The sequence below is a fragment of the Poromitra crassiceps genome, assembly GCF_964638095.1.
Source record: "Poromitra crassiceps genome assembly, chromosome: 15".
NCBI lineage: Eukaryota > Metazoa > Chordata > Actinopteri > Beryciformes > Melamphaidae > Poromitra > Poromitra crassiceps.
The window spans coordinates 37,605,983-37,737,816 of record NC_139634.1 but is presented as its reverse complement, the minus strand read 5'-3'; the positions used below and the strand labels follow the sequence as shown (position 1 = coordinate 37,737,816).

The 131,834-nt window shown below is 42.9% G+C and overlaps 9 protein-coding genes and 8 pseudogenes across 17 annotated transcripts; 9 read left to right on the top strand and 8 right to left on the bottom strand.

Moving 5' to 3' along the window:
* Window positions 1-14,278: 14,278 nt before the first annotated feature.
* On the top strand, window positions 14,279-14,590 carry LOC310790521 (histone H4; the record flags this gene model as incomplete). The annotated part of the gene is made up of 1 exon (XM_083652212.1): window positions 14,279-14,590. The coding sequence occupies one exon, from the start codon at window positions 14,279-14,281 to the stop codon at window positions 14,588-14,590; it is 312 nt and encodes a 103-aa protein (XP_083508338.1).
* A 948-nt stretch (window positions 14,591-15,538) lies between these two features.
* LOC310790507 (histone H3.2) lies at window positions 15,539-15,949 on the bottom strand (the record flags this gene model as incomplete). The annotated part of the gene is made up of 1 exon (XM_083652206.1): window positions 15,539-15,949. One exon carries the CDS (start codon window positions 15,947-15,949, stop codon window positions 15,539-15,541), a length of 411 nt encoding a protein of 136 aa, XP_083508332.1.
* A 4,494-nt stretch (window positions 15,950-20,443) lies between these two features.
* Window positions 20,444-21,079, bottom strand: LOC310790504 (histone H1 pseudogene; annotated as a pseudogene). Its single transcript has one exon. The product of its transcript is annotated as a histone H1 pseudogene (transcript).
* A 6,333-nt stretch (window positions 21,080-27,412) lies between these two features.
* LOC310790517 (histone H2B pseudogene) lies at window positions 27,413-27,787 on the bottom strand (annotated as a pseudogene). Its single transcript has one exon. The product of its transcript is annotated as a histone H2B pseudogene (transcript).
* Window positions 27,788-29,194: 1,407 nt separating this feature from the next.
* Window positions 29,195-29,578, bottom strand: LOC310790512 (histone H2A pseudogene; annotated as a pseudogene). The gene has a single exon. The product of its transcript is annotated as a histone H2A pseudogene (transcript).
* Window positions 29,579-31,718: 2,140 nt separating this feature from the next.
* Window positions 31,719-32,093, bottom strand: LOC310790515 (histone H2B pseudogene; annotated as a pseudogene). Its single transcript has one exon. The product of its transcript is annotated as a histone H2B pseudogene (transcript).
* A 5,826-nt stretch (window positions 32,094-37,919) lies between these two features.
* On the top strand, window positions 37,920-38,303 carry LOC310790513 (histone H2A pseudogene; annotated as a pseudogene). Its single transcript has one exon. The product of its transcript is annotated as a histone H2A pseudogene (transcript).
* A 3,717-nt stretch (window positions 38,304-42,020) lies between these two features.
* On the top strand, window positions 42,021-42,332 carry LOC310790520 (histone H4; the record flags this gene model as incomplete). The annotated part of the gene is made up of 1 exon (XM_083652211.1): window positions 42,021-42,332. The coding sequence occupies one exon, from the start codon at window positions 42,021-42,023 to the stop codon at window positions 42,330-42,332; it is 312 nt and encodes a 103-aa protein (XP_083508337.1).
* Window positions 42,333-44,355: 2,023 nt separating this feature from the next.
* Window positions 44,356-44,730, top strand: LOC310790514 (histone H2B 1/2; the record flags this gene model as incomplete). The annotated part of the gene is made up of 1 exon (XM_083652209.1): window positions 44,356-44,730. The coding sequence occupies one exon, from the start codon at window positions 44,356-44,358 to the stop codon at window positions 44,728-44,730; it is 375 nt and encodes a 124-aa protein (XP_083508335.1).
* A 5,912-nt stretch (window positions 44,731-50,642) lies between these two features.
* On the top strand, window positions 50,643-53,405 carry LOC310790204 (putative nuclease HARBI1; the record flags this gene model as incomplete). The annotated part of the gene is made up of 6 exons (XM_083651880.1): window positions 50,643-50,729; window positions 51,353-51,564; window positions 51,752-52,000; window positions 52,142-52,363; window positions 52,512-52,638; window positions 52,735-53,405. The coding sequence occupies 6 exons, from the start codon at window positions 50,643-50,645 to the stop codon at window positions 52,966-52,968; spliced, it is 1,131 nt and encodes a 376-aa protein (XP_083508006.1). The 3' UTR covers window positions 52,969-53,405.
* Window positions 53,406-54,112: 707 nt separating this feature from the next.
* Window positions 54,113-56,491, bottom strand: LOC310790502 (uncharacterized protein). The gene is made up of 4 exons (XM_083652204.1): window positions 55,884-56,491; window positions 55,599-55,692; window positions 55,077-55,164; window positions 54,113-54,598 (listed from the first exon to the last, which is right to left on the bottom strand). The coding sequence occupies exons 1-4, from the start codon at window positions 55,969-55,971 to the stop codon at window positions 54,185-54,187; spliced, it is 684 nt and encodes a 227-aa protein (XP_083508330.1). The 5' UTR covers window positions 55,972-56,491; the 3' UTR covers window positions 54,113-54,184.
* A 512-nt stretch (window positions 56,492-57,003) lies between these two features.
* On the top strand, window positions 57,004-57,378 carry LOC310790518 (histone H2B pseudogene; annotated as a pseudogene). The gene has a single exon. The product of its transcript is annotated as a histone H2B pseudogene (transcript).
* A 1,785-nt stretch (window positions 57,379-59,163) lies between these two features.
* LOC310790505 (histone H1 pseudogene) lies at window positions 59,164-59,796 on the top strand (annotated as a pseudogene). Its single transcript has one exon. The product of its transcript is annotated as a histone H1 pseudogene (transcript).
* A 1,512-nt stretch (window positions 59,797-61,308) lies between these two features.
* Window positions 61,309-61,719, top strand: LOC310790506 (histone H3.2; the record flags this gene model as incomplete). Its single annotated transcript, XM_083652205.1, has 1 exon — window positions 61,309-61,719. One exon carries the CDS (start codon window positions 61,309-61,311, stop codon window positions 61,717-61,719), a length of 411 nt encoding a protein of 136 aa, XP_083508331.1.
* Window positions 61,720-62,474: 755 nt separating this feature from the next.
* On the top strand, window positions 62,475-62,858 carry LOC310790510 (histone H2A pseudogene; annotated as a pseudogene). Its single transcript has one exon. The product of its transcript is annotated as a histone H2A pseudogene (transcript).
* Window positions 62,859-63,552: 694 nt separating this feature from the next.
* LOC310790522 (histone H4) lies at window positions 63,553-63,864 on the bottom strand (the record flags this gene model as incomplete). The annotated part of the gene is made up of 1 exon (XM_083652213.1): window positions 63,553-63,864. The coding sequence occupies one exon, from the start codon at window positions 63,862-63,864 to the stop codon at window positions 63,553-63,555; it is 312 nt and encodes a 103-aa protein (XP_083508339.1).
* A 1,987-nt stretch (window positions 63,865-65,851) lies between these two features.
* On the bottom strand, window positions 65,852-82,231 carry LOC310790267 (WD40 repeat-containing protein SMU1). The gene is made up of 12 exons (XM_083651936.1): window positions 82,119-82,231; window positions 80,613-80,823; window positions 79,685-79,837; window positions 78,954-79,064; window positions 73,463-73,591; window positions 72,502-72,621; window positions 70,559-70,675; window positions 69,879-70,006; window positions 69,610-69,736; window positions 68,795-68,962; window positions 68,239-68,391; window positions 65,852-67,391 (listed from the first exon to the last, which is right to left on the bottom strand). Exons 1-12 carry the CDS (start codon window positions 82,142-82,144, stop codon window positions 67,293-67,295), a joined length of 1,542 nt encoding a protein of 513 aa, XP_083508062.1. The 5' UTR covers window positions 82,145-82,231; the 3' UTR covers window positions 65,852-67,292.
* Between the last annotated feature and the right edge of the window lie 49,603 nt (window positions 82,232-131,834).

The window sequence follows — 131,834 nt, the reverse complement described above, 5'->3', positions numbered from 1 at the left end:
TGTGCGCAACGGAGCTGAGACTGACGTTGGGTTGGAATTGAAATGGTCATAGCCTACATGCTGGAATAGCCTACTACATCTAAGCAATTTAATATGGGATCACCTGCACACAGGCGATCCCATATTAAGATGATTCATATCTAGGCTACTCCTGCATTTTGCAGCTGCAACTCTGTTGCTTTTGGCCTGTATGATGTGATTGAACTTCATATTTCCAGCATCATTATATGAAATATGGAGATATGCGACTCTGCTGACAATATATGTGACCACAAAATAGGCTATTTTTTATAAATGAAATCTATGCCCGCACGTACCGTGTCATTCAGAAGCCTCTTTTAATTTTATTATCATTCTTTTTTTTATTGATAGCCTATAGGAATTATTCAATCAGTGCGACTAAACACATCATGACATTATTATTCGTTGAGCCTAATGGTCTACTCTATACATACGGATTTTGGACTGAGACATTAGGCTACACATTGCTTCCACTCGCAGTTTATTGAGAGGGTGAATTCAGCTGCTGTAGGATACGTGGAGGCAGAAACCGCTCTTCAAATAAATGACTGATGTGAATAAAAGTGGTAACTTTAGACAGTCATTCGGGAACAGACTAAAAATATCCAATGCGGATTTTGATTCTGACATGTAGTAGATGGCTTTGATGAATGAGGAAATAGGCGTGTGTGGCGCTGTAAAAGCTACGGTTCTGAGCTGAGCGGTCCATATTGCATTGTGATTGGCTAGTTGTTAAAAACCACGCCTCTTTTGCGGGCACGAGCTCATGTGCACGGGCGTTTTCATGTGCACGCGCAGTCAACTTGATTAGAAAAACCTGGTTCGAGTTAACGAGTGGCAATCGACGTTCGTAGTACAAGTTAACTACAATCGAGCTGATCTGGTTTAGACAAACCAGATCGAGGGACAGATCCTGGATCTTCTTATCCAACATTCGTAGTACAGGCCCCAGGAGCCTGTACTACGAAGCTAGTTTAACAGATCCGCGATAAGTCCCTTTGATCTGGTTTGACTGAACAGGATCAAAGCTATCTAGTTAACTGATACTACGACGCTGGTTTTCTACTGTGTAAGTGGACCTGGGATCTGCCTGTGCACGCGCACGTTTTTCGCTCGTGCACAGGCGCGCGTCCACGCGAAAGAGGTGTGCTAGCCAATCACATTATGAACAGCTGAGTTGATCCACGCCCACACCCATTTCCACACCCATTTCCTCATTGAATGAAAAAGCGCAGCCACAGTGGGATCAGAGATTTTAGCGGATATTTAATGTAACCTATGGCAGAATGAAAATCCGCGTTGGATATAGTTGGGGGAAGGACTGTCTAAAGCTGCCGCTTGTATTCACATCAGTCATTTGATTTACTTTGATCAGCGATTTCTGTCTCCTACAGCTTTGTGCGAGTGTAAATGTACATTAAATGTGTAATCTCAGTCTATAAATTTCCACAATCTGTAAGCCTATTTAGACCATAGATTTAGAAAGCATGCTCAATGAATAATGATCTCTATCACTCATTATGTGTGTGTGGTTGCACTGATCGAATAATTCATATATAGGCTATAATAATGAAATCCTAATATAAAAGAGAAAACTGCTGGACTGAATTGAGACGATGCGGGCATACTTTTCATTGATAAAAACTAGCCTATTTTTGCTCATATATTGGCATACAGCCTACAGGACACAGTTCCAGCTGAAACATGCAAGAAGCCTGCATATTTAGTATTGGGGCTATCCCATATTTATCCCATCTATATTATATGTATAGGCTTTTCTGGCATGTAGGAGAATATCACCCTCACTCCATTTGAGGCTCCGTTTAGCCTATGATATGCGCTGCGGTGATTAATAGTGATCATATTTCTCCACGCATAGTTGAGCTGTTAAGACATAAAGTGGTAAGTAGGCTTAATTTAATTATGTAGCCTACAGAGCCACAAATGTTTTTCTTGTTATATTCTCAGTTGACTGCAATCTATTTTTCATATGGCGATCTTATATGAACGGTGAGTGACTCCAGAGAGCCGATTATATGGGTCTGTCATGGATTTTGATCTTATCCTCTGAAGCTAACCTGGTCGCGACCAGGTTAGCTTTGCAGCGTCAGTTGCCATGGTGATTGAAAGTTAACTTGCTTTGTAGTACGGCTAAACCAGGTTTAAACTCAAACTTACTCGGATAAGGCATTAAACTAGCTTCGTAGTACAGGCTACAGAAATAGCTTCTAAGAACAAAACACCTTTTAACAAACTAGCCAAACCTGTCCACCTTGTAATGCTTCAACATCACTCTGGTATCATCCTTCTAATCCCAAAGAACCAAGAAACGAGGGTGAGGCTACGCCATGATTACCACCATCGCACATCATAGCCCTACTGTAGGCTACAGGGAATAATATTTTCAAATTTACACTGTATCTCGCTGACACCTTCAACCTTGTTGTCTACCTCGGCACTGTCACGGGCAGGCACCGTCAGCTGGTGAATGTCACAGAGTGGAGGAGCAGCTGGAGGGCCTCACATGCCTGGTACAGTCGAGCACGTGAGACGTCAGTCCTTTAGTGAGGAGCAAGATGCTGAAGAGACGACGAGATCTCACCTGCCCCCTGCAAAAACTCACTCACCCCCCACATCCAGCCCGTCAAGAGTGGCCTCTTATAAACTTCTGATATTCAGACTGAATTGCACACTCATCAAAGGGGTTATAACAAGCACAATAGTTTTATTTATAGTTATTTATTTGTTTATTTATTTATTTATTTATTTATTTATTTATTTATTTATTTATTTATTTATTTATTTATTTATTTATTTAATTAAAAAGGTCTGGACCCACACAAGCTAAAGCTCTAAACCATACGTCACCAAGCCAACCCCATGGGCCATTAGTTGACCTGGGCAGCATGGAATTATTCTTAAATGGACACATGAATGACTGGAGACCTTAATTGCCTTGGGTTCTGGTGATTTGGGACTTTGATGACATGGGAATGTTTCTAAAGCCTTGAGAAAAGATCTATGCATTTGTGTCCATGACTTTGATTTAATGTTTTGTATTGGGAGGATTGTAGTGGTGACCTCTCACCTCCCACTTCGAGAAAGGTGAGCCACCGTCTATACGCCGGTCTTGGCCAACTTATCCAAAGTACTGGTTAGTGCATGCAGATGTTGCAATGGTCCAGTGGTGTTAACAGCAAATGTAAAAGCTTCGATCTCAGTTGAATCACTTATGTTATAGCGATTGGGAATAGAGTATACTAGCAGAACATATTTATTTGTATGACAATGTTGCAATTATTAGTCTGAGGATATTCTCTCCACCAGCATAGACAAACTTACATCAGGCCTTTCTGTTTCTAGTCTCCAGCTCCACAACTATTAGATGGAGATAGAGATACGTTAATCAATCTGTAATGCCACTGGTGAATCACTTGGCCTAGATTCTCAAGTTTTTAATGCGTTAATTATACTGCATCATCACCCATAACTCCTCTTTGCTTCCAGCCAAATCCTCATTCATGCCTTCTGCAAGTTTATAATTTCATTTTACATTCACTGTAAAGAGTGATTTTACCCCAATGTCTTTTTTTTTAAGTAGAATTTAGTGACACAAATAAACAATGTAAAAAACTGTACTGGTGAAATATATTTTTTTCAGAATAAATGGAGATCTAAACAAATGGAGATGTAAATACTGTATGTAGCCTAATTATGCATGCATATTATGTTTGCCCAATCCATCTATGTATGTCTGCATCACATTTGGTGAACGTAATAAATCCAGTCATTTCCAACTGTTTTCTTTGTTCATTTATTCAACTTCATAGCTACATAAAATGAGAACATTTAGGGTTTTTTTATGGATGCAGTTTCACTAGGTCCAAACCTTTGACCCACCCACCCATGAAACAAGTTGGCAAACACAATGTGATTTAGAAATTATTTTATAACAAGATACAATTCCTGTAAAATTCAGATATGTTGTCTGCTGCATTCAGCCCCCCCCCCCCCCCCTCGCAAGGTGAATGCTGTTCTTCATACAGTGAGTGGCTAGTTCTGTTATCAAAGACACTGCAGCACCTTTCTACATGAAAACCCTGACTACACATACTGATTTTGAACAATTACATCACCTATCGAAGTAATGTGTCATGTTTAGCTATGCACAAGGACACGTGTATTGCTGCGTAAGTTTAAAATCTTATTAAAGGACAATTTTTTGGGACACAAATAGACACATTTGGTCTGTGGTCAGGGTGAAAATAGCATCTGCATTAATACATGTGGTTGTACTTATTTTTTATTGTGTTTTGTTTTCAGTCATTCCATTTTCATCAAACTACAGGCATTTAGCTGCTTTCCCATGCTCTTTGACCCAGATAGACGGCTACCATGAGCCAACACTAAGCAAACACAGATGGACCTTGAGGCTTGACCTACTTCAGTGTGTGGTTGAGGGCTGTTCCACATGTGAGTGGCAGATTATGCAGCCTGTTCAAATGGTTTAGTGAACTATTAAAATAGTTGAAATTGTTGAGTGGTGGTTATTGGCTTACAACGGCCCGCATGCTGTGGACTTCTTTTTTTTTTTAATGTTTTTTTCCCGATTTTTTATCCCATTTTTATCCCCCATTAGTGCTCGCTTGATTTCTCAATCCTAGTTGCTACTCCATCCTCTGCCGATCTGGGGAGAGCCGAGACTGGCTCCATGCTTCCTCCGAGACTGGGCAGTCAGCCAGCCGCTTCTTTTCACCTGACAGAGGAAGCTTCACCGGTAGGACATAGCACGTGGGAGGTTCACGCTATTCCAATCAGTTCCCCTCCCTCTGACCAGGCGCCCTTAACGACCAGAGGAGGAACCACATTAGCAACCAGGATATTGCATGTTTTTGTGAAGGGGGTTCCTATATGAAGGAAACCCCCGGGAGGCACGGGGAGAACATGCAAACTCCACACAGAAAGGCCCTTTTGACGACCCCACCCGGGCGGTGGGCACTCGAGGACATGCGGACGGGCACGTGTTCCACATGCTGTGGACTTCTGTATGAGAATTGCATGCATGTGCATATCTTGAATACACGATATGTACACTCAGTCATAATAATAATAATAATAGTAGTAATAAAAAGCATCATCATAATCATAAAGTAGTGCCACAATTAGGAACAGGGGGCAGTGCATTTTCAGCACAACATAATAACATGCGTTGAAAAGTAACTAACACATTATTAAAACTTTGACACAATTAAATATTGGAAAAGTATTATCCTGAACCACAGATACAGTATGGGCAATGACCTCCTGAACAATGCTCCTTTTTTGGAAGAATTATTTGTTCAGTGTGTCATCACTTGCAGTGTGTCATCCCCCTCCCTCCCTCCCTCTCTCTCTCTCTCTCCCCACACCCCCAACCCCTCTGGGTCTCTCACACACGCACACGCGCGCACACACACAAGGTCATCACTCATTCGTCTGTCTCTGTCTCTCTATTTGTCTGTCAGGTCAGAGAGACAGAGGGAGGGGAGAGAGAGAGGGAGAGAGAGAGAGAGAGAGAGAGAGAGAGAGAGAGAGAGTTTAGTAATGTATTGCATCTGTGTGTAGTGTCTATTTAACACTAGTGGTCATTCTGACCTTTTTGAAATGTATATGTGTATTCTCATTTAAAATTGTTTTCTATGAATTACACAAAAGGCAAAGAAAATATCCTTTTTACCCAATAGGTGGTCATTTTGACCTCACTGAACTTCTCAGGGTTCTAGACCAATTTCTTGAGTCTGTATTTTCACATTTTGTGTTGTTTTGTCTTTTTTTAAATGTATCTTAATGCAATACATCCATTAATCTCTCAAATGGGTATTTATCATGAGAGATTATAGAGTTTGGAATCTAGTGGTCAGAATGACCACTTACGGTCATCCTAGTAGTTATGGAATTCTGGTCCTTCTAGTGTTAACAGAGGGAGGGGCACAGTAAGAGAGAGAGAGAGAGAGAGAGAAGAGAGAGAGGGATAGAAAGAGAGAGAGGGAGAGCAGTCAAGAGCAGTCAAGAGGCCAGCAGTTGTGAAGTGAAGAGGAGGAGAGGAGCAAAGGGAAAAGGAGAGAGAAGCCTGCGAGAGATCTACCCCGTCCACTGTTTATCACACAGTTAACTCAGGTAAAGTGTTTTCCAGCATTCACTCAATCAACACACATGTGATCATATGTAGGCCTTTTTATATGTGGAGTATGTCAATATATTGCATACATATTTTCCATCAGATTGCTATCTATCTATCTATCTATCTATCTATCTATCTATCTATCTATCTATCTATCTATCTATCTATCTACTGTATCTATCTATCTATCTATCTATCTATCTATCTATCTATCTATCTATCTTGCAGTCACATGCCATCAATATTGATTAATTGATTGAGATTGACTGTTGGCCATTCAAAAATAGACTCTTGCTCTGTGAGGTTTACCTGCAGGGGAATGGGAACGAGGGCAAACTAGGAAGGCCTGACTCAACTGAACCCAAGAGTTGCCACAAGAGGGTGCTGACTGAGGACCCCAGGGTGCACCTCAACTTCTATAACATCAGATATTATAAGATTTAGCTTGCAACCAGACATGCCAAAAGCCTTGAATGTAATATTTAAAACATTACAATCAATTCTAAAAGTAATTGGCAGCCTGTAGTGAAGCTCAAAAGGCTTGTTCGTTGAGATAGAGTATTACAATAATGCATGTTAGACATGAAAGTGTACTACTCTCTCCATGTGACCAAAATACACAGAAAACATGTTGCTTGTGGATGTTGTGGAAAGGGACGGTAGCTGTAGTATACAATTAGCAAGTAGGACTCATTGCCCTTTTTAAACAGTGAATTGCAAATATTCTCTATCATTATCCCTACTACTCTAATTTCTTCTCCTTTTCTTCTGCCGGCACATTTCCACACAGGACTACCTGTTTTTCATCTGCACATCCAGCTTTCTCCAACATCGAGGCCGACGGGGACACCCACAGCCTGGGCTCTGTGGCCGCTGTCAGGGCCTCCGGAGGGGCCCAAGAGACCAGCAGACTTTGCTGTCGTCAGCAGCTCTGCAACACCCTCAGCAGCCACAGGTTAGCCATAGTTTATTGATTTGTGCAAATAGGAAAATGATTGAGCACAGAAAGAATAGAAACATGTATGGATTGTAAGAAAAGCATATGAATTATGGAGTAAGAAGGGGCTTTATTGCAGCTTGAGCATGCATGGAACTTAAAAGAAAAAAAAGGCTCTGAAAATGTACTCAAAAGTATGCAAGTAAAAGTTAGAGTTAAAACAGACAAACCCATCTTTATTTGTCACAAACACCATTTGGCATGCACACACACGCAGGGCAGCCAGTACACACATGCACACACATGCAGGGCAGCCAGTACACACATGCACACACATGCAGGGCAGTCAGTACACACATGCACACACACGCAGGGCAGCCAGTACACACATGCACACACAAGCAGGGCAGCCAGTACACACATACACACACATGCAGGGCAGCCAGTACACACATGCACACACAAGCAGGGCAGCCAGTACACACATACACACACATGCAGGGCAGCCAGTACACACATACACACACATGCAGGGCAGCCAGTACACACATGCACACACAAGCAGGGCAGCCAGTACACACATACACACACATGCAGGGCAGCCAGTACACACATACACACACATGCAGGGCAGCCAGTACACACATGCACACACATGCAGGGCAGCCAGTACACACACATGCAGGGCAGCCAGTACACACATGCACACACATGCAGGGCAGCCAGTACACACATGCACACACATGCAGGGCAGCCAGTACACACATGCACACACATGCTTTGGAGGTGCCGTGAAATGTGTCCTCCGCGTTTGACCCATCCTGACTCGTCCTCCTCCATGGTTCAGGCCAGGAGCGGTGGGCAGCTGCAGTGAAGCGCCCGGGGACCAACTTCTTCCAACGCCGCTGGTCAGACGATGATCTTCTGCCATGTTTTTAGTGGGGGGGTTATATATGGAGGAACCCCAGGGAGCACAGGGAGAACATGCAAACGTCACACAGAAAGGCCCTTTATTCGACAAGATAGCCCCGCTGGGCAGTAGGCACTGAGGGCATGGGGGCACCACACCCTCAGTACCCAGAGCGTCCCAGGCAGGAATCGAACCCAGGACCTTCTAGCTGTGAGGCGACAGCGCCCCATTTGTGTTAAAATGTAGGAAGTGAAAGTAAAAAAAAATAATCAGAAAAGTAAAGTAAAGTAGGCCTACAGATAGCTGAAATTCTACAGTAACAAGTACTAAGGCATATTATGTTGTGTAGGCGCTGTACCTTGCACTCTTTACTTTTGGCCTCATGCATGGATATTAACCTTGGTCTCATAGCTTGGGACAGTCTTTCATTGGATCTCTGACTCCACCTAGTGGAGACTTATTGAATGAATACAGACTGAGCCAGCTGTTGCCACATTATTGGCCTTATTGGGGTTAAATTCCAACTGCACACTCATCTCTTGTGTGCTTTGTTCAACTTTGTCTTCACTCCATGTGCATTTGTCAGTCTAATCTAATCTAATCTAATGTCATGTTTTAAAAGTGTGTTTTATAGATAATCCAAGGAAACAACAAAGATCTATTACCCAGAAGCAGACGTTATTGCACTAAAGCTGAGGTGGAGACTCGGGACAACAGAGGGATGAAAGACGGCAGTAACCCAGAGACCATGGCGCCTGGCCTTGGCAGGACTTCAGCCAACCCTGGGCCTCTCTTCTCAGACCCCCTGGAGAAGCTGCATGGTCGGTCAAACTCTTTCCTCACTGCAGCCCGGCTCGCCCGCGGAGGGTGGAAGGACAGAGGACAGAGGGAGGAGGGGAATTCTCTGCCTCAGTCCCCCATCGGCTGCTCAACTCCCCCTACCTCCAATCCAGGAGGACCTCAAGGCCCTTGTCCGCAGATTTGCCTGAAGGACCCCAGTGGCAGTCAGGCCCCCTTCCAGAACTCTCCACCAGCCCACCAGAGTCATTCCCCCATTGGAGCGCTCACCTACAGGCTGCTGCTTCGCATAGACAGCACCCCGGGTGGCGGGAGGGGAGACTGCAAGCAGTCCATGAGTAAAGCGACAGGTGGTGGCAGGAAGACAGCCAAGGACGGAGTGACAGGCCGTGGAAGAAAGACAGATGAAGAAAATCATAGAGTTCAGGGCAGACAGACAGGTGTGCTGTCAGTTAACAGACAGACAGGTGTGCTGTCAGTTAACAGACAGACAGGTGTGCTGTCAGTTAAGAGACAGGAAAATGCGACTGGTCTTGGCAGTCAGACAGGTGTAGTGTCTGTCTGGGTGTCTGGGTGTCACAGGACCTGGAGGCAGACCAGGAGATTTAAGGCGATACTGCCAGCCATTGCTGAGACATAAGTGTCCCAGTTGCCATCCACGCTAGCAAGGACTACAGGGATGTAGAGTGTCTAGTGTCTAGCTTATTAGCTACATCCAGCATGTAGACGTTACCCAGATCTCAAATAATAGTTGTGTTTAAATGGACAACACAAAAGACAGGGAGAAAAATCGAAAATTCAGTGTTTTTCCAGCTTGTTATTCTTTGTTTTTGCTACAAGTTAAATGTTGTATGGTCACTCAGGATTCAGTAGGTCAAGGGTAGGCTTGGTTCCAGCCTTAACCCCCCCCCCCCCCCCACACACACACACACACGCACGCACACATGCACGCAGGCGCGCACACACACACACAAGAGGGGGGAGGGGGGTATCTGTGTTTGGTTTCCCTTTATCCTTTGACCTGGAGATGGCCCTTAGAATGATATGACCATGCATACAGTTCACTTTTCTGAGATGTTGAAAATGATTTACTTTTAAGTTAATATGCATACATTGGTGATCCATTATTGAAATGCTGTATACCTAACAGGGATCTGCATTATTACTTCTTGTGATTTTGGATATGACTGTGATGTGGCTATGTATGAGGTGCTGATGAGTACTGCAGCACTGATGCACCCTGAAAAACACTGTTTGCAGACGGGTCCATTTGGCTGTTGTTTGGTCTATTTTTCCTATTGCTGTCATGCCGAACTCCAGTGGAGTTTGTTGGGAGAAAATGTTTCAATGATCTAAAACAGGGGTTTGAGAATGTGGGCATCCCCACAGACAAAGCTTGGAAGAAGGGAGCCTCAGTTAATAGAGATTTCAGCCCAAGGGCGGAAGCCATTGTCTGATTCGTCAGGATGGCGTCTTCCTGTCCACCTGTCCACTCCCTATCTCAGATAGACTGATATTGCTATTTGACAAACTTCAGACTACACCAAATACAAAAAAGACATTTATTTGTTTCTGACTCTGGGAAAGTGGGAAAAACTGTCAAAATTTCTTTAGCCAAATCACACACATTTAGGCTATTCTATGTGATGTCCTTTTGATAACTAATGTAATAACTAATGTTATATTTTTTCACTTCCATTCACTGAGCCTCCCCTGAAACTGCCTCCCACTTCACTTCACTCCCACATCAAGAGTAAATGTCAGGTTTCAGTGTTCAGAGAAATGTAAATGTTAGTGTTATTGGGAAAAAAAAGTGTAAATTCCAAGTTGATTAATTATGAAATCTCAAAACAGTTTGTGTCTGTAAACCCACACTCAAATGGCCTTTGCCCCATTAAACAAGTATCTGAGTAATCTACCCAGTAACACTTTATTTTGAAACACATCTCTAATCTGATTTCTGATTGCATTACTGCAATTTAGTTGGATATGATCAATCACCCGCCAAGTGAGTAGTATGAATACTGAATGACACTAAGAACTGATACTTCCGTGATAAACAAAGAAACAAAAAGAGGCAGGAGGTAGTACTGGGTCTCTGGTTCTTTTACCGACGATCTCTGTGGTGAAATAAATGCACAAACACATCAGCTGTGTGTTCCTTCTCCTGCATGATGACATTATTGAGGAGGTACCAGGCTGTTGGGAGTACATGGATGCTCCTGATGTGTTCAATGAATAAAGCATGAAATGGGCACTATTCTTATTTGTTCCTTGTTACTGATAGAGTTCAATCATCCAATTTCCCAAACATCCATACCAACAGGAGAATACACTGCAATGTTGTGCAAGTTCACACTTCAAGAGCTAGCTCAAAGTTCAGCTCACACAGATTAAAATGAAGTAGTTCACGTTCATATGGTTCACAATTTTGAATTTTGATCTAAATTCACAGATAGTCCCAAAAATGACCAGTTGATGTTCTTTCTTTTTTTAGCTGCGCTGAGCAATAGATAGTAGCCAATCAGTCCCTCCAGAATTTCACAGTAGGTTTTCTCAAAAATGGAGATGAAATTTATGTTTTATATATTTTCTTTTAACCGGCAACATTTTCAGGTTGGCGGGGGATCGATATTTTTTTCCTAACTACAGAAAACTTTGCTCTAAAATTACAATGGAATTTGCAACGTTTTTGTTTTTGTGGTGGAATTTCAAGAACTGCCAAAACTTGCAAGTTGAGGAACAAGTTTTGTCGTTTTTAAAGAGAAATCAATGGCCCATATACTATATTGTAACAAAGTGGGTATTTGTCCAAGGAACTGGAGACTTGAAGTTGGTACAGGCTTTTTATTCTTGTCTTCACCATATAGCTCCTAGCAGCTAGCTTTGCTGCTAGCTCTGCAACCACCCGGTCAGCTCCCTCGCATAGCCTGACTGGCCTCCGCCCCGGCCGCTGGTCACATATATCCCCTTCCCCCTAGGAACACACCCACACATATCAGTTCCTAGCCAAGCACGGAAACACCCCAATACACGTAATTACCCGATACGCTACATTTCCCCCACACAAATTTAATGTCGCTTCCACGCGACATGCACAACCCACACACATCCCCCTGTACCAAAACACACCCAACACAATATTTTTCCCATCACCACATCAAATTCTAATTCCCCAACAACAGTCTTTTCTTTTCAGCATCCCCGTCATAATGTCCAGTTTTTCATTAGGTACTCCGTAATGTCTAGTTTTCCATTAGGTACCCCCATAATGTCTAGTTTCCCATTAGGCACTCCATAATGTCTAGTTTTTCATTATTTCCTTCTTTTTCACACATTTCAATTCAAACACAAGCCCCCACATTTCCCTTAGCTTTTCTTTTAAACCCCATTTCCATCCCCCCTTTTCCCAGCTTCTGTCCCGCCTGAAGCACTCTTTTCGGTCCCCCCTTTTTGTTTGTTCCAGTAGCCAAATGCACGAACGAGCACCGGATCGACATCCTCGTCCTCCGGTCTCCACTCGCGCCCGTCGACTCTCCAGCTGACCCTGGCGTCGTCCTCCCGGCCTCGCACTCGCTCGTTTTTCCGTCCCCCTCCTCCAGGGTTGAGGACAGCAGAGCGAACACCACCGGCGTCGATCTTCCCCTCGGCTCTCCGCTCGTTTTTCCGTCCCCCTCCTCCAGGGTTGAGGACAGCAGAGCGAACACCACCGGCGTCGATCTTCCCCTCGGCTCTCCGCAGTGCAACGTTAGGGGGTGTATAGCGGTTAGGCTGGGCCGGTTCCCCCGGCGGTAACCCCTCTCGCTCACTCGGAGACACGAGCGTCGCTCTCCCGACTGTAACAACGCTGCAGACGATGTCCCTCTCTTCCCTCTGGCTGTTCCCCTGCAGCACCGTTCTCCTATCCGTCACCACGTTCTCTTCTCCCCGGCTGCTCACGCTCTTCCCAGCCTGCGTCTCACCTCCGGCCTCCACACTCTCAGTGCAGTCCCTGGCCAAGTGCTCCGGTGACTGGCAAGTCCAGCAGAGTCTCACCTGTCCGCCGCTTGCACGTCTCTCTTCTCCCGCTGCCCGCCGATCTCCGACAGCCTCTGGACACTCTCTGGCTAGATGTCCGATCGCGCTACATGCCCAGCAGGCTCCCTGCTGTCCATGTCGTTGTCCCGCATACCCGGTCCGTCTCCCGGAACCGCCTCGGCACCACCTCGCCACGTGGCCCGGCTCTCTGCAGGTCCAACACAGTCTCTTCCGTGGCTCTTCCGGCCGCTCTCCCCGCTGCATTACCTCCGCGCTCATCAAGTCCACCCGCTGCATGACTTCTCGCAGCGCCCGCATCACCTCTACTGCCCAGGCAGGAGTCTCTTCCACCAGCCGTCCGACCTCTCTCAACACACGGGCCTCCATGCCCGCCAGCATCGAGCTGATCCCCGCCGTCAGCTCTCCTTTCCTCCCGTTCACCGATGGCCATTCTCCGCGCACCATCGCACGTGGTTTTAGCAGCTAGCAGTTAGCACCCCTGGTAGCTAACTTACTAGCGCTAGATCTAGAGCCAAAAAGCCGCACCACCCGTCTCTTTTGCCGTTCCTTCTCACCCTCTCCCCTCTCGGCCGAATCAGAGGCGTTACCGCTTTACTGTCTGACACCAATGTAACAAAGTGGGTATTTGTCCAAGGAACTGGAGACTTGAAGTTGGTACAGGCTTTTTATTCTTGTCTTCACCATATAGCTCCTAGCAGCTAGCTTCGCTGCTAGCTCTGCAACCACCCGGTCAGCTCCCTCGCATAGCCTGACTGGCCTCCGCCCCGGCCACTGGTCACATATATCCCCTTCCCCCTAGGAACACACCCACACATATCAGTTCCTAGCCAAGCACGGAAACACCCCAATACACGTAATTACCCGATACCCTACAATATATATATATATGCTATATATATATATATATATAGCATTTCCGGTTGGGCGAATTGTCTTTGAAAATAAAAGCGACAATCTACACAACACAACCATGCTCTAGCTGTGTTCATTTGCTCATCAGAGAGAGAGATATATATATATATATATATATATATATATATATATATATATATATATATATATATATATATATACTGTAGATATACTGAAGATAAAACGATGTGCGCGGGTGTGCGGGTATATTATATATATATCTCCGATGAGCAAATGAACACAGCTAGAGCATGGTTGTGTTGTGTAGATTGTCGCTTTTATTTTCAAAGACAATTCGCCCAACCGGAAATGCTGGTAGCTTCTGCTATCTTGCGCAACTAACTTTTCATAAACATGAGGGGAGGATCTCAGAATTTGGCACCGCCCCTCAAAGTGCGCTATTTCCTTCCTCCATTAGGTCCGCAAAAACAGTTTATATTGTGAAGCTTTCTGAGTATTTTCATCAGTTTCTTCTTCTTTTTGAACTGAACGAATCAACACGATGTCTGGCAGAGGAAAGGGTGGAAAGGGACTCGGGAAAGGAGGCGCCAAGCGTCATCGTAAAGTCCTCCGTGATAACATCCAGGGAATCACCAAGCCCGCTATCCGCCGTCTGGCTCGCCGCGGTGGAGTGAAGCGCATCTCTGGTCTGATCTATGAGGAGACCCGCGGGGTTCTCAAGGTCTTCCTGGAGAACGTCATCCGTGATGCCGTCACCTACACCGAGCACGCCAAGAGAAAGACCGTCACCGCCATGGATGTGGTGTATGCTCTGAAGAGGCAGGGCCGCACTCTGTACGGCTTCGGAGGTTAACTTCATTTACCGACCAACAAAACAACACAAAGGCTCTTTTAAGAGCCGCCCACATTTACCAAAGAGTCTCTTCCCGTATCTAAACCATCAAACTACATTGTATGTTTTCCTACCCACTGAACTGTTAACATGGCTATAGGGTTCCCACGGGTCGTTCAAGTCGATTGAATGTAGCCTACGTGTATTTATATCATGATTGCCTTTACAAAAATGGGATGCGTTCCGTTGTCTGCATGTGGTCAGCCATCACTGTTGCACAGCATAGTTGAAACATGTTCACACATTCAAGTCTCGTAATTGTCAACACATAATTGAGTTTGTTAAATGTAACCATGATCACATTGTGTACCAAATGTGCAAAACAAGGATTCATTTACTACCCACAATTGGTTTAGGAGAGGACTGAATTAATTGATTTGCAACTTTAACCACACAAAGAAACTGCAGTTCACATTGTGGAGCCCGTAAGCTGTCTGTGCATGTTCTACATTGCAACGCAATGTTGTGAAAGAAAGGAGCAATAGGAGTACTTGGTGTGAGTTGTACTTTTTAAAGCGGAATAAACTATTGGAGTGAATATGGAGGTGGCTCTTAAAAGAGCCTTTGTGTTGGTGTCAGACAGCAGATGGTTTTAAGCAGAACAAACTACCCTGAAAGCTGCAGCATTTAGATCCCCCCATATACTCATGCATTGTTGGCTTAAACTACCAATCAGATAATTAAGGAACATTTTGCCTGTACATTTTCTAAAATTGCAATATGAAGAGCCTCACACACAACATTCTGCAATACACATACTAGACATAAGTGATTTATGTAGTAATAGTAACATTCTATATTGTTTAAGGGTTAGGGTGATCTGCATTTTTGCAACAGAATAAACTCTTTGAGTGATAATGGAGGTGGCTCTTAAAAGAGCCTTTGTGTTGGTGTCAGACAGCAGATGGTTTAAGCGCGCTCTCCGCGGATGCGACGGGCCAACTGGATGTCTTTGGGCATGATGGTGACCCTCTTGGCGTGGATGGCGCACAGGTTGGTGTCCTCAAACAGGCCGACCAGGTAAGCCTCGCTGGCCTCCTGCAGAGCCATGACAGCGGAGCTCTGGAAGCGCAGGTCGGTCTTGAAGTCCTGAGCGATCTCTCTGACCAGGCGCTGGAAGGGCAGCTTGCGGATCAGCAGCTCAGTGGATTTCTGGTAGCGACGGATCTCTCTGAGAGCCACGGTACCGGGCCTGTAACGGTGAGGCTTCTTGACGCCACCGGTAGCCGGGGCGCTCTTGCGAGCAGCCTTGGTGGCGAGCTGCTTCCTAGGAGCTTTTCCTCCAGTGGATTTACGGGCGGTCTGCTTGGTTCTGGCCATGGTTCAACTCTTCCTTCCTTTTAGAAGTTGGAAAATGAGCTTCTAGGCAGTGAATGTCGGCTTTATAAAGGCAATGCCGGAGAGCTGCTGCACGCTGATTCGCCTGCCCGAGGGGAGGAGCGAGCTGCAACATATTAACTAGACCAATTGGAGGAAAGCCCGCCGAAATTTGTGTGCGTGTGTGCGCGTGCGCGTGCGTGCGTGTGTGCGCGTGCGCGTGCGTGCGCGCCTGTGTGTGTCGCGCGCGTGCCTTGCTTCGGGGGAGAGGGTAAATCTGCCACATCAAATATCTGTTGTGCTTTTTAAATGCATTTGTTTCGAAAAAGTCAGAGGGTTTTTACAAAGAAATACAAAAAATAATAACTTACAATACAAAAGCACAAATAAAATAATTACATGGTCGAGGGGGGAGACTCACAATTCATATCAATACATCAAAATAAAGTATGATTTCAAAAGTTCAGTAGATTCCAAGGGAAAGTATCTTGCCTGTCCAGAGTTCTCCTCCTGAGCTCAGTCAGGACCTGCCTTATGACTCTGTCACTATCAAAAACAGTTTGTTGGATGCTCATGACAGATCTGGTTTTACATAATTTGTAACAGACTAATGATGAGGTGGAGGAACATCTCTTCTTGCTTAGAGGGCATCACCTCCTCCAGCAAACCATGCATGATGGAAGTATACGTGATGTTAAAAACCAGACCCAGACCTTGCAACATGGCCCAGACCTCCTGAGCTCTGTAACAGTCCATCAGCAGGTGTTGCTGCATCAACAGAAATCAGCCATCTGACATCTCAAATGCTCTCTGAGAGGTTCTCATTTGTTATCACCTCTGTGCTAGTGTTATTAGTTAAGTTATTAGTTTCTACATAATTAGACCACCATAAAGAGCATTCATTTAATTCAAAATCATTGTACTTGGTAGCCAGTCTACATGCTGGTATTCAGTGAAAAAGTCACCATAAATGAATGTATAGGGCCATGTCTGGCTATGCCTTGCAGTTTCCTCCACATTGAGGTCACCAACCCAGAGAGCATTTCTAGCGATGGCAATTTTCAGTCTGGAGCAAAGCTCTAGTCTACAGCACCGCAGTACATTTATACAACAGCATACATTTTGTAATTTACCTGGTTGTACCCCAGATTAGGTTAACACACTATTTATTGTACATATTGTCTGCTGGTGGAAATGTTTGCTAGGAAAAGCAGTTTGGCTAGGATGCCACTCTTAACTATATATTCTTGATTTAAAATGTGTACTTTTATTTTCCCAACACTTCATCTTTAATTTCACAAAATGTTGTCAATCTACAATCTGGTTACTTTAATTTATTGTTTACTTTGAATATTAATATATTAAATCTTGATTTGATTTGATTTGATTTGATTTGATTCCATTTTATTTCAAATATGCAAGAAGAAAAACATTTACAATTTACAGAATAAAAAACAAACAAACAAAGGTCTCACTTTTTCTTTTTTTTTTTTTCTTTTTTTTTTCCTTCTTTCACTTCTTAGCATATTTGAAAGGGAGTGGGAAGAAGTATACACTTTTTTAATCCCACCCCTTTCATTAAATCATTAAATCATAACATAATCATAGAAACTGCAACCTGTTCCTTAACTTAAAATGCAATTACTTGAAACAAAATTGTAAACTGTTATATAGTTATAACTTGGAAGCTATATATCATCATATATATTACTATGAATTATATGATTTATATTACTTGGAAGTTATATAGTTACTATAGTATAAATATATATAAAACATACTCAGACAGCATACCTTTATAATCCTATATAAATACATGAACATTCACTTACATGAGTTCACATGCACGTTTCGCGCGAACACGCAACCACATCATCCCCACCATTTATCATGGGAGTGGCATCATACCACTGCAGCAACACCACCATCCCGGATGGCCCGCCCCACAAAGTGGACTCAGCCATCCAAGTCAGCAGTGCCGCCACAGCAAGACAAAGCCAACATACAGTATCAGCACACTTCATCATCATTGTACTGCTGGAAAATCATTTGTTTATACCTTTTTTTGAACTGGTTTATACTTGTACATTGCTTTAGCTCCACATTCAAGCCGTTCCACAGTTTTACACCACAAATTGATATACTGAATCCTCTCAAGGTTGTTCTATTTCTGGGCCTTTTGAAATTGAATGTTCTTCTTAATTCATAATGCCCCACTTGCATGTTGAACAAGTTTTGAATATTCCTTGGGAGCTTATTATTTTTGGCTTTATACATTAATTGTGCAGTTTGGTATAGTACAATATCAGTGAATTTCAATAATTTTGACTGCAAAAATAGTGAATGAGTATGATCCAGATATCCAACCTTATGAATGATGCGTACTGCTCTTTTTTGAAGCACAGTTAGTGAGTACAGTGTGCATTTGTAATTGTTGCCCCAGACTTCCACACCATATGTTAAGTATGGTAAAACTAGTGAGCAGTAGAGAATGCGGAGTGAATTGTGATCCAGAACTTGTTTTGCTTTATTAATTACTGAAATGCTTCTTGACAATTTAGTTTGAACATTTTTAATATGTGGTTTCCAATTAATTGTATCATCAATAGTGACTCCAAGGAATTTTATTTCAGAAACTCTTTCAATATCCACCCCATCAATTGAAATATGTACCTGCACATCTGTTCTGCTATTTCCAAACAGCATGTATTTTGTCTTGCTCAAATTTAAAGACAGTTTGTTAATATCAAACCATGTTTTTAATTTCGTCATTTCCTTCATAATGTCATCCTGTAATTGATTTAAATCATTTCCTGAGCAGAAAATATTTGTATCATCAGCAAAAAGAACTAGTTTCAGTATTTTAGACACTTTACATATATCGTTGATGTAAAGTATAAACAGTTTAGGCCCTAACACTGACCCCTGGGGGACACCAGAAGCAATGTCCAAACATGAAGAACAGCAATCTCCCAGCTTCACAAACTGACGCCTCCTATTAAGATAACTTTTAACCCAGTCAAGCACCACCCCCCTAATGCCAAACCGTTCCAATTTATTAATTAGTATATCATGGTTAATAGTATCAAATGCTTTTTTTAAGTCAATAAATACTCCCATTGCATATTGTTTGTTATCAATTGCATTAGTTATTTCCTCCATTGATTCAGTCAGTGCCAGTGTTGTTGATCTGTTCGAACGAAAGCCATATTGACTTTCAGTAAGTAGTTGGTGCTTTTCTATAAATATGTCCAACCTTTTGTTGAATACTTTTTCCAATATTTTTGAAAATTGTGGTAGTAATGAGACGGGTCTATAGTTCGTGAATTGATGTTTACTCCCAGTTTTAAAAAGAGGTATGACTTTAGCTACTTTCATTTCGTCTGGAAATGAACCGGTTTGAAATGATAAATTACAAATATAGGATAATGGTTTTGCAATTCCCGCAATGACCTCTTTCACCAGTGCCATGTCAATGCCATTAAAGTCAGTGGATAATTTGCTCTTACAATTGTTGACAATGTCCAAAATTTCATTTTCATCCACATCACACAAAAACATTGAGAAAGGATTTCTTTCCAATAATCCCTCCATTTTCTTTCCAGTTGCCCCAGGATCCGGAATTTTATCAGCAAGATCAGGCCCAACATTTACGAAGAATTTATTAAAACTGTTGGCAACATCTTCTATATTATAGTTTTCTTTACCATCGTCAATGAAATACTTTGGATAGTTGTTTGATGAGGTACCATTTCTTATAATGCTGTTTAATGTTTTCCAAATTCCTTTAATATTGTTTTTGTTATCATCTAGTAATCTCTTATAGTAATCCTTCTTATTTGCCCTCATAATATGCGTTAACTTATTCTTATATTTTTTATATCTAATTTCTGCTTCATTTGTTTTTACTCTTATAAATTCTCTGTAGAGCGTGTTTTTCTTTTTACAGGCGTTTAGTAGGCCCTTTGTGATCCATGGGCAACTGGCATGTTTTCTTTTACTGTAAAACTCTCTTAATGGACAATGCTTATCATATAATGTATTGAAAATTCTTAGGAAGGTACTGTAAGCACTATCAACATCACCATTTTCATAAATTACATCCCAACTCAGATTCAGCAATTCCTGTTTAAATGAATTGATTGATTCCTCGGACCGTGTCCTTCTGTATTGAATTGGCTTAGGCCTATCTCGATTATTTATCCTGTAATTTCCATTAAATACCAGAAAAATTGGCAAGTGATCAGTTATATCTTTGATCAATAGCCCACTCATTGTTTTATTCACAAGATCGTTTGTGAATATGTTGTCAATTAGTGTAGCCGAGTGGGATGTAATTCTGCTGGGTCTGGTGATTTTCGGAAATCTGTTGTGTAATGTGTTGTGATGGGCTCATAACACATGAAATAATAATCATAGTAAGGATGCTCTTTCATGGAGGTTGTGGGTGGCTCTTAAAAGAGCCTTTTTGGGGTGAGAGAGATCAAGGCAGCCGCTTTACTTCTTCTTGGGTGCTGCTTTCTTTGCTGCTTTGGGCTTGGCAGCCTTCTTCGCTGGTGATTTCGCGGGTGCTTTTTTGACAGCAGCGGGCTTCTTCACCGCCTTCTTGGGACTCTTGGTCGCCTTCTTGGGGCTCTTGGCTGGTTTCTTGGCCGCTGCAGCGGGCTTCTTGGCTTTCTTGGGAGATTTCTTGGCGGCTACGGCTACTGGCTTTTTAGCTGCAGCCTTCTTCTTGGGGCTCTTGACTGGTTTCTTGGCAGCGGGCTTCTTGGCTTTAGGAGCGGGTTTCTTGGCAACCGGCTTCTTCACCTTTTCTTCCTTGGGGACCTTGAAGGAGCCGGAAGCCCCGGTGCCTTTAACCTGGAGCAGAGCGCCTTTTTCCACCAGCTTCTTGATGGCGATCTTGACGCGGGCATTATTCTTCTCCACGTCGTAGCCTCCTGCAGCCAGGCTCTTCTTGACGGCGGCCAGAGACACGCCGCTTCGCTCCTTGGAGGCGGACACAGCTTTGACAATCAGCTCACCGACGCTGGGACCAGCCTTCTTCGGCTTCACCGCCGCCTTCTTCTTGGCGGCTTTGACCGCTTTTGCCGGGGCGGCAACGGCGGGTGCAGCTGGAGCGACTTCTGCCATTCTTCTTCTCTCGTCTTTTCTGCTTCACACAACTCGACAAAGTCTGACCGGAATGTGTTGTCCATGCAGCGCAAGAGGAGGGACTTATACACAGCATGAGGACCGTGTAGACTCAACACGCACAGCCTCTCTCTGCGCAGCTCAAATGTGGAGACACTTGTGTTTTCTCTCTCACATTTTAGGGATAAAAGACACAGATCAGATCAGTTTTGAAATGTAACTGTTATTGGAGCTGTTAGAAAACTTGTTTCCTTTCGAAATGGAGTCATTTATAACAATGAGGAAACTTTATTTGTATTCAGGGAAGCTTCAAACCTCTCCATTACACCGTCACAGTATTCTGTTCGCAGTGGGATTTCCTCGCATTTCAACTCATAAAATGGTTTAATATGCTTTATATTCCAGGCAACACTAGTTTTCCAATAAGCAGAGATGTCTGACGAGACAATAAAAGTCAGAGTACTGTAGTGCTGTGATTAGTTTTCTTTTAATTGTCGGATGTTTTCGTGTCCGTAAACACACTGATGCTGCAGGCGGGTTACATTGAGACTGCTCCTATGGAGCACTAACTTTCTGACTCTGGTGAATGATGCAGTCATGATTAATGAAACTGAACATAATGTTTTCTTTTAAAGTTTGATTTTACATGAAAGTAGGCCAAACATGAATTTTCTCCAATGGACATAATTGTCAAATACTTAGACACTGCTATATAACAACTTGAGTCCATTAGACCAGCACATTCTGCATTTTGGCCTAAAACGACATTTTAAACTTTTAAACAGCCCATGTGGTTTTACGAGTTGCTTTGATCATTAGAATTTGGATCCACATTTGTCCAGGATTTTACAAATCTACTGCTGATGTAGTTTCAGCCTGATGTTTAAATCAATATTCACATTCTAAGATCACTACTTTAACTGTCCAAGAACTGTGAGGGGAAGTGCCTTGCTCAGATGCAGTGTGATGTGAGTTGTTGAGGGATGACAACATTTGTATGTTGTTTTTATTAGTAGTAGCCTACTGTGGTAATTTAATATTTATATTATTAACTCCATATTGCCATCTCTCTAGTCACAGGCTGTTCTACTGGTCTCAGATCAGATCATCTCAAAGAGTCTTTGAATAAAGGACGTTTGTCACCTATATTGTGTTTATTTCTGTAATAAGATCAGACGAAATATAGGCTACTGCCCAAACTTCCCCACTGTCCATGTGGGGGAAATTGTCATACAAAATATAACCGTACACAAACGTAAGCAGAAAACCAATAGGCTGATGTATTAGTATTATTCAGGGATGCAAAGTTATATAATAATATAGTGGAAAGATCTGGTGACAGATAGGCCTAACACTCAGAAATCCTTCTATTTTCTGATGAAAAAGGTGACTGACACCTAAATGCGACTACATGATAAATAGTTGAAAGATATGGGATCATAAAGAAGATCCGTGTGTAACCATGCTAGACTGCTGCATTTCAAAATTCTGCACCGTTTGCAAATTTCTCCCAACCGAAGTTACAAAATAAACCCAAAGCTTTCACCTCTGTGCCTAAAATGTAAGATGATATAGTTAATGTAACCGGTATGTGGGTAAAGGGTACCTCTATTATTTCTATTGGCGCGGACAGAGCGGATGGGGTTGGCATATTTTTTAAAGGTAATGCTGAAATTATAAAAAGCAGAGAAATTATTCCAGGTAGAGTTCTTTTGGTTGATTGTTTTTATGGTAATGTTAAAATGAGAGTTATAAATGTTTACACCCCTCCCGATGCCTCAGCAAAGGTCAGAATATTCAAAAAATTGCCATGAACTCCTAACTGTTAGTTTTCATACTGTGCTCTGTGGGGACTTTAATGCTTACACGGATGGCAACGACCGCATTCCTGTGCAGGCATACAAACCCAGTAAAGCGGGGAAAGCACTTCAACATCTCAGTGCCGCTTGTGGCATCAGGGATGTGTTTAGAGTGCTGCACCCAACTGCAGTGGATTTTACCCGTTTTGATAAAGTTTGTAAGACAAGAATAGACCGGATTTACATCACAAACAATATCACTCCTCTAACTTACACAAAAAAGGTTTTGGTCAATTCTGATCATCTTGCTGTGGAAACTCGTTTGAGCTTCGACAAAAGTGAAAAGAAAGGGTTCTGGAAATTAAATACTAGCTGTTTGAAGAACAGTGATGTAATAGTAGAGCTTAAGAACGAAATTGCCAACATAAAAATTTTAGATATACTGTCTGAGTCTGTTGCCCAGCTCTGGGAGACCATGAAGACTCGACTGAGGGATTTCCTTAAATATAAATGTAAAATTCTAAATAAAAAACAAAATGAGAAATATAAAATGTTAATGATGAAATATGTTGAACTGCAAACAAAACCAGATAAAACGGAAGAAGATAAAGATGATTTAAGTGAAACTGAATCAGAACTGACCAAAATGAATAATATGTGTGGTTGTCTCTACTTAGAGGGAGGTATGATTGATAATATGGAGTCTTCCACTAATATTCAGAGTCTGTTAAACACACACAAAAATAATCTAAAGAATAAACATGTAGATGCAATTAGAAATGAAAATGGGCAAGTCATTAAGGAAGAGAAGGAGAAAAGAGAGGCGGTTAGGTCTCTCTGTGAAAACATGTATAAGAAAGTAAACATAAACCAAGCAAAGCTGAGTGAATTTCTGGATCCCAGGGCTCTACCAGAGGGCAATTTAAACCCACTAGGTGGAGAAATTACCGAAGAGGAAGTAAGGCAAGTCATCTTAAAACTAAACAGGGGCAAATCTCCAGGTCCAGATGGCCTCCCTGTTGAATTTTACCAAGCATGTGTGTCTGAGTTAGCAGACTTCTTAGCCTCTGTCTATAACGAAGGGATCCAGAAAGGCACTCTACATAACTCCTTCTATCATGGAGTGATATCACTCATCTTTAAAAAGGGTGACACACAGGATATTGATAATTGGAGACATATAACATTAATGAACATTGATTATAAGATACTTGCTAAAATAGTTATGAATAGATTAAACGACACCCTAGAAAGAATAATTGAAAAAGAGCAGACCTGTGCTATAAAGGGAAGACTAATGTGGGATAATTTGGGGGTATTTAGAGACATAATTAATAATGAGGATGAATTTTTTATAATAGGTTTGGACCAAAAAAAAGCTTTTGATTTTATTTCAAGGGAATATCTGTGGGAGGTTTTAAGGTGGTATGGTTTTGATGTTGATTTTATTGATATAATTAAATTGTTGTATTCTAAGTCGATTACCCAGGTAAATGTGAACGGTATTTTGACAGATTATTTTGAAATCATGAGAGGGGTGAAACAAGGTTGCCCTCTTTCAGCAGCCTTGTACATCCTAGCAATTAATCCATTACTAAAAATAATTAAGGGAGATAACAGGCTGAGCGGGACAATAACAAGTAGTGGACATCGGGTAACTGTCCTGGCCTATGCCGATGACGTGACAGTCATCATAAAAAATCAAGAGGAACTAGATATAATAAATAAATACCTTCAGTTATATGAAGAGGTATCTGGTGCTAAACTGAACCACAATAAAACGGAAGGAGTGTGGTTTGGAAAGAGTGACACCCAGCCTGTTATTAGTATAAAGGATAGAAATCATATGAAAATATTAGGAATAAAAGTAAGTAATATAAACTCCTATGAAGAAAATTGGGATAACAAACAAGTAGAAATAAAGGAGGAACTAGATAAATGGGTAAATAAATCAAGTAATTATAAATCTAGAATATTAATAATAAAAACCTTTGTATTATCCAAATTATTGTTTCTAGCGTCTGTCTTCCCTCCCAAGGATCAGACACTAGTTAAAATTAATAAAATAATCGTCAATTTTATCTGGGGAACGACTAGAGAAGTGACACAAAGGAAGCTACTGTACAAAAGCAAACAGGAGGGAGGCCTAGGTGCCTTTGACTTGGGCTTAAAACTAAAAACTGTTTTTTGTAAAACTACTGCACTTGCAGTAGAAAGGGAAGCAGTGTGGATTGGCGAGGCACTCAGCTGGACCAAGAAAAGAGGCCGAGCTCGGAGCTCAGTGCCATATTATAAACTCCTGTATGGTGATTTTGTCTCCAAATTTGCATATTTAAATATCAACTGGTTTGGAATGTCCAGCAAAGACATATATGTCAAGATATGTAGTGCTTTGTATGGTGCTCTGTCCCCTACACACACTTGGATCAAGCAGAAGCTCAGGTTTGTATTAGAAATATATTTAGTAAAAATCTAACTGAAAACAAAAGAGATACAATGTGGCTGGTCTCTGTCGGCAGACTGGCTGTGAGAATGGTAGTCAAATGGTGCTGCTTTGTTAAAACAACAAAGTGCCCCATGGAAAACTGCAACGAAGAAGAGACCATTGAGCACCTGCTTTTAAACTGTGAAAGATCCAAGTGTGTGTGGGAGAAAATGAAACACATTGGTTTAAATGTCACTTTGAATTATAAAGCTGTCTTTTATGGAGTCTTCACTGAAAAACTACCTAGACCACACCAGGACTTTTTCTGGTCTGTGATATGTGTGGTGGTGTCTAAGTTGTGGAAAACCAGGTGTGCCATCATTATGCGTCAGGTCTCCATCCCGGGTGAGGTGGTCTTTAAACAGATCAAGTCTGAGCTGAAAAAACAGAGGACAATGGACTTACGAACTAAAAGACCCACACCGTGGCACCTGTTGGCTCTATAATTTATTTTTATGGTTGTATTGATTGATGCACTATGTAAAAAAAGAAACAAAAAAACTGTTATTTTGATATTTTGACTGCATAAACTTGTACCTGAACAATTTTCCAATAAAGCCATTTAAAAACCCTAAAATGTAAGATCTCAGTAGGGACATATTCATTGTGTTTGGTTCTGTCCTCAAATCCAAGCATACTGGTCGGATATTTTACAAGACATGGGAAAAATATTTGGTGTGGCTTTGGGTATGAACCCTTCCTCATCTCTTGGGTCAGCCGAGTCAAGACACACTTGAGGTTACTAGTTCTAGAAGATGACTGTATGCCATCTTGGCATTATGCGGCAAGGAAAAAAAAAATTCTGTCATGGATAAAATGACAAGCCTCCCACTAAAACAAACTCTCATAATAGAATGCTTTACTCTTGAATATCTGACCTGCCTACTTAACTCTTCAAAAGTACAGTTTACAAAAAGATGGTCGCCATATCTTAACTTCTCCATTTCCACAGTGGCCTCAACGCTTCCAAGTATTCTCCTTGACTAATTGTGAAAGGGTTTATTCTTGAGATGTCTCTAACTGTCATTGATTGTGATTGTGTGACTGTGTGATTGACTGATTGTGTACTGTAGACCAATGTTGTACTGAGCAATTTGTTTTTGTTTAAAGAAAAAGAACACTCAATAAACATACTTGTGAAAAAAAGTGAATAATATTTCAGACAACAGGCCTACTGTCTCAATCAAAAAAGATAGATGGTAGAAGATAGCATGGTAACTGATTTTAAAGTAGCCTATTTTTCACTGTAGGGTAAAGTAGCCTATATCGACCAAACAGGAAATATACTGTAGTAGTCTACATAGGATTATGTAAATTTGAAGATGGAGACATGATGGAAATAGTAGACCTAGGTTCAGAATACATGCTACAGCAGACGCTGGGACGCGTCATCAGTGATGTTGACTGGGGTCGTGGGGTGTTTCGGGTCTGACAACATCATACACCCTCGCCCAGTAGACCCAGCCGAGGCCGATTACGACCCCGACCCGCGTCCCAGAAGCAGCCGCTCACAGATCAGCCTTCCTACTCTGTCTGCAACGTTGCCCGCGGGTTGATCATGCCCAATCCGCTGCAATAGAGTTTAGTGCTACACCGCAGTATTGAGAGACCTTCGGTGCATGGAGGTCTAAGGCCCTGTAGGCCGGGCACCCCCTTCGTCTCACCAGAACCTCCCGTGGAAATAGGCAATCCTACCATGCCGTGACCTACTGGTAATTGCGTGATTTCATTTTTAGTATGAGCAGTAGGCTGTAGCATTATGTACATGGCATTTGTTATTTAGTTTCCTAAATACCCGTGACCCTGCCTCATCTAGTGATTGTTCGGATTTCAGATGACAATATCATAATTATGTGTCTAGTTGCACATTATGGAAAGGGCCTTTCACATACTGGGTAGTGTAAACAAGATGCATTAAGTCCTATGGGGCATCCAATCTACACGTCATTGTATACCACCATTAAGTCACTATACAAATTAAATTAGGCTCTTTGTAGAAGTTGTGTGTGGCCCTTAAAAGGGCCTTTGGGTGATGTAGTTCCAGGCGGTTTACTTGGAGCTGGTGTACTTGGTGACTGCCTTTGTGCCCTCAGACACGGCGTGCTTGGCCAGCTCACCGGGCAGCAGGAGACGCACAGCGGTCTGGATCTCCCTGGAGGTGATGGTGCGGCGCTTGTTGTAATGAGCCAGTCGAGACGCCTCACCGGCGATGCGCTCAAAGATGTCGTTGACAAAGGAGTTCATGATTCCCATGGCCTTGGAGGAGATGCCGGTGTCGGGATGGACCTGCTTCAACACCTTGTACACGTAGATGGCATAGCTCTCCTTCCTGGACTTTCTGCGCTTCTTGCCACCCTTGGCGGCAGTCTTGGTCACAGCTTTCTTGGAGCCCTTCTTGGGCGCTGACTTCGCGGGTTCAGGCATGGTGAGATCTCGGTACTTCACAGCAACGAATGAAGTCAGTAAGACAGAAAGACAGAATGACTGTATTTATAGGCCACTGATGCAAATAGCACTGTGCGGCTCCCCGCCTGCGGTTTGTTGAGTTTCGTCGCGTAACTGTGACATGGCTGTATGCTCGTGACTGTGCTCCCTGCAGTAAAAAAGAAAAGAAAAAAGAAAAGCCAACCAGTCTTCCAGAGATTCATGAGTGACTATAAAACATGTCACTTTCAGCAAAAACAACAAATAAAAGCGCGGGGGGGGGGGGGGGTATCTGTTTTTCGATATTTTCTTCTGCAACTATTTTTTGTTTTTGCTGAAAGTGAAATGTTTTATGGTCACTCATGATTCTCTGGAAGACTGGTTGGCTTGGTTCAAGCCTTAAAACTCATTAAATAAGGAATTTTCGAAATGTCTATGCAGAAAATGTTTGGGGAATTCACTTCTGGGGCAAAACATGTCACATCATGACTGTTGAGCTCTATTGGTCTGCTTTTATTGGAAATATCTGCTGGGGAAAAGTTTGGCTATTACCAAATAAGTTTTTTGTCACTAACAAAGTCAAAGACATCTCCTTTAAAATGATTCACAGGTTTTACCCAACTTTATATGCAGAGGCTTAAGAAAGTTGCACCTTTTGTGGGGACCCCACAAAACAACTATGGAGTCAATGGTCACAATTTATTGCTGATCACATTTACCCTCACTTCTCTTTACTTTAGAAAAATGTATTGTTTGGATTTATTGAATATGACAGGATACTCTGCTCAGTTTTACTCAATTAATGAATTATTTTGACCAAATTTTACATTCACAGATCCAAATTCTTAAGCAAAAAGCCAAACTTTCCAGGGCTGACTGCCTACATCAAACAATACATTTCAACGATATCAACAAAAACAAATAACAAAAAAGCTGTTAAAGTGTACAACTACTTCAAGCTTTACAAGATATTAATTAAACTTGTTCCTTTTCTTTTTTGTCCAATTTAGTAACCCTCCACCCGGCGTGTTTTTGTTAAATTATGTTGTACACAGTTGTAATACATAATGTGTTGTCATTGTATGTATATACTTGTATGTATACTTGCTACAGAGTTGTAAAAAAAAAAAAAAAAAAGGCTCTCAGGAACTGATTCACATTTTAGTTTTAAGCTGAATCCTGACAGCAGGTTTGTTTATCTGCATATCCCACATAGGTTTCAACATTAAGCAAATTAAAGAAGTGACACTGACACATCTTGAAGGATGTCAAAATGGTAGGTATATGGACAACCATATACCTAGTGTAAGTTGGTTACTTAGTTAGAAAGAGTAAGGATTGCTCTTTTGTAGTGAGTGGGTGGCTCTTAAAAGAGCCTTTGGTTTGATGTCAGACAGCTGGTGGAGTTTACTTCTTGGCGGCCTTCTCGGTCTTCTTGGGCAGCAGCACCGCCTGGATGTTGGGCAGCACACCGCCCTGAGCGATGGTGACTCCGCCCAGCAGCTTGTTGAGCTCCTCGTCGTTGCGGACGGCCAGCTGCAGGTGACGGGGGATGATGCGGCTCTTCTTGTTGTCGCGGGCAGCGTTTCCAGCCAACTCCAGGATCTCAGCGGTCAGATACTCGAGCACCGCCGCCAGATACACCGGGGCTCCAGCACCGACACGCTGGGCATAGTTTCCTTTGCGCAGCAGCCTGTGGACACGGCCGACCGGGAACTGGAGCCCTGCACGAGATGAGCGGGTCTTTGCCTTTGCGCGAGCCTTTCCGCCGGTTTTCCCCCTGCCACTCATGGTGAAGTATTCTTTCTAGAGTTGAGAGACTCAAAAGAAAATGTAAAGCACAAGGGAAACCCTGGCTTATATATTCTGGAGTGGACGGGGCGGTTCCTGTCCGTCCAATCAGAAAAGAGGCTGCGGAGAAGCAGCGCGCGGCTGAGTTTGAATTTAGGCGGGTATTCAGAATCAGAATCAGCTTTATTGGCATGTAGGCTACACATACAAGGAATTGGGCTCCAGTTTGCTTTGCTCTCATAGTAAACACATACAGAGAAAAAATAAAGAAAGGTATGCACAATACCAAAAAAAACAGGCAACATTTTTACATTTAGACATAAGCAGAAATTTACAGTTAATTAAGTGTTGTGCAAAGTGTCTATTTTAAATATGTATTTATGAAGGAATGTAAATGTACAGTAACTACTAGTGTGGTGTAAGGAGTCAATTGTAAATATGTATACAGTATGAGGGAGTGTACAGGTGCAGAAGGCCCTACATGTGTCAATATGCCACATAGAATTGTAAACAGAGGCTTATACATGCATGTTTCCCGATATCGCATGATTATATGCCGTTCAACATGAAAGGAAAAAGTGGACATTGTCCAGAGGTTTAAATACAGATATTTCAGATATAGCACAGTTGTATGTCGTTCAATGTGAACGAGGCTTTGAGTCAGGTACTGCAGTTATTTCCCAGAAAACTTACATAAGACGGTGAGTGTGTGCACAGTAATTTAACACAGTATGTTATTCCACAGTAAGCTAAGTGATCAGGCTGGTGCATTCATCAGAGTGATGGCCTGTGGGTAGAAATTCATGAAGGACTGTTCTTCAATATAGCCTACTAGGGTAGATTTCTGGTAGCGATGGAGCCACGGTACCGGGCCTGTAACGACGAGGCTTCTAGTGCCGGGGCGCTCTTACGGGCAACCTTGGTGGCGAGCTGCTTCCTGGGAGCTTTTCCTCCAGTGGATTTACGGGCAGTCTGCTTGGTTCTGGCCATTGTAGAACAGTCAGTGCTTCATTCTAGAACACAAAACAATATGGTTTGCGACTCAGTGTTGCCAGGTGAGAAATGTTGAATTATCGTATATACCTGAGGGTCAAAATTATCGTTTTTGAAGGCAAATTATTGTACGCGATTATTGTACCGTCTTCCACAACTCATAGCCTCATCCAGGCAGGATTATGACATCACTGATGACATCACAATTGCTCAAGTGACATCACTGATGACATCACAATTGCTCAAGTGACATTGCTGAGGACTGATGATGTCACAAATCATGACATCAACAGACACAGCACACAGCCCACAAAAGATGATTCATGATGACCATGATTTAAATCAAATTTTTTAAATCACAACAACGTTCCATTTTAAACGAGGTGCTTTTTACTTTTAAAGTACATTTGACACCAGTAAGTACTTGCACTGAGTTAAATGAACAGCAAAATAAAAATACTTCTTGAATAGGAAATTCCAGCACTCTATCTACCACTGGTGGAACTAAAATTACGTTGTCCTAGGGGACATGATTGGCTGCAAAGACGTTGTGAGAATACATGTATAAAGAGACATAGGATCCATTAGTATATTGATTACAACTGTCATAAAAATGATCAAATTATCGTAGATTATCAATATGTCAACGCTGGCTGGGGTGACCAGATATCCCACTTTGTGAGGGACTGCAGAGCATTTTCATGCCTTTGCCCATGTCCCACATATTGAGATGGTGTCCCACATTTGGTTTTAGTTTTCAAAAGTCAAATCACAGTGTGTGAAAAGCAGAAAACAAGCCAGTCTTATGGATACACTATTATAACGCAAAATAATTTACAAGGAAATTGACTTTGTGTGATGGTGCACAGGTAAAACAGGATTCGTTTTTTTTAAACAATAGAAAATATTCAAATATATTTATAGATAGGGTACATTACAAAGTTATATCTTGCTGGATGCAAACGCATAGTGAAAAATGTGACAGATCAGGGCAAACACAAAACCACTAAAAATCATGAACTTCAGCATCCTATTTTGGGATGAAAATTCCCCTGAAACTGGTAGCCCATAAATTGGATAGAAAGCTCTTTCATGAAGTAGTGGGTGGCCCTTAAAAGGACCTTTGTGTTGTTGAAGCTCTAGCAGTTTACTTGGAGCTGGTGTATTTGGTGACGGCCTTTGTGCCCTCGGACACGGCGTGCTTGGCCAGCTCACCGGGAAGCAGAAGACGCACGGCGGTCTGGATCTCCCTGGAGGTGATGGTGCGGCGCTTGTTGTAATGAGCCAAGCGAGACGCCTCACCGGCGATGCGCTCAAAGATGTCGTTGACAAAGGAGTTCATGATTCCCATGGCCTTGGAGGAGATGCCGGTGTCGGGATGGACCTGCTTCAGCACCTTGTACACGTAGATGGCATAGCTCTCCTTCCTGGACTTTCTGCGCTTCTTGCCGCCCTTGGCGGCGGTCTTGGTCACGGCTTTCTTGGAGCCCTTCTTGGGCGCTGGCTTGGCTGGTTCAGGCATGATACAAAAGTTGTCGATATTTCACAGCAACGAATGAAGTCGCCAAGACAGAATGACTGTATTTATAGGCAGCTGTTACAAATAGCACTGTGCTGCTCCTGCGTGTTCATTGGTCAGTTGGACCTTCAAAACTGTTGCCCAATCAGAAGATTGTTGGTGTCAAGTTAACACAAGAAATAACATTTTTGATGTGTAGTGTCTTGGATTTTCAAAATAAAACGACTCCTGAGAAACCGACTGTAAAGCTGCCTCCACATGATAAAATTCAATTGTTCTACCATTACAGGTTTTCAGGGGTTTTTAAATGGCTTTATTGGAAAATTATTCAGGTACAAGTTATGCAGTCAAAATATCAAAATGATACAGTTTTTTTGTTTCTTTTTTACATAGTGCATCAATCAATTCAACCATAAAAATAAATTATAGAGCCAACAGGTGCCACGGTGTGGGTCCCCTAGTTCGTATGTCCATTGTCCTCTCTTTTTTCAGTTCTGACTTGATCTGTTTAAAGACCACCTCACCCGGAATGGAGACCTGACGCATAATGATGGCACACCTGGTCTTCCACAACTTGGACACCACCACACATATCACGGACCAGAAAAAGTCCTGGTGTGGTCTAGGCAGTTTTTCAGTAAAAACACCATAAAAGACAGCTTTATAATTCACAGTGACATTTAAACCAATACGTTTCATTTTCTCCCACACACACTTGGATATTTCACAGTTTAAAAGCAGATGCTCAATGGTCTCATCTTCATTGCAGTTTTCCATGGGGCACTTTGTTGTTTTAACAAAGCAGGACCATTTGACTACCATTCTCACAGCCAGTCTGCCGACGGAGACCAGCCACATTGTATCTCTTTTGTTTTCAGATAGATTTTTACTAAATATATTTCTAATACAAACCTGAGCTTCTGCTCCATCCAAGTGTGTGTAGGGGACAGAGCCACCATACAAAGCATTACATATTTTGACATATATGTCTTTGCTGGACATTCCAAACCAGTTGATATTTAAATATGCAAATTTGTAGACAAAATCACCATACAGGAGTTTATAATATGGCACTGAGCTCCGAGCTCGGCCTCTCTTCTTCGTCCAGCTGAGTGCCTCGCCAATCCACACTGCTTTCCTTTCTACTGCAAGTGTAGTAGTTTTACAATAAACAGTTTTTAGTTTTAAGCCCAAGTCAAAGGCACCTAGACCTCCCTCCTGTTTGCTTTTGTACAGTAGCTTCCTTTGTGTCACTTCCCTAGTCGTTCCCCAGATAAAGTTGACGATCATTTTGTTAATTTTAACCAGTGTCTGATCCTTGGGAGGGAAGACAGACGCTAGAAACAATAATTTGGATAATACAAAGGTTTTTATTATTAATATTCTAGATTTATAATTACTTGATTTATTTACCCATTTATCTAGTTCCTCCCTGATTTCTACTTGTTTGTTGTCCCAATTTTCTTCATAGGAGTTTATATTACTTACTTTTATTGCTAATATTTTCATATGATTTCTATCCTTTATACTAATAACAGGCCGGGTATCACTCTTTCCAAACCACACTCCTTCCGTTTTATTATGGTTCAGTTTAGCACCAGATACCCCTTCATATAACTGGAGGTATTTATTTATTATATCTAGTTCCTCTTGATTTTTTATGATGACTGTCACGTCATCGGCATAGGCCAGAACAGTTACCCGGTGTCCACTACTTGTTATTGTCCCGCTCCTTGTACCCTTGTACATCCTGGCAATTAATCCATTACTAAAAAAAATGAAGGGAGATAACAGGCTGAGCGGGACAATAACAAGTAGTGGACACCGGGTAACTGTCGTTGGCAGTGGACATGGATCAGAGGAATCAGCAGCAAGATGAGAAACTGATAACGAGATCCAAACTGGAGCCAAAACCATCAGAGTAAAAACAGCTGACAGATGCTCACATGGATGCTGCACTACCCACAACACTATACCAGCAAACAACATTGCGTAAAGCGTCAAGGTTAGATTTGTAAAACCAACATTTGCTCCAAAAGGAATTCAATCATAAAGTTAATCAAAATGCCACGAAAACATTAGGCTAGCTTAGTCAACACAGCAATCCCTCCAATGAGGCTGAGGGTGAGTGAGGCCTGCCTCCACTTCCGGCCCGCGCTGAGAGCGCTGAGAGCACTCAGCAGCAGCCCGGAGGTCTGAAATCTCCGACAACCAAAATCAGATTTTCGTACAGGCGTCATTTTGATAAACTAATCTCATAGTGGGAATCTTCCTGGTTACTTTTGGCGAGACAAAAAATATTACAACTTAAAGTGTCATATTTACAGAGCTAGACTGTATTTCAACCAGAGAGACACCTTTCTAGAATGACAATGATTTATTAGATGATTAGATACATGAGCCTGTAGGCACAGAGATATAGTTTTGGCGATTAGACTCCATCATGACGTCAGCTTGATTATGACGTCATGATCAGCAGGGGTAGATCAGCCAGGAATAGGAATGAAGATCCCCCCCGTGGAGTCTAGACCTGGTGGTGGTGACAGATGAGGTCTTGGTCTTGGTGGCGAAGCTTCTGAATCTGAGATCTCAGAGGACTGGAGGAGAATGGGGTGGAGGCGGGTCGCAGGAACGTACTGAAAAGCAACAGATCACACAGAGAAAGCGGAGAGCTTTTAGCTTTGACAGCTTGATAGTGATAGGCTGATGGGAAAAGGTGTCTTACTCTGATTGGCCTAAAATGAATGATACCTCCCACAAACAGTGACGCTAGATAGAAGCGGGAAAAGGGGTGATTGATGACGTAATTTATCAATGAGTGGGCGTGACATTAAAAGGTTTTCTCCTGACAGGGAAAGATGTGAATGAGGACAGGAGGGATGAATGAGAGCCAGTGACAACTAAAGGGTTTCTCCTAGAACAGGAAAATGCAGGTTGATTAAGAAGTGGTATGAGAGCTAGAGTTATATCCTGAGAGTGAAAGAATGAAAAGTGAGTGAATGAATGACATTAAGGTCTCTCTTATAGAATTTTAGCTCTAGCTACATATAAATACACAACGCACTGTGCGCATTCTAGAAACAGCAGCTCTACATTTAAGAAAGTTCAGAGGGGCGGGGAGCTCTCAGAGGTTCTAAATCAAGGGAGCTACTGCGCAGACTCTGGTTCACTGATCTGGCTGGATTTTGGCTTCAATAAAACATACAGGGAGGAGATAGGGACACTCCCTCCATTCATATATCTCAGTGGTCACGGGTCTTAAACAAATGGGATGGGAAATATTAATATTTACTATGATTTTATTCAGAAGTTACTGTGTCCAGCTCATTCAAAGATTATGTAAGGCACACTGTGTCCAGGCAAGACTGACAACCACAAGTTGTGGAGCTACAAAGTTAATTCTTTCAGTTTACATTTTTCTTTCTTTTCATCTTTCTTAATTTTAACAATTAAAACCGAAAAGGAAACTAAATAACAAATGCCATGTACATAATGCTACAGCCTACTGCTCATACTAAAAAGGAAATTGCACAATTACCAGTAGGCATACTGTTTCCATCATGTCTCCATCTTCAAATTTACAGAAGTCTATGTAGACTACTACAGTATATTTCCTGTTTGGTCGATATAGGCTACTTTACCCTAGAGTGAAAAATAGGCTACTTTAAAATCAGTTACCATGCTATCTTATTTTGATCGAGACAGTAGGCCTAAGTTGTCTGAAATATTATTCACACTATTCTTTTTTCACAAGTATCTTTGAGTGTTCTTTTTCTTTAAACAAAAACAAATTGCTCAGTACAACATTGGTCTACAGTACACAATCAGTCAATCACAGTCACACAATCAATGACAGTTAGAGACATCTCAAGAATAAACACTTTCCTTAGATAAAAATAAAATTAGTCATTGAGCAAGATGCCAAATTGCAAAATAAATTAGAAAATAAATGGGGGGATGGGGGGGGTTACACAATTAGTCAAGGAGAATACTTGGAAGCGTTGAGGACACTGTGGAATTGGAGAAGTTAAGATATGGTGACCATATTTTTGTAAACTGTACTTTTGAGGAGTTAAGTAGGCAGGTCAGATATTCACGAGTTTGTTTTAGTGGGAGGCTTGTCATTCTAGAACTAGTAACCTCAAGTGTCTTGACTCGGGATGACCCAAGAGATGAGGGAGGGTTCATACCCAAACTCACACCACATATTTTTCCCATGTCTTTCTAAAATATCCGCCCAGTATGCTTGGATTTGAGGACAGAACCAAACACAATGAATATGTCCCTACTGAGATCTTACATTTTAGGCACAGAGGTGAAAGCTTTGGGTTTATTTTGTAACTTCTGTTGGGAGAAATTTGCAAACTGCGCAGAATTTTGAAATGCAGCAGTCTAGCATGGTTACACACGGATCTTCTTTATGATCCCATATCTTTCAACTATTTATCATGTAGTCGCATTTAGGTGACAGCCACCTTTTTCATCCGAAAATAGAAGGATTTCTGAGTGTTAGGCCTATCTGTCACCAGATCTTTCCACTATATTATTATATAACTTTGCATCCCTGTATAATACTAATACATCAGCCTATTGGTTTTCTGCTTACGTTTGTGTACGGTTATATTTTGTATGACAATTTCCCTCACAGGGACAGTGGGGAAGTTTGGGCAGTATATTTAGTCTGATCTTATTACAGAAATAAACACAATATAGGTGACAAACGTCCTTTATTCAAAGACTCTTTGAGATGATCTGATCCGAGACCAGCAGAACAGCCTGTGACTAGAGAGATGGCAATATATGGAGTTAATAATAGAAATATTAAATTACCACAGTAGGCTACTACTAATAAAAACAACATACAAATGCATATTCTATGCGTATGTGCATAGGATATGATTGTATGTAGCCTATGGTTCATGACTGATGTTGGCAGACAATTCCCCCCAACATGTCACATTCCCGGAGTTGATCTGGCTAGTTAATCGGCTAGCAACTCGTCTATCCTGTCCCTACCCAAGCTCCTTGATCGGCCTTTGAGCAAGTAGCCCTGACTGCAGTACGCTCTGCCCAACTGCATACCCAACCCACTATTAGCACCCCTCCCTAGGCTACACACACACCCCTTTGCACCTTGTTGCGGGCCGCAAGTTGAGTATCACTGATCTAGTAGTTAAAATTGGCTAGTGGGCTCTATGGTGGTGGTGTCTGTCTCTCTGTGGCTGAGAATCGAGCCTGTGTAAGTGCAAGGTTTCTAGCTTATAAAACATAAGTACACCGTTAACATTCAGTTAACATAGGTCTAAGTGTGAATTTTACCAGCATCAACTGATTTACAAATTACTATTGTTTTATTCCTTGCTTTCAATTCAGATACGCTGAAATAAAATGAGTATGGCAGACTAATCCAATTCTAACTTTAAGTTTAAGTTTAAGTTAATTAATGTTTAATTTGTTGTTAACTAACTCTAACTGCTTATAAATAGTTTGAAGATAATGTTATTATGATCATGTTACCCATAACATGTAAAACATGTACTTGAGTTCCTATCTGTATGACTTTATTTCAGAAATGTGGCTCTAATCCTCTCTTACAATCTGGTTATCCGGAGTCGTTTTATTTTGAAAATCCAAGACTGTGTACAGCGAAAGTGTTATTTGCTGTGTTAACTTGACCCCGACATCTTCTGTTTGGGTGACAATTTTGATTAGGCGACAATTTTGAAGCTCCAACTGACCAATGAACACGCAGCTCGACAGAGATATAAACCTGTTCCCGACGTTTGCAAGTCATTCTCTGATTTTTTATTACAAGAACATAACGGAAAAATGAGTGGCCGAGGGAAAACCGGTGGAAAGGTTCGTGCCAAGGCGAAGACCCGCTCATCTCGTGCTGGTCTTCAGTTCCCGGTCGGCCGTGTCCACAGGCTGCTGCGCAAAGGAAACTATGCCCACCGTGTCGGTGCTGGAGCCCCGGTGTATCTGGCGGCGGTGCTCGAGTATCTGACCGCTGAGATCCTGGAGTTGGCTGGAAACGCTGCCCGCGACAACAAGAAGAGTCGCATCATCCCCCGTCATTTGCAGCTGGCCGTCCGCAACGACGAGGAGCTCAACAAGCTGCTGGGCGGAGTCACCATCGCTCAGGGCGGCGTGCTGCCCAACATCCAGGCGGTGCTGCTGCCCAAGAAGACCGAGAAGGCCGCCAAGAAGTAACCTGCTCCAGCTTGTCCCACATCAACCCAAAGGCTCTTTTAAGAGCCAACCACACTTCTAAAAGAGTTTCCCTTATTTTATCCTGAATATAGTTTTTCGATCAAAAATGCATGTCTACCTGGACGTTTTTCAAGATTTATGTAGGCTACTTTATGGAGTTTCATACAAAATACACAAGGCTACTTTGTAAATTAGCCTTTGGTTTATTCAGGATATAAAGCATGAGATATAATAAATGTGCAGGGAGAACAATCACTCAGCATGCTTAAATAGTATTTTCCTATATTTCATTCATGTCTAGTTTAGGAGCTCGGGCTATTTGAATGCTGTGGCGGTCAGAAGATGAAGCAAGACCAAAACGGTCACTCATCCCCTTTCTATAACGCCATGTTTTCCTGCACATCCCACATTATGGGCTACAATGTCATGAATTGAGAAGTTTTCATTCAAAAATAAGTGAGCTTTCTTGGCCCACTTTTTGTATTCTCATTCCATTCAAAAATAACTAAATGATTATCTTGTGTGTGACTAGACTAGAGGGTAACACTTTACAATAACGTACACAAATAATGTAGTAGTTACTAGTAAACTAATCATTAACTAATAGTTAATGAGTAGTTAATGTATAATTCATCATTAGTCAATCACTAGTTAATCATAGTTAATGAGTAGGTTGTTGTTGTTGTTGTTTATTTACACATATAAAAACAATTACAAAAGAATACAATAAATAATCAGCATTGAATGTGCAGGAGAATTGCCTAAAAACCCTCCAGGGGCTTAGGTGTGGCATTCTCCAGGTAGCGTATTATCATCAGATTTTCATCAGTATAAAATACCCCCTCCCATCCCTCCACCCACCCCCCACCCCACACACACACATAATGCATACAAGTGGAATAAACGCTAAACACTAAAGTGGGCACTTACTGTATGCTGTATAGCTTCAAGTTTTCGTAAGAAGAGTAAAAAAATGACAAGAAAATGAACAAAAGACAACAAAAATAAAACAAGCTATGTTTAGAGACAGCCATTAGACCACAGTTTGTTTAGGCAGCCCATAGGGAAAATATTTATTAGCTAGGAGAAGTGATTTCAATGCACTTTTGAACTTCTGTGAAGAGAAATCCAAAAGATGTGAAGGCAAAGAATTCCATATCTTGGACCCTCTGTAGAGTATACTGAACTGGGATTGAGAAGTACGGGAATGAGGTGGTCTGAGGAGACTAGAGCTGCATGTGGAGTAGTTATGAAATTGGTAACCATATGCGAACATGTCATGAAAAAAAGGGGGAAGGTCTCTTTTTAAGGAACTATGAACAAATAATCCAATCTGGAGATGGTTCACTTGATAAACACTGAGGATACCTAAATGAAGAAATAGAGGCTGGGAGGAGTGCCTTCGATGTACAGAGCTTATTATTCTTAGAGCTCGTTTCTGCAGACGGTATATAGGCTCAAGTTTGGTTTGGTGAGTACTAGCCCAGGCTAAATTACAGTAATTAATATACGGATAAACCATAGAATAATATAACATAGTGGCTACCTCAGTGCTGATCAAGTGACGGGTTTTGGCTAGAATACCAATACTCTTGGCCATTTTTGTAGATATGGCCAAGATATGAGGTTTCCAAGATAAAGATTCATCAAGCAGAACACCCAGGAATCGTGCTGAACATACCCTGGTAATCGATACGCTATCAATCACAATTTTAGATGAGAAGTTAAAAATCCCAGATTTAAGGCCAAAATAAATAAAATTTGTTTTTTTAATGTTCAATGATAATTTGTTAACTTTAAACCAAACGGACAGCTTGTCAAGTTCTTCATTTAAGACCTTAATGGTGACATCAGGATATTTATGCGAATATAATAGGTAGTCGTTAGTTAATGATTAGTATCTAAGTTCCTGAGTAGAGTTAATTGTTTGTTAATGATTAATAAATGTCAGTTCGTGAATATATCATATCTGTTAACTGTTTGACTCTTTCAATGTTATACTATGTTATAATGATAATAATTGCAACAATGTTTTTTTGTTTGTTTGCGGAGAAAGTTTTGTCCAGACAGAGGATCAATAAAGAATATCAGAAAAGGTTTTGTTTGGCTGATGCAGTTTGTTCACATCCTGTGGTACAAAGCAAGACAGACACTGACAGTGTGTGGGTGTGTGCGTGCCAGTCAATGGGATAATTAGGCCAGTGGTTCTCACATTTTTTCCACATAAAGGACCATTAAACTGACAAAAATTAGACCACGGACCCCCATTTGATAGGATTTTGTCCCACAGTCCCCCATATGATAATAAGATTGATGCTTTTAGATGTTTTATTACAGAAAGTATCAAACCCATGACCAAAATAGTCATTGTGTTACTTATGAATGGAATTATAGCTCAAATAAATTAACCCCCTTTTGGCTAGGAACCCCCTCAAGGACCCCTGGGGGTCCCCGGACCCCCATTTCAGAAGCACTGGATTAGGCTAGTCTAAAGAGAGCATGTAGCCTTGGAGGGTGTGCAGGCCAGAACTGATGAAGCAACTAATAGTTCCTCATTAGTTCCCATACTATAAATATTCTGGACCTTATTGTAAAGCGTTACCAGTTGCCCACAGCAGAGGAGCAGCTGTAACGTGTTGAGAGGCCATGTGAATGTGTCAAATGACTATTACCTCATGCTGTTTACCTGGGTTACAACAAATGTGTATAAGTGAGAGCCTACTTTAGATGTATCATGTAAGAAAGGTACAAGTCACTTCAGTTAATTCCAGGCTAGAAGTAATACACTGAGGAGATGTGGTTTAAATTCATTGTGCCTTTAATAATATGAACGTGCCTTTGTTGATGTCACTGTTCATGTTAAATTCATGTTAGTAAACTCAAAAGACAATAAGGTGTTCACACAGCTTTTTAATAATAAAATTCAAGCACTTTCAAGGTACCTAAACAAACATTTTTCAGACTATTGAAGCCTTTATCATCACATCAATTGTTTAGTTCAAAGTTACTGTAAATGCAATTGCAAAAAAAAAATAGTTTACAATATTCCTTTAATATAAAGGTAAAGTAAAGGTAAAGTCCCACTGATTGTCACACACCTGAGTGTGCAAAATTTGTTCTCCGCATTTGATCCATCCCCTGGGGGAGCAGTGAGCGGCAGCAGTGCCGCGCTCGGGAATCATAGGTGATCTATACCCAGAGCAATGAATGTATAGTTTCACTGTTTGTTTGACCAGCTGTGCATATGAACTTTCATTGTATGTTTTGATCATGATTATTCATTGCTTGCTTATTTCTAGAGTAAAATAGGATCTATGTATTCTAGCCTTCTTTAGTGTGAATTATTTTTCAAAGTTTCATTTGAAAGACCAGCTTATGTTGAAAAATCACTTTTCAATGAGTATATTCACATTCAAGCATATTAAACATGACGGTTAAAATCAAACCTTTTCCCAAACTTTCAAGACTTGTACCCTGAATTTTATTTTGGAGACAACGTCGCATAACCGGAAGCGTACTTTTAGTCTCTGCTAACTTGCCACAGCTGAAGTTCCTTTGAAAAAAAATGTGGGGGAGGACTGTTTGAAGGAGTTTGGCACCGCCCAGCAAAGCGCGCTCTTCCCTTTCTCATTCAGGTCCGCAAAGAAGGTTTATGAACTGAAGCTGTACATCATTTTGTATCAGTTTGTCTTTGTTTCCAAAGAATACACATCGAAGATGAGTGGCCGCGGCAAAGGAGGAAAGGGACTCGGGAAAGGAGGCGCCAAGCGTCACCGTAAAGTTCTCCGTGATAACATCCAGGGAATCACCAAGCCCGCTATCCGCCGTCTGGCTCGCCGCGGTGGAGTGAAGCGCATCTCTGGTCTGATCTACGAGGAGACCCGCGGGGTTCTCAAGGTCTTCCTGGAGAATGTCATCCGTGATGCCGTCACCTACACCGAGCACGCCAAGAGAAAGACCGTCACCGCCATGGATGTGGTGTATGCTCTGAAGAGGCAGGGCCGCACTCTGTACGGCTTCGGAGGTTAACTTCATTTACCAACGACACAAAGGCTCTTTTAAGAGCCACACACATCTTCCAAAGAGTACATTCCTGTTTCTTATGCTAGTCATCACTGATAATAATGTAAACACACGTCTATTGCTCTTCAAGCAACATTAGTACACTTTTCAAACTAACTCATACTTTGTTTGAATACCTATTTACATGCATGCAAGCTAGTCGCCTTTCGAGCCTAAAATCTGTTGTGCTGTGTAAACTGGCAAAGCATCACCAGCTTGCAGAAACTTAAGTCCTGTTGCGTCACCGGTCATCTTTTTGTGTGTGATATCTCGCCCCCCCCAACCAAAGGCCAAACAATTCAGTAGATGTCATTAATAGAAAAATTACATCCCCATCCCACCCACCCCCTCTTCAACCTCTGGCTCATAACCTAAAATAAATTCAAGACAAGGTCAGACAAACGACACAATAAGGCATACTAAATACAAATTAAAGGGGGACATATCTCAGGGCTGAAATAGAGATAAATGAACAATATAAATGGTAGGCTACAATCTTAAGTTAGAGATGTGAACTCACCAGGCCTAAAAAAAAAATGAAGACCAGAAAGGTTCCCATATTTTTGTAAACTTTCCTATGTCGTTAGTCCTAGTATATCTAATTTTCTCAACAACAAAGGATCAAAACATGAATTGAAGTGTTGCATTGGCCTGATGGCATCTGTCACATAAACTTTATGTGACAGATCAGGCCTTTATGTCATAAAGGACTTGTCTGGTTTTATTCTAATGATTCTCACCTTGGTCCAGTAGCCTAGACTCTGTGAAGAAGCTGTAATTGAATGAGGCTAAGGTGAGCACAAATAGATGAAGTATTAGACCTTAGAGATAACTTCATCCCATCCCACATCTGGGAATGTATAGTCGAGATCCTCTTCCCAGCGTTGCTTAGAGATTACAAAATAGGAGTAGGCGTGAGAGTGGATCAAGCCATACAAGCGAGAAATAGGCCCCCTGATATCAATAAGAAATTAATAATAATTGGCTGATGTTATCCAAATCAGATTTAGGGGGGACATTTGGAAATTGTGGATCTAGGTATTTCTCACAAGGTGGCGAACTTGAAAATATTGAAAACAAGATATGGCTGGCGGAGATTGTATTGATCAGAGAGTTGTGAAAAGGATCCAAATACCCCATCAAAATATACGTTTTAAGCCTTTTCTAGACCAGCTGCCAAATGCATCACCCATGAAGGAGGGAGGGAATAGAGTATTTTTAAGGCTGTAGAGACCATAATGTCTCCTAAACTGACTCCATATCTGGACAGATAGGGTTTGAACTTGTGCAAGCAGAAGCCAGAGGAAGAGATGAAGATAGAATAGCTGAGAAACAGGCAGATCTACAGGATGCCTCCTCCATTCCAACCCATGCAGGAGCCCAGTCACAAAGCCCATAGTGGCCCTGAAACAGATGAAGAAGGCTACCAGTCATCTTAACCAAACAAATAAAGACCAAGCAATGCTGGATTCAGAGTAGAATATGTCAATGCACTGAATGTGAGTTGTTCCTTCCCCCACTATTGGAGCTGTTTATTGCTTTGTGCCATTATACAATGTTTCTGATACAATGGAGTTTAAGATTTGTCTTTTAAGTCTAAATGGGGCCATGAGAGGGAAGACTTATTACAAGTTAATGTTTGAAAAATGCAGAGCAATTTAATGCTATTCTATTCTATTCAATTCTATTCTATTCTATTCTATTCTATTCTATTCTATTCTATTCATGTACTTCAAAGATCAAAGAATTGTTAATGAAGGAGGAGGAGAATAGTCTGAGTCCGCGCGCGGGAAGTGAACCGCCATCTGGATCTCAACCAATCAGAATAGACCTACAGGGAGCCGCGCAATGCAGCAGGCCACAGTCACGCGACGAAACTCAACCTATCACAGGGGGGGAACCGCATAGTGCTATTTGCATGAGCTGCCTATAAATACAGCGTTTCTGTTAAGCGGACATCATTCTCTGCTGTAAAGTACCAGAAGTCAACATGCCTGAACCCGCGAAGCCAGCGCCTAAGAAGGGCTCCAAGAAAGCCGTGACCAAGACCGCCGCCAAAGGCGGCAAGAAGCGCAGAAAGACCAGGAAGGAGAGCTACGCCATCTACGTGTACAAGGTGCTGAAGCAAGTCCATCCCGACACCGGCATCTCCTCCAAGGCCATGGGCATCATGAACTCCTTTGTCAACGACATCTTTGAGCGCATCGCCGGTGAGGCGTCTCGCCTGGCTCACTACAACAAGCGCTCCACCATCACTTCCAGGGAGATCCAGACCGCCGTGCGTCTTCTACTTCCCGGTGAGCTGGCCAAGCACGCCGTGTCCGAGGGCACCAAGGCCGTCACCAAGTACACCAGCTCCAAGTAAACTGCTAGAGCTTCACCACCAACACAAAGGTCCTTTTAAGGGCCACACACTACTTCCACAAAGAGCTCCTATTACTCAGTTCTGTTGCATGCGTTTGAATAACTAAGATGTAGCCTACATCAAAGCAAGCTGTGAGATAAGTTTGCTACTGGAATCATGACTGAACATGCTGAAATTGCATGCAGCAGCACCGTTTATTTCATTGTAGGTATGTTTAGATGTCCCCACATTAAGGGCTTAAAACTAATTATATATATTTTATTTATATATTTTGATCCAGCACCCAACCCAGCATGTTTTTTTTTTATGTGCGTGTCCTCTATTTAAAACGAAGACATAATTACAACATAGAAAACATTGATGTTTTATATCAAAACCATAGGCTAACTAAAGTAATTAACGCTGCTCCATAGATTTTGTGTCTGCTTCTCCACTACCTCAGTATAAGTATAGGTCCTTTCACGATATGAAATTGCATTCATAATGCCATTCATACTAGACAGATCTGATATAATGGTGATTTGTCTTTCATTATCAGTCCTGAGCTCACTGCCCCCTTAAAGCTGTGACAGAGACTGAAGCAGGGTCTCATACTAACGAGAGGTTTTAATATAAAAGCTCTTGTGCGAAATAAAATAAAGTTGGAAAGTGTTTCAGAGATCAGAGGGGACATTTCTGTCTGTTATGCTTGTATTCAGAGTTTGCTTTTTAAATACGTTATTGAATTATTCATTTTTTACACATTGTATCAAAACGAGTCAAATCCACTAGTTGGATGCAACATCCTAAATACATCACCAACACCACATAAATCACTCATATGTTTAAGTGTCTTTCCTTCCCTGTTAGGCTTATAGGGTCATAACGGTGATAATGATAACCAACAATTAGGAATTCATATACTTTCTTAAAGATTCTGATTTTCGATGTGGCATCAGGAGGAGTGTACACATTTATAATTCTCATTTTCGTGTATGCATAAAAACAATCAAATAAAAGGATACGCCCTGGAATAATTTCTCTACTTTGAATCATTTCAGCTTTACTTTAAAACATATACCAGCTCTATCCCCTCCAATATAAATAATAGAAGTGCCTTTTGACCACATATTCATTACATCCACTATGTTGTCTTCCTGTGTCGTCAACCTTAATTCTTGTGCACATATCACATTGTGTTTTAAGAAGAGGATTCATTTTTATATTTCTATTCTCTATTGACTTGATGCCTCTCACATTACATCCTTTACACTTGTTTTTGGTGTGTTTTCTTTGGAAGGAAAGACAAACTGATACAAAATTAAATGGTTCCTGTAGGGACCGCTCAGGACTGGCAGTCCTCTTCAGTCCCTGTTTTCCACTCGAAGTGACTCCATGGGGAGAGACAGGAAAAGGTTAACAAGTTCACATCAAATCACAGTCAAATCTGTGCACCATGTGCACCATGGGATTAATTTGTTTGTTTGTTTATTATTTTTTTCCTTTTTTTTTTACTCAATATAAGAAAATGTCAATAGACAAAGAAATACAAATATTAGTAGCCTATCAAAAGTGATAAAAAGGGTATAAAAGAGATACAAAATGCTGGACAGCTTCAGTTCATAAACCTTCTTTGCGGACCTGAATGGGAATGAAAAAAAATTCCTGTGCTCCATAAGACTATGTTAAATGGAACATGATGCTGTGATATTGTCCAAATCTCCAAGAAGCCTTTTATTTTTATTTTTTCCTGTGATGGCTATACTATACTAGTCCTACATAATAATTTCCTACTCAGTGATCATTCAGGGTCTGAGAGTTTATAATGACACTCTTGTCTTTTCCTAACCATATACTTGTCCTAGTGAATGTTATTAAACTTTTGTATATCCTACTGGAAATTAAGCTGTTAGTCCATAGTGAAATAGGCTGTTACTTCACAGAAAATTAGGAGTGTTTACATTTCGCTCCTCTTCTAGCTAATATTTAATCAATGCAGGGATTTTTTTTTTGCAAGCCATTCATACTAAATAATTTGTCCCTGGCCTACAACAGTCTATAATAACAGACTCCTGTTGGACTCCATATGTGTATCAATATTCTTTCTAAGTCATTAGTTTACTGATAGCTAGATGAGTCTCGCAGCCAGCTGGCTAGCTGGCTGCAAGACTCATCACTCATTCTTCCTTCAGAATCTCGGATGCGCGGGTCCTCTAACCCAGAGGTTCTCAAATGTTTTTCAGCCAAGGACCCCTTACCAGATAGAAAATATACCGGGGACCCCCTCATTCTGATTTGTGATTTTGGGCTAAGCTTAATTGTTTCCACGGTAACGTGCTTGACTTTTAATTTGATAGGTTTGTCATTAGAATGTAATCCATGAACCATTTTAGATTTAAAGCATGAACTATTTTCGTTGAACTATGAAGATTTTGCAAAAAAAAATATATGTTTTTTTTTTATTACATTACATTTAAATTACGTCATTTAGCAGACACTTTTGTTTTATCCAAAGCGACTTACAATATCACAATTTGTCAACAGTACATCCACTATGCAACACAATCAATGACAGCCAAGATATTTTGATAGACTAGCACCATGTAGGAAGTAGTTTGAGAAGGAATAAAGGCCGGCTTTACCGTGGGGAATATGAATATATATTAATTCTTAAAAAATCTTAAATTTCGAATCCGTTGAAATTTTTGAAATTGCTTGTTCACAGCCAGAGAAAAAAATAAAAATAAAAAAAATAAAAAAATAAAATAAAAATTGGGCAAGGTGACGCGTTTCGCGTCATCTGGGCCAAGTCCGCCTTGCAATTTGGAGGCATTTTTTTTTTTTTTTTTTTCTCTGGCTGTGAACAAGCAATTTCAAAAATTTCAACGGATTCGAAATTTAAGATTTTTTAAGAATTAATATATATTCATATTCCCCACGGTAAAGCCGGCCTTAAGTAACATGTAGCATTTTATTAAAAAAATATATATATATATATATATATTTTTTTTTTTACTTGAAAACTTTTCGCGGACCCCCTGGCAAAGTGCCACGGACCCCTGGGGGTCCGCGGACCCCCATTTGAGAACCACTGCTCTAACCACTGGGAGGTCGGCTCCAATGGCTTCACGCGATATACACATTATCAATACACAGTTTCCTTTTTAAATATACTTTATTAAATTATTCAATCAGGGGTTACATTTACAGTAAATACATTGTATAAACAGTAGAAATAAATAGTTATCAAAAATAAGAAGTCTGTTAGAAGGTGAGCAGGTGCCAGGGTGTGGGTCTCTTTGTTCTGATGTCCAGTGTTCTTTGTCTTTTCAGTTCTGTTATGATTTGTTTATAGACCACTTCACCCGGGATGACGGCTTGGTGGATAACTGTGGCACACCTCGTCTTCCACAACTTGGCCACGACCACACAAACAACTGTCCAGAAAAAGTCCTGGTGTGGCACTTGTTTCCTCAAAAACACCATACATCACAGCATTATAATTCACAGTAACATTAAGACCGATACTGACCATTTTCCCCCAAACATATTTAGATCGCTCACAGTTTAGGAGCAGATGTTCTATGGTTTCATCCTCTATGCAGTCATCCATAGGACACTCTTTGGTTGTGACCAAGCAGCTCCACTTGACGACTGCTCGGACTGCCAGTCTGCCAACTGAGACCAGCCACATGGTGTCTCTCTTGTTTTCTGTGAGACACTTACTAAATATATTTTTGATACAGACCTGAGAGCTTGCTTCATCTAAATGTTTGTAGGGGAAAACACCGTCATTACACAATTTTACATTTGCTGGACATTTCATTCCAAGCAATATTCATGTGTGCAAACTTGTTCACAAAGTCACCATACAAAAGTTTATAATATGGAACTGAGCTCCTTACTCGTCCTATTTTTTTGGTCCAGCTCAGGGCCTCACCTATCCACATGGCCTTTCGCTCTATGGCTGATGCAACGTTCTTACAGAAGGCGATGTTTACTTTTAACCCCAGATCAACAGCCCCAAGGCCTCCCTCCTTTTTACTCTTATAGAGTAGCTCCCTTTTTGTGACCTCCCTGGTGGTTCCCCATATAAAGTTCACTATAGTTTTAGAAATTTTCTTTAATGAGGGTTTCCACATTCCAATCATGGAAGTTTGAAACCCTCATTAGTGTTTTGCTTGCACCTGTGTTAAGCCTGCCTTTTCGGCACAAAATGGACCCCATGAGAAGGGTCTATTGGGACCTACTGTACTGTTGATTTATGCTTTTTTTTATACAGCCTGATGAAGACCAGTGAGGTTGAAACGCTTGCATTTTGTTGCCCGTGCTATTTTGTTTGAAGATGTACATTGTTAGTAAACTTGTTCAGTACACTTGTACATTACTTCTACATTAAATCGTGATCCTAATAGCCAAGAAGGTATTTTTTTCTATTTTTTTCTATTTTGCCTTTTTTATCCTACATAATAAAAAGTCGAACTGACAATGTGTTCCTCGTCCTTGTACTCTGTATGTACTGTAGGCTACAACAAAAACAGATCATTACATCACAAAGAGATAATCACATCACACATCTACTGTAGAATAAAATGTGAGACAATTTATGTGTGTGTGTGTGTGTGTGTGTGTGTGTCGTGTGTGATTTGATATGTGTGTATGTATATATATATATATATATGTGTGTGTGTGTGTGTGTGTGTGTGTGTGTGTGTGTGTGTGTGTGTGTGTGTGTGTGTGTATATATATATATATATATATATATATAGGTTTCAGTATACATGCTACAGCATGCGCTGGGACGCGTCATCAGTGATGTTGACTGGGGTCGTGGGGTGTTTCGGGTCTCACAACATCATCATGCCCAGTAGACCCAGCCGAGGCCGATTACGACCCCGACCCGCGTCCCAGAAGCAGCCGCTCTCGGATCAGCCTTCCTACTCTGTCTGCAACGTTGCCCGCGGAAGGGTTGATCATGCCCAATCCGCTGCAATAGAGTTTAGTGCTACACCGCAGTATTGAAAGACCTTCGGTGCATGGAGGTCTAAGGCCCTGTGGGGTGATTCCAGGCCGGGCACCTCCTTCGTCTCACCAGAACCTCCTGTGGCAAAAGGCAATCCTACCATGCTGTACCATGGGCAGGGAGGATGCCTCAAGGAGGCCTGTGCGCTGCACGTCATGCACCTGCGGCGAGCACCTCGCTCTAGCCTGAAGGACCCCAGGCCGCACCGATGTTTACGCAGATTTTCAGGAGGCTGATCCATAGCGTTTGTGGATTTCTCCCTCACGAGAGAGCCAGGCTGGAGTGCTAAAACCCATCCCGTACCGGATGCCGTCTCTCCGACCGTCAATATATATATATATATATATATATACACACACACACACAGATTAGGCTATGCAAATGTACTGAATTTGAGATTATTCTTCCCCCACTATTGAAGCTGTCCATACAAATATCGTTGACATGTTTATTGCTACATGCCAGATGCAATGTTTCTGATACAATGTTTCAGATACAATGTTTCTGACAATGTTTCAGATACAATGGGTCTGTCTGTAATGCAAGTGAGCTTCCTATCACCTAGCTACCTAACTAGATACTTTATTAATTAGGTATCAATTTTAATATAGGTGACTGAAAAATAAACTTGTTTCAGACGTCCTGGCGCTTTAAGGTAGCGTCATTTTATCCTTGTCCTGCAGTGGGCAGTGCAACACGCCTAGTAGCCGCGACACTGCCGGAAACTTGAAAGAAGAAGAAGAAGAAGAAGAAGCGACTGCTGGAACGTTCTAGACATAGCTAGATAGATAGATAGATCAAGATAGATCAAGCTAAGCTAAACCAGTTGTTTTTCGGCCAGACGTTTTTCGTAGTAATGGAAGAAGAACTGCTGTTTCTTTTTATTATTATTTATTATTATTTTGAGGAGATGGCGGAGGAAGAGGCCGAGGAGGACCGTGCCAGGATGGGGAGGTTGAAGCGGTGGGCGGCACTTTTGTCTAGCGAACCAGACCAGGTACAGTAGGCCTGAAGTTAGCAAATTTAGCTCCGTGACTGGACAAAAGACAGTCTACTACATAATTGTGACGTTCTTCCAGTGAAGTAAAATTATGCTCTATTGTCTTGGGCCCAGGGGTTGGCCATTGCAGTAACATAATGGACCAAGAGATTATTTAAAATGTCTCAAAGACACAGAACTAGCGTTAGATGCTATGCTATACCCCACATGACTGATAGCCAGCTAGCCCCGTTGGCTCAGCCAGCCAGCAAGATAGTTTAGAGCAGTCATAATTCATTACGATTTGCAAATACAGATGCACAGATACATACATCAATCAGTTTAATAAATTAGAACACAGATTGCTAAATTGAAGTATTAGGATTTAATACAATTAATGGTTACAGTAATTCACAACATTTAACATTGAGACGGTCAAATGTTCACTACTATACGATGATGAATAGAGAACAGGTGAATAGAAATTTAAAATCACTTGACCCTTTTTCATAAGTACATGTAGGAAATAAATGAATGTATGGATATGGTAAATAGATTGGTTGACATAAATGGCTTAAACTTTAAACAGATTTCAAGAGTTTTAAAATGTACACATGACGTGACCCCATCTCCCCCAACAGGAGAACTTGACTACCTACTGCCGTCTGAACATTCATGTGCCACTGCTGCGCCTGTACTTTGATGATGGAGACACACGTCCAGACTTCAGGCTCCACCGAGACGCCATCACAGCCCTCCTACGCATGATGGACCCTCAGAGGCACCATGGCTGGGGACCGGAGCTGGAAGTGCTAGTTTTCCTCTTTTGGTTAGGAGCTGGTACCTCCTACAGGTAAGAATGGGGATAGTTAATTTTTATTAATTACATTTTAGAGACTGCTTAAAGATCTGAATCTTTATTGATACCACTATCGATACTTTTCTATTACTTGGTGGAAAGACGAGACTACAATACATTTTTAACATAACTGGTATTGATTATGTAATGGTCTCAATCTCCATTCCTACCTAACCTGTAGGGTGACATCCAGAGCATTCGATATACCCCGCTCCACAGTCCACCTGTTGGTCCACCGCATGGCGACGGAACTCCTCAATGTGGCCCCTCGTGTCATCCGTTTGCCACAGACAGAGGAGGAGCACAGGGCAGTTGGGGATGGCTTTGCTCACCTGGCCAGGCACCCGGCATTCAGGAATGCCCGTGGGGCAATTGACGGCTGCCATGTGAGAATCAAGGCACCTGGGGAAGAGGACGCACAATGCTACAGGCAAGGCTTAAAGTTCTCAGGCACCATGCCATTCAGGCATAGAGCAGTATTACATTAATATAATACTTAATTTAATGCATTGTACACATTTCCTCACAGGCTCACAAATATTTTCTTGTTTTTGATTTTACCCCTGTACAGGAACAGAAAGCTGTACACGTCAATCCAACTCCAGGCAGTGTGTGACAGCAGGGGCCGATACATTGACATTTACGTGGGAACACCGGGGTCAGTGCATGACGCAAGGGTGCTGCGGCGAAGCCCCATCTACCACTCTGCCTACCCTCCCCCTGGCACTTTCCTCCTTGGAGACAGTGGCTACCCCTGTTTGGAGAGACCACTGGCCCTCATCACTCCTTTCAGGTAGGGATGCACGATATATTGGCAATCATATCGTATCGGCCGATGTTAGTCTTTTTTTCTTTTACATATTCATATCGGTCCAATGTTGCAATGTTAATATCGGTTATCGTATCGGCCAAAATGTTCATTGGTGCATCCCTACTTTCAGGAGACCTGTCAGAGGTGCAGAGAAGCTGCGCTTCAACATCCACCACGCCAGGGCTCGCAACATCATAGAGCGAGCCTTTGGAATGATGAAGACCCGGTGGAGAGCCATCTTCCTGCAGGCCCTGGAGGTAATTTAAACTGAGAATGACCGCAGCAAATGAGCAAATTCAAAGAGAAATAATTTATGTACTTATCCTTGAATTAATCTTTGGTTTCCCTCTAAGGTACACTCCACCTTTGTGCCAGATGTCATCATGGCATGCGCCACACTGCACAACATCTGCCTGGGAGTGGGTGACATCATGGAGGAAGAAGATGGGCAAGACCCTGCTGATGATGAGGCTGGGGGCGAGGCACAAGCTGGGGAAATGAATGGGAACGCCCTGCGTGACCATCTATCAACCCAAGTCAGCGCACTCCAGGATGTGGTCGGTGGCCATGAGTACGCACTGCACTGAGCTCAAGCTTATGGTGCGTCTGGGTGTTCTCCCATAATGTTCTCCTGAATCCTGTTGACTAACGTTAGAGTCCGCCGGAAGCCCGACACCGGCAGTTCCCCTCCAAGCAGGGTCTTAACGGAGCACGTTGTCTAGTGTCTTGTGCTGTCAAGTCTGTCTGTGGCGTCAATTGTCCGGGATCCTGTCCTGTAATGTGAAGTAAGTCTTGTGGCATTTCCCCTTACCCCGGTTATATACAAATGAGTTGGCAACCACCCTTTGGCAAATCAACTTTTGTACCATTTGATAATAGTTGTAAAATGATTATTTTTGTTGTTTTGTAAAATTATTCTTGAATTTTTGTAATCTGTTGTACTGTGAATGTAAATATTTTTAGTTTGAGTGTGTTCCACTGTTACCCAGTTTATTTTTGCTACATTTGAAATAAAACAATTTGCTTGTAAAACAATCTTTTGTTTATTTTATTACAAGTAACCTTGAACAACCATTTATAAAAAATCACATTTCATTTAATTTCAGTCAAAACTGGGTTGATTCAACCAACATGAAACAGAGAGAACTTCACTGACAAACAATGCTGATTTATTTTGCACATGATCTCACACATATCTTACAACTGTAACCAATTCTGAATGCATTTATTTAGACAGTTATTGAGAGTTGATTTTGAGTTAAGTTGAGTGATGTCATTAATGACAACACTGCCTCCACAACTTAACACATATCAACTCTCAATAACTGTCTAAATAAATGCATGCAAAACTGTTTGCAGTTTTCAGATGTCTGAGATCATGTGCAAAATAAATCAGCATTGTTCTCCTTTAAACTAGGAGCAGAGAAAGTGGCAGCAAGCAAGCTCAAAGTCAACATAGAATCAAAAGTGGAAAAAGGAGCTTACTGGTTACTTTTTAGGGAGAATATTTAATCCAGAAGTGTTGGTACACAGGTAACCTCAGGTTTACATACAATGTACAACTTCAAATACAATAAGAGACACGGGCAGGAAAAACGCAACGCGTTTCAACCTCACTGGGTCTTCATCAGGCTGAAGGCTGACGAAGACCCAGTGAGGTTGAAACGCGTTGCGTTTTTCCTGCCCGTGTCTCTTATTGTATTTGAAGTTGTACATTGTATGTAAACCTGAGGTTACCTGTGTACCAACACTTCTGGATTAAATATTCTCCTTTAAACTAAAAATAAGTTAGAAAGAAAATGCTCAACGCCTATCCATAAATCTCTCTAGGATAGAGAAGAGTCGGTCGGTTCGCTCTGCCTCATCCCTCCTCCTCTGCGCCTGCCTCTCTCTTTCACGCTCCATCTCCTCCTCAATCAGATCGGCGAGGCGACGCCGCTTCCTCTGTTGTGGGGCTGGGGCCATTTCTTGTGCTCTTTCTGGCTCTCGTGCCTCTCCTTCTCCTCCAGCCGCCGCTGCCTCCTCCTCTCCATCACCTCGCTCCTGTTCAGCTGCTGGCTTTGGCACACCCTCCAAAGGCAACGTGGCCCTCACCACCGCAGGCGTTATTGAATGTTTTTTTCCCAGGGCCTCGTCCATCAGGTTGTACCAAGGCCAGGTGGCCGGTGTACCCTCACCGCGGTCTGTACCACTACCGGTTGGTGGATCTTTCAGTTTCTAGAAGAAACGACAATTGAACAGTGCATAAAGAGCCCTAAAGTGAAAGAATGGATGAATATTACAATGGATATATATAAGATGGAAAGACTAACTGCTGTTATCAATCATAAAGTAGAACAATTTACCTCAAGATGGGAATGCTGGGTTCAATATATAACACCCATTAGGCCAGATTTTATTTTTTTGGATCCAAGATGAATGTACAATGAAAAGTAGACTCCCTGCTCTATATGTTTTGTTTTTTTGTTTTTGTTTGTTTGTTTTGTTGCTGCTGTTGCGGCTGTTGTGGTTTTGTCTTTTATTTTATTTGTCTATAAAAAAATAAAAAATAAATCTATGGCAGTACATATCTACAACGTATACAATGTAAGAACGTATAATAATCTGTCAATAAAAAGTAAAAAAAAAAAAAAGAACAGTGCATAAAGTAAAATGCAGTAGTGGCCTGTGGCTAACACTCAAGAACAATTAATACCTTGTACTGGGTCTTCAAGTTGTCCCATTTTTTTTGGGCAGATTTGAAGTCCACTTTCCCCTCCAGCCCAATATCAGCTAGCAGTTGACTGCAAAACACACACATACACAAAACACACAGGATTTGTGGGCTGTGTCCATTTGTGACAGCATCAGTGATTCAATATTTCCCACCTGGCAACACTGGTATGAAAACTGGGCATATGAACCTCTATGAAATGGAGGGGTTTAAATTAGTGATTTGTTCATCTCAAATGTTTTCATGGCACAGGGACCCATATGGGGAGATGTTTGATGTTGATTTAGCACTGAATTGTAGAACTGTCTACACTGGGGAGACAACTCGGTGAGTGTGAAATCTAGATTAGACTACTCATCTTTATATATCGTCTGATTGGGATATTTGGTTACTTAAATTTGAGTGAAATCAAGCTAACCCCCCCCCCCCCCCCCCCCCAAATCAACCCACAGCAAAAGCCAGAGCATAATAAGCTGTGTTGTTCAATGTTGGTGTGTAACTTACTTCCATCCATTGATAGCCGAATTCCTGTCCCCTGTAAAAAGCTTCTTGAGCCGCATCCTGGCCTTAATCAGCTTTGCTGTATCCTGTTTTGTCCCTATAAAATAAATCAGTTGCCACGGTGTAATTTATTTAGACAGTGAGCAGAGCTGAAGCCAAAGGAGCTAACGTCATCATCAGCTAATGAATGCATAACGTTACCTAGCGTATTTCTTATCGATAACGTTACACATTCAACCAACAAATGTGTGCTTAAGTAATGGCTGGTTAAAAACGAACTTCACTTACACTTGAAGGTGAACGCAGGGTCTGGGAGGGGAGGCTGGCAAGCAAGACTAGCCATGTTGCTAGTACCTGGCTCTGTGTTGCTGTCCATGGCTGGTCATGAAGTTCTTTGTACTCCTGGTGCAGGCGCGCGCACGGAGCGGGTAAAACGCTAGCCACCTAACTAGTGGCTGCTGTCCAGAACACCGTCAGCTAAGATGCTTCCTACTATTCTTCAAACGTGACTTTCCTGACACCGTACAAACAACTGACCGCACTGAAATGAAGTAATGGTTTACGCTATTGACTATTCTAAAATAAAAATGAAAAGAAAGCGATGATGCTTGTTATTTAGCGAATGGGCGTTTCACTTTTTCTGTTGCGGGAGGTTTTGTGGGGGCGGCCATTGGAGGAAGTTTGTGGGGAGAGCTTCATTCTTCTTCGTGGATTGCAAGGGGCGCAAGGTATCATGGGATACCCTAGCCCACCAAAGTGTGCATGGTATGGTTCCTCAAAAATTATCAAAAATTATCCATAACTAGGTACCTAAAAAGGTTGCAAATTCAGTGAACTTATGTATCAAACTGGTTTCAGACAGCCTAATTACAACTTATTACCTAGAAATGCCACCTATAAAGATCGTTCACTTGCGTTACAGACAGAACCAATGTTTCAGGTACAATGGGAGATTTGTCTCTGTCTTAAATATAAACAGGGCCATGCATCAGCACAGGGAAGACATCTTACACGGCAATTGGAAAATGCAGAGCAATCTTTGCTTCTGAAATGTGTTTCTATTCTATTATATATTCCATTATATTGCTTTCCATTCCATTCTATTCTATTCTATTCTATTCTATTCTATTCTATTATGTTATATCACATTCCATTCCATTCCATTCTGTTCTATTTCATTCTATTCTATTCTATTCATTTTTAGTTCAAAGAGAGAATTGTTGATGAAGGAGGAGGGGAAATATATAGTCCGCGCGCGGGAAGTGAACCGAGGCACGTCACAGTCACGACGAGAGTCAACCTATCGCAGGCGGGGAGCCGAATAGCGCTATTTGCATGAGCTGCCTATAAATAGAGTGTTTCTGTTAAGCGGACTTCATTCTCTGCTCTAAAGTACCGAGAAGTCAGCATGCCTGAACCCGCGAAGTCAGCGCCCAAGAAGGGCTCCAAGAAAGCCGTGACCAAGACCGCTGCCAAGGGCGGCAAGAAGCGCAGAAAGTCCAGGAAGGAGAGCTATGCCATCTACGTGTACAAGGTGCTGAAGCAGGTCCATCCCGACACCGGCATCTCCTCCAAGGCCATGGGAATCATGAACTCCTTTGTCAATGACATATTTGAGCGCATCGCCAGTGAGGCGTCTCGACTGGCTCTTTATAACAAGCGCCGCACCATCACCTCCAGGGAGATCCAGACAGCTGTCCGCCTGCTGCTGCCCGGTGAGCTGGCCAAGCACGCCGTGTCCGAGGGCACAAAGGCCGTCACCAAGTACACCAGCTCCAAGTAAACCGCTTGGAACTACTTTAACCCAAAGGCCCTTTTAAGGGCCACACACAACTTTCACAAAGAGCTTATTCATTTAGTTTGAAAAGTAACTTAAATATAGTGGTCTACAATGACGTATCTATAGCCTACTATGATTTTATTCAGAGAATGTATTTTTGTTTTACTGCGTGTCCAGCTCATTCGATTATGAATTAAGGTGCGCTCTGAAGACTACAAGTTGTTTATGTGTGGAGCTCCGAAGTTATTGTTTGTTTTTCATTTTAACAATTCAAACCGAAAAGTAAACTAACCAAAATTCCATGTGATTACGTAATGCTACAGCCTACTGCTCATACTAAAAATCACACAATTAGTAGGCCTACTATCCATCATGTCTCCATCTTCATATTTACATAAGCCTATGTAGACTACTACAGTATATTTCCAGTTGATACAGGCTACTTTACCCTACAGTGGGCCTAAGTTGTATGAAATATTATTGACAATTATTTTAAGTTTGACAGCACCCGACCCTTTCAGAATCTAGATCAGTCAGAACAGCTTGGGAACTATATTAAACTACACTGGATGATATGCCGCCCCAGTCTTACTGCATAAAGATTAATATTTTGTATTTTAAACTTTTGTATTTTATGACAAAATTTCCCCACAGGGACAGTGTAGTGTATTGCAGTGTAGTGCTCATCTTACTTATTACAGAAATAAACAATAGAAGGTGACACAGGTATTTTATTCAAAGACTGAGATGATCTGATCCAAGACCAGCACAGCCTGAATAATGTATTATGAAGTTAATGATGGAAATATTAAACTACCACATTTTTGCTACTATTAATAACAAAAACAAATAAACATTTTCTCATCCCTCAACAAATCACATCACACTGCATCTGATCAAGGCACATCCCTCACAGTTTTTGGCCAGTTAAAGTGGTGATCCATTCCAGCTGTCTCCGAATGTGAATAGTGATTTACGGTAAATATCAGGCTGAAACTACATCAGCAGTAGAGTAGTAGTAGTCTATACAAAATGCAGAATGTCGGTCTAATGGACCAACCACAGCAAGGTGGATAACAGTGTCTAAGTCAATTGACAATTATGTCCATTGGAGAAAATACATGTTTGGCCTACTTTCATGTAAAATCAAACTTTTAAAGGAAACATAATATTTTCAGTTTCATTAATCATGACTGCATCATTCACCAGAGTCAGAAAGTTAGTGCTCCATAGGAACAGTCTCAATGTAACCCGCCCGCAGCATCAGTGTGTTTACGGACACGAAAACATCCGACAATTAAAACAAAACGAATCACAGCACTACAGTACTCTGACTTTTATTGTCTCGTCAGACATCTCTGCTTACTGGAAAAATAGTGTTGCCTGGAATATAAAGCATATTAAACCATTTTATGAGTTGAAATGCAAGGAAATCCCACTGCGAACAGAATACTGTGACAGTGTAATGCAGAGGTCTGAAGCTTCCCTGAATAAAGATAAAGATTCCTCATTGTTAAAAATGACTCCATTTCGAAAGGAAACATGTTTTCTAACAGGTCCAATAACAGTTACATTTCAAAACTGATCTGATCTGTGTCTTTTATCCCTAAAATGTGAGAGAGAAAACACAAGTGTTGCCACATTTGAGCTGCGCAGAGAGAGGCTGTGTGTGTTGAGTCTACACGGTCCTCATGCTGTGTATAAGTCCCGCCTCTTGCTCTGCATGGACAACACATTCCGGTCAGACTTTGTCGAGTTGTGTGAAACAGAAAAGACGAGAGAAGAAGAATGGCAGAAGTCGCTCCAGCTGCACCCGCCGCTGCCTCCCCGGCAAAAGCGACCAAAGCCGCCAAGAAGAAGGTCGTGAAGCCGAAGAAGGCTGGTCCCAGCGTCGGTGAGCTGATTGTCAAAGCTGTGTCCGCCTCCAAGGAGCGAAGCGGCGTGTCTCTGGCTGCCGTCAAGAAGAGCCTGGCTGCAGGAGGCTACGACGTGGAGAAGAATAATGCCCGCGTCAAGATCGCCATCAAGAAGCTGGTGGAAAAAGGCGCTCTGCTCCAGGTTAAGGGCACCGGGGCTTCCGGCTCCTTCAAGGTCCCCAAGGCAGAAAAGGTGAAGAAGCCGGTTGCCAAGAAAGCCGCTCCTAAAGCCAAGAAGCCAGCTGCCAAGAAAGCAGTCAAGAGCCCCAAGAAGAAGGCTGCAGCTAAAAAGCCAGTAGCCGTAGCCGCCAAGAAATCTCCCAAAAAAGCCAAGAAGCCCGCTGCAGTGGCCAAGAAACCAGCCAAGAGCCCCAAGAAGGCGACCAAGAGTCCCAAGAAGGCGGTGAAGAAGCCCGCTGCTGTCAAGAAAGCACCCGCGAAATCACCAGCGAAGAAGGCTGCCAAGCCCAAAGCAGCAAAGAAAGCAGCACCCAAGAAGAAGTAAAGCGGCTGCCTTGATCTCTCCCACCCCAAAAAGGCTCTTTTAAGAGCCACCCACAACCTCCATGAAAGAGCATCCTTACTATGATTATTATTTCATGTCAAATTATGAGCCCATCACAACACATTACACAACAGATTTTATATATTAATATTCAAACTAAACAATAAATTAAATTAATTGGTCTAACCGTCTGTAACCAGATTGTAGATTGACAACATTTTGTGAAGTTAAAGATGAAGTGTTATAATGGGAAAATAAAAGTACACATTTTAAATTAAGAATATATAGTTAAGACTGGCATCCTATCCAAACTGCTTTTCCTAGCAAACATTTCCACCAGCAGACAATATGTACAATAAATAGTGTGTTAACCTAATCTGGGGTACAACCAGGTAAATTACAAAATGTATGCTGTTGTATAAAAGTACTACGGTGGTTTGGGTGCTTTAGACTAGAGCTTTGCTCCAGACTGAAAATTGCCTTTGTTAAAAATGTCTCAGCTGCCATCGCTAGAAATGCTCTCTGGGTTGGTGACCTCAATGTGGAGGAAACTGCAAGTACAATGATTTTGAATTAAACGAATGCTCTTTATGGTGGCCTAATTATGTAGAAACTAATAACTTAACTAATAACACTAGCACAGAGGTGATAACAAATGAGAACCTCTCAGAGAGCATTTGAGATGTCAGATGGCTGATTTCTGTTGACGCAGCAACACCTGCTGATGGACTGTTACAGAGCTCAGGAGGTCTGGGCCATGTTGCAAGGTCTGGGTCTGGTTTTTAACATCACGTACTTCCATCATGCATGGTTTGCTGGAGGAGGTGATGCCCTCTAAGCAAGAATAGATGTTCCACCACCTCATCATTAGTCTGTTACAAATTATGTAAAACCAGATCTGTCATGAGCATCCAACAAACTGTTTTTGATAGTGACAGAGTCATAAGGCAGGTCCTGACTGAGCTCAGGAGGAGGAGAACTCTGGACATGCAAGATACTTTCCCGTGGAATCTACTGAACTGAAATCATACTTTATTTTGATGTATTGATATGAATTGTGAGTCTCCCCCCTCGACCATGTAATGATTTTATTTGTGCTTTTGTATTGTAAGTTTTTTTTTTTGTATTTCTTTGTAAAAACCCTCTGACTTTTTCGAAACAAATACATTTAAAAAGCACAACAGATATTTGATGTGGCAGATTTACCCTCTCCCCCGAAGCCAGGCACGCGCGCGACACACACACACACACACACACACACACACACACACACACACACACACACACACACACACACACACACACACGCGCACACGCGCACACTCGCACACATGTATGCACACAATTTCGGCGGGCTTTCCTCCAATTGGTCTAGTTAATATGTTGCAGATCGCTCCTCCCCTCGGGCAGGCGAATCAGCGTGCAGCAGCTCTCCGGCATTGCCTTTATAAAGCCGACATTCACTGCCTAGAAGCTCATTTTCCAACTTCTAAAAGAAGGAAGAGTTCAACCATGGCCAGAACCAAGCAGACCGCCCGTAAATCCACTGGAGGAAAAGCTCCCAGGAAGCAGCTCGCCACCAAGGCTGCCCGCAAGAGCGCCCCGGCCACCGGCGGCGTCAAGAAGCCTCACCGTTACAGGCCCGGTACCGTGGCTCTCAGAGAGATCCGCCGTTACCAGAAATCCACTGAGCTGCTGATCCGCAAGCTGCCCTTCCAGCGCCTGGTCAGAGAGATCGCTCAGGACTTCAAGACCGACCTGCGCTTCCAGAGCTCCGCTGTCATGGCTCTGCAGGAGGCCAGCGAGGCTTACCTGGTCGGCCTGTTTGAGGACACAAACCTGTGCGCCATCCACGCCAAGAGGGTCACCATCATGCCCAAAGACATCCAGCTGGCCCGCCGCATCCGCGGAGAGCGCGCTTAAACCATCTGCTGTCTGACACCAACACAAAGGCTCTTTTAAGAGCCACCTCCATCTTTACTGAAAAGAGTTACAATTATCCAATATCCTGCAGTATTCCCTACATTATACAGTTATGCATTATGATGAAACATCAACATACCGTAATTAAGCCATATACATGTAATAAGTAAACAATATTTCATAACATGGGCATCACAGAGCATTGGAGATGGTAACATGCATGTATGCACAACAACCAGATACAGTGTTAAGTGCGGAACGTAACTGTCAACACCTGTCCACAGGTGACTTTTATAATACCACGTGATAGAAGCCACGATATGCTTTTTAAGAGCCAATTCACGCCTTAAGAGTTTATTCTGCTTTAAATTATGGATTATTACCGTATTTTATCAGACTCAAGCAACCAAATTAGCCATGTCTAGGCCTGTATTGATCGTGGGAAGATAAAAAATTATTATTATATTAACTATTCTGGCATTTGCAGACCAATGCACAGCAAATGAAACATGGGCTAGCTGGCAGATTCGCCAGAGAAAAACAGCAGTCTAAACACTCTTCTTTCCACACATATGGCATTTTTACTATGTGGAGAAAAGTCCGCCAATATTCAAACTCAGTCGCGCGCTGCTTCTCTGCAAACTATTTTCTGATTGGACGGACGTGGACCGCCCCGCCCGCACCCAGAACATATAAACCAGGCTTTTCTTGTAATTCACATTTTCTTTGAGTCTCAGCTCTAGAAAGACTTCACCATGAGTGGCAGAGGAAAAACCGGCGGAAAGGCTCGTGCGAAGGCGAAGACCCGCTCATCTCGTGCAGGGCTCCAGTTCCCGGTCGGCCGTGTCCACAGGCTGCTGCGCAAAGGAAACTACGCTCAGCGTGTCGGTGCTGGAGCCCCGGTGTATCTGGCGGCGGTGCTCGAGTATCTGACCGCTGAGATCCTGGAGTTGGCTGGAAACGCTGCCCGCGACAACAAGAAGAGCCGCATCATCCCCCGTCACCTGCAGCTGGCCGTCCGCAACGACGAGGAGCTCAACAAGCTGCTTGGCGGAGTCACCATCGCTCAGGGCGGCGTGCTGCCCAACATCCAGGCGGTGCTGCTGCCCAAGAAGACTGAGAAGGCCGCCAAGAAGTAAACTCCACCAGCCTGTCCAAACATCAAACCAAAGGCTCTTTTAAGAGCCACCCACTTCCTCCAAAAGAGCTATCCTTACTTAATTGTTATGCGGTTAATAATGTATAGGATGTATGTGAATTGCAGCAATAATACAAGAATAAACCTCTATTGAATGTGCCCCTGTGCTTCTCGACTACGGTCTGGGGGCAGAAGCGGGAATGATCTTCCAACACGTATAACTATAAAGTCATTTTAGCCGACTGGTTCGATATCAGCTGTTGTAATAAAAATGTGTTTTGTTATCGCTTCCCCCTCAACATACACACCATCACTCACGGCACATAGTACACTACACTCTCATGGATTACCTTCCAATTCTGCAACACGAGGGTACTCTGGATGTTCACACTTCACAGCAATGTTAGCCCGTTTGCGGCTGCTTAGTTTCACAGCCTGGCTGGTTTAACTCCTATCAAAAAAAACACCACAAGATCAGTGGCTGGTTTAACATGGCGATATGAATAAGTGATTCATTGACCTTAAAGTGTACAGTAAAACCAGTTGCAATAGGATTAGGTTTGCGTTCACATAATGTAGCCTACAAGGAAAACGTGCACTGCAGCACATGGTGAAACGGGAATAGACTCTTTGGTAAGTGTGGGCGGCTCTTAAAAGAGCCTTTGTGTTGTTTTGTTGTTGGTCGGTAAATGAAGTTAACCTCCGAAGCCGTACAGAGTGCGGCCCTGCCTCTTCAGAGCATACACCACATCCATGGCGGTGACGGTCTTTCTCTTGGCGTGCTCGGTGTAGGTGACGGCATCACGGATGACGTTCTCCAGGAAGACCTTGAGAACCCCGCGGGTCTCCTCGTAGATCAGACCAGAGATGCGCTTCACTCCACCGCGGCGAGCCAGACGGCGGATAGCGGGCTTGGTGATTCCCTGGATGTTATCACGGAGGACTTTACGATGACGCTTGGCGCCTCCTTTCCCGAGTCCCTTTCCACCCTTTCCTCTGCCAGACATCGTGCTGATTCGTTTAGTTCAAAAAGAACAAACTGAAGAGACTCAGAAAGCGTCACAATATAAATCGCATTTGCGGACCAGAAGGAGGAAGAAAAGAAAAGAGGGTACTGAGCTGGGCGGTGCCAAACTCTGAAGCCCCCCCCCCCTCTCTATGAGGTTGCAGCATTTAGCAGAAGCCACCACCATTAGATACATACGGTACATACATACATACATACGTACATACGTACATACATACATACATACATACATACATACATACATAGCACCAGCGTGCGGCTATCTGTTTCAATGAACAATGTTTGTTTAAATTGTTGTCCCACTGATGATGTCATAATGTCTATGACATCATCAGTGATGTCATCAGTGACATCATTATTGAACAAAGCATTATGACAGCACTGATTATGTCATAGGCACTGATGATGTCATAGGCATTGTGACATAATCAGTGAGAAGTGGGCAATATTTGTTTCAGTTTTTGTCCAGTTGATGGTGTCACAATGTCTATGACATCATCAGTGATGTCATCAGTGACATCATTGACCAAAATCATCTTATGACATCATTGATGATGTCATAGGCACTGATGATGTCATAGGCATTGTGACATCATCAGTAACAGTGATGTCATCAGTGATGCGAACTTGCATGGGCGCTGTGCATGCCAATTAGTGCAGGTGAGGTCACGCAGCAGCCGAGCTGCGGGCGAGGCCACATAGCGGCCGAGCTGTGATGCCGTGTGAGCTGTCTGATGCCCACATACACAAGGCCTAATCGTGTATGTGTGTGTGTGTGTGTGTGTGTGTGTGTGTGTGTTGCTTAGATGTGTGTACTGCTACTGCTAACGTGTACTAGGGCCTGTCAAAATTGCTTGCACTGGGGTCCATCATGACTACCCTACGCCATTGAAAATATTTGATTTAAAGTCAGACTTCTGAGAAATGAAGTCTGAATTCTGAGAAATAATGTCAGAAATCTGAGATAAAACCTTAGAATTCTCACAACTGCAAGCAGGGCCGCTGGAAGTCACTTTAAGCAGGGGGTGCTGGGAGGAAGGGACTGTCGAAAAAAAGATTTTACTTTTTTTTTTACTTTTTTTGCCATATTTAGAGGAATATCTCATTTTAAATTAACATTAGGATACTGTTGTGATGTAATTATTCAGTATTTTCTCTTTTCTCACTCATTCAGAGCAAAGAGGGAGATATATAGCATGATGATAATGCTCTATATCTCCCTATTTGCTCTGAATACACCAGTTAACATGACACAGACTTAACATGATATAAATATTATCAGCAAACTTAATGACTAGACTAATTATTCTGATGTGAATGGCAATGATTATATATATCAAGAAACATTGACTCCTCTCTTTGCTGTGTAGTGGGAGGTGCATTTTTGAGTAGGCTATTAAAATAGCATGTCAAGTTCACATTTCTTTATTTCCAGATTAAACAATTCGTATTGGTTGTTGGTTGGTTCAACACAACATGTGTTCAACATTCCCAAACAAGAAAGGAACATAGTGCACTGCAAAATATTTTTCATTACATTTATAAAGAAAAAAAAATGGGGGGGGGGGGGGGGATCATCTCGCCACTAGGGGGTGCTGCAGCACCCGTACTTCCCACGGCCCTGACTGCAAGAAAAAACAACTCACAATTGAGTTGCTGACAGTGGTAGTAGAAAAGTTATTGAGTCAGAGATTTGTCTTATTTCAGTATTAATGGTATGAGATAATTTCACAAAAAGTATGCAGTATACAGTCAATGTATCTAATGATGTACTGTAGGGGGGAGGGGGTGGGGGGGTCTGGGGCCACTTAAAAGCAGGCAATTGGCCCACAGGCCAGTTTGGAAACCTCTGTCACATATTGTTTCTGCCGTTTCTTCCACAGATCAGAATCGGCTTCCATATCATCTTCCTCCTCTCAGAGTTGAAAAGACAAATGAAAGACACTTATTTGGAAAAGGCATCTGGTTAAATAGCTTTATTGGCACAGACAAGAAACATGACACGGGAAATGTCTTATTTCCAGCAAAGTAGAGACACTTTGGTTTGTGTGATGTAACACTGATTCATGCACTTCACATCTGGGAGAAGTTTACCGTCAGCCAGGAATTGAGATAATGAAGTCTGAAAATGAACACAGATCCTATGAAGAGACACATGACAGCAGGCCTCGATACATGCAGTTTCAAGACTGATACCTGCTCTGACAAATGTACTGCTCTCATGGAATTAAAATACATTGCGGGTCACTACTAAAATGTATGAGTCATCTTAAGATCTTTGCTGACAAACTACTTCCGTTTTTGAGGATGTAATCATTCATTTTTTAAATATTGAAGGATTTTAGGGAGCGCAACTGTTCAAAAAGAGCATTTTGGACCTAAACCCTTCATTTCTTCACCGTGACAAACAAAAGAAATAACACAAATCAAAACCACTATCCAACCAGATGTTCTTTGAAAAAGAAGAAAAATGTGAATAAAAAATATATTTACAAAAAGGTGGAATTTTCAAAACAAGAATTGAGTCAATTATCTACACTGCCCACACCAAACATCTGAACAAAACTGACACAATTTATTATAACCTATAAAAGTTATTCCACACACAAAATACATTTCAAGACGCTTCCAAAGCTCAGGTCTCTTTCACCTCATTCATTTGACCAGTGACTGAAAAGGTATAACAAGTAAAAAGGGGTTCCAACAAACAATTACCAGTATGTTACCTGCAAATTAACACCAAACAGGATGTTTTGAAATATGCGTTGCTGGTTCAAGTTTCAAGAGTTTCTTTGCACAATCAAATATCCATCATTTGAAAAAGTGACACCTAATCTTACAAAGTGATTCCAGAAACAAACAAGCTGGTATTTTGTTCAAGTATAGTAATATAACACAAGTTATTGAGAAGTCCTTGTTTGACAAAATTAAAAAAGGTTCTACATAGTGAATCTTCTATATTTTAGACTGACATTTTGATTTTATTTTCCCCCAAAGTGGAAAGAGTTCACTTATACTGAGCATTTCAAAGATCTGAAGGTATATAAAATAGCCTTTATTGTTGCAGGGTTCTGGTAAATGATGCTCTACTGTACTGCCAATAAAACACTCCAAACCCCAGCTTTATGCCTTCAATCATACACAAAGCACAAGTGTGTATCATCTGCACTCTCTTCGCATCGTTTTTCATTACATACCATTTTCAAATGGAAGGACACAGGTGAATGTTTGAAAATGACGGTGTTACTGAGGCCAGAACCATCATTCTGACACTGCCATACATCAAAACCTTCAGTCCACTTTGACAAATGAAAGAAAAGTAAAAGTAAAAAAAACAAAAAAAAACACAAATGGAGCAGTGTGAGAGCGGCTCCTGGGGAGGGAGGGGGTCTGGTCGGTTGTGTGCGCTCAGGGCTTCCAGAGCTTCAGCAGGCCGTCCTCGCTGTAGGTGGCGATGAGGTTCTGGTGCGGGTGGTGGGCGATGCCGATCACATCCTTCTCATGGATCTGCAGAGGAGAGGTGGAAGATGTGACTAAGATCCCAAACTAACCCCCGACAGGCTGAACTCAGGATGCCAAAACTAATGTTAAAGAGTTTATTACACAGCTAATTCCCAGTGGCATTAATCACTTTGACACATTGTTTGCAAATTATATTTCTTAAAAGCTAATTTCATTTACAAGCTTCCCCCAAAGCACTTCTCCCTATTCTAAATCGAAGCCATCAGACATTTTCTTGTTTAATTGAAAGTCTGATAAGTACGCACTTAGCGTAAGTAATGTCAACAGTGTTAACAAACATAAGTAACTTGCATCGTTATGCGTTAAATATAAAACAGTGTAAGCAAGGAAGTGGAGAAGAGTCATGCATGCAGTAGGGCCCGGGGTATGCACAAATGTGAAGCTGAAATTAACGGCTGTAGTAAAGATTTGCACTACAAAATAGTGGTAATATGTCGTTTCCACTCACTACCCAGTGAGTGGAAACAGGGCACCCCCCCAGTGTTCTCAAAGATACATTTGAGACTTTTAAGACCTTTTTAACACCACAGAATGAAAAATGTAATGCCAACTTCACGTCACTTCGTTAATGTGCCTGAAAAATGTACCATCAGACCCTTAATCATTATCTTAAAGACACACACATTATACTTTCATACGCATATCTCTTATTAACTACATTCACACTTTTCAACTATTAGACTTCCTCTTCCAAGAACTGTATCCATGTACCATTGATGCTTGTTACAACCACTTCCTCTCATGAGACCTCAAATCATAGTCATTATATTCAAGTAAGCCCAACCTCTGACTCAACAACTTTTACTTTGATTATTTGGCATCGGTGGCATACCGTCAGCGTTCGCTCCAGCTTGCCAGTGACGGTGCTGAAGCAGTAAAGCACAAAGTCTTCTCCCACGCAGTAGATCCACTCGCCGCGGGGCGACAGCGTGCAGCACACAAAGTCTCCGCCTTCCCTCTTACCAGAGCTGAAACTCCTCACGATCTGGACCCCACCCACACACACACACACACACACACACACACACACACACACACACACACACACACACACGTCTGAGAGGAAAATCTTGACCACCATCAAACAGTGCCCTCGTAATAATGTGTGTAGGGTTTCATAATTTAAAAGTCAATGTTCCAATTGCTTTGCTCAATATTGAAGGGAGGAAAAAAAGCATATGAGTACATCCTCAAAAATATTGCAAAGTTGTAAGTAGAGGGCTCAAGCTAATACGTTCAGATATGTAATATGTCTCATAATAAGCATATGCATTTCTTTCAAGCGGGGAAGAAAATCGCACTTCTTGTCAGTGGTACTATGACCGATATCTAAAAGTAATCAACACGAGGTGTGCTGTACAAACGGTGGTGTGCGTGGTGGTACTGACCTGTCCCTGCATGTTCATGATGACCACGGCGTTGGAGCGGTTGCACACCACAAAGTGCTCGGGGTTCTTGGGCAGCAGGATGACGTTGTTGACGGTGATGTCGGTGCCGGCCGACGTGCCCAGAGACTTGAAGGTGTTGGTGCACTCAGCTGTTTTCATGTTCCACACCTGACAAGGGGGAAACACAGGGGGAGACACACACCGCTCACTACGGGAGCAACACACGTGTGGGGCTCCAACAGGCTTGTTACATGCATGCCTAGGTGCTCTTCAGAGAGATTTAACAAGTCCTTTGTACCTGCTGTGGTGACGTTTTTTTTTTTTACGAATAGTGTCGTTGACTGCTGCTGTTGTCAATGAAGATAATAATAATAATAATAATAATAATTGATGATGTTGTCTGTACTGAGGACTGTTGTAATGTTGGCATCCATGATTAAGAATTAGCCTACAGTACGTTGAGTTCACATGTTCTCCCCTTATTTTGTACTGTTTTTGAGAGAGAGAGAGAGAGAGAGAGAGAGAGAGAGAGACTCAGCAAACAATATTTTCCTCCAGCAGGAGGCAGCCACAGCTTTTTGTGACATTCAAGAAAAAAGAAAAGGAAAAAGAACAGGGGGAAATCATTAACTTCACAAATACAGTTTCAGAACTTTACGTCTGCCCTTGATAATTGGCAAAGGCCCATGGGTCATGAAAGTCACTCGACACATGGACGACTATGTAATATGTATATTCAAGTAAGACACGTTTGACGTCTCTGATCTAGTGAACCAATCCCTCAGGTGGGCTCAGCCTCCACAGCTCCTTTGTACCTTGACTGTCCCATCGGAGGAGGCGCTGATGATGTGGTGGCCGTCTGGAGTGAAGGTGGCTTCGTTGACGAAGGAGGAGTGACCGCGGAACTCCTTCAGCGATTTACCCGACTTCAGCCCGTGGACCCTGACACAAAAACATCAACATTTTAAAGGGCAGGGTCCCGAAAAAGATATGCAGTGTCACTTTGTCATTAGGGTTTCAGCTGACTTAAAAATAGGTTTGAAAATAAATGAAGAGGATGAAGTTATGCGAGATGTGAGTTTACCTGATGGTCTGGTCGAAGGAGGCGCTGAGGAGCTGGCTGCTGTCCTTACAGAAGCTGACACATGTCACTCCCTTACTGTGGGCTCGTTCAAACCTCCTCAGACACTGACCGCTCTGGATCTTCCACACCTGCACACGCACACACACATAACTTGTAATGTAGGCACAAAAGAGCTTGGCACAGAGTTTACATCAGTCTCTCCTGTTTAACTCAACTCTTCTTTGCTTTACTTGTTGATTGGTACTCTTTTAATACGCATTGAGGTCTTCATTTTTAGGTTATGCCATTTTGTTTTGACTGAATGCATTGCTGCTTGCTGGAAACTGTCATGAGTGCCATGCAAAAAGTATGGCACACATAAGCATTCTTACTTTTACAGGCAATATTTCAGTGTTTAATACCAAAATGAAAACAATATACTTACAAGAACAGTGTAGAGAATATATTGCACTGGATCTCCAATTGCAATATTCATATTGATTTATTTTTTCATAAAAAAAAAGTAAGGTGAGAAAGGATATCACCTACCTAGAAGTAATATGAAACATACTGTATGTTTAACTAACCCTAACCTATCAACCATAATGTGCCAGACACAGGAAGCTGCTCAGTAAAATGTCCCTGGGTAAAGATAGGCTGGGAAGTATAATAAACAAGTAGTAATGCTTTATTCTCTGGACCTTGATCTTTCCGTCCTGCGCCCCCGTGGCCAACATCTCTGTGTCCCGGCTGAAGCACATACACAACACTGCATCGTCCATCATCATGAAGTTATCCTGCGCCTGGTACTTCAGATCCTGTCAGACACAAAGCACACAGTAGCACATCAAATTCAGTGTGGAGTCACAGTCATATGGAAACTGAGAAAACCTCTTGAGGAAATAGAAAATTGCCCTCGTCTTTTCTGAAAGGTGTTTCAAAATGTAATGTTACTAAACAACACAGTCCTAACAACTCCAGGAAGTGCATATCTGGGAAAGATGCACGCCACCAAATGAGTATAGTGTATTTCTACATTTACACAGACGATTCGATCACACCAGGATGCATTAGGTGACAGGAGTGGACCCACTGAAATACACAATTTGGAACAAAAACCAATGTAAAGTTGTCATGACTGCATCGTGATCTAAATTCAGTCATGAGAGATGCACAGCAGCCATTTTCAGGCCAACTGTGAACATACAGCAAAATGGTCTCGTGAAATCACATCTGGGGCAATGGTGGCCCAACGGGTTAGAGAAGCGAGCTTGTGACCAGAAGGTCGTCTGTTCAATCCCCGGGACCGGCAGGGTCAATCTGGGTGGGGAAAGTGGAAAGGCAGCGCTTGCCCCTCCCTCATTACCACCACTGAGGTGCCCTTGAGCAAGGCCCTTAACCCAAAACGCTCCAGTGGAGCTGATCAGTGGCCAGCAGATCAGGCTGTGCTGCTCAGCTTCCAGGTAGGTAGGTAGTAGGGATGGGCATTTTAAGCAATTTAAATAGTCGAGTACTCTACTTCTATTATGAACGAGTGCTCGAGTACTCGCGCGGGGGGGGCGGGCTGTGTGATTACTATGGTAATTAAATAAGAACGCAGACTGAGCAGGGGTAATCTGGTGTGTATGGAGCTGTTCACACATAACGTTTGCATTTTTGCATGAAAAAAGCTCTACCTGGAGCATTTTTTGTCAGGAGAGGGACTGACTGTGATATTAGGTGACGCTAAGATAACATCTAAAGCCTACCTCAGACAGTATCTCCGATGGTTGGATTAGCGCTTTGGAGCAGACAAGTTGTGAAACAAGCGAAGGCATTAATTTGATTTCCAATACATGTCCATTGTTGCTGAATAGTGATCACCATGAAGCGATTGTCTCCCAAAAAGTGATTCTTTCTCCACATTTCTTGTGACTAACGTTATGGGAAACGACAGTGTAGTCAGTAAACTAGTGCAAAGTTTTGAATGAGTTTTATCGGGCGTGCGCTATGAAGAAGCGTGCTTCTCATTCGGGAGAATATCTCCAGGCACCATTTTCGGGAAGAGCTGAAAAACTTCCGGTTAAAACTTTCAAAATAATGTTACTTAAACAAAAGTAAATAGCTTATTGATGCACGTTGGAGGAGAAAAGGTATTTCAACGAAGGAAGCAGCATCCTTGTATCAAAATACTCGTTGTGATGTTAAATGGCGTGAAACTGTGGCTGTAACGCATTACTCAAAATAAATAAGGTTACAATAAGCGTTTTATTTTTAAAGCAACAAAGCGGATGACGTACTTGTACATTCTGGCTGACTTGACGCCCGGCCGTGCAGTTGCTGCTGGTTGCTACCAGATCCACATGACGATGCGAGCGTAGATCTTCTAGACCATTTTTAACGGCGTGGGGAGTGGGGCGAGTACCCGAACAGCAGAAACGTTACTCGAATACTGACGTTATGAACGAGTGCTCGAGTACCCGAGTACTCGCGCCCATCCCTAGTAGGTAGGTAGGTAGGTAGGGGTGTGTGTGTGTGTGTGTGTGTGTGTGAGAGATGTTGAAATGTGTCTCATGTTGAAATGTCAGGTGTTTATGCATATGCCTGGCTATGATTAAGTTTGACAGTAACTCAGGTTTACATGACTTGCTTGTGTTTTTGTTACCTTTCGGATTTTGCCAGTGGTGAAGTTCCAGACCTCGATGAAGCCGTCAACAGAGCCGGTGACCAGATACTGACCGTCAGGGGAGAAACGGGAACACTCCACATGGGATTTCTGTCCAAACTGTGGTGGGGGAAAACAAGAAAATGAGAAATAAAAATGATTCTTCCACTAGCATTGTACTGTACAATGTGTGTTACAACGAACATTCACAACGAAAAGAGTTGAAACTTGCAACAACTTTCAGCCAGCCCCTGCGACTTGACAAGCTGAATTGCTGGAGACGCCATCAACGGGCTGGAGTGGAGATGAGACGGGCCAGTTTACACTGCTTGACTTTTCCCGGCAACGTTCTAAAACAGTGTTGTCTCGTTGTGAATCATTGGTGTAAGTCTTAGGCCTCGTTCACACCAGACGCCAAAGCCACGCTTCAGCGCTGCTTCTGAATAGCGCCCGGTGTGAACCAAGGCTTATAGCAGATGCGTAGGCGGAGTAGAAGGCACACTGTCTTCACTTACTCAAAACAGGATAATTTAGTACAACATTTCAGTTACAAGACTTTTATCAAGTATATGATGAAGTATTTCCTTTGGCCGGCTTTTGTCGTTGCAAATGTGCTCTATAAATAAAGTTGACTTGACGTGACAAAATTCTCCTCAAGCTGCACTGCTATGTAAAAGTTAAAACACTGAACTATAAAAGGACAAAAAAAGACAGCTAGTGAGAGGGGAGAGACGGCACAGTGTCTTCGTGAAAAATAAAAAGTCTACTGTAATTTATTTATTTTGCTTACAAAGGTGTGATAACGTGATCATGTTTTGACTGAGCCCTTTCTTTGTGAATAGACTGTGCCTCTTGGGTCAGTGTAACTCACATCCAACCTGCAGGACAGTGCGAGTGCCTTGATGCGTCTGCTGAGCTGCGTGGTGTAACTCACATCCATACTGCAGGACAGTGCGAGTACCTTGATGTGTCTGCTGAGCTGCGTGGGGAAGCGCTCCTCCTCCACATCCTTGACGGCTGCCTTCCCTCTGAACAAGTCGATGGTCATACCGGGAGGCAGGAGACCCTGGTGCTGCTGCCACTTCAGAGACTGGGGGGAGGAGGAGAAGAGACATGGTGGATCAATCCCAAATCACTTTAGTTTAAGATCAGATTCTAGGCAACGCGTTGCATGTCGGTTGCTCTAAATGACAGCGAGAGAGGTAACTGTCTGAACTTAAATTCCCAGAAATCCTGTAAGGTGATATCAGCAAACTGCGCACAGCTCGCTCATGTTCACCAACCCAGCCGGTCTGTGATACTTTATCCCGAAGAAACCAAAGAGAGAGGAGAAAATCTAATGTTGGTGAGTCCAGCTTTCTATAGATGATGCACTGCTGACACCAAAGCTGACCCCACATTATAGCAAAACTCTCCTCAAGTGGCTCCACATTGTTGTAAAGCCCCACCATTGTGTTATATAAGCCTTGCATTTATGGTTGTCAAATATGTTGATACTTTGATAAGTATCAATACTGATACAACACTGATTTGCAACAGTATCAATACTAGGGGTGGGAATCACCAGATGCCCCACAATACGATATCATTACGATACTTCAGTCACAATACTGCGATATTGAGATATGCTAGTATTGCAATATATTGAGCATTGCGATATTGTGATATATTGCAATGTATTACCTATTTGTCCAATTGCAAATGATGTCCCCAAAGGAAAGAACTTTGTCAACATCTGTTTTATCTAATGAGATAAAGTTTCCTGTCTGTTCATTTCACTTCAATCATTTTTATTGCAGCAAAATGGGATTGTCAAGCAGACAGACTGACCAATACTGTCATAAAAACCTGTCATATATGTTGCAATGACAATTCATATAATAAAATATTGTGATACTTGGCATTCGTGCGATACTATATAATGCCACACAAAATAGTGTGATACTACGCTGTATCGAGGTGACACTATGCTGTATCGATGTGATACTATGCTGTATCGATTTCCCCCCCACCCCTAATCAATACCAGCAGTGCTTTTTCTTTCTCAAAATGAAGAAGGTGGGGGGGGGGGGTAACTTGTATTTCTCAGTCTCCTCTTAGCCACACACACCCCGCATTGCTGCCCACAGCCCCTCCTCTTATTGGTAGCAGTCAGCTGGGTTGTTGCCTCCAGTCAGCAAACCATGCTACAGAGTGGTGCCGACGTGGGGGGGAGGGGAGGGGGCAGGTGAAGCTTGGCCTTGTCAGCCGGAGTTTAGTCTGACAATGTTGTGCACACCGGATAGTTAGGTTAAGTTAGTTAGGTTAAGTACATACATAAGTGCCTGGGTAGCGAGCAGACGGCAGAATTTAGCAGCTAAATCATAGATTATTGAAAGATATTCCATATTCCAGACTGAAATGCTATAACAGAAGTGGAGTATTGGCCAGAATGACATGAACATTTGGACACTTATATGCCTTTTAAACATGAAGTCTGGATCATGTCAGGCTAGAGAGAGCAGGATATTTTCAGGTTTTACCTTTTTAAACATGAGGGGTCTTTGTTTAGAAACAGGATATGAGCCGTTTTTTCTGCCGGGGGGGGGGGGGGGGGGGTAGCATGTATCGATAACAAGAAATGTGATAGGAAACAGCTTTAGCGAATTTGTAACCAAACTCCATTCAAAAACATGCAGTTTTAACAGAGGGTCCATTCCTGGCATTGTGCCAAAAATGAGGCAGTCAAAATAGTGGTCGCACCGTCGTCAATCACTGTGGGTGATTTATTTTACAAGTGGCATTCAAGTCATATCTGACTAGTTTTCAATGTATTTCTCCCCACAAAAGTTAGGCTTTTTCTGACATGGGAGCAAGCAAGCAGCGCAGCAGTAAGCGTCCCTCCTGATGCACTGGACCTGGCTGCCTGCATAGCTGAAGCGCGTTGGGATCCCTCTGCCAAACATTTCAAGCCGTTTTTGCAGCACTTGAGGAAACCGTGAGTTTGCTCGTTGATATAAGCGTTTGCCCGAACGATTCATTAATTAATAAACTACCACCACCCGCCCACATAACAGCTAGCCTACATGAACAGGATCATAGCTTGCCAGAGTTAAACAGCAGCTCCTTTTGCGCTAATCCGGATCTTACACCGGCGGCTGAGGTGAATAAGATAAGGACTCGCGGGAGTGCGCGTAGGCCGGCTAATTGTTGTTTAACATGCAGGCCAACCGGCTAGGAGCAGGTTATAATACGGATTCCACTGCATGTTAACTCATTGAGTGCCAATGACGTCTAAAGACGTCAATTCAAATAGTAACGTCGAGTGCCAATGATGTCTAAAGACGTCAATTGCGTTTTTTGACGGTGGGACGTGGATCAAAGCCTAATGCATCTCCTGTAAAAATATGGTGGATGTTGAAGGTGTATAAACTATTTTACGGACCCATTAGGTGGCGACAGTGCTCTCCAGATTAGAGAAAGGTGAGGAAAAACAGCAGAAGAAGCCCCGTGATGAAACGGAAACCGATGCATGCTGGAGCCAGAGCCGTAGATTGCTCTGGCTGGAGCTAACGTTAGCTGCGAACAGCAGCCAATCCGCTCCCACAACTGAGCCCCTCTGTCTCTGCTGCATAGTTTCTCCACACGATTAGCCGCCAGAAAAGCAGCACCCGCCAAACCATTCTCAGCAGTCCGGTTTGGCTTTTCGGTGTCGCGCTGGGAGCCGGCGCACAAAAACGACGGAGCGCTCCGAAAATAGACGCTGGGTGCGTGTTAGGCTGTGTGTTAGTGTGGGGATGAGTTTCTCCCAGCTCCGCCGGCATGCAGGCTGTGTGTTAGTGTGGGGATGAGTTTATCCCAGCTCCATGCAGAGATTCGTCGCCTGACGCAGGTAGCAGAGATTCGAGCAGAGCCACCAGAGCCACTCCCACGGAGGAGGAGTTTGCAGTTGAGGGGGGTGGGGCACGCAGGGCACCACAGAACTACACCACATCACTACATCAGAAAATATTAGCTTCAGAGTCAGTGATGTGCTTGAAATGCTTCATTTCACAAAAGGCTCATTATCTCAGCTTCTAGTTTGAAACGTCTGTTTTTGGTGAAATCAACCTATCTTCTACTGCTGAGAACTAAAGAACGGAAAATGATATCAATAAACTTTTTTTTGCTGATGATACAAGAGTGTCTCATCGTTCTTTGGGCGTGTTCGGTGTTTACATAGTAATATCACACAATATTCTGTGGGCCTCGAGAAATCACTGAAAACGCTCTGAAAGGGCTGGCACTGGGAGCATCCGTTTTCCAAAAGTGGCTGGCACTCAATGAGTTAAGAAGTGGCTTTATTCAGCGGGTATCTTGCATGTTGCATTCAGGTGCACTGTAAAATAAAAATAATAATAAAAATAAATTCCATCACATCCGCATGTGGCCCGCGGGCCGGAAGTTGAGTATCACTACTCTAGAGCCACATGTGGCTCCTTTATGGGTAGTTGTGGCTATTTTAAGTCCTACTTAAAATAAATAAAAGTCTAAAAATACAAATAAAAGAAAGGGAGGAAAGGGACTTTGTGTGGATTGCGGTTCTTGCAATGATTTTTTTTGTGTCAATGTGACTCCTGAGTAGGGCAAGGTTGCGTACCACTGCGGCCTAGAGCTGTGCATACTCCAGTTTTGTAACCACTGGCTTAGTTGCTTACAGTCTACGCTGCAGAGGCCAGGAGTAGGGGTGGGACGATACATCGATCTGCATTGATGCATCAATTCAATGATCAACGATTCAATAGCATCAATGCACGGAGAAAATATTGTTAAATCGCCATGACACCATAAGAAATTAACATTATTTATATTATTTTATTTTGAAATTCCGTGCCACGTCTGCGCCACCATTTCCGCCAAAGCAAATCATATTGTGGCAGATTTTGTGATATTGGCAAATAAATATTGCATCGTTGTCCAATGAATCGATATATCGTATCATGAACAAACTTGCCAGGAAGCAATATGTTTCACAATGCTTGTGCAGTATAAGCTCACTCACCTCAATAAAAAATTGCAAATCATGATGGTGATCGACACCTGTCAATCAAAAATGTGCCATTTAATCTCAGACAACTTTAAAATATTGTTTTCATCTTAAAATATATTACCGGTATCTATTTTTATGCCCATTGATGTATTGTTACCCCCCCCCCCCCACCCCTGTGTTATTGAAAATGATATTGAATATAAAAATGTCTCTGCGTATTGTATCAAAGTTAGAATTCTAGTATCGTGACAACCGTACTTGCATTCCAGATGCCAGCTGCGCAAGTCATTTTAAAATGAAACACCATAATGCCGACGGGATGGAATTAAATTATGCTAGGAAAACACAAGAGTTAACTCAGATAGTTGTTTATCTCATCCAGAATGTTTCCTATGCTCATGAAAGAAAATCACTGATATGTTTGTTCCGGATGAGATCAAATTCCTGCAGTCCTGAGGTAGTAATCACCAATCACCAGACCCCCTGTACTGGTAATACTAATGCCTTCTGGACAGGCAGTTTTTGTGGTCATTATGGAATGACTCTCACCCACTTTTCCATAGAAATACATCCAGTGGACTTTTGAAGAGTTGTGGAAGACTGAAGAGTTGAAGACATTTCAATACTCATCTGAGGGGCTTCCTCAGTTGCTCCTTTTTTGTTTGAATTGTTTGGATATTTTACTACCTGATGACTGAAATGAATCTACGCAGCACGTTAAAGCCAGGCAGATGATTGCAGGGTGAAAGAAGCCTCGATAACAGGAAAATATAATAGAATGTAGCACAATAAGGCAATGTCTTATTCTAGAAATAATCCATATTATAAATCATTAACTGGACTAGTACTTACTCTGCCGATTCCAATTAGAAGATTAGTTATCTCAAAACCGTTAGAGCAACTCTGCTGAAAAAGCAAAACAAACGCAGGACAGACGGAACGGAACCAAACACACGTTCAAAATAGAAGTAAAAGATTTGAAGATTGTTTCATATTTAATGACGTGGAGATTATTATATGTTTTTTGCCAAAGTGGGGAAAAAAGGTTTAGTTTTCAATTGAACAATCACATCTCTCAACATTATGTTCTCAATGCCCTGGTCCTAACTGCACCAATACGAGACAACAGTATCCTAATGGTTAGAGAAGCCAGGTTCTTGACTGGATTATAGTCCATTTAAATCCCTGAATTAGCTGATGAAATGTTTGTGGGGGAAGAAGTGAGTGAGTATGTAATGCTCTCCCTTCCTTCATCTCATCCACTACCATGGTGATGCCCTTGAGCAAGTTACAAACCGCAAGTTGCTCCATTGAGGCTGCTCAGTGGCCAACCGCAGAAGACGGTGGTTATTCCCAGCTATAAATGTGTGGAAATGTAGGACACCTGACGACTGAAAAGAACAACTCAGCCATTTGTATCATCACAGCACCAAATACTGCCTACCTGTCCCAGCAGGGCCATGAGACGAGAGGGCGGCACCACGCTGACCTCCCCTGCCAGCGCCTGGGCGATGGCCGCCCGCCGCTTCTCCTTACTGCTGCCGTCTGGGTACGCCTGGAGAGGAACGACAAAACAACTCCAATCTGTCAAATACTCATAACCATGGATTCATGCACAGGTTAATTGTGTCCTGTATCATGCCTAACAGGGACCTCATTCACTCAACACACAGACACGGTCCGTAAAGTAACACCCACCTGCCACACTTTTGGCTAGTACACACTTCAGGAAGCTCTTATACTTGAAGAGAAATATAAATGCAACACTTTTACGTTTTTGCTGCCGTTTACCTTGTAATAATCATGCCGTTTAATCTGCATCTTGGTAAACCATACCTGTCAGGTGGATGGATTATTTCGGCTAAGAAGAAGTGCTCACTAACATGGATTTCATAAAATTTGTGAACAAAATTTGAGAGAAATAAGCGTTTTGTGTGCACAGGAAAAAGTCTTAGATCTTTTATTTCAAGCTTTCAACTGATGAAAAATTGGAGCATAAACAAAAGTGTTGAGCTTATATTTTTGTTCAGTATAATGTGAATTCTGTTGTACTTCATTGTTGATCTCATGTAGACATATGTTTTAAATTAAACACGATAGAAATCACCCAGCAGAGTTCCATGAAATGTACTCAAACGAGCTGTCCTCGGATCGTAATTCTGGGTTTGGACTCACCTCTCTGGGGTCGAAGTAGGAGCGGGCCAGCAGGTTCTCCAGATGGATGTATCTCTCTGGCTGCGTCTGTTTCAGCATGATCATGGGGTCGGTCTGCCTGAGGAGCGAGCGGGCAGCGCCCAGCTCTCTCAGCTCGATGAGCTCCAACACCACCTGGTCAGGAAACAACACTGATTGGTTTAGAGGAGAGACTTTCAAAGTCAAGGCGGGCCTCCCCAGGGGATGGAGTCGAAAGAATTTCAGGGCAGGCTCAGTGAATGGAAATGAAAAAATATTGCATTAGTGATTATAGATATGAAAAGGAGATCTCATAGAATAGCCTAATTATAAGTATGTAACTTTATTGACACTGTACAAGTTACAATGAAAATATGTTTGGAGCAGTCCTCCAGATGCCAGTGAGAAAAACAAAAACCCCAATGAACCCATATGCATGAGAAGAAGACACAAAACAACCACACTACGCACACAAATAAACAAAATAAACAGCCCAGTCCAGATTTGCATGTGTGATTTGGTTAAAGAGATAGTTCAGAGATACAGTAGTCTGGTGGAATTTGACAGTTTTTCCCGCACTTTCCTAGTCGTAACAAATAAATGCCCACAGAGAGACTTTTCTATGTATTTGGTGTAGTCTGAAGTATGTCAAACAGCAATATCAGGCTATCTTGGCTCAATTGTCGAGTGTCTATAGGATCAAATAACAATCATGATCCCATAGGCATCCAGGAATTGAGCGAGGGGGGCACCTTTTTCCAAGCTTTGTGTGGGGGGAGGCCCACAGTCTCAGACTTTGAAAACCCCTGGTTTAGAGGACACGTGAACACGACTAGGGCTCGTCTGACTGTCCTGCAATGTGGACTGTTCTTTCCCCATGACGACAGTTGAAAGAACAGCCAGTTGTGCACCACCGCATAAGCAAACGTACCTGTTCATAAAGGTCGATCAGGGTTTTGTCTGGCAGCTTGAGAGACTGGATGGCTTGCAGGACAGTATCCCAGTGGCCGCTGTTAATATCTGCCACAAAGCTCTCTATACTGTCCACTGTGTTCAGGGACACGGTGGTCTCCTCCTGCAGCGTGGCAAGCGTCCGGTGGAGATTGTTTTCTTTCAGGTACTGCATTATCAGACGGATCACGCTGTGGGAAACACAAAATGCATGAGAGTCTCAGACTGGCAACCGCAAAGGCTGGAAATAACTGAAATAACTCAAATGACAGGAGTCAGAGGTAGGGGTGTGCGAGTGACTGTGTGTTCATCAAACTCTTTGGAAATGTAGTAACATTTAGTGATAATTATGTTGCCTACAGTGATGACATGCTCTGTTTGAGGGTGCAAGTAACGGGTGGAAAACAATGGAAACAAGACACTCGTAATGTGGGAAACACATGGAAACAGCATGGAGTGATCCAGCCAAATGCTCTAGTGAGCACCTCTTCTTCTTGTGTGGCTCAGGAACTAAAAAAGAATGTAGGTCCTGTCTTAATTTTTCACAAGTAGATGTGGTTGTTGCAGGTCCCTGCACTGCTTCACCATATTTATGCGCTCGAACCGAAGAAAAATATATATATATATATATTTGAGAGTCCGTATTGCTTTCTCAATGCAGACATTGCCTGGCACCTCCATAATAATGCAATACTATATCAATCCCTCTGAGGGAATTCTCTTTCCTCTGGCCCCCTCCACACAGAGAGGTCAGGTTCAGCAACAGAGCAGCAGCTGCTAGGATTCAGTCAGTATGTTGCTCAAAGACACTTCAGCAGGGCAGATGTTTACCAACCAGGGGCCTGAACCCGGGACATTCAGCTGAGTGTTATACCACCAGATCAACATGTTGCCCCCGATGTTGACATTTTGTCCATATTTCAACTCGAGTGTGGCTTTATTTATCAGCTTAATAGTTGAAAGTAAGCTATCTTGCTAACATGCCAAATCATAGCGGTATAACGGGCATTGAGCAGAGTAATGCTAGCTAGCAGACAGACACACTCAACATGGCAACAAACTGTCACTGACTTGTCATCTGTCCTGCAGGTTGGAAAACGTTAACTTCACCGATCTGCGCATGATCTCCAGCACCTCACTGTCCACTGTGCAACTAGCTAACGCTAACTAGCTCACACATTTTCAACCCTGTTACCTCAAACAACTCACATTGAAAACACTATATGCGGACAGTGTAATAACGTTAAATTCGTTAACACGACGACAAAAAGTGGCGTGCAGTGTTCATTATCTTCGGCATAATGGAAAGGAAACAATATCCATAAGCGGCTAATTGGAGCTAGTTTAGCTTAGCTCGCTAACTCCAGGCAGGCGATTGCAGGCTGAAACAGGCCTCAATAACAGAAAACAAGATAGAATGCGGCGTAATAAGCCGATGTGTTCTATCAACGATCACATATTATAAACCATTAACTGGACTACTTACTCTGCTGATTCCACTTCCAGAGACATGATTAGTTATCTCAAAACAGTCAGTTAGAGGAACTGCAGAAAAGGCAACACACGCAGGACAGAGACAAATTCAATGGCTTCTTCTTTGGGGTCTACCGGCAACTTAGTGATGCACTACTGCCATCTTCTGGCGGTAGTTAACTCCTACACCTACTGGTTAGACACCTACAGTGTCCGGTTTGTCAGATTTGGTTTGTGAGATGCTGTATCTGTAGTGTTTTTGTTTAATTTAACTGTTATTGTGTGTATTGTGTTTTTGTATTGTGGGTTTCATGTTCCATCTGTTTCCATCAGATCCCAACAGAAAAAAAGAGAATATATATATAGGGGGTCCCGTCTTTTATTGTCACACCAACACACCAACACTGCATGCGGCCACAAACACACACTCATGCTGACGGTGGCCGGTGAAATTTGTCCTCTGCATTTAACCCATCCAGGCTTGTCCTTTCCTCCGGGGGGCAGGCCAGGAGCAGTGGTCGCTTTCTCGTACAGCGCCCGGAGACCAACTTCGGGTGTTGTCGTCACTGGTCGGATGACGATCTTCTGCATGTTTTTAGTGGGGGGTTATGTACGGAGGAACCCCCTGGGGAGCACGGGGAGAACATGCAAACTCCACACAGAAAGGCCCTTTCGACGAGATAACCCACCTAGGCAGTAGGCACTGAAGATATGGGGGGGACACAACCCCAGCGCCCACAGCGTCCCAGGCGGGAATCTAACTCAGGACCTTCTAGCTGTGAGGCGACAGCGCTACCGACTGCGCCACCGTGTCCCGCCCATGTCCCGCCACCGTGTCACACACACACACACACTTGGATATCCAATCTCCTCCCCCAGTTATTCTAATAATGTAACATCTAACGACACATATCTTCTCAGATAAGTTTCCTTACTTATCGGGGGTCCAGTGTCTAATGTTGATCTTTGACATGCACAACATGTTTGGGAGCCCCTGATCGTTCCACACTCTTCCCCAGCTGCTTGATGCTGTCTGTTGTCTTTCCCCAGGACAGTCAACAGGGGGAGCTGTCTGCTCATTGGAGACTTCGAGCCAGGCCTTCACCAATCCACTCTGCAGTCCCACGCCTGGCTCTGATTGTTTTGGGCTGTCGTGACATAATCCCACTGCGAGCCCCGTCCGCACGGAGAGGAGTCTGGCACAAAGCACACAGCAGACCGCCTGGGCTCCATTCGCCTCTGCAGATGGAGAAATACATTGGGAGGTGATGGAAGAGGGAGGGAGGAGGCGTTGACAATATCATAATGCTGCAGTCATTCTGAATATATTAACATCAGAATGGAAGGAAAACATCAATATATTGTTCCTTCTTCTGCTGATGAAACAGAGAGTGTTTGGAACCTGCATGGAATACCAGCCCACCATGTTGGAAGAATGACGACAAAACAAAATGCATGTATTGCATTTCCCTCCTCGACAAAACAAAGACAATCCCAAATCATTGGGTGCCAATATACTTGGTATTCAATCAAATTAGAATTGTATCCGTTTTACAGCCTAATTAGAACATTACCACCATAAAGAAATGTGGCATTTCTTTGTTGTGCCATGAAGTAATAATAATGTCTGCCCCCAAGCTTGGCGGTCCCTCATAAAACTCCCTGATTAGTTCCTGCATTGCAACAAAACATCCCATGATAAGCCTATTTCTAACAGCTAAAACAACAACAAATAAGGGGGAAAAGACAATACATCGGTGGAGGGTTGATAGAGTTGTTGATGAATATCAATTACTCTCAGGGATTAGCCTACTTCACCAGGTGCTCAGATTTCTGTCTTTCAAAACTCACTTTCTGTTTGCTCTGTTTGGCCGTCTATTTTGGAAGAGAGCCGACCCTGCAGCAAACAGACATCTGATGTTTCTACAAAGCGATGCTCAGATGAAGGATCATGGATGAGGCTCTGAGGTTAGCTGATGTGGTATTATGTGCATGTGCAATGAGCCTATCTTAATTTTCCCATATTTTATTTGATTGATTTATCAAAAACAAAAACGGATCATACCACCAGAAAAGCAGTGGTGTGTAGCCTATAGCAACCTGGAAATCCCTCTTTCTCGACCACGTGTGACCTTGAAGAAGGACTTCCCCGAAACAGCCGGCTGGTGTGGCTTGCTTTACCCTGTTGGCCACTGAGCAGCCAGAGCTGAGGGTGAAGTGTCTTGCTGGTGAGCAGTAGGCTAACTCTTTCCCTCAGGCTAAACCTGCAGCCAGCAGCCTGCTCCACTAACCTCCAGCCTGCTGCTTCACTGAACGGCTCTTAGCCTAATCTTACTTTCCTAAACTTAGGTAGTGGCTAACCAGTTATATGAAAAGTGTTGCTTTCACACAACTATTTCTTCGTGGATTAATGTAATCGCACATTATTTGTGACAACAAGTAATCTGCGTTTCAGAGTTTGTTCTCCTTTCACACCATTTGTGAGACTGTTGTCCGTGTTACTAGGCAACTAAAACACTTGAACGCTAAGGTTTTGGTCGTGATTGAATAGGGATAACTTCCTGCCTAAAACTTGTCATGTTTGAACCCACGATAATGTTTCTGCACCCATCCACCCCCCAACTCCACACACACACGTCTTACTACTTCAATGTCAAATAATAGACTTGTTATGTGTGTTGTCGTGTGTTAATTATGTTAAGCCATGAGCCCAAAACGTCTTAAAGTCTAATTTGAGAGATTGTCATTAATCTTACACTGACGATTTGAGCTCATGGTATAACATAATTAACCGTCAACACACAGATTGGAATAACATAGGCTATAGACCAAAAATAATGTCGCGTAGGATCTCCCCCCATGATATGCCATGGAACCTACTCCTTGTTCCTGTGTGATCCTTTACGGTTCTCTCGCCTTTCATGCTTGTTATTGTTTTCATTTTCAGATGTCGTGTTCATTTCGCAAACCTGCGACCAAGCTGCGCAGAGAACATCTCAACCCACAGCTCCTCTGAGACCAGGCTGCAGGGAGAACATCTCAACCCACAGCTCCTCTGAGACCAGGCTGCGCGGAGAACATCTCAAGCCGCTGCGACCAGGCTGCGCGGAGAACATCTCAACCTGCTGTGACCAGGCTGCGCGGAGAACATCTCAAGCCGCTGCGACCAGGCTGCGTGGAGAACATCTCAACCCACAGCTCCTCTGAGACCAGGCTGCGCGGAGAACATCTCAACCTGCTGTGACCAGGCTGCGCGGACAACATCTCAACCTGCTGTGACCAGGCTGCGCGGACAACATCTCAACCTGCTGTGACCAGGCTGCGCAGACAACATCTCAAGCCGCTGTGACCAGGCTGCGCGGACAACATCTCAACCTGCTGTGACCAGGCTGCGTGGAGAACATCTCAACCCGCAGCTCCTCTGAATGGAAACAGCTACATCAAACCACTGTATACGCAAAGCCTCATCTCTGTATTGAGCTTGTTCTGTATGCCTCTTCAAGAGCTCGCACTCGAGCGTACCAGCTGCTGCACTCAAACAACAAGGGCTCATTAATTTGCTGCTGAGAATCAGGAGTAACGGTGTGTGTGTGTGTGTGTGCATGTGTGTGTGTGTTCATGTGTGTGTGTGTGTGTGTGTGTGTGTGTGTGTGTGCATGCGTGCACACGTGCATGTGTGTGTGTGTGTGTGTGTGTGTGTGTGTGTGTGGTGGGGGGGGGTGTATGGGGTTATGGGTGGGTCATCGCATAGGTGGTACATCTTGATGGATCGGCCCCAAGGCTCTCACTCCTCCCATCCCAGAGCCTTTCCTATTGGCATCTCCATTATTCTCCATGGACGCATTTGAAAGGCAAGGGGATCCATTGATAAACCTGTATTGATATTATCAATCTCCTTGGGGCACAAAAGCAGGAATGGGTGCGGGGGGGTAAGTGCAGTGGTGGTATCCTGTATTCAGGATGCTGGAGAGGGTCGCACAGCACATACAAAGCACAGAATTGGCTGCATAAAAGCTCGCGTTGCAGTGCCATAAATTCTGGGTCATCAAGGTGATGAAGCATTGAGTTGGAAATGGGATTGCGCCTGCAAGGCAGAGTAGCGCGTGTAGACTGATACATGTTTGTCCCTAAGCAGTCTGGGTAGGAGAGATACACAGTCGGGGCTTCTACCCGTCTCGGTGTAAATAAGAGCTATCGGCTTACCGCGCGAACACTCAACTGAAAAGCTGTTGTTGTATTTAAAGTGCCGACACAAACCGGCGGTTTTGAGTGGTGTAAGCTCCATCTTTTCATGCGTCGGACTATCTCCGCTTGTTCCAATTGCCTGCACACTCAGGCAAATCTGACATCAAGTTGGGTCTTCTTTCTGTTGGGTTGTTACGAGTGAATTTGCGGGAGGGCTTTCTGAATATGAAAAGGAACATGGCAGCGGGAGAGGGGATGAAAGGCGTGCTTTTGGAGTGGGATGCATCGGCCGCGTCGAGCTTTGAGGCCTGAAATATAGGATAACGATCAGTTGTTGGAGAAACTATGACAGCGTGTACTGTGTTTTCCTACAGGAGGCGTGAGAGACTACAACAAGATATGCTGAATTTTGGAGCAGCAATAGCTTCAAAGGGTCCTGTCGTGCGTTCCTTTATCACAAAATAACTGGGATGTGGAGGCTAAATGACATCACATCCGTTTTGTTAGCGTTCCATTTGCAGAAAACTTGAGCTGGGAAGTTCGCTGTTCATTGGTCAGATCCAGTCGCTAGCCAGGCTAGCCATTGTTAGCAATAACAATTGACAACATGGCATTTTGCGCATACAAACACTGCAGCCTCATGTCCACACAGATAGAAGTTAGGCAGTGCTGTGTGTACAGCTGATTGAGACACAAACAAAACAAAAGTGCTAAACAATATTGTTGTGCGGCACAGCCATCTTGGATTTTTGAGGTTGGGGCTGCTGAGGCTCCTACGAGTTTGGAATGGGAAATACCAGCTCTGATGACGTCACCGCCCAGCTCATGACCTTTGAAGTCGTAAGATTACCAGTCCCCAGTTATAAAGGAATGCACGATTAGGATAGACAAGCTTTGGGAACACAATAACTCAGTTTAAAATCTTTCCATTTGAGCACTGTTTTCAGAGATTTCCCTTGGATATGTAGGGATTACTTTTAAACGATGAAGACTTCATTTCTAGCATTGTAGAGTGGCTTACTTTTCCTCAATGTTGATAATCAGAGTTATATAGTGAGTTATAACAATGTTACGATGCATTTTTAACCTAATAGGTACAGACATTTCCACCTGGACGCTGCCCAGTATTTTACCGTTTTTGTGGGGTTAAGTGTTAAATGTTTTGCTCAAAGGCACCTTGGCAGTAGTGGTTGAGAGAGAGACTGAATACTTACATTAAAATAATAATAATAATAGATGGGACTTATATAGCGCTTTTCCATAGCTCGAAGACGCTTTACAGTAGGCTACACAAAACTAAACACTGGGGGGGCGGGGGAAGACGTTAGTGAACATATAACGACAGAGATTACACTAAACACTGAGTACTATGTGGGGGGGGGGGGCGATAGTGGTGGGACAAGACAGTAGACAGAGACAACACACAAGCAAGGATGGGGGGAAGGAGCAGAGGGACTAAGAGAAGGCGGTGGAAAAGAGATGGGTTTTGAGGCGGGAGTGGAAGACTGTGAGGGACTCTGATGTTCTGATTTCTTGGGGGAGGGCGTTCCAGAGTCTGGGAGCTGCCCGAGAGAAAGCTCTGTCCCCAAAGCTGCAGAGTTTGGACTTGGGGGTGGAAAGGAGGTCGGCTGAGGAGGATCTGAGGGACCGGGAGGGTTGGTAGGGGGAGAGGAGGTCTGTGAGGTAAGGGGGGGGCAGTTTATGAAGGGCTTTGTAGGTGATGACCAGGATTTTGTAGTTGATGCGGTAGGGGATGGGAAGCCAGTGGAGTTATTTGAGGACAGGGGTGATGTGGTGCCAGGATTTGGTGTGGGTGAGGAGTCGAGCTGCTGCATTCTGAACCAGTTGGAGTCATTATTCACCTTTCCTGCTCACATTTCCAAAGCCAGTCCAGGGATTCAAACCTGCCTTCTCTAATCGTCAGTTCAGGGAAGCACATTCCTACTAACCTGACTGCCAGATGGATGGGTTTGTTTCATTATGTTTCACAAACAACGCGAGATTTAGATCTTGCGAGAGAATCCAGCTTGCTTGCAAGGTTACATTCCTACTGCAACATGGTGAAATCCTCCACGGCAAAGAGCCATAAGAGTCTGATCTTTGGATTGCGGCTTACAATTAAAACCTAATTGTGTTGAGAATCCCATTCACCGGAGCTTATAGGTAGATCTGCTAGGTTGAAATGAGGTTATTATGTAAAACATAAAAGACAAAGGAAGGCTATTTGCACTTAATTAACAGGGTAATTTTCTTAGTAACTGTCTAATAATTTATTCAGCAGGAAGCAGGCCTCTCTATAGGCCTCTCTGTGTACTTATATGCTGGAGTGATGGCGTCCTCATTTGTAACCTGCTTTGACCCTGTGAGTGCAAAATTATTTATTGATTGATTGCTTATTGATTGGTTGTTGATCATTATGGTATCTGTTCCATAATGATCTATGGCTCTTTCTCAAGACGTCTCTCAGGTGGACTCTCTTCCCATCTGGAGAGCATTCCTAGAGATAGATAACATGTATTTTGTCTTATGACCAGACCAAGGTTGTATTGTCTCTTATGAAAGATCAAGGTTGTATTGTGTCGCTAATGGAAATGTACTGGGCTAAATGGAACTTCTGTGAGCAGTGGAAACTTACTGGCTTCCGAAGTTGGGGGGCTGGTGCTCATTACGGTATATGGGTAGATGCCTTTGCTCGTGGCACATCCTCATAATATACATTTTAAATGAGCAACTGATTATTGATGAGTCAACCAAGCATTTTAGCCATTTTTCCATTACAACCTCTATTCAACTTGTGCAGAACAGACCGCCTGGCTTGAGAGACTAACAGGAAGTGTAAATACAATCGGAAGTTCCGATTGTATTTACACTTCCTGTGACTCATAAACCTAGTCTGACTCATAATGTGAGTCAAACTAGGTTTGACCAGGTGAGTCAGACTAGTTTGAGCAGGTGAAACAGCCGGCATTTTGAACAGGAAATCGTGATACAATGTGTCAAGTGGGCGGGGCTGCATAAGGTGAATAGAGCTGAACACTCACGTGACATTTTTTGCCCCGGAAGTGAGTTCCCCATTCATTTTCTCCATAGACATTTTGAAAAATCCTTATACAACGAGTTTTAAGGCTAGAACCAAGCTAACCTGTGACCTACTGAATCTAATTTTTGATTCCCCCACTCACGATTCAGTAGGTCACGGGTTAGCTTGGTTCCAGCCTTAAAACTAGTTATATAAGGATTTGTCAAAATGTCTATGGAGAAAGTGAATGGGGAACTCACTCTTCCGGGGCTGGAAACCTCACGTGACTGTTGAGCTCGATGCTTTGACCGTGCATTTGTATGGACCCCACACACTCTCCCTGTGGACTTATTGATTCCCTGTGGCTCATTGGAATGCACAGGCACGATGTAATAAGTAAATCCATCTTCCAGTCGCTCCCCGCTGACAGGAATGTGGTCGGTCTTGAGGGGGAACAGGGGGACATATTCTGGGCCCACTTCCCCGTCTTTTGGAAAAAATTAGCATCAAATACCCTAACCCTCCCCCCCCCAAACCGAGCCGAACCGACGCATGAAACACGGAGGGACTCAGACGTGTGTCGGACCCTCTCAGGCAGAGTGAATCAATAGAATAAATTGTGGTTTAATTAATAAGTCCCATTGGTGTGGAACAAACAAAGCTGGTTGATGGGATATAAACATTCAAAATAAAGGCATAAGCACACTTTAAGAAATGGATCAATCCAATCTATAATGAACTAAGGGATGTTTTTTTCCTATAAATGGTAAATGGTAGCCTAAATGGACTGCATTTATGTAACACTTTGATCCAAAGCGCTTTACAATGTGCCTACATTCACCCATGCACACACCGAAGGCGGCACCCACATGGAAAGAATCTATATGAACATATATGCAACTATATGCAACCTATATGCAACCTATATGCAGCATATATGAGCATATAGGCAATATATATGCCGCATATAGGTTGCATATAGGCCAGATTTAGGTGCATATATGCGCATATAGGCCACATTTATGCCGCATATAGGTTGCATATAGGCCAGATTCAGGTGCATATAAGTGCATATACCGGGCATATAGGTCTCCTATAGCTTCTTTATATCCACATATAGGTACTATATGTGCACATACAGGGCATATATGTCTCCTATATAGCTTCTTTATATACACATAAAGGCCCTATATGTTCATAATACAGGTCATATAGGTCTCACTTCTTTATATCCACATATAGGCCATATATGTACACAATACAAGGTATATGCCTCCTATATAGGTCATTTACAAATCTGTTTGTATACACTGTGTCATAATCCATATATACCCAGCAAGCACAAAACGTTTTTTCAACGTTGATTTTTAGTTTAAATCTGGGTGATATTGGGTTTGAACGTCTAAGACCTAATTTCACCCTCTTTTCAACCGGCTAAAATGCGGTTACAACGTAAACGTGTAAAAAAACACAATTTGGTTCATCATATTGTTAAAACATTTGTTGTAGTTTGGAATAGAGACAATATTGATAGTGTGTGAATTGGCATTTTATTGTCTTTTATTGTGTAACTGAGAGTTGAAATCTGGTCTACACGAAAACTACATTTCAACGCATTTTATGTCACATGAAATATCATAAATATGGGACTATAGGCTATGTGGTGCCAGCAAAAAGCTTCCAGGACACAACTATGGTTAATAGTTTAGCGCAATACTATAAAATAATTAATTCAGTTCCTGCAGCAACGCGCATGCGCAAGTACTTACTAGCTGTGACTGACTAGACCAAAGCAAGTCTGCACCGGTCTGCACCAAGTGCGGTGCTCTGGGCACACTATGTTATTGTAACAGACTGTATACGAGGCTCTGTGTAGGCCTACCTCCTGAGTCTCTGGTGTTAAATGAAGTTAACCTCTGAAGCCGTACAGCCTACAGACTATAGATGCACACACACACACAACATAATTTTAGTCTGTTACATAATATGACTCGTACGCATCACATAAAATAACTTGTCCTCCCGATCGCTGACAATTGTGTAGTCTACGTTGTGTGCGAGAGAGTATACTTCTCTTTTCTTAAGTTATGGTATTATATTGTTTTGTATTGTGAAGCGTCTTTGAGCATTTGGAAAAGCGCTATATAAATCCGATGTATTATTATTATTATTATTATATAATGTGTCCGGCTCTCTGGTTAGTATAAGAAAATGTATAGCTCAGCACGTAGAGCGTGCGCTGCTAAATTTTTTATTTAAGATCCTACATATAGGTACATATATGTACATATAGGTTTCCCATATATGGTGCATACATAAAATTGGCCGATTTCCTATATTATATGTACATATAGGTACATATATGTACCTATACATACATATAGGTACATATATGTACATATAATATAGGAAATCGGCCAATTTTATGTATGCACCATATACTGTATGGGAAAACTATATGTGGCCCTATATTAAAACATATAGGGTACATATAGATTCTTTCCATGTGGGCAAGCTGCCACGCAGGGTGCTGGCACTGCCATCGGGAGCAATTTGGGGGTTCAGTGTCTTGCCCAAGGACACTTTGACATGCGGACTGGAGGAGCTGAGGATCGAACCACCGACCTTCTGATTCGTGGACGACCCGCTCTACCTCCTGAGCCACAGCCGCCCCAGACAACAAACAACACAACAAACAACCACAAACCCAGGAAAAGAGGGAGTGTCCTGGTAACGCAGTGGTAGATTCCCATGCCCAACACAATGGTTGCAGGTTCAAACCCACATGTTACCTCCAGCTTGCCCGGGCGTCCATATTGTTGTTTATTGTTTATTAAAAGGATCCCCATCAGCTGCCACCTAGACGACAGCTCGTCTTCCTGGGATCCAAGACAAAATATACATTATGACACACAATATTTAAAATACAAAAACACAAAGTAAAAGAATAGAAACAAGAATAAAAAGCAAATCTAAGCTAAGACAGACAATAGCAGGCTCAGATATTCCTCTAGCTGGGCAATAGCCCAAATATTAATATATGGTCCATGCAACTCTATATACTATAGAAAACAAACATACTGTAAAAGGAAAAGAGATATGACAAACACAATTGGCCATGTCTGCGGGTGGGAAGCCAGATATAGTGTCCTGGTTGCGGCACTAGCACCTCCTCTGGTCAGCCAGGGTGCCTGTTGGGATGGGAGGGGAACTGGGGGAATAGCGTGATCCTCCTGCATGCTACATCCTGCTGGGGAAACTCCTAGCTGTCAGGTGAAAATAAGCAGCTGGTGACTGCACATGCATCGGAAGCATGTGCTAGTCTACTCTCCCCAGATCGGCAGAGGGGCCGGAGCAGTGACCCGGACAGCAGGGGGAATTGGCTGGGAAAGAATTCTGAAAAAAACTTGATCTAAGAGAGAGAGAGAGAGAGAGAGAGGGAGATGGATTGAGACAAATAATATAGTATATTTATTTAACCCAGGGGTGGGCAACTATTTTTCATGGGGGGCCACATGAGAAACCCAGATTGTTGCCGGGGGCCGAACAAATATGGTCATGCCGTAACCCATGGATGGGCAACTTTGATGATAGAGAGGGCCACAAAAAAATGTCCTCGCTACCAGATTTTGCTGAGGGCTGAACGGTGCCAGCGCGAAAAATTTGGGGCATTTGAAGCCAGGTTTAGAGGAATAACTCATTTTAAATTAACAGTTGTGATGTCATTATTCAGTCTTAACCACCAATATTTGATCCTTTTTTCACTCCTATGTCGCCACCTGCTCTCCCTGCAGGGCTTGAAATTTACTTTTTTCACCACCTGCCAATATGGCTGCTAGATTTTAAAGTTACCAGCCAATTAGAATTTCCACTAGCCGAAATGTTTTTCTTGAAATAAACCAGAATATGAGTGGGTTAATTTAAGCATAAGTATCAGTACGTGGCCCGGGATTCTCAAAGCCTGTGTTGAGGGTCACACAAGAACAACAATGCACTCTTGAAGCTAAATAAATCCAAAACCAACAAGTTAATTATTTAAATTTCTACTTCAATGTAATTTCAACTTCAACAGTCATTTCTTACACATGAGATTACTTTTAGCCTTTTAGTCATAAATATTATTGAAAGATATTCCATATTCCAGACTGAAATGCTATAACAGAGTATTGGCCAGAATGACATGAACATTTGGACACTTATTCAGCGGGTATCTTGCATGTTGCGTTTAGGTGCACTGTAAAAAAAAAAATTTTTTTTTTTTTTTTTTTTTTTTTTTTTGCAATTCCATCGCGGGCCACACAGGGGGCGCCCGCGGGCCGCATACGGCCCGCGGGCCGTATGTTGCCCATGTATGATTTAACCATATACACTGCAGAAATTGCAAACTGACCAGTGATTTGTATCTTGTTTCCACACCTATCAAGCTCATTCCAGCATAGTCGATATATTAACTCACTCACTGATAGTCTTGTTGGTTTCAATACATTTCACTTCATACAATATGACTTCTTTCAATAAACCATCATGAAGCAATACAATCTGGAAACAAGAAGCTTTCTCCAAGACAATTTCACTACATATACAAAGTATATGCCCTAAAATAACTTGCATTATCCTGAAAAATACAAGTCAAATGTGTTGAAACTGGTAAAAGGATCTGCCAGTGCATAAGATTATTTCACACACACGCACACGCGCACGCGCGCGCACACACACAGACACACGGACACGGACACGCGCACACACACACACACACACACACACACATACACACACACACAATCCTAAAACATTGCCTGTCAATATCCTAACATAAGCCTTGATGAGTTTGTGCAGTGCAGTGGTGTTTTTACCTTATTGAAGACCCCTCCCTGAAATACATACAGTGTATTTTCTTTTTTTAAGTGCATAGCGTCAACTGTCAAATTGGCCTACGGGAGCCTTGATGCTAAAAGCAAGTCTTTGCTGATTGGGGGGTATTTTCACTGTTCCACTGTATCCCAGCATGCCACTGGTTTCAGACTGAAATAATGGGCCAACTGTCACCGTCCCCCCATGGCAGTTGTCATGTAAACAGACAGGAGCGGCGTGGTTCCCTTTCAAATCAGGGAGCGGGCCGGAAAACACCGGCAGCTCCTCAAGGGGGAGACCGCAGAGAAGGAACCAGAAGTCCCAAATGTCAGCGCCTCTCTCATTCTGTCCTATAGCAACCCCTCTGTGTTCCATCACCTTTTTTATTTGTCTGTTTTCATCACTGAATTGTATCTCTGGAGGAAACGGGCTTGACTGTCACTAACGAATGAAAGTCACATCTGCAAAGGTCACAGCCTGTCTAATGAGAGCTGGGTGGCATTGTGTTTTTTTCCCCCACATCTGTATTTAAATTTTCAGATTAGTTGGCTTTGTACAGTCCTGCAGCTGGGGATTGAACCGGCAACCTCTGGCATCAGAGGCAGACACTCTAGCAAGGAGGCTAATTACTGTAAAGCCCATGAGCTCTAACATCTGTCGCTAGCTAGGCACTAGAGCAGTGATTCTCAACTTGCGGCCTGGGGGGCCAGATGCGGCCCGCGATAGGGTGCAGAGTGGGCCCCCCGACCATTTTCTAATTCACAATTGAAAACTAATGTTTAATTAAGTTTGACTGAGCTGCAGCTAAATTGTCAAATATGGCTGTCTGCTCGCCGCCCAGGCACTTACAGTATATGTACTCACTTAACTTAACCTAACTATCCTGTGTGCACAAAATTGTGAGACTAAACTCCGGCCGACACCCTAAAAACCTACAATAAAAAAATGCCCCAATGCCCCGTGTGTTCATGCCTGTTGCGTGGCTAGATCTAGCTCAATACTTCATCCATTTCAAAAATCTCTGCTCTGATTAGTTAGTTAAAGATAAATAATTACAAAAATAAGGTCCGGCTTGAAAAATACCGAAATTCTCCTTTAAAAGACACAGCACTGAAAATAAAGAACACTGGCTGGTTGACTCTCTGCATTCCCTGTGAACAGAATCCATCTTTATTCTAAACACCATTAGCAATCTCGTTTCCCTGATTTACTTCAGAGGAAGGCGTGAGAACGAAAATATCCCCGGGCTGCTTCTGCTGTAAGGAGAGATTAACTGTCTTTTGTGGCGGAGGAGAATGGCGTGAATGGATGATGTTAGAAAGCAAAGGTGTTTCGAAGCCTTCATTCAGTGGAGGAAATCGCTTGTAAAAACCCACAGGCTGATGATTGGTTTCTTCCCATACAGAGAGTGAAACCCAATCTGAGTGGAATTATGAAGACGTGAAGACATATGTGAGGTCTCTCCTTCAATTCCCTGGATTGTCTAATTTGAGTGAAATTTGATGGGCATTTTTATCCAAAGTAGCTCAAAGCACCATAGTACATTTCCAGTATGGATGGAAGGCCATACTTATAATAGTCAATAGTCATAGTGCCATGCTCTGCCAATTAAGCTATAAAGTGGTAGTCTCGCTGGCCAGCCTCCCCTCCCTACCGTGAGATGAGTCTGAAGGCCTTTTCTTCTTCATACATTGTTAAATAGGTGCCCTCCGTGACCAGGGATGTCATCTAAAGTAGTTATACAAAGCCATTTCATTTTTCAGCTCGACTTTAAGAGGTATTTGTCATTTCACCTATTTCTGTGAGATCATTACTCTCTCTCTCTCTCTCTCTCTCTCTCTCTCTCTCGATCTCTCTCTCTCTCTCTCTCTCTCTCTCGATCTCTCTCTCTCTCTCTCTCCCCGTCTCTCTCTCTCCTCTCTTTCCTTATGGCTCCATATTGTCTGGATCCCAATTATACTCAGTGCTATGATGAGATTGTATCATGGTACTGTTTATATTGTAATAGAGGTGAAATGGGGAGTCAAGTCATGAACACCATGAGGATCATTTAAAAAGAAAAGTTGTTGATGCAAATTATGAGCTGCAACAAAATCAATGGCTGGAACAAACTGCCATATATTTTATTCTGAGCTTTTGCTGCATCAATGTTAACTTCTCTCTCTCTCTCTCTCTCTCTCTCTCTCTCTCTCTCTCTCTCTCTCTCTCTCTCTCTCTCTCTCCAACCCTCTGTTTCCTCATATGACCCCACATTGTCTGTATCCCACTTATAGTTGGTTCTTTGTGAATTCATACCTCCATCATTTGTATTTATTCACTGAGCCAGTAGTTATCAGCATCATGAAGATGCCCTATCTTTAATATAGTTTCTGTTTTATTGCATTTATATCGTTCATTGCATTTCTATTCATATAATTAAATCCACATCTCTCTTCTTTGTTGCTGTGGTGACACACTTTCCCCTCGAGCATCAATAACGTTTGTTTTATCTGATCTAATTTCTCCAATAGCTCATTGAGCATGGAGTCTATTTTTCAGCAGTGTGCTTCTGACTCACCCACTTAAAGGAATACTGTGCAACTATTTAATTAAACAACTTTTTTTATACTTATAGAAAAGTTTCCCCTCAAAAACATAAATTCTAATGACACTAAATACTGTGGCAGTGTGTTTGACGCTGCCCCCTGCCTGATTTAGGTGCTGTTTACATTTTGTTTGGGTGTGGTCGGGATGGATTTGGGCGGGTACATCCCACGTGGGATGTATAGAAAGCTAAAGTGAACTGTCTTTCTCTCAGTACCAGCATCGGAAGAAATATGAATGGGGGATGAACGGCGAGAGACGATACTTTTTGGATCCCGTTAATAATAATGATAATTTTGCATGTCAAGAAAGTCACAGTCACAGTCACAGTTTGTGGTAAAAAAAAGAAGTTATAAATCAGAAAGACTACGCCCAACCAGTCGCGTAAGTGACGTCTCGGTCTCGTAGTCTGAGGCCCAATCTGGGAACCCAGAGTCTATTTCGGCGCCGAAATAGACTCTGGGACAGCCGTACCATTTTTTTAGGCTTCTTGTATAGCGTGAATCTTCCGCCCGGGACTTCCGCCTCTGCGCAGTGCTGTTCTGTTGTTGTACCAGCCAATATAAGAGTTCCGGTCCTGAACTCTAGTGAATATATAAGAATTTGGACATTTAACATTCAAAATAAAAGCGTGTATGTTTGTATGTATGTTTTTAAAAGGCACCGCTGCGCGGAAGTGGAAGTCCCGGGCGGAAGAGCCACGCTGTACAGGAAGCCTCAAAAAAAGGTACGGGAGTCTATTTACGTGCCGAAATAGACTGTGGGTTCCCAGCTTGTCTGAGGCCTGGAACCCGGGGAGAGACGGTGTAATTGCACACATCCAGAAAATCACAGAACGGTCCGCCTGGTGATAATTTGTTGCTGCGTCTAAAAGAGATCCCACCACGCAGTCAGCCATTGTCTGCCAGCCTTGTTGACAAGCCAATACGATGCACAAACCCTTCATCTCCATTCATTAGATAGAGGGAAATACTGTAGCTCACAACGCCATTCTGGGAGGAGTGCCGCCGTCTGGCTGTGACACAGACACACATACACACACACATACATACACAGACATACACACACACACACACACACATACATACACACACACACACACACACACACACACACACACACACACACAGTACACACACACACACAGACATACATACACACACACACACACACACACACACACACACACACACACACACACACACACACACACACTCTCTCACACACACACACACACACACACACACAAAAGTTGCAAAAGTACTTAGACCGCTTGACTTTTGGCACATTTTGTTCTGCTATTTCAAAATGCATTTATTTATTCTGGATTTTCAGTCTGTGTTCTATTAGTCTCGCTTGCCAGACTATCTCCCTTTTGCGCAGGAGAGAGGCTGGCTGCTCTTACTCTCACTCTGGTATGGCGGGAAAAAAGGCTCTGTTATCTTTACAACCATCCACCGAAAGTACCAAGCAGGCCTGCTTTATTGCACAATCCAAATCTTCGTCAAAACGTGCCATTTTCAGCGTGTAGGTTGCTAGTGCTACATGTAGCTTGCTAGCTAGCGTTGTTGTTGTTGTTGTTGTTTCACAGCGGCGGAGGCATTTGAGAGCCACATGTAGGGAGTGGAACGGGATTTCCCTTCGCTCCGAGTGAAATGGTCGGAGCCAATGCAGAGCTTATCCCCGCAGCCTGCCTCCAGCGAGTCAGACTATTAAGCACTAAAGTGATGACACAATTGTACGTAGATATTTATGTCAATGTATAAAACAGAAATTAATCAGACGTACAGACGTACTCAATGCCTTTGGACTAAGTTGCAAGAGTAGCAACAATTTGTTCAACATTTCTTATCATCTGACTATAATACTAGACGTCCTTTTCAGATTGTATTTATAACTTCTGAACAATGTTTTCATTTGAAACTTTGTTCTTGCTTACAAAGCTGAACCCAGCTCCCATATGAGTTCAATGGGACATGAAGGGATTTTAGGCTGCAGGCTTGACTCTCCATCAGAATAGTGGAGCACATGGGAATGATGGTTTATTTGTGGATGTCATTACAGTTCACAAAGTTTCGGGGGGAAATATAAATCATCACCCTACATCAATGATTGTGAAAATACAGGTGGAATGTATTACCTGTCATTTTTCCCCCATTGATTAAAAAAAAGTAGGAACCCCTATTGATTTCCTTCTTATTTATTTATTTATTTATTTATTTATTTATTTATTTATTTATATAGAGGGGTGAAATGCAAGACACACACATGTAGGCTACATATGCATGGAAAGCAAACACATTTACACACATTCACTATATATATATATATATTCTATAATGCACAGATCATCAAAAAAACTACTCAAGTATACTTTTACTTGAGTGCTTTTACTTGAGTATTTTCCACCTCTGCACACACACACACACACACACACACACACACACACTCGCACACACACACACAGAAACACAAACCCCCACATGCATTTATGAAGTATGGTTAATCAAGTTAAAAGCTGGTCATCACATACCCTATGCATGTGGACACACACACACACACACACACACACTCAAAACAGCGTTCACGTTTTGTCTTTATCAGTGCAAATGAGGTCAACGAGGTTCTCTGCTCCGTATCGATTTGATCTCTCTCCTGCATGACATTTATCCAGCCGACACTCGTCAAAGTGTCTTCCTCATTAACACAAAGGACATTGGGACTTTCTGGGGTTAGCTGCTCTTTCATGTCTGAGGGATGAGGCGGCTGTGTCAATAATTCATGAGTGGAGATGAGATTTGTGGCTGCATGGGGTCAGATTTAGATGAAACCAAGGATGAAGCGAGATTTCAGACCCTATTCAATCCAGATATTTTTTTACATAACCTATAGCCTATACACACACACACACACACACACACACACACACCTGCACTGACTGGAAGCTCCGGGTGCATTCAGTAGCTTTCATTTGATATATTACTATACTACTGTCTCCTCCCCATAACATAGCCTAATCTATGAAGTAAGCAAGTGAGTAAACACGTAAACTATTGGTACAGTATGCTACCTCTTCAATTGCCACTGTGGGAGGAAAATCTGGCCAAATGAGTCTGGTACCCGGTGACACTTCTGCGATGGTGTAGCTTAGCTGCTCTTCTTCTCTGGTTTATTTAAGGTTTCATCGTTTAGTGTTCAGTGCCTCTCTAAACCATTTGAACCACTCAGTGGAACACCTATTTAACTGTCACCCAGAGCAATTTAGAGAGAGAGTGGCGTCAGCGGAGGACCAAAATGCATGACTCATTAGCCAATGAACAGCCAGGAAGGGGTCTCGTGCTACTTTTGAATGCTAAAATAAAGCTGATAATGTAGAGTACCATTTGATAAAAATAAAATAAAAACTTTCAAAGTACAACACAAACTGTCTATTTTGCTGCAACTCATCAGTGCTGCTTAATCCAGGACCTTACTTCCTGGAACTCTTGAGAGTAAAAAAAAATGGTCCATTGGAGTGAATGGAGATGTTGCGACTCTTCTATATACACAGCCCTGAGTTTACCTATGTATTTATGAAATAGCTGCCAATTTTAATCATCAGATATCAATCATCAGAATTGTTTCTGTAGGATAAGTGCCTGCAGACAGGGTACAACACAGTAGGTTGCTGGTGAAAAATAGCCCAGTCATTTAGATCAGTGGTTCTCAAAGTGGGGTCCGGGGACCCCCAGGGCGTCCTTGAGGGGGTTCCAGGAGCTCCCCAGCAAAAAGGGGGATCATTTATTTTCACCATAATGCCATCAATAAATAACACAACGACAATGTATGACTATTTTGGTCATGGGTTTCATACACTTTCTGTAAAAGAAAAAAAAACATGTTATCAGATGGGGGAGCCTGGGTCAAAATCTTATCAAATGGGGGGTCTGTGGTCAAATTTGTGTCAGTTTAGGGGTCCTTGATGAAAATGTTTGAGAACCACTGATTTAGATGACGTCTTAGTACCAGCAAAAAAAAAACAGAAACACAAGAGATTGGGCGACATATTGGCTTTACTAGATCTTATCGGATGAGAGATGATCTCCCCGCTTCTTTCATCGACTATTACATTCATTCTCGTGAAGTCGACCTCTCTCCCGTCAGGCCGCACAAACACAGCAAACACACTCAACCTGAGTTGGGGGGATTTCAAGGTAGGCGTGATATTAAAGGTCATCTCATTTTGCTCTGATTAAGAAAAAAATAAGAAAAAAAACATGTTGCTTCCATCCCCCCGCAAAGCAATTAATCTGTTAGTCTTGCTTTGCTGTGAGGTCTCTCTCTCTCTCTCTCTCTCTCTCTCTCTCTCTCTCTCTCTCTCTCTCTCTCTCTCTCTCTCTCTCTCTCTCTCTCTCACAAACAAACACACACACACACACACCACACACACACACACACACACACAACAAAACACACACGCACACACACGCACGCACGCAAACACACACACACACACACACACACACACACACACACACACACACACACACACACACACACACACACAGTTTTAATCAATAATGTTCCCTCTTGTGAATAGTCTGATAGTCTGAATTGCTCCCCCCCTTTACTTGGAACATGTTAAGGCGATGGGATCTGGCCCTACTCGCTCGCCACAGTGGGACTGATTTAGCTCTAGCCCAAACATGATACACCCCTACCTTAACCCTGCACACAGAGGAAATCCCTCCCATAACACTGGCACAGAGGGCTGCAAGTTGGAGACATCCACTCCATTACGCTTGATGATCTACCCTGTTGAAAGGCCCTTCACTATGAAAGCATGCATCTACAGTATATGACTACGCACTTTGTGTGGTCCAGAGGATTCACTTACACTCAAAGTGCTGCTCACACTCAAATCAATAGCAATTTGAATCTGTGGCACATTGTATCTAATGGTTTGTGGTACATTGTATCTAATGGTTTGTGGTACATTGTATCTTGGTAGGCTATCTAGCATTCGTCTCTGCGGCCAAGCAAGGGAGAAAAAAATTGTAATGATGCATTCCACAGACTTTGCTCTGATGGAAAATGGCCTTTTTGGGGAGGGGGTGGGGGCTTTCTTATTATTAGAGCTTAAAATACAAGCATGGTTTTTACAGTCTTAAAATCCATGTAAAACTCAGGGAAGTGTGTTTACCTGTGGGGCAGAAACTCTAGCATCAAAAGCTCAGATGACAATTCTCAGTGAATGCAAATCTACGCCAACCCTGAGCAGTTCTACTTTCTGCTACACACCCAAACACATCATCACTTCAATTCTGCCTTAAATTGATTTTTTTCTTGACCTTGCAAACATAGCGTTAGGATTTAGAGTCAAGTCATTATTATCTCTGTTAGTTTAGTGCAAAAAATATATATAATTACAAAAAAAAACATAAAACATCGAGTGGCAGAAATCCCAGATCCATATCACCACCAAAATGTAATCAATTGTCTCTTGGCCAAGGCCGAGAAGTTTAGCAAACGTCATGAACAATATATTGACAGGTTTTTGAGTTCTCCTGCAGACAGACAAACTAACAGGGATAAAATCATACCCGAAAAGACCTTCAGATTGTGGAGATAGCATGCTCTTCCCACCTTTTGGCGCACTGATATTATAGTACTTTGCTGTTCAGTGTTCACCAAAGTATACTTTACTAGTGATTTTGTGAGTCAAATCACTCAAACACTTGGACGGCACGGTGGATCAGTGGTTAGTACTGTTGCCTCACAGCAAGAATGTCCCGGGTCCGTCCCAAGGCCGTATCCGCTCATCTGTGGGGAGTTTGCATCTTCTCCACGTGTCCGTGTGGTTTTCCCTCGGGGAGCTCCAGTTTCCTCCCACCATAATATTCAGTTCGATGGCATCCAACTCTCAGTGGAAGAAGATATTACACCTTAAAAATTGTTGCTTAAATCAAGGGTGGGTACTGTATGCATTCATCATTCTACAGGCACCCATCAGTCTTGTTTAGTGAGTGTTGCTGCTCTTGGGGCAGAAACAGTGGAGGCAATCACACGCCATCGGAAAGCTTGCCTGGAAGATATCACGGCGAGCATCAATCCATGTTGACTCAATGTTTTTCAGATACTCTTAACCTATATCCAGAGCAATTTAGAGAGAGAGTGGTGTCAGCGGAGGACCAAAATGCGTGATCCATTAGCCAATGAACAGCCAGGAAGGGGTCTCGCGCTACTTTTGAATGCTAAAATAAAGCTGATAATGTACAATTTGATTAAAAAAGAAAAACGTTAAGTACAAGACAAACGAGATGTTGCGACTCTTCTATACAGCTCATGCCTATATCCATTAACCTTCCATTACAGGGCCCAGTTGCACAAAGCACCTTAGGTTAAGATTTCCCTTAGAGTCAGAGTTAAGGTGTCCATAAGATAGAATCGGCTGCACGAAACACCCTTAAATCTTCTCCATAAGGTTAAACATTTTAAAGAAAACATAAGCACAAGATTTAAGGGTGTTTTGTGCAGCCGATTCTATTTTATGGACACCTTAACTTTGACTCTAAGGGAAATCTTAGCCTAAGGTGCTTTCTGCAACTGGGCCCAGGCCTGTTAAAATGAGAGGCGCCCTTCACCAGCGTGCATTCATGTGACCCCTGTCTCCCCTATAGCTGGCTCAGGAACACATATAGGGGGGTAAACAGCCCTTGTTAGTGTCAGAAGTGTTGTGACGTTTTCTTTCCTCCTGCCCTGCGGCAAACTGGTTGGTCCCCCGAGGATCAGCAGTCACTCGGCTCCCTCTCGCCCTGTCTCATCCCCTCCCGTATGACAATACAATAATAGGGGTTGAATATCGAGTTGATAGTATAATCACAGGTTGCCTCTGGAAGTTCGCTGCACGGCGGCTCTCCGGCGGGCTGAGTTACAGATAAGTGAATGTGCACTTCTCAAAATAGCTGCCCCGATCGGGCAGATTGCACTCGCTGTTGAACTTGAGCATCTTGCAGCGTGCGGAGAAGAGTCATCTCAGTATCTGCTTTCAAAGTAACATGGAGGGAGTGAGCCGCTGCGTGGCAGAACATAAGCTATTTACAGGACGTAATGCACGTTGAGCAGGTGCCCTTACGACCTCTGTTGTAGGCTGTTGTTGCGCAGGCCGTTCTGGCTCTTTTATGCTTTATTTTCAGAAATGTCTGTTCAGGGTGAGCTGTAAAACATAAAACCGGCTGGAAATAAGGTCCAGGTTGCTTAAAAAAAATAAAAATCTCCTTTAAATATTCATGTCATCATTTTATTAATGATATCAAACCTTTGTGCTCTTGAGTCCAGGCTTACCAAGGAGTGGGCCAGGTGCAAGAGGCCAGCATGACAGTCCAATGAAATCAGAAAAAGCCTGCACACTGACAACAACAAAAATGGAGGATGGGGGGGGGGGGGGGGGGGGGGATGCAAAATAGTAAATGCATTTATAGCGAAAGAAAAGTGAGAACAAAAAAAGTTGAGCGCTTCGGTCCTCAGACCATCAACAGCATGTTTTTCATGCTGGGTTTAAATAGGCAAACAGTCAGTCAGTTGTAGCCAACTGATGAGGCTGCCACTGAAACAACCAATCAGGTCATCAGCCGTGGATTCTAAAAAAACATAATGCTTATTACCTATTAAGTAGTTATATCAATGCTCTTGCAATTCTTACTGATCCGTGATCACCAATAGAGGGCGATATAATTCGTAAATTAGTTGCTCATTTGAATGAGTGAAAATCACAACCCAGGATGTGTGGTGCTCACTTTGAAAAATCCACAGTTGATAATTATGCAATTTTCAACATATTTCTTCTGCATGGACGCCCTTGGACATATACATTCACACTTAAATATTCATGTTCTCATGTTATTAATAGCAGGAGTTCAGAGTGTGGGTGTTGCTGCTTTGATGTCAGGCGGCCTGGCTCTCTCTCAGGGGAACAGAACTGACACAGGGTCCAGTCAGAGAGGAGGCCTGGTCCAGTCTCCAGGTGCTGAGTGCACTTCCATGTTCCTATGAGACATAAAAGGGGATGCTGGGAGAAGGTTGAGTGTCTCTAAGCAACTGTCAGGAGGAGAGGGGAGCAGAGGAGAACCGGACAGGTGCAGTGGTGAGAAATCAAGTCGGCTTTCAAGGCACTTGTCCCAAATTAGGCTACAGATGAATTATACATGAACATCTCCCTTTAGTTGGCAGGTCCATGGAGAGGCAGTCATCCTCTGTCAGCCAGACACAGATAACACATCACAGCCTCAGATCACTGCTGCTGTCTGCTATTGCTGCTGTGATTGTGCCACTTTGATAGCCTAATGTATAATAATAATAATAATAATAATAATAATAATAATAATAATAATAATAATAATAATAATAATAATAATTCACTATCAGGGTGGGACATTACAGTGGCAATACAATCTTGTTTGTATAATGTTGATGTCCATTAAACATAGTCACTGTTGTGTATATTGACAGTAGAGTAGCAAAACAAAAATGACATTTTATATTTGAAAATGTCACAGATTGTAACTTGAACTGAAAACCAGCACAAAATGGAAAATCCTGGCTGTGGCTGGTGGGTTTATCTGCTTTATCAAGCCGCTTTTGCAGGTAACCTAAACCAGCCCCCCCACCCCCACCCAAAAAAAACAACAACACATATTTCGATGATAACAACGTGAACATAAACTGATGGGTTTTGGCGTAAAGGTTAGTTTCTTGTCCTGCTGACCCCCAGGTTTTTCTCTCTGGAATGACAGCCACCGAGACAGATAGATGTGTAACCTTTACGCCAAGGTCGTGCAGAATGATCAAGGTCGTGCAGAATGATCAAGGTCGTGCAGAATGACGGATGGGCGCGCAGAGAAGATGGAGCGATCAACATGATCAGTGTTGTCAGTCCAATCTACCTCCATCAAGCATCCGGGGAGGGAGTCAGCTACCATTAGCCTGTAATCTCCTGCCTTGACCATGGGATTGCTGGCCAGTTATTTTGGCCCCGAGGCCAATCGAGAGGCATGGGACTTGTTATTTCCAATATGAACAGATAGCGCTATCATTCTCTTTTTTTAACCGTTGTCCTCTTTGTCAGGGTTTGATGTTATTTGGCTTCTTGTCCCAATTCACCTGTGTCTCTCTGCACTGCGAAATACATGTCCCTGTCCAGTTATTTGGTCTGGCATTGAGTCTTAAAATTTTGTGTTTTCTTCAAAGCAAGAGGGACATTATCTCGTTGGGTTGAGACATTTTTGTTTCCAGAACATTAACCTGTTTTATTTTATTTTATTCAAGCAAATGATAGTATCTTGAAATAAGCCAGTTATTCCCTCCATAGTCAAGGTAATACCACACAAATGTCTTGTGAACAATTTATTTCTCTCATCCTCAATTTATGTTTCCTCTCTACACCCCCCCCCCCCCCTCCATTTGTATCCCTTTCATGTGCAAATAAACTCACCTGGGGAGGAGGGGCGGTACCATGAAAACACAAAACAGAATATCTTCACATATGTCATACATGAAGAACAGAGAGAAAGCAGGCTCTTGTTGTTTAAGTCAGCGTTTGCAATTTTACTGTGCTTCTGTTGACCTCGGACACACACACACACACACACACACACACACACACACACACACACACACACACACACACACACACACACACACACAGTTGTGTATCTCCCTGCCAGCATGTGTCCACACTCAGTATTCAGACAGGAGGACAGCAGGAGAAAGAGAAGAGACTTGCCTTGATGTCAAACACTGACATTTTTTCAGAGTTTCTCTTTGTACCAAAACCAACTTTGTTTTCTTTTTGTCTTTTTCTTCTTCAGTCAGCAGCATGCTTGTTTTTCCTGTCGAGAATTGCGAGCAGCAAGTGTCATGTTTCAGCACAGGCACAAGTCGGGCTTCCGTTTAGCTGGCGTCTCGTGTCAAAGAGCACAGTCAGTCTCCGGCCGCTCTGTGTGACATTTCTCAGTGTCACCGCATGCCAGCTACTGTGGCAAACTGTGGACAGGACAAATGTCAGGGGGGTTTATCCTTCATTTAGTCAGGGAAAAGGTGACGGAGCATGTCTTTTCTTTTCCAACAGCAGCCTGATTCCCACTCGTAACTGCACAAACAAAGTCTAGTCATAGTCTCACATTGAGCTTGCAAATCAAATTTTCTTAAAACAAGAGGACAAACTCTGCCAGTGAGATAATATAACTCTGTTTGAAGTGTTTTATTTGAATGTATTTATTTATTTATTTATTTATTTATTTATTTATGAATGAGTGTCAAAATCAGCAGACCACTGTGCTGCTATCAAGAAAATGAAACGTAATTCTCCAAAAATCTTGAATGTTGAATTTGCATAGGAAACAAGTGAAAGCAAGGATTTGAACTGACAACCTCCAGTCACATGTTTTCCTAACCTCCTCTACCAGCCCATAGGCTACTTTATTATGCATGTAGAAAATGGCACTGAGCTAGACATAACAATGTAATATGTGATAGCTGATTGGGATTCAGTTATTGAATGTCTCTTTAGCAGCGTGGATGCCACCTGTCAGAGAGTGATGAGTTGACTCAGGACGCCAAAAGGTTGTTGGTTCAATGTCCATAGAAGAAGTAGCCTACACAACACTGTCGAAAAGCCCCTGAGCAAGGCAGTGTGTTCCAATCTACTGCCAGCACACATAATAACATGAGGGACACTGTTTGAATGTGTCACTATGGCTGTATCTATCCATAAAAAGACAGACCCATACTGATCATGTGAACTCACATTCAGTTTTTGACCCCCCCCCCCCCCTTCCACACACACACACACACACACACACACACACACACACACACACACGTTGTAAAATGAGCACAGACTCTGACATACATACAGATTATGTTGTTTACACGAATAATGAGAAGATTACATCCTCGACCACAAAAGGATTATGTGACAGCACAAATGTGGATGTTGTTGTGGATGAACAGTTTTACGTCTTCGTATTTTTTTTGCCAATGGGTAAAGAAATGATTCAAAACTATTTGGTTATGGGAGTAAGATTTTTTGGTCATGGTAAAATAAGAAGGGGAGACAAAACTTCACGGAAGCGTCTTTCCGTGAGTTGGGAATTGAACCTGCGTCTGTGAGTTGAAGGCGAAGGCAAGTCAGGATTATTTATATAGCACAACAGCAACAAGGCGTTTCAAAGTGCTTTACATAAAACATTTAAAGCATTGAGACCAAGTGAAAAAGATAAAATTCAAGAACAAGCAAAATGCATTACAAAATCAAGTCAAATAGAAAGATTTTTGCCCCCTTACAGAAAACATGTCTCAGGTACTTCTTGAATAGTCACTCTCACCATCCGTGACACTGTCAACTAGAATGCCTCTTACCTCTCTAGAGATAATCACAACTTAAAAGACCTTTTGTCGGCCTCACCGGACAGTGAAAAAGACAATTATGCGCACATCCAAAAAACGTACAGGTGCTGGACAAAAGGTAACTATAACAAAAAGATAAAGTCTGCACACTGAGGCTCCATCAATGTTTTTTTATTTGCAACGTTTCGATCTTCACAGGATCTTTGTCAAGCAATGAGTGAGGCAGTGAAAGGCATGACTTACATACAGGCAGGCAGTCATCAGCCTAAATCAATGGCACCTGCTGCTCCCAACACAAGGGAGGGGGCCAGAGTGGCATTACCGGACAACCATATGTATTGCACCATAACTATATGGAGGTAAATGTCTCCACATTTCAACATCAACATGATGTCTCCTCCACCTAGTCCTTTCCTGCTGGCAAAACTGATTTCACTCACCTTTCGTGCACAGAGCTCGTTATTTGCATTTCAGGCACAATTTAACCCCTAGAAACCAAAAATAAATATGTTTTGAGTTTGTCACACCACAGACAATAAAAAAATGTCACCAAGTATAAATTAGGTTTCAAAATCATGAAGCAGCTGCTCTGAAGCTGTGGAGGCGTGTCTGCTGAAGTGCTCCCAGAGAAGCCACGCCCACTTCAAACCCATCACTTAAATGGCAATATTTAGGATTTGGATTGAAGCTCATTTCTAATGCCTTTAGATGTTTACTATTATGCACATAAGACCATAAATTACATAGTTAGAAGGTTATTGTGGATTTGAGTTTCCAGGAGCTTTAACACACATTTCAAGACATTTAGTGCGACCGAACTGCACTTCGCTGAGTAGAATAATTAGTGTTACTATTAATAGATGCAATATGTTTGTTATTCAAAGCTTTCTGACCGTTGTATTGACGTGAGTGTCTCTCTCATAGGTATTCTGCTGGTCACATGACTCAATTCTCCGGCGTATAAAGAGTGCACTAATGATGAGAGATGACATTGACTGAATGACACGGCGTGTCGTCAACGCCTCTTTGTTGTTATTGGTACAACAGCCTGATCTCTCCCTCATACAGAGAGAGAGCCATGTGAGAGCAGACCAGACCAGTGATTGGCCTATTTCTATTGTTTGTGTGTGTTTGTGTGCGTGCACACGCGCGTGTGCATGTGAGTGTGTGTGTCAGTGTGTATTAGTGTTGTAGCTATATGTCACACATAGTGTGTTTGTGCATGTGTGTATGTGTCTGTGTGCGTATAGGTGTAAGTGTGTGTGCGTGTATATGTGCGAGCACCAATTGTGATAATGTCCGTGTGTGTGTGTGTGAGAGAGAGAGAGAGTATACTTCTGTAAACATGCGTTTGTACTTTGTGCACACATCAAGTGTGTACGTACAGTACGTGTCGATGTGCACGCAGGGGTGTGTGTATCGGTGTTTGTGTTTGTGTTGTGTGTGTGTGTGTGTGTGTGTGCGTGCGTGCATGTGTGTGAGCAAAGATTGTGTTCATGTCATCAAGTGTGTACGTACAATACGTGTCTACAGTATGTGCACGTAGGCGTGTGTGTATCTGTGTGTGTAGGTGTGTGTGTGTGTGTGTGTGTGTGTGTGTACTGTGAGTAATGAGAGTCAGTCATTCAGCAGCCTGAGTGGCTTCAACTGGGCCAGCTCGCTCTCTGCCACCATTAGTGAAATGTCAACACCGAGGTAGAGAGGCCCTGAATAATTTACTACCACTACCACTATACTACCACTACTACTACTGCTACTACTACTACTGCTGCTACTACCACTATACTACTACCACTACTACTACCCAGCAAACATGAGACGTCCACCAGACGTGCATATCATGTCTATATTGCGTCGGTCGGTGCAGGACCTTATTTGTATGTCTGTTCGACGTGCAAATCAGGTACAGTTTATGTACGTCAAAGTACGACCCCTTTTGGATGTGGAAATGTAGTCTAATATTTGAACGTCATTTCTTTGGACGTCCGACTGATGTGCAAATCAGGTTCAGTATCTGGACGTCAAAGTATGACCCCTGTTGGATGTAGGAATGAAGTCTAATATTTGAACGTCATTTCTTTGGACGTATGCTCGACGTGCAGATCAGGTTCACTATCTGGATGTCGAAGTACGACCCCTCTTGGACCTAAATAAGTAGTCTAATATTTGTACGTCATATTTTGGACCTCTGCTCCACGTGCAAAACAGGTTCAGTCTCTGGACGTCAAACTACGACTCCTCTTGGATGTCTAAATATAGTTCAATGTTTGAACGTAATTTTTTGGACCTCTGCTCCACGTGCAAATCAGGTGCAGTATCTGGACGTCAAACTATGACCCCTTTTGGATGTGGAAATTTAGTTCAATATTTGAACGTCTGGCTAGGATATTTCTTTAGACATCTGCTCGACGTGCAAATCAGGTTCAGTATCTGGACGTCAGACTATGACCCCTTTTGGATGTGGAAATTTAGTTCAATATTTGAACGTCTGGCTAGGATATTTTTTTAGACATCTGCTCGACGTGCAAATCAGGTTCAGTATCTGGACGTCAGACTATGACCCCTTTTGGATGTGGAAATTTAGTTCAATATTTGAACGTCTGGCTAGGATATTTTTTTAGACATCTGCGTAATGTGCAAATCAGGTTCAGTATCTGTACGTCAAATTCCGACCCCTCTTGGATGTAGAAATGCAGTTCAATATTTGAACATCTGGCTAAAACTTCCGGTTTTTTGCCAGCTGAATCCATAATTCAAGAGGAGTTCCCACAAGAAATGTCAGCCCCCTAGGACTTATAACCTAGGAGTTATAAGCAACCCTAATTTCAAGATTTTTTAACGATTGCGCCTCGATAGCTCCTCCCCCCTGGGGACCCCCGGTCCTATTTTCACAGGGTGTACTCTATAATAGGGGGGCTACAAGCTCCAACCGAAATTGGAGTGCCAGGACCTCCAGGGGAGTTGATTGATAGCGAGGGCTTCTGACTGATGGAAGCTGTCAGGCTGTACAACCCTGACACCTTCCATCAGTCTGAAAGCTTCGCAATCAATCAACTCCCCTGGAGGTCCTGGCGCTCCAATTTCGGTTGGAGCTTGTAGCCCCCCTATTATAGAGTACACCCTGTGAAAATGGGACCGGGGGTCCCCAGGGGGGAGGAGCTATCGAGGCGCAATCGTTTAAAAATCTTGAAATTAGGGTTGCTTATAACTCCTAGGTTATAAGTCCTAGGGGGCTGACATTTCTTGTGGGAACTCCTCTCACACTCCTCTTTCCGCCCACAAAAAAAACGGAAGTCAAAACCACGCCCACATACCGGAAGTCGCGTTTCGACCACTTCCGGTGCCCGGATCGACGCGGGAGTGGTCTCGTTGGATTTCTCGTCAAATTCTACACTCAATAGAGTGGTTACACGTACATATACCCAAAAAAACAAAAAAAATAGATTTTTTATTATTATGTCATATTAATAATCATAAAAAAGGTATTCTGAACATAGTAGCGCTCCGCCCTTTTAATATGTTGTAGATGGGCACCATACGAGCAGATTTGTCCTCCTCCATGAGGAAACAGAGCAGAAGAGATTAGGAGAGCACTGGTTGGCAGTTGAGGGATCCGTCCAGGACCTACTCCCGTTTTGCCACACACAAACCATTACAGTACAATTACATGTAATAGAATGAACCGGTATACAAACTAAAAATGACTACATGTCTCTGCCTTAACTCATTCACCGCCAATGACGTCTTTGACGTGTTATCAGAAATAGCCCTCCCCGCCAATGACGTGTTTGACGTGTTTTTGTTTTTATTACTGCAGGGCGTATTTCAAACACTTACCCAGCCTCTGACATAGTATCATGTCCCTAGCATCTAAGGCAACACGTGAACAAACACATACCGCAGCTGTTGTTTTGAAATTGAGCAAGAGGAAAAGCAGAAAACGGGTAACGCTTCCTTGTGCAGACAGGAGAAACGCCATTGAAACGCGCCTCGGCACGCTGCACGAGCTGGAGTCGCCTTCCTCTGTGCCAGCCCGGAGAAAACGGGAGAAAGTAATCAAGAGATGTGTTTGATCATCGGAGGAATGAGGAAATGATCGATCAGTTTGCGAGGGCGGTGAGGACGTGTTGAATAGCCGAGGGGAAAACGGGAACGATTTCAGGGAGGATATGACAGGGAGACATGGACGAGGACGGGTGGACCAGAACATAAACAAAATAAACACACAACAGCAAGGCACAAGGCAGAAGCGGCTGCGGCAGTCACAGCAGCCCGCTGTCCTTTCTCAAGAGCTATTCAGTTGGTTCATGAAATCGCTGGGCTGCGTGCCCTCCAGTGTTGCTCCTGGCCAATCCCAGCGCCACAGGGCGTGGTTATTGCTTATCCTATGTGGGGTTAGAAATCTAAAAGGGGGATCGTGTGTGTGTGTGTGTGTGTGTGTGTGTGTGTGTGTCTGTCTGTCTGTCTGTGTCTGTCTGTCTGTCTGTCTGTCTGTCTGTCTGTCTGTCTGTCTGTCTGCCTGTCTGCACACTCACTCACCGAGTAAACTGCATTGTTGAATGTAAAAAAAAAAGCACTTCATGTGTATATATATATATATATATATATATATATATATATATATATATATATATATTTTGTCATTTGTGTCCTAACGAATAATATTTACATGTCTGATGTCAATACAGTTCAAAATAAAAGAATTGAGAGTGAGTTCTGCCTGAGATTGTGCCCTTTTACAAAAATTGACTTTTCTCCTGTTTATTTTCTCAGGGAGAGCTTTTGGGTAGAAAACAGGGTGTATATAAATGGCTATAAGTAGAGTACAGGACATGCTAAAAGCTCACTTTTTTTTTCCTGGTGAACCCAGAGACGTACATCTTCATTTTGAGGTATTGCAAATCACTCTGGTGCTAATAGATAATTTACTGTGGGTCTTGAAAGATGACCAACAATTATGAAAATCTTTGGCCTGTGCTAAATATTGGCAGTCCTAAACTGGCGGTGAATGAGTTAACAGTGATCCATGCCGACTGCGCCAAATAGTGGCGGAGTGAGGGGGAAATAACTTGATATATGAACAAGATAGAAAACCAACTGAGGGGACAGAGACATGATTCAAAATAAATTATTTTATTTTGATTGATTGATTGATTGATTGATTGATTGATAACTTTATTGATACAATAATAGCAGAATTGTACAAGACAATACAACAAAAAATATTGATCAAAAGGAATAAAACACAATAAAGCCCAAGGGCTTGTTTCCATGTGGTCATTTGTGTGGGACAAGTGGAGTGAATATGTATACAGGTAAGAGCGCGTGTGTGCGCGGGCAACAACAACACAAACAATGAAAACATTTTACACACAACCATACATTCAATGACTGATTAGTCATTGACTGAATGGTTATTTACATAACAAACAAAAAATGCATCAATCAATAAATAAAAAGATAGAGACCAGCTCATATAATAAATCAAAGACCTACCTAGGGTTTAAAAACTGCGACCATACAGGAGACAAAAGAAAAAAAATAAAAGGTTAGGAACCCATTTGGGAGCCAACCAGCCATTTTTTCAAGGCAAGCTTAAAAGAGAACCTGGAATTAAGGGTCTTTATACTCTAAGGGAGTTTGATCCATAAAATAGCTGCTGAGTAAGAAAAGGTACATTTACCCTTTAAAGTTTTAAATTTGGGGGGAACAATGTTGGAGGTGCTTCCTCTTGTGGAGTAGCCATGTACCTCACTGACTTTACAAAAGTAGTCAGAGAGGTAGCGAGGAGCCTCCCGTTTAAAAATCCTGAAAACCATGCATCAAATAAGAATGTTGAAGAAAGTAGCTGAAAAACTAAAAGTAACAGTCAGTAAATAAACACAATATGTGATTTAAGTAGTAACAGCATAATTTTATTACAAAACTATTTTAATAATGTATTGTTTTACAATTTCATTGGGCTACTGGTAATGCAAAGAATAGAAAACTGGAGTAGGCTGAGGCCAGACTATAGGGTGTGTCCAGGGGTGCAATCAATACTCACCATACATTAAGTTACAGCAACCTAAACACACTCATACTGCAAACAGGTGAACCAATCATGTGTCCCGGTGTCTTTAACCACAGTGAAGGGTCCTCACCCGGAATTACTAGCATCCCCGCCTTCCCTGCCTCGCAGATGACTGGCACTCAGCTCCACTAAATCAAAGACAGAAAAAGAACGACAAACAAGATTAAACCAAATAATTAGACAAGTTATAGCAGTAGGTGGAGACCTACAAAAGAGACATTATTGTCATTATAGTCATCCACCTGAATACAAAATACTGTCTATTTCAAAGTGTTTACTCAAGGCCTACTCACCACTGTTAGTAATGAGTCTACGAGTAGCCTATGAAGATATGGACAGGGGTCACCAGCAAGGAAGCTAAAAGTTAAACATTTGAAGACCACAATATAGCTTCTTTCCCAAAGTATCTGCCTACATACCTCCAATCAGGGCACATGAGGAGCAAGAGGGAGAACAAACAGTCATACAACAGCAAAACAGACAGGAGCACCCACAGGGGGTTAGCCATCTGAACAAAACAATGTAGCACTCTAGGACCCAATTTGTCAGCCTGAACAGGGCAAATGGCAGCAGTGAGAGGGAAAACAATGCTCATGGATGTCGTATATACTCAGAGCCTAGGTGATTGGTGAGAGGAGTCAGGCCTGGGGCTGCGTTCGCCAACACTACACCTGTTAGTAGGGAAGCATTCCACACATGTGCAAAGTCAACCATACTTTCTGATCAAGTGCTTAAGGATAAGGATGGGATCATGTCTATGTTCCCCGGGTTCTATGTTCCCCGGGTTCTATATTCCCCGTTTTTCACTAACCCTAAACCTAACCTCCCCCAGACCCTAACCCAAAACCTAACCTCTCCCAGGGAACATAGAAAGGGTTCTATGTTCCCCGAGGAGTGACAGCGGGAGAGACGCCGTGGGAAAGCGGAGGGGTGGAGGTGCGCTTCCCCCCTCCTTCAGTTAAGTCCCGCTCCATTTTTATTGTTTTATCTTTGATTGTGACCAGCTCCGTGCACAGACGACGCGGGTCTGCCCGCAAGCCTAACCCCAGACATTGACAGTAACAAGAACGCTCAGTGGAACTACTATAGCTTACTACGACACGGAACGAGGAGGAGCCCTTAAGGCGTGTCGTGCACATTACGTTCGAGTGATTTACATGCAATAGACGTATTGCATTTGTTTTGCAGTGAATTGGGTTGCAGTGCATTTATCCACTATTTAACTTGGCTCATCCAAAATACCAGTCCTAGTGAGTTATCCTACCATTTCTGAACTGTCATTTATCTGGGGAATTAAGCATTAAGCCCTGCTCTGCTTTATACCCTCATCGTCAGCTGGAGACGTCAGGAGAGGATGGGGAACCGGACGAGAGGGAGACAACACAGTTGCTCGGGATTAACAGAGGCTGGACGTTGTCCCACGGAGACTGGACTCTTTTAAATAGGCACATTTTTCTCTTTTTCTCTTTTAGTAATAAAACCCATTTGTTCCAATGTTCCATTCTTGTCTGTGTATGCTGTTTGGGCCAGCACCACTCCCCAGTAGAATCCGCTCTTATTCACAGTCACGCACACACCCGTGACACTTGCACCTGTGTTTATTCTGCCTTTTCGACACAAAATGCCCCCCGTGAAAAGGGTCTATTGAGGTGAGTGAGGTGAAGGCAGGGTACCGTTCAGTAGGAGGTGTGGAGGATTGTGGGAGATTGAGTCCTTGGGTAACTTTTCTACAATGACAGATGTAAATATACCTCTGTCTAAATTTAGGAAGGGAGGTGACTGTGCCAGTAGTATTCAACGTGACCTTTCAGTTGCTTCGCCTTAGGCTCCAGGCTCCATAGCCCAAAACAACAACCCACAAAACATTACATCCAGGCTTGTTAGGATCTGTGTGTGTAACTCACCTGGTAATGCAGAGCACCACCAAATGCAGATGATGTCCATCGGCAGCGCCCTGACGATGGAGGCGATGAGAACGTAGCGCAGTTTGCCAGAGCCTGGTGCCATCACACTGGAGGACCACTGAAACCCCAGGGACAGCTTTGCCATACACTGTGAAAATGTCCGCCTCACGAAACAGACAGTGAGACAGACAGACAAACAGACAGGCTAGTTACACTACTACCATTTCATGATACAACCAGCATGAGCAGATGACTTACAACTTAATGACTTACTTGGTTCTCAAACCGTCATGTCAAGCACCGCCACCCGGACATAAATTAGACCACAGTCCCCCATTTGATAAGATTTTGTCCCCGGGGCCCCTGGGATTATATGTTTTATTAGAGAAACTGTATGAAACCCATGACCAAAATAGCCATACATTCTGTCATTGTGTTATATGGATGGAATTACTGAAAAAAAAATTAATACTTGCTGCGGACCCCTTGGAACCCCCTCAAGGACCCCTGGGGGTCCCCAGACCCCACTTTGAGAACCACACTGAGTAACATCTTGCCAAAGTGACTTCATATAGCTAGCTAGCTTCTGTAAACATCACAACATAAATATACAATTTTAGCTTATGTCACAGTAAATGACATTGATAGTGATCTCAGAATGTTAGCGTTGGCAAGCTAGTCGCTATATATACAACACCAGACCAGACACCAGGGCCGTAGCTAGCTATGAGATAGGGGAGGTCCGGACCTCCCCTAATATTTCAGCCTGCCAAAAAAAAAAAAAAAAAAAATTTTTTTTTTTTTTTTTTTTTTTTGCAGGCCAGGCCAGGCCAGGCCACTCACTGAACAGCAGGCCAGGCGCCGCCTACTGGTTTACTAGTGGTTTTATTACTTTATTCAGGTTTAAAGTGGGTGCATCTCATTGTAAAATTGGACTTGGCCCAAATTGGGCTTCAAACGGCCCAAATCAGGCTTCAAACGGCCCAAATCTGGCTTTAAACGACCCAAATAGGGCTTCAAACGGCCCAAATCTGGCTTCAAACGGCCCAAATTGGGCTTCAAACGGCCCAAATTGAGCTTCAAACGCTGAATAATGACATCACAACAGTATAATCCTAATGTTGATTTAAAATGATATATTACTCTAAATATGGCTTAAAAAGGGGGGAAAAAAACCTCAATTTTTTTTCGGCGGCGCCGTAACGGGCGCCGCCGAATCCGCCTCCCCTTGCTGGACCTCCCCTATTTCGGAACCCTGGCTACAGCCCTGCCAGACACAGCTGAGAAGTTACTTATCTTGTGTTAACAATCCCCCAATCGTCACCATGGCCATGACGTCATGACGTCATGCACGACGCTACAGCAGTGATTGGTTGTACGCCGCGTTGCATGTAGGGAGATTCCATTTTGTCAAATCCCGCGGATTTGGAAAGAAGTATTCTCTGCTCCCGCTTGGAAGACAAGCCTACAGCAGTAGAGGTAAGGAATTAGCCTAGTGTTCTCTTTTGTTCAGTTCTGTTTAAATAAGGAATAGATAAAGCATATTAATCAAAAACATGTGTTGTTTTTTTACACGATTTCAACCTGCTGTGTTAATTCGCGCGTTAGCGGCTGCATTATCTTATGCTATATGAGGCTATTACTAAGACAGCATCTGGCTTACAGGCTAAGGCCCTGTGTCCACCTAGCTTCTTTTCATCAGCTCCAGCGTCTATTTTCAATTGTTTCCAATGGGGGGAGAGCGTAGTGTTGCAGCGTTAAGCGGTAAAGTCAGCCCCCATGCAGCGTGAGTGTTGTGCTTACTGCTTTTAATAGCGTAGCCTACCTGTGTTGTTAGCTTGCTAGCTGTCAGCTATCAAGCTGAACTAACGTTACTTGCAGACTGCTTCCTTGTATATTGTGCGCTGGGATCAGCGTTCCCCAGCGCACTCCCAGCTTTTAACGTAGGAAAAAGAAGCTAGGTGGACACAGGGCCTAACATGAGCTAACTTGCTTTTGTTTAATGTTGAGGTCGCTAGGCCACGTTCAAGCAAGTCAAGCTTCAATCAGCTGCTAAGCTAACGTTATCGTTGTGAATATTTAGGCTACTTGTGTTTTTCTGCTTTCAAAATCAATGCCTGCTAACGTTACACGCGACGCAGCTACACGTTTCTCTGCCATGTGCCATCACACTGGGCATCAACACTAGCGGGAGACTTTATCCCATGCACACTCCCGCAAATAAGTAATGTTACGAGCAAGCTACATCTTAGAGGGAGAGAGAGAACACCCATGATCGCTAACAGCGAGCTATGCTAATAACTAGCTAGCCATGTAAACAGCTAGCCGTGTGATTAGTGAGGACGTCAGTAAAATGGGTAATGAACCACACAGTGGGTAATGCCCCGCTGTGATGAAGAATATAGCGAGATTAACAAGGTTGATACCAAAACACTGTCGCAGGCAGCTGCCATCAGCAGCACTGATGCTAGCTTGATCTCCAAATCCAAAGCCATCGGCTTTGACTGGTGGTTGATGGTTGACTGGCTTCAAACAGTCATGTTAGACTAGCGATAAAAACAATACGCCTTCCAGTCGGATTTTCAAAATAAAATGATTCTGAACACGTGGAAAGCACTCAACATGAATTAAAAGCGTTGTGTTTTTGTAGTTCCATCTTTCTCTGTGTGTGTGTGTGTGTGCGTGTGTGCGTGCCTGATGAGGGGGGAGAGATTGACACAGCATGGCGCACGTGAGGCACAAGAGCCCTGCATGTTGTAGTATCAGTGACGCAACAGTTGAGCCTTTTGAGACATGCTTGTGTGATAGGGGTTATAAACATAACTGAAGTGAATCTCTAATTATTATAGGGTTTCAAACATGCGTTTTCATTTAATTGTACTTTACTTTAGGGAAATCTAATAATACTGGACTGGTAGTGTGATGCTCATCATGAATAATCATCCCTTTGATTCCTTCCCAGCTAGGTAACTCCTGTGATCATCCTTGGTAAGATAATTTCCTGAAATAGCCTCGAGCTGTTATCTTAATTGTGCATGTTGCTATTTTATTTTTTATTTTATTTAACCTTTAACCAGGTAAGTCATTAAGAAGTAAGAACAAATTCTTATTTACAACAGCGACGTGGCAGAAGGCACAGCCTTTTGAGGGATGGGGGTAGGGGATAAAATAAATACAAAGTTACTTACAACCAGTGGCGTGCCTGACCAAGTTGGTGCCCTAGGCAAGATTTTTGCTGGTGCCCCCCCCCCCCCCCCCCCTCCCCCAAAGAAAATATAATAAAAATTATATCGCAGCTAATCCACCACTGCAGTGCAGGCTCAGAATGGCCCTTCCCCAGTGGCGCTGGAAGTACTGTTAGGTAGGGGGTGCTGTAAGGAAGGAACTCTCAGTGCTGTGAGGTGACGTTTTTTGGACTTTCATCCATATTTAGAAGAATATTAAATTTTAAATTAACATTAGGATTATACTGTTGTGATGTCATTATTCAGTATCTTCTCCTTTTCTCACTCACTTTTATGTAAGCACCTGCTCTCCCTTTAGTCGTTTTACACTACAACAGACAGCAACACAGGCATAAACACTGAACTTATTATTATTATTATGGAAAACCAGATTATGATGAAAATCAAACACTTTTGAAGAGAGAGCGTATGAAATAAGATTAGAGCTGGGAAGCCCAACTGTTTTTTAATGCATCTTGTTGGTGGTATAAACACAAGACAGCCAAATCCAACAATTTCGAAAATCCCATTTCTTGCCACCAGGGGGTGCTGCAGCACCCTCAGCACCCACCTTCCAGCTCCCTTCCCCCACTCTGGGAAAAAGCTCTGAGCAGGTAGAAGGGGGCGCGGCCGCGCAGGGGGTGGGGTGGTATGGATTAGGGACCATGGTGAAAGTGCTGCAGCCAGAAAGGCAGAATTAGAAAATGATTTCACTATTATTTAAAGACTTAAGACGTTGTGCTGCTTATTTTTTGTCTACTATTGTAAAATAATAGTAGGCCTATTATCATACAAACGTATTTGTAATTTTTTTTTTTTTTTTTTTTTTTACCCTCTCTGGCGCCCCTAACGGCTCAAGCGCCCCTAGCATTTGCCTAGTTCGCCTAATGGACGGCACGCCACTGCTTACAACAAATGAAAACAAGTTAAAACACAGTTAAAAACATAGCAGACAGACAGAGCTAATAAAACAAAAACAGTCGGAGCAGACAGGCAGGGGATAAGAGCTAGTCCAGGAAGCAGTGCCTGTGTGTGTATATATATGTAGGCTATGTATATATATATACACATATATACACACAGCCTCTGTCAGTCTGCCACAGTTCCAGCTTCGGCCTCTGCCTGCCGTCTCCAGTTTGATAGTGTCATTGTCCTTCAAGGTACCCAATGTTAAGTCTCATAACTTGTCTGCTTTGGTTCCGGGGTGCTCCCTACCAATTTTGTTTTGGTGACCTTTCATGCTTGACCTTTTTTCGCTGCAGCCACCGCCTCCATCCAGCCTCTGTCAGTCTGCCACAGTTCCAGCTTCAGCCTCTGCCTGCCGTCTCCAGTTTGATAGTGTCATTGTCCTTCAAGGTACCCAATGTTAAGTCTCATAACTTGTCTGCTTTGGTTCTGGGGTGCTCCCTACCAATTTTGTTTTGGTGACCTTTCATGCTTGACCTTTTTTCGCTGCAGCCACCGCCTCCATCCAGCCTCTGTCAGTCTGCCACAGTTCCAGCTTCAGCCTCTGCCTGCCGTCTCCAGTTTGATAGTGTCATTGTCCTTCAAGGTACCCAATGTTAAGTCTCATAACTTGTCTGCTTTGGTTCTGGGGTGCTCCCTACCAATTTTGTTTTGGTGACCTTTCATGCTTGACCTTTTTCCGCTGCAGCCACCACCTCCATCCAGCCTCTGTCAGTCTGCCACAGTTCCAGCTTCAGCCTCTGCCTGCCGTCTCCAGTTTGATAGTGTCATTGTCCTTCAAGGTACCCAATGTTAAGTCTCATAACTTGTCTGCTTTGGTTCTGGGGTGCTCCCTACCAATTTTGTTTTGGTGACCTTTCATGCTTGACCTTTTTCCGCTGCAGCCACCGCCTCCATCCAGCCTCTGTCAGTCTGCCACAGTTCCAGCTTCAGCCTCTGCCTGCTGTCTCCAGTTTGATAGTGTCATTGTCCTTCAAGGTACCCAATGTTAAGTCTCATAACTTGTCTGCTTTGGTTCTGGGGTGCTCCCTACCAATTTTGTTTTGGTGACCTTTCATGCATGACCTTTTTTCGCTGCAGCCACCGCTTCCATCCAGCCTCTGTCAGTCTGCCACAGTTCCAGCTTCGGCCTCTGCCTGCGTCTCCAGTTTGATAGTGTCATTATCCTTCAAGGTACCCAATGTTAAGTCTCATAACTTGTCTGCTTTGGTTCCGGGGTGCTCCCTACCAATTTTGTTTTGGTGACCTTTCATGCTTGACCTTTTTCCGCTGCAGCCACCGCCTCCATCCAGCCTCTGTCAGTCTGCCACAGTTCCAGCTTCAGCCTCTGCCTGCCGTCTCCAGTTTGATAGTGTCATTGTCCTTCAAGGTACCCAATGTTAAGTCTCATAACTTGTCTGCTTTGGTTCTGGGGTGCTCCCTACCAATTTTGTTTTGGTGACCTTTCATGCTTGACCTTTTTCCGCTGCAGCCACCGCCTCCATCCAGCCTCTGTCAGTCTGCCACAGTTCCAGCTTCAGCCTCTGCCTGCTGTCTCCAGTTTGATAGTGTCATTGTCCTTCAAGGTACCCAATGTTAAGTCTCATAACTTGTCTGCTTTGGTTCTGGGGTGCTCCCTACCAATTTTGTTTTGGTGACCTTTCATGCATGACCTTTTTTCGCTGCAGCCACCGCTTCCATCCAGCCTCTGTCAGTCTGCCACAGTTCCAGCTTCGGCCTCTGCCTGCGTCTCCAGTTTGATAGTGTCATTATCCTTCAAGGTACCCAATGTTAAGTCTCATAACTTGTCTGCTTTGGTTCCGGGGTGCTCCCTACCAATTTTGTTTTGGTGACCTTTCATGCTTGACCTTTTTCCGCTGCAGCCACCGCCTCCATCCAGCCTCTGTCAGTCTGCCACAGTTCCAGCTTCAGCCTCTGCCTACAGCCTCTGCCTGCAGTCTCCAGTTTGCCGCAGTCTCAGCCTCTACCTGTACTTCAAGGTATTGTCTTAACCAAATGCAGCACCCTCACCGGTCTTGTGCCCCCTACTCCTTTAACACTCAAGATAATTGTGTTGCAGTGAATTTCCATTGATCGTGAAGATATCGTCACATGAGAATGAATATCACCCAGACTCATGAGTGACTTGAAAAAGAGGAGGAACTTTGCTCACTAGCAAGTCACAGTCCTAATTGATTTCCAGTTTTGTTTATAATTCCCATTTGCCACAAGGTGGAGCCCACACCTTTCCAGGCAATTGTCATCGACATGGCTGAAGCTGTCTCAGCTTGACCGCTGTGTCCTTGAACTAAAAAAGTTAAATCAGAAATCAAAATGATGATGTCATCAGTGATGTCATCCTTCCTGGTGCCAATAGGGCAGACAAGGCAGCATAGCGGCAGAGCTGCGTATGCGGTGCGCAGTGGGCGAGCTGCAGGGCGGGCGAGGAATCGTTGCTAGTTTACAAAGTGTAGGGTAAAGTTATTCTAGTATGTTTAGTGCTATATTGAGTTTTATTTTAATTGATCATATCGTTCATTTCGAATAATTAGGACGGGATCAACGTGAAATTAAATGTTCATATGGTCCCCACCCCCCCCCCCCGTATTTTCCAGATAGACATGAAGGGTTACAAGAGACGATGGCGAAAAAGAAAACGAGACATTGAACAGCTTCTCCAAGATTCTGACAGTGATGAGAATCTCATGGGGATTGACAGTGACAATGTGTCTGATTCTCCAAATAGTTTCAACAGTGACAACGTGCCTGCCACTCCAAATAGCTTCCACAGTGACATGCCTGGGACTCCAAATCGTTTCAACAGTGACGACGTACCTGGGACTCCAAATAGTTTGTACATTGTGGACCAAGACTCTACCGATGACCGACTAAATGATGAAGCTGCAGATAATGTGAATCTTGAAGAGGACTTAAAACAATGGGCCATCAAAAATGGAGAGACACACAGATCTTTGAAAGAATTATTGGCCATATTAAGGAAGCAGGGGCATCTGTTGCCTATTGATCCAAGGACACTCCTTTCTACACCACAAAATAAAGCATCTGAGGCTAAATGTGGCGGGCAGTACATGTACTACGGCTTAGAAAAGGGGATCTGCCGCTTTTTAAGTCGCACCGAGAGTAATGTCTTACACCTCAGTGTAAACATTGATGGCCTCCCGCTTTTCAAAAGTAGTGGTATCGAATTCTGGCCAATACTAGCGAAGTTGAACCATTTTGATCCATTTATTGTAGCTATGTTTAGTGGAAAACGTAAGCCTCGTCCCCTTGAGGAGTATCTTCATGATTTTTTGACTGAGTACAAACATCTCAAAGACACTGGGATAATTTATGAAGGCCAGACTTACACAGTCCATATTGAAGCTCTCATCTGTGATGCGCCAGCAAGGGCATATCTCAAATGTATTAAGGGTCATACTGCCTATGAGAGTTGTGAGAGATGTATAATCAGAGGTGCTCGTGTCGAGGAGACAATCGTTTTCAATAAACCGGTATGCACTTCTCGAACAGACGAAGTTTTCAGTAGAGTGGAGTACAGCACCCACCAAAACGGTATCAGCCCCTTCATTGCGTCAGGAATTCCTTGTGTCAGCTCATTCGTATTAGATTACATGCATATGGTAAGCTTGGGAGTAGTCCGACGACTGTTAAGATTTTTGACTAGTCGTGGCCCAAGATTTTGTCGTTTATCTGTCAGGCAAAGGCAAGAAATAACCCAAAAACTGACGTCGCTGAGAGGGAAGATGCCAAGTGAATTTGCTCGGCAACCCCGGGGTTTAGATGAAGTGGATAGGTGGAAGGCCACCGAACTACGGCAGTTTTTGTTATACACAGGACCTGTGGTACTAAAAACTGTGTTGTCCCCTGGAAGATACAAACATTTCCTGTCCTTGACTGTGGCCATGTCGATCCTGCTGGAGTCAGATGAGAGGACTCGGAATGGTTATCTCCAATTTGCCAATGAACTACTGAAACATTTTGTCAAGTGCTGTGCTCATCTCTATGGCCAAACCTTTGCTGTGTACAATGTACATGGACTACTCCATCTTCATGAAGATGTCAGACACTTCAACTGTTCGTTAAATGACATTTCCGCTTTCCTTTTGAGAACTACCTGCAAAAAATCAAGAAGTATGTGAGGAGTGGGAGAAGCCCCCTGGAACAGGTCACTAGGCGTTTGGCAGAAATGGAACATGCAGAAGTGGACGAGTGCAAAACACAGCCTAAAGTGTTTGTTTCTGTCAAAGAAAGAGACCGTTGTTTTCTCTTGAGAGATGAGAGCTTTGCTTTCATTCGGGCAAAGAATGCAGACGGCACTTTGATGTGTGAAATTCTGCACCAGCGCCACACTTCACCATTATTTGAACAACCATGCAGCTCCAAACTCCTAAATATCGTATGCACAGGTAATGTGCAGGGCCGAATGGAAAGAGGACTACTGCGTGAAAAGGATCTCTTCCGCAAGGTGGCCTGCCTCCCGCAAGAAACTGGTGGTTATGTCCTCATACCCCTTCGCATGGTGTGGAACACCACTTGTAAAGGTTTAATTTAACTCTAAACTCTCTTCATTAACTAATTACCATCTTAACCTGCACAGTAACATCTTAACCTGCACATTAAACTGCACGGTAACATATTGACCTGCACACTAACATCTTGACCTGCTCAGTATGTTAATGATTGCAATGAAAAATATTTCATAATAATGTCATAGGTAATTATTGTAGAAATGTGTTCGTGTGTAGCCTAATTGGTAGAACAAGGTGATATCAATAATGGTCTTGGGTTTGATTCCTAGGGACCGTACAAATAGGGGTGGGTGTCACCACTGATTTCCCAATGCGATTCCCACACACTGTCCCGAATCAATTTACGTTAACATTCGATATTTCAGTTACAATACCAATTTGGCTTGGATATTAGAGATTCTCAAAGAACTGTTCCTGTAAATTGTACAACGAACCCTCTAACCTGGTGTATTGTTAAAAATATATATATTTACACATGGAGACGAAATCTCGTAACAGGGTTAAAACTGCATGCATCCACGGGAAAAAGCATTATATTAAAATATCGATATTGGGATTTATGAATAGAGCAGATTTGATTAAATATCAATTGGATATTCTTTTTCTTTAACGCAGGCTAGCACATGATACAAATCTCCAGCACTACAAACTGCTGTGGATAAATTAAAATGTCAAACCTGAAAGTAACATATACTGTCCTTTCCAGATCATGTATGCCAAGGCTGTGTGGGTGGAGAATGGAAAAGAGACAGAGGGTACAGTTCCCGAAAATTGGATAGACCAAAAGAAGAAAATCGTGCGATGGCCAAATTCAAAGAATGTAAAGGTACTAGAAGCAGCTTTCAAGAAGAAGCAGAACCCCGAGGATGACTGGATGACCTTCCAGTTTATCAAAATAAAAACAAGATCAGGTAGGTTTTGATTAATGAATGGTTTCATTCCTCAGCAAAAAAATAAAAATATGCTGGGTCAAATGGTTTTTACAGTTGAAATATGTTAATTCTAGCTGAGGAAAAAGAATGCAATGACTACAATCAGACCAGCCAAGCCGAGTCCAGCCAAGGAGATGATGACATGGACGAGGTGGTTACGAAGAGGAAAAGAAAACGTAACCTAAAATTGGATGATTATGTTGTTGGTATGTTTTATCAATTAATTTAGGAATCTGAAATTGTATTTATTGGGGAGAAACTGGGCCTGAACATGTTTTATATCACATTTTGAATTGCACTCTTAAAAGATTCTGAGGAGGAGGAGCAGGCGAGCATGGACCCCTTTCCCCCTCCACCATCAAAAGTAAAGCCTCCTTGTGAGTATTGATCACAATTTAATAAATATAGTAATTAATTATTTAATATACACAGGTTGAAAGTAGCTACAGGGTCATTTAAATGTTTCAGGCTCTGAAAATCCTCGCTTATCCATCCCGGTGGAACATGGTGGCCTGGCTAGGGAAATTATCACACCAAGTGAGTATTTGTCACATTAAACCAGTCACCTGTTAGTTTGTGATACGTGTTAGTGATGTTAAATCTAAGAACATGCTTTGTGTGTTTTTCAGTCTCTACACATGACGGTGATGGCTCCAGGTCCAGAGATGGCTCCAGGTCCAGACATGGCTCCAGGTCCAGAGATGGCTCCAGGCACAAAGATGGCTCCAGGCACAGAGATGGCTCCAGGTCCAGAGATGGCTCCAGGCACAAAGATGGCTCTAGGCACAGAGATGGCTCCAGGTCCAGAGATGGCTCCAGATCCAGAGATGGCTCCAGGCACAAAGATGGCTCCAGGCACAGAGATGGCTCCAGGTCCAGAGATGGCTCCAGGTCCAGAGATGGCTCCAGGTCCATTGTCAGCCCCAGGTTCAGCGGTGGCTCCAGGCACTCCAGGCCCAGTGTCAGCCCCAGGTTCAGTGATTGCTCCAGTGTCAGTCCCAGGGTCAGGCCCAGCCCCAGCGGTGGCTCCAGGCCCAGTGTCAGTCCCAGGGTCAGGCCCAGCCCCAGCGGTGGCTCCAGGCCCAGTGTCAGTCCCAGGTTCAGCCCCGGGTCCAGCGGTGGCTCCAGGCCCAGTGTCAGTCCCAGGTTCAGCCCCAGCCCCAGCGGTGGCTCCAGGCCCAGTGTCAGTCCCAGGGTCAGGCCCAGCCCCAGCGGTGGCTCCAGGCCCAGTGTCAGTCCCAGGTTCAGCCCCAGCCCCAGCGGTGGCTCCAGGCCCAGTGTCAGTCCCAGGGTCAGGCCCAGCCCCAGCGGTGGCTCCAGGCCCAGTGTCAGTCCCAGGTTCAGCCCCAGGTCCAGCGGTGGCTCCAGGCCCAGTGTCAGTCCCAGGTTCAGCCCCAGCCCCAGCGGTGGCTCCAGGCCCAGTGTCAGTCCCAGGGTCAGGCCCAGCCCCAGCGGTGGCTCCAGGCACAGACTCAGCCCCAGGTCCAGCGGTGACTCCAGGCCCACAGATGGCTCCAGGCACAGTGTCAGCCCCAGGTTCAGCGGTGGCTCCAGGCCCACAGATGGCTCTAGGCACAGTGTCAGCACCAGGTTAAACAGTCCCAGTGTCAACCCCTGGCAAAACAGGGACAGTGGTGGCAGGCAAAACAACAGCTCCAGGGACAGTGGTGGATCCAGGCAAAACAACAGCTCCAGGGGCGGGGACAGTGTCAGGCTGAGGCATGGTGAGTTGTTCAAAGCCTGCTTCAAGTATCCATCAAAACGCTTTGCAATTCAATGATTAGTTCTGACCCACTGTAATTGTGATATTGTCATTTAAGTGAAGTAATGTCTTTAAAAAAAAGTTTATTTTTAAATATTTGTCATGCAGAAATTACATGTTCTAACCGGCTGAGCAAACACATTTTTTGAACGTGGAATCTTTTGGATTAGTTTTTTTGACCTCAACCTAAGTGTATGCAAACTTCTGACAACTGCGTCTTGGGGCCCAAATCTGTTCTCTCTCAGAAATGTCACTTGGTAATTTCCTGAACACTTTTGTTTTACATGTACTACAGATGCAGGGTCTCAGAGGGCACCAGCCGGATTCCCAATGCCCGAAGCAAGTAAGTGCTAAAGTGTTTCAAATTGAGCTGTCAAACCATTAATTGTTTCAATTGCTGAATTTAGATAATTAAAGGGATACTGCAATATCTTTCCTTTCACTGTATATGGGGATGTAGTAGTTGTTGATGAATGCAGGTCAAACTGGGGGATGCGTACCCCTTGGGCAGTGGTTCCCAAATGGTGTGCTGTGAGGCAAGGCCAGGTGTGCCGTGGGATTTTGTGACAACCTGCCTAACTAAAAGGGGACTCAACCAGCTATAGACTTATTATGAAACATCTAAAATGATGTCACTAGTTAAGTAAATACATTTGTGAAGTAAATAAAAAACATTTCCAGATTATTTTTCATGATATGAATACAGGTGTGCCTTGGGCACAAAAGGTTTGTGCCCTAGAGTTATGGTTAGGTCAGGTGACCCCTAAAAGACGTGTCACTCCTAGAAGCGAATGCAGTATTCTGCACCGCTTAAGAAAATATATTTGTATTTATTCCAGATATGGCTGTCGGCAGGCCAACTGCGCTAACATTAGCAATTAACGTTGTGCTACTTAGTTAGGCCAGTTTTGGTCTTAGTAAAATACAGAACTTACACTCAGTCGAACATCCTCAATGACTATTACAGAAAGTCATCACTATCAACATTTGTGTTCTTTTTTATTTCAGAATTTCAGAAAAGAGTCTTGGAGAAATTGTTTGACATGCACACGGACATCAAAAACCTTTGCCGAAGTGCGCCTGCCCTTTCAGCCACCCATGTGGAGAGGTTGGACACCATGGAGGACTTCCAGAGAGAGGAGCTACACCTTGAGGACAGCAACACTTTTAATAACCTGGTAGGATTAACAAGAGTCTGAAAGTAATAACAGTAGTGCCCTTGTTCCAAATGTTTTCGGTTAATGGATAAATGCATTGCTCCAGTGCACTCATGGGGAACGAGCGTATATAGGCCTACTGGAGTATAGCATTGAAGAAGTACATTTTTAAAGCCCCCCTAAAGTAAAAAATCAGTTTTTCTTCTTGTTAGATGTTTGAGCTTCACTGTGCAGAATGATGTCTGTGCAGAGTTTGACACTAGAAGGCTGTTTCCACAATCGTCTGCTGAAAGTGGAACGTTTATCAGAGCTAACTGAAAAGGCCCGGGTTTTCCAAAAGTATCTTAGTACTAAGAAGCTTCTTAGACCCCTCCCGTGGAGCCTTAAGAAGGGTCTAAGAAGCTTCTTAGCGCTAAGAAGCTTTTGGGAAACCCAGCCAAGGCCGTTTTCAACAGGCAAGATTCGTGACATCACGAATCCTGGAGCCAATCCCTGTCCAGTATTCAGCAGTTAACACATTTTTAATCGGTCAGGAACCCTTGTCGTCACTTTGTAATGAGTGAGAATGTGTTGAAAAGCATGTGTTGTATGCTGTGATTGGCTAGTTATGTTCTAGAATCTAGATAACCCTGATTGGTTGCTTTGGATTTTTAAATGAAAAAGAGGGAGGGGAAGCCATTTTAAGGATTTTAACAAGATAATTAATAATAAAGAATAATAATTCATTTATTTTATAAAGTGCTTTTCAATTACCCTAAGATGCTGACACAGTATGAGTACATAGAAAACAAGATAACAACAGGCAACAGATACAAGTAACTCACGTTGATTAGGGATATATGGAAACAGAGGGGAAGGAGGGAGTGTGTGGGAGGGACAGTGGCCAGACAGAAGAGAGGGAGGTGTAAAATGTGGGTGGCGAGGTAGGAAGAGGTGGTTAAGGGTAGGGGAGGTTGTAAGCTTGGGATAACAGGTAGGTTTGGAGTCGGGATTTAAAGAGCATGTTGCAGGTTAATGTTGCAGAGAAGAGGGGGGCGTGTAATCGGCCAAAGGGAAGATTAGTGGGGGTGGGGGTGGAGGAGTTGGTGATGGAGGCAGTAGCTATTGATTTGGGAGATTTTGTTAGTGGAGGAAGGCATTGCTGAGATCAGGGGAGCAAAGTGTGGTGTTGTCCGGGGGATTGGATTCGTTTCTTGACAGAGAAGGGTGCGGAGGGGTTTTAACTTTTTTGTGGGGAAAAACCATCAGACACAAATTATTATTCAAAGTATTTTATACACATCTTGAAGCATGACTTTAGGGGGTCTTTAATATTCTGAAAATTGTTTTTTAATGGACCTTTTCCAGGTGCTGCAACTTGCCCGAATTGGAGGGAAGGATCTAAAGGACTGTGTCCACAAAGTCCTTGACCGGTATGTTTCATGAACTGTTTTCAATAATCTCTCTCTCATACACACACACACACACACACACACACACACAGAGACATCTGCATTCTCTCTCATCAGACATCTGACCACTGTGTTTTAATTGAGTTAAAGCTGCTGTGATATTTTTGGTTAAAATAAGTGTAAAACAGCTCGACATTCTGACAGCTATCACTAATATAAATTATTTGGTCAATGACATGGATCTCTCAGTCCCTCCGCCCCACAGCAAAACTGATTTTTTTCTGGGAGCCTCCCCACCTTATCCAATCAGGAGACAGAACTCTACAAAGTGGCGGTCCTCTGTGCGTGTTCACAGGCCGAAAGCCAATGCTGTAGGGGGGGACTGCTAACTGCAGTGCTGAAAATGCCACCGGAACTATGCAAAATGAGGAAATCACTTACAGCAGCTTTAAATGTGGAAACGGGCCAGAATTTCATACAGTGTGGCTTGACTTGTCATCTGCTTGCCCGGCCTGAACAATGTCTTTACATAGAGCAGTGATTTGGACTTGCTTGCTTGATTCTCACATTAACTTTAGACTTGCTTGAGACTTAAAGGTTGAAACTTGCTTGTGACTTGCATATGTGTGACTTACTCCCACCTCTGTGTAAATCACATTTATTTTTCTTCAGGCTCTTCAATAATTCCCTCATGGCCAACTTCAATATGAAGGGGAAAGGGAAAAAAGAGAAGATGGGTCTGGAGACCACCAACCATTACAGAGCACTAAAAGGTAAGCCCATATTTCACGTTGCATAGGGGAAGAAAACTGTTACCTTTTTTATGTTATACAGGGGGAGCAATGGTCTCTTTTTCAAGAGTACCCTGTTCACATTCTTACACACATTCACACCTGGAAGCTGACCAGCAACCACAGTCTGATCTGCTGGCCACTGATCAGCTGCACTGGAGCGGTCAGAGTTAAGGGCCTTGCTCAAGGTCACCTCAGTGGTGGTAATGAGGGAGGGGCAAGTGCTGCTTTTCACTTTACCCACTCTTTTGGTATTGAACCTACAACCTTCTTGTCACGAGCTTGCTTCCTACCTTTAGGCCACCACTGCCCACAGAGATGAAAATGAAAACACACTTGATGTAGTTTTTAGGGTTTGTTTTTATTATTTGAACTTCTGCTTTCTTCCAAGTAGATAACAGCGATACCTATTTCAACCCAGAGGCCAGAGCACAAGAGAATTAGACTAAAATTGCACATTTATAATTTTTGTCTTTTTCAACTCTTGCAGCTGCTGTACTGAAATGGAATAAGGATGCAACGGAGGAGGTTATCCGCCAACATGCTGCAGAGCACCTCAAACATGCACCAGCCAGAAAGGGAGGTCATTCATAGGAGGTTTTTGCTTTTTTCTTCTTTTTTTTTTTTTATAAACTTTAGTTCCAAGGCCAGCAGTAAACAAACTGTAGCATCTTTTCATTTTGTTTTAACAGTAACAGTTTTGTCATAACAGTATTTTACAAATTCCCTAGTTACTGAATGGGCTGCACAAGATGTTTTGTGCAAGTGAAGTGAAGTGAAGTAGCATTGTTCAAAAGCTACCTAAGTACAGTAGTCCACACATCCAGTTAAGGTGGACCGTAAGTAGACTGCAACAAACAGTTCAGTTTGTCAAGTGCATGCAACTATGACATGACTTTATGAAAGTTGTTGGTCTGTCAACTTGACAATGTTGCTGCAATAAAATGGTTGAAGTCAGATGTACAGACTGGAAAATT

What these genes read in the sequence shown, in the direction of transcription:
- LOC310790267 (XM_083651936.1), bottom strand. Translation starts at nt 82,144, where the DNA reads ATGTCTCTGGAAGTGGAATCAGCAGA. An exon ending in CTGGAAGTGGAATCAGCAGA is followed by an intron (nt 80,824 to 82,118) that starts GTAAGTAGTCCA and finishes TGTTTCCCACAG; the next exon opens with CGTGATCCGTCTGATAATGC. An exon ending in TCATGAACATGCAGGGACAG is followed by an intron (nt 68,392 to 68,794) that starts GTCAGTACCACC and finishes GGTGGGGTCCAG; the next exon opens with ATCGTGAGGAGTTTCAGCTC.
- LOC310790502 (XM_083652204.1), bottom strand. Translation starts at nt 55,971, where the DNA reads ATGGACAGCAACACAGAGCCAGGTACTAGCAACATGGCTAGTCTTGCT. An exon ending in CCCTGCGTTCACCTTCAAGT is followed by an intron (nt 55,693 to 55,883) that starts GTAAGTGAAGTT and finishes TTTATTTTATAG; the next exon opens with GGACAAAACAGGATACAGCA. An exon ending in ACTTGAAGACCCAGTACAAG is followed by an intron (nt 54,599 to 55,076) that starts GTATTAATTGTT and finishes CGTTTCTTCTAG; the next exon opens with AAACTGAAAGATCCACCAAC.